The sequence below is a fragment of the Sylvia atricapilla genome, chromosome 6 (assembly GCF_009819655.1).
Source record: "Sylvia atricapilla isolate bSylAtr1 chromosome 6, bSylAtr1.pri, whole genome shotgun sequence".
Taxonomy (NCBI): Eukaryota; Metazoa; Chordata; class Aves; order Passeriformes; family Sylviidae; genus Sylvia; species Sylvia atricapilla.
This window is the reverse complement of record NC_089145.1, coordinates 29,238,021-29,360,869: the sequence shown is the minus strand read 5'-3', so window position 1 is coordinate 29,360,869 and position 122,849 is coordinate 29,238,021. Positions and strand designations below refer to the sequence as shown.

At 41.6% G+C, this 122,849-nt stretch overlaps 2 protein-coding genes and 2 long non-coding RNA genes across 11 annotated transcripts; 1 reads left to right on the top strand and 3 right to left on the bottom strand.

Annotated features, from left to right (window-relative positions):
• Positions 1-1,618: 1,618 nt before the first annotated feature.
• Positions 1,619-21,895, bottom strand: LOC136363189 (uncharacterized). Its single transcript, XR_010743921.1, has 3 exons — positions 21,496-21,895; positions 4,727-4,845; positions 1,619-2,804 (listed from the first exon to the last, which is right to left on the bottom strand). It is a non-coding gene; the product is annotated as an uncharacterized lncRNA (long non-coding RNA).
• A 10,992-nt stretch (positions 21,896-32,887) lies between these two features.
• Positions 32,888-101,459, bottom strand: DCAF5 (DDB1 and CUL4 associated factor 5). 2 transcript variants are annotated; one of them, XM_066321355.1, is made up of 9 exons: positions 101,211-101,459; positions 91,590-91,733; positions 87,329-87,365; positions 84,831-84,970; positions 82,668-82,797; positions 66,433-66,646; positions 52,494-52,560; positions 41,269-41,396; positions 32,888-34,948 (listed from the first exon to the last, which is right to left on the bottom strand). In XM_066321355.1, exons 1-9 carry the CDS (start codon positions 101,422-101,424, stop codon positions 33,140-33,142), a joined length of 2,883 nt encoding a protein of 960 aa, XP_066177452.1. In that variant the 5' UTR covers positions 101,425-101,459; the 3' UTR covers positions 32,888-33,139. The 2 variants fall into 2 exon arrangements, with proteins under 2 accessions (XP_066177452.1, XP_066177453.1); XM_066321356.1 differs by lacking the exon at positions 101,211-101,459 and adding an exon at positions 94,793-94,811.
• On the bottom strand, positions 37,250-41,233 carry LOC136362641 (uncharacterized). Its single transcript, XR_010743829.1, has 2 exons — positions 40,482-41,233; positions 37,250-40,433 (listed from the first exon to the last, which is right to left on the bottom strand). It is a non-coding gene; the product is annotated as an uncharacterized lncRNA (long non-coding RNA).
• On the top strand, positions 101,220-122,555 carry EXD2 (exonuclease 3'-5' domain containing 2). 7 transcript variants are annotated; one of them, XM_066321363.1, is made up of 10 exons: positions 101,220-101,335; positions 102,515-102,673; positions 111,337-111,371; positions 112,709-112,923; positions 113,944-114,070; positions 114,806-115,131; positions 117,428-117,534; positions 118,021-118,156; positions 118,889-119,245; positions 119,993-122,555. In XM_066321363.1, exons 2-10 carry the CDS (start codon positions 102,547-102,549, stop codon positions 120,207-120,209), a joined length of 1,647 nt encoding a protein of 548 aa, XP_066177460.1. In that variant the 5' UTR covers positions 101,220-101,335; positions 102,515-102,546; the 3' UTR covers positions 120,210-122,555. The 7 variants fall into 7 exon arrangements, with proteins under 7 accessions (XP_066177460.1, XP_066177457.1, XP_066177461.1 ...); XM_066321360.1 differs by lacking the exon at positions 101,220-101,335 and adding an exon at positions 104,376-104,461 and having other exon boundaries at positions 102,536-102,673; positions 111,337-111,742; positions 112,667-112,923; XM_066321364.1 differs by lacking the exon at positions 101,220-101,335 and adding an exon at positions 104,328-104,461 and having other exon boundaries at positions 102,536-102,673.
• Positions 122,556-122,849: the final 294 nt, after the last annotated feature.

The window sequence follows — 122,849 nt, the reverse complement described above, 5'->3', positions numbered from 1 at the left end:
GCTCTGAGGGAAGCTCCACGCCGCTGTGGGGGCGTTTGTCTTTCCAGGACTCCGCGGCAGGACGGAGTTTGGGAGCCTGTACTGGGTGCGTCCTCACGGGCGGATCCGGGTGGCAGTTTGTCGCAGAATCACAGAATCCCTTGAGTTGGAAGAGATTCCCAGGGATCATCGAGTCCTACTCCTGGCCCTGCACAGGACACCCCAAGAGTCACACCCTGTGCCAGAGAGCATTGACCAAACACTGCATGAACTCTGTCAGATTTAGTACTGTGACCACTGCCCTGGGGACCCTGTTCCAGTACTCAACCACCCTCTGGGTGAAGAACCTTTTCCTAATATCCAACCTAAACTTTCCCTTATGCAACTTCAGATATCAAATCCTGTCACTATGAGGTTGTTTTCGTGTGGCACAGCTGGTGCCCATCCTGCCGGCCCCGACATGCTCAGTTACAGTCCTGCTGCCCATCTCAAAACACAGCTTGTGGCGTTTTGCAGCTGTGCCTACATCTAGGCTGCAAAAAGAAAGGGCTGTGTATCCTGTTCCTGACTGGTAACCGCTGGCCAAGGTTGGGATTGCCAGCACTGGCAGCCAGACTCCCGAGTTCTCACACCCGAAGGCAGCAGGTGCAGCTGTGGTGCATCCAGGGCTGCATCGGGTCCTCCCAGACCCGCCTGCTGCTGTCTGCCCACAAATACCCTGTCTGACAGGAAAACCCTAAACTAAAGTGCGTTTGGCAGCTTCCTAGAAGGGAAACACAAGGCGGTAAAGAGAGTACCAACATGCAAACACTTGACATGGGCTTCCGTCAGTTAAGCAAGTAGAAAGGGAAAAGGACAGCAGCGTGGTTTGTTCCCTCTGGTAGTCTCGTTGAGAAGCACTATGGTATCTCACAAAATCTAGAGGAACCCCAACGAAACAGATTTGAAACATGGTTCTACAGCACCATGCAGGGCAGGGTGAGCTTGTGTCCCACTTTGTCTGATACAAGAAGAAGCAGAGAGTTTGGGGCCCAGGGATGAGGGAGAGGGAGTAGCTGAGAATGAACTGGAAAGATGCTGCAAAGCACCAGGCTGAATTGAGCTGAAAGGTTCTACATCAAGCTGGATTTAGCCCTAAATTACACCAATGAGCTCCACTGGCTAAAAAGGGGAAGTTTTTTCCTGCTTCTTAACAAACATTGGAGGTGAAATTGGATCTATTCTTTACTTCTTGGCATAAGTGTGAAGACTATAATGGACAGATGTATGGTATAATGGTACTCTGAACTGTACTCAGTCTTCATGTGATCTTCATATGATACTCCTTTATCTACACTTGCAGATTCAAAAACACAAATACAATTATCAGAATAACGGTTCTGCACCATTCAGAGACTTGTATTCACTCTACCTTGCATCACTCAAGATGAAGAAAGATTATTTAAATACGTAAGTACAATAAAATTCATAATTTTAAAGAGGAAGGGCCCATTTTTATTTCTTACAACCATTCGATGAACCCCCGGTAACAGAAATTGTGAACCAACAACTACAGCCTGATCACATGATAGAGAAACAACAAAGTTGCCTAAAAGCTGTTTACCTTCTCATTTTCATTATTTATGAGACACTTTCCACCTGAGAAATCTGGAAGAATATAAGAATTGGTAGAGAACTGGGAGGAAAAAAGGAGGAGGGAAACAAACATTCCTTGAGAGAAGTGTTAGGCTTTGTATTTTAAGGCAGGGGGTCCTACTTGCTTCACTGCCCCTATATTTTAAGAGCCCATTATTAAAAGCCACTTTTCAGGCTTTCACAAATGTGGTGAGAAGTCTCAACTGCCTTCTGGTTAGTGGGGATTCTCAGCACTTCCCAGGAAATGCTCAGCACCATGGAGATTCAAGCCTTGAGACATGCAGTGAGTGGGTTTCTGTGAGGCTGAATCTTCTAGATGCTGCCTCTTTGGTTACTTGGAGTTGAGTTGCAAAGCAACTGTCCCCATAATCATAAAGTTACTATTCTTACCTGTGTGAAATACACCCAGTGATCTCTTAGAGTCTGGTGATAGTATAAATAGAAAAATGGTTTTAGTTGCCAGTATCCTGTTCATGCACCTATTTCTTCTTGCACAGGGCAAACGATGTATTAGACAATTTAATAGACAACATAAGTGCAATAAATTGTTAGAAAACCAAGAACTAGTGTGGGGTTTCTAGTGTATTAGAGCCTCTCTCCTAATTGTCCCTGACATCTGTATTTCTAACTTCATCATCCTTGCTTCCCAAAATTCTTTCTTGGATTTCTGGGAAATAACTTAATTTTTCACTCCTAAGCCTATCCCAACTATTAGCTTTTTACAAACTCCTTAACAAAAGGAAGTGAGTGTACTTGGCCAGAGTTTTGTGAACTTACAAGCAATAGCGAGGGAGGGGAAAAAGACTGTTTCCAAACTTGGGATAGTTCCCGGATCTACTTGACCTTTGGCCTTGCAAAGAGTTGTATCAGCACCAGGATAGGGAAGAGACAAGCTTGCAATGGGAGAGGGAAGCACAGCAGCAACAGGAGCTACAGAGCCTGGTGCTGCTGATGGGAGAGCTGCCTGTAACCCCTGCAATACTCTGGTCTTCCTTACTTCCTTTCATTACTCCTAGAGTTCTCTTCTCTGCACAAGATTGCTACTGATTTCTGTGGGCATTATTCCAACCCTGCTGGACCAAGTGGGTCTCCAGTAAAGTCATTCTGATCCAATGAAATGAGAGGGGCTTTCTTCAGGACAGAGGACAGTCACCATGGGAACAGTTGGATGTACATTCTACTTCTTCAGCCTGCAACAGATGAAAAGAGGAACAAGCCCAAAGGCATTCGGGTATTTCTGGTTACTGTTTGCTGCTCATTCTCTTTGTGCTTTGCATATTAGCTACAGGTCACAAGCTTCCCTGGGGACATATCTGTTTTTTTGCCAAGAACATCCATAAGCTTCTGTAATGAGGCCCGGCAGGTGAGCACAGTCGTTGTACAATAGTGAACAAGGCTGTGTTGGAAAAGCCCTTGACTTTTGTTTTGGGAAGTCTCATGGCCAAGTTTCAGCACTTATATTCTGCAGATGCACAAAAACTTTGCTGCTCAGAGATTTGGCACTTAAATTTGAACTGCATGTTGGGCCATCACAGTAGAGAATTCTACAAGTTACATTCTTTTTCCTAATTTCTATGTCACCAATTCAGGACACACTAGCAGTAAGAACTCAGGCCCTGGGAAATGCAGGCATTAATTTGGTTGAGCTCAGTGGGGTATGCCATGCTTCATGGGGTCTAGGGAGGAAGGGGCTTGGGCCCAGGCATTGGGTAGAACTTATGTTTTTAAGAAGTGTCATGGAAAAACTGCCATGGTCATCGAGGGATGGGTGGAAAAAAGAAGGAACAACCAAGGTAGAAATGGTGTATTTGGACAAGACAAAAAAGAGGCCCAAATGAAGCTCCCAAGTGTAAAGTATTTTCTTTCCTTCAGAGCCCCTTCATCCAAGTTGCATTTCCTCTTCTACTAGGACCCTACCATCTCAGGTCCTTTTTCCCTTTACTTCCCCACCCAATTACCTGATCTTCCAAAACTGGCTCCCCAGTCCTTCACCCTAAACTGTGGGATTGCACAAGTAGCTGAAGAGGCTGTTATCTCCTCCTGCTGACTGGAGGTCAACCATGCTTGTTCAGAGCATGAGCTTTAAAACCAAAGTGATTTACAGAGCAGCCTTCATATATATTGGCTGATATTGTTTGATGAGGGTCATTTTGTAGAAAATTTCCCCTGTAAAAATCCTGATTTTAGTTTTCTAGCAGAGTATACCCTAGATTCTTCCCTTTGCTTTCACAGTGTCACTTAAACAAAAATAGAATCAGGAATTACACCTCTAGTACTATATTCCTGTTATCACATATTCCTATCTACTTTCATTCTTCAAGGAGTACTTGACCAACATTGCCCATATAATGCCCATTTTGCTTCTTCACTTTATCCCTGAAGGGAAAGGTGTTTGGTGCTGAGAAGGGCACAGGAGCATCATGCAGCCAAAGTAACTTGGGCAGCTGCTGAGCTGGTTCTGCAGAAGGACATAGGGAGTAAAACAATCCAGTGGCGCTGACAGAGTCATGTTAGATGCCCATGAAACACATTGTATGGTGAAATGACCACCCCACTGGAGTTACCATTCTATGATATGGGCATAGACACTTTCAGTCACCCAGCATTAGTATTTCTCATGTTTTGCCTGCAAAGTGCTCTTTTACTGAGGGGCAGGTCTTTGTAGGCTTTTTTTTGCTCAGTCTTTTTGGTTTTCTGTGTCAGTCTTTAAAGGACATTCCATTTCACAGTGCTAACACTGTACCTTTGTCTGGCCCAAATAATAAAGAGACTCAGGAACCAGAGAAGATAAAGACAATAGCATTTGCCATGCTGCTACAAGAGACAGGGAATGGATTAAAGTGTAGAAGAGAGCACACTTCAAACTGGACACCATAAGTACACAAATTCCTGTCAACTGGTGTATCCACATAGAAACCAAAGGCTTGATCCAGGCCATGCTCAATGTCATCCCTCCTGGTGGAAGCAGAGGTAGATGCTGCCCTGAGGCACAGGGTAAGCCATGGTGCAGCAGCTGCTGCAGGAGCTACACACCTCCATGAACAGAGCTCTGAAAGGCAAAGCCAACCAGTGCCTTCCACATGGTAGCAAGAAGGCAGGAGAACCTACTTACCTCTGGAGACTGCAAATGAAATATAGGATAGCTCATTCCTGCTGCCACCAAGAGGGACACTCAGGTCTGAGTCTCTTGTTCTCTCTCTCTGATTGCACAGAGCTTGCTGGATGATGTGCCTGTGGCTCTAAGAGGCAAGAGGCAGAATTTATTGTTTCTCTCACTTCCACTTGTTCCTGACCATGGAACAAGTGTGCCAAGCTTTGGAGGTAAATGTGAAGTTCTTCTGGAAAGGGGACACCTGCAACATGGTAGGAGAATAGCAAGGACAGGGATTAGTCTCTTTCCAGCCTCCACCCTTGCCTTCACAGAAAACCTTTTTTTATGTGAGAGTCACTGAGCTCTCAGACCTGTCATTATTTAGCTCCAGCTTAAAAACTTCACTTAAAATCCATTCACTTTGATGTTCTCCATAATTGCAAGTCTGCTATTTTGTAATACAGTGCTTAAAAAAAAACCAGCCCTCCCCCTTCTTCAAGGATATCACTTGTACAGTGGTATCCTCAGGCTGTTTTCAAGCAGAACCCCTTTCTGGCCATGCCTTGGAATCACTTTCCAGAGTGAAAGCCAACAAAAATTTCATTTCTTCTGAGCAAGGCAGCTGCCTTGTCATACTTCGGCTACAACACACTGCACTGGCTTCTTTCCCACACGGCTCTGCCACTAACCTGAGAGTCTAACACTGACCAGAGCAATAATCATTGCTGTGTCATCTATCACATCCACAGCTACATCCCTTACAGATACAGCCAGTAGGGCATGCAGCTGTAGGTCACAGTTATTTCAATAAGGGGTCAGCAATACCTGACTGAACAAACCCACAACTGCACTCAGATATGTTGAGACCAAAGCACTTTGAGGGTGCTTGCTCAAGACTTTGCATGCTACTGCAGTGGTCTGTAGGTTCTGCAGACCCCAGGCTCCATCCATCCATCCATGGGACAGTTCAGCACAAAACAAGCATTCCTGGGGGAAGATCTGCAGGATCCTGCTGCAGAAATGCATTGCCAGAGAGCTCAGTGCTGTGGTCACATAGCCCTATCATCTCTGACAGGTTGCAGAGAGCTGGTGTAAGACCTGACTATCCATGAGGTTCACTTGCTCATAATTTTTGCTCCATGAATGATGCAGGCCTGGGATAATCCTGTAGGAGAAACCATGGAGGGTAACGGATGGTAGAGATTTGATACAATGCAAAATGTGATACAAGCAGGCCAGGCATGTACTGCATTCTTTGTGGAGAAGTGCATGGTGTGAGAGTTGAGGCTATGTGAGTTATATATGCAGAGCAAACACAGAAGAGCACACATCAACAGATCTGGAGCAGACTGTACTGTCAGCAGCCAGGGAATGCTGTGCAATTGCAGCGGCATGGCAAAGTATGAATGCTATGCAGGCAGATGGTAATGCCAGAGCTCTCACAAGCCTTTCCCCAGGAAATCCATGGCCAGAAGTGTGTGCACAAAGCAGTGTCATTTGTAGAACACGAGAAGCAAACCTTCTGTCCCCCTCAGTATTTGTAAGGCTGTGGATGGAGTCCTGTGTCTAGCTCTGGGTGCAGTTTTTAAGACAGATACACATCAGTTGGAGAGAGTCCAAAGGAGAAGTAACAAGAAGGCTCAGAGGTCTTGAAAACCTGATCTTTGAGGGGAGACTGGAAGAAGCAGGCTTTGTTTAGTCTAGGGAAGAAAAAAAATTTAAGTGAGACACAGTACTAGTCCTCAAATACAGTAAAAGTTTACTGCAAAGACTAACACATTGCATCATTTGCCGTGGCCACTGGCAAATCTGTGAATGGTCAGGACAGCAAAGAACTGGAGGAGGTCACCAAAGGAAGCAGCTGAATTTCCACTGCTGGAGATTTTAAAGAACAAATAAGACAATTTTAAGAAAGGACAAACTTTAGGGACAATCAACCCCACCATGAGCTTGGAATGTGAACCCTGTGTCACCTTTCATGATCCCCTCCAGCTTGGTTTCATACTGTGCAATACCATCACCTTCAGAGGCTAAGACAGTACCATGAAACAACATGATTGTAAAGAGACTAATGATTGAAGAAAAGTATTTACAACTGTAGGGAAATAAAAATGTAAAATTAGACATATGGAACCTGGCCTAGACAGTCTCATCGGACACCCATGTGTAAAGCACATTTCAGCACAACTGCTGCAGGATCTTGACTCAGCTGAGAGAGGTGAGTAAGGTGAAAGGGGTTGTGGGGGGAAAAAAAATTATATACACTTACATGGACAACAACTGTTTTAAATCCACTTCCAGCTGCCTCATAAAGGAAGTGGCAGTTCTCTGCTACAGCTACCGGCAAAATTCACCATCACTCCAAATCCTGACTGGAGATGCTTCACTCCTGGTTTTGGCTTTTAAGTACACCTCTCATGGCCCCTCCATCTCCTCATGCTTGTACCCTCAATTGTTTATTTCAATAGTGAGATGGGTCACAGTGTCATAAAAGTGCAAACTATACTCATAATCCATGCTTGGGTATGGAGCCACAATGACAGATAGTTCATAAAGGGCTAAGAAAATGCAGATCCATGTGACTCTAGAGAGGCTCACGCTCATCATAGTGCACCAACAGGACATGAATACTCTAAAATGCTCCAAACTAAAACTAAGTGGAGAGGGAGTTGGTTAATTCTTACCTGTTATCTGTGGTCTTCAGAATGCTAATCAAGGCTCCTTTAGCATCATCTAGTGCTCCTAAGGCTGCCCTGGGAGATCTGGGAGAAACACCTAAGACTTTCAGTTTCTTCTGTACAATGCCAAGTGACCTGCCTCCACCAGCAGCAGAGGTGGCACAGCTTAGCACAGCATGGTGTGGAGGAAGAGCTCACTGCCTTTAGAAAAGTAATTGGTACAGCTGAAAAACATACCAACAGCCTTCCAGGCATGTCAGCTTGTTCTCAGCATACAATGGTTCAGTAGTGAGTGGGGAACATGACACTGAGTCAGTGAGGCTGGGATCCAGATTGAAACTTTTCTCAGAATTGGAGCAGGACCCACTCACTGAGCCTAAAGTCACTGCTCCATTAGCTTGTCTTCCCAAAACAGACTTCCTGGAGCCTAAAGCTAGCCATTCATGGCTATGGGCTTTGCATGAAGAAATCCCTTCACCCCACTTCTCTGGAGGGTTCAGGGAGCACCTGGATGTTTGGCAGCCTGCCTATCTCTTTAGAACAGGTTAAGCTTCTGTTCTCTGCAAGCAGAAACTGCTGCATAGAAGCAGCTATGGGTTATGCATGCCTTTGTACAGAAAATCATCTTGTGTTCATTATCCTCATCTCCTAACTAAGCTCATGGCTGTTTCTTCCCAGTACAGTGGCAGCAACTGCACAGCTGCTGGAAATCAAACTGTGCCATGCAAAGTTACCTCTTGTATCAGAAAGCTTCTTATTTGGAAAGCTGCAGAGAACCTCATACCTTTACATTTGCAGTGACTCCACTGTGAGGAAGGTGACACTTGCGGGGCAGTATGTCCAGCGGTGTAAGACAAACGAGGAAGATGCCGCTGGGCAGCACCTACAGCATGCAGCAGGGGCAGCTACTCAACAAACTAGGTAAGCTGCTTCCCCAGCTTCCTTTAATCTATTCTCTAAGAGGAGGCTCCAAACCAGCTGTGCAAGCCCTGCACTCCCCTGTAATGCTTTGACTCTCTGAGCCATGACTACCTACTTGTGCCTTCCCTGTGAGCCTCTCATAAAATTAGCTTTGATACAGAGCAAGTAAAGAGGGATGTGAAAAATGCAGACAATGGCACTTTCAGACTGAGGCAAGGAGGCACTTGGGGCAGCCCAGCTATCACCTCATTCAGGCTGGGCTGCTGCCTGTGTACATGTTCCATCTGTGCTCTCTGTGGCTGTAGCCCAGCAGTCAGGGCCAGAGGTCATCTTTACCATTTAGAGTTTGTTCCACAAACAGGTCTTCTCCCATCCTTAGGGGCCCTTCCCAGGGCATCCTGCTCTCTATTTATACATTGTGTTCTTTAATTTTTTTCCCTTGTGAGAAAGCCTAAGCTATTTCTTCAATAGCAGAGAGGGAGATGAAGTAGTGGAAGAGTAAATAATATAGAGTGGTTGAGCAGACCTCACATTATGCCTGAAGTCCACATGTGAAGACATCAGTCTCTCATGTCTTCTGTTGGACCAACAAATTTACCTCAATGGATCGGTACATGTTTCTTTCCTGACTTTTTAAATTTTATTTGTTTATTTAATATTTTTTGCAGGGCAGGCATCAAGCAGAGGCCTTCCCCGTAGTTGTGCTCCTGTCCCAGGAAGGACAGATGCACTTCCATGTGAGACGCCTGGGAATCAAACTGTAGGCTTTTTACCTGAGAGCTTTTAGCAGGGTTTAGTGTGGCTGCCGTCCAGCCCAGCAGTCAGTGACCCTGACCGGGTCCCCCTGGATGAGCGATGCACACGAGGCGGATCACGGCAGCACTGGTGGACTGGACTCCCCTCTGATCACTGTGTCTCTCCCCGACCCCAGCGGTGGCCGGTGCTTGGTGCAGGGACAAAAGCCGAGAGTCCCTGGTGGGCCATGCCACTCCCCCAACCGGGTTTCCCCACCCTGGGCTGTGCCTGGCCCCACGGCGCCTGGCCGGGAGCTTGAAGGCTTCCACAGCCATCCACGGCCAGGCTGGTTCTCGGCCCCCCGCAGGAGAGTGGAACCCGTCCGGCCTTGTAGGGAACGGCAGCGGGGCGATGCCGCCCGCCGGACCGACCCCCGGCCCCCCGCCCGCGGGTGCGGCTCCGGGGCAGCTCCTCCCACGGCCGCTGCAGCTCCCGGCTCCCCCTCCCGAGCCAGAGCTGAGGCCCTTGCCATCTAGGATGTGGAATGGAGGGCCGAACCCCTACCGGGTGCGAGAGGGAGAAATACCGAACTGGGAATTTGGGGCTGGGCTCATAGCTTCAGACGTGCGCTGTTTAAATGACTGCCTAGGTAAAGATGTGCTGCTGTATATTGCCCTCCAAGACACAGACAGAAAGTAGTGGTGCTCTTCTCTCTAGAAGGCGAAAGCTTGCCCTAACAGCTTCCCGGGTGTCTTCCCCTGCTGAAAAAGGAGAGCCACTTGTTAACATAAAAGAAGATGCGGGTTTTTGTCGTGTGTTCTGGCCAACAGCAAACTCACCATCACTGTTTCCTGTCCAAAAATACCCTGAACATCCCTATCACATTTCTCTTGACAAAGCAGTAGTAGATGTTTCAGCATTCTCAGATGTTTCAGCACTCTCAGCTGGCTGGGAGGCAGCCTCCATAGCAACAGCATCTTGGCCTCTGACCCTATATATTTAGTGAAAACAGTGCTGTAGGAGAGCTTAACAGCTTTGGGGATGAAACAGGAGCCTCCTCATAGAATGGTTCTGGCATTGGGGCTGACACAGTGGAGCCTACTCCCACTTGGACCCAATTGGGAAGAGGTTGTTTCAGTCCTGGCATGTGCCTAGTATGTCTCCTCTAACACTGAATCACTGGCCCTATTCATCTGTCCCACACAAGTGGCTCAAAACACACTGGATGGCAAACACCTGCTATTCTTCAATCTGCAAAGAAGAGTTGGAATCCATTTTCATGCAAATTGCCAGAGAAAGGCTAAAGGCTGGAGTGTTTTTCCTCCATCCCAAGCAGCAGTATGCTACCTCATGGCAGTCATATCTTCCAACGGAATGACCCTTCCAAAGAGAGGTGGCAGCCTGCTGCCATTTGGAAGAACAGAGCCAGTCTCACCCACAGAAGCAGCCCTGTGGCTGATGTGCATCCAGCGTTTTTCCACTCAGTGAAGGCCATTTCTCCAGCTAAGATGTTTGTTACCGTGGCCTCCTTCTCCATCTTAGCATATTTGTGATATGCAGCCTGGTATATTCTGTTTATAGCCACAGCTCTGAGAATCTGATCCCAAGAAGCCACCACTGCTAAAAGTTGTTGGGCAAGAAATAAGGACATCTCCATCTAGGGAAAAAAGAGATTACGAGAATGAGCCCCAAGGTCAGTGTGCTGGACTCTTTCTCTCGATTATTTAATCTCAGACTTTAAAAAAAAAAAATCTTCATCTCACAGGGTGTTTTTAACTGCAGTCATTCCTGTGATATCTGAGTTTGCAGGTATTGGGAAATAGAGTTATAGTCAAGGACAGCAGAAGGCCTCCCACTGTTGGTGGCAGTGCACAGACCATGGGGCAGAAAAAATCAAGGATTTTTCTCTTGCCATAATGACTATGCAGGTTATGCACATTATACCCAAATGATTATGGCTGAAGAAGCTGAGCTAATGAAGCATGAGCCTCAGAAAACTTCCTTGTGCTACTGTGGTAAAGAAACACAGGTGCTCTTTACTCTCTCTCGTAAGGTTGAGCTGAAAAAAACACCTTTCAGATACTGCATCAGCCAGGACTTTGAAGAGTAGTGATAGAAAAGAGACCTGGTCTTACTATAAGACTTGGCAGCTCTGGGGCTGAGTTTTTGGCACCGTCCTGTTCCTCTGAGCACCCCTCTGACACCTGACATCTCTGGGCCACACTGTTCACAGCACTGCACTCTAGCAGACTAGGAATTGGAAATGCCAAGATCTCGAGATTTTGTGAAATATCCTGGTTATTTCTTATGAAGTCTCATTCCATATCCTCCACTTGTATGAGTGAACTTAGACGATTCTCAAGATAACCCACAGGCAAGAGCCCTAGATTATAATCTTTCTTTACAGCAACACCTACATAAAAGAAAAACCCTTGTGGCATAGTCTACCTGTCTGTGTATAAAGGTGGTTTGCTCCTTTTAGAATGGTAAGTATTTTCTGAAGGGGAAAATGTGAAAAAACTAAGAGATCTGCAAATTGTGTGACATGAACTGATAATATTTGTATGGGAAATACAGTGAAATATATGCACAGTATTAATAGCCATCACAGGCTATTAATAGGTCATAGCCATCTCAGGTACAGAGCCACAAATATACTCTATGAGAATCGTTTCTAGTTCTCTGCTGATAGACCTCTACCCACAGCTAGTGAAGCATATTTGAATCCCTGTTTCTTTCAGACCCAAGTGTACATGTGTGCACCTCAAGTATGTGGTACCCTGAAGAATAATGGAAATCAAAACCAAAAAGGTGTGAATATTTTGCTAAGAACACAAGGGAACTTACATACAAATTACACTTTTGCAAACCTTTGCCAAAGCAGTGCCAAATTCAGCCCTAGCACTAGAAATATATATCAACTTGGTTGATGAGGGGGTTTGTTGAAAAGTTATGGTTAAGTCCTGTCCTGACAGCACCTTGTTGTGGAATCCTGTGGCAGGGCAGAAGCTAAAATTTGGAAATAATTTTCATCATGTGTGTGCATAGACTGTGTTCCATACACTCATAATTTCTGGAACATACTGCTTTGGCGTTAATAATTCAATTTGGCGTTAATAATTCAAGGATGATTTTCTGCTAAGGCAAAAAAAGTAACCAGACATCTCCTTCATCCCCCTGAATCTCTGAACTGTCATTCTTTGAAGGATAGACAATGCAAAAAAGTACACAATTGATAACAGTAGAAAATAAATATAAGTACTTCTTCATCACCTGACTTAAGTAAGGCTCCATTTTGGACTTTGAAAGTACCCAGATCTCCCTTGTGCTGAGTTCAGTTTAGCATCATAGCACTCTCCCTTCAATGAGAGGAAACCAGAGAGTGAATGAGCCTAAGGTTATGGGAATACCACTTTATGACATGCTCAAAAAGTGTCTGCTAATAATATGGCTGAACAGAGCTCACAGCATTGTGTCATCTCTGTGCCCATACCCTCTGCCCAGGGGCTTAGGCTGGGGCTGTAGACCTGGAACAGGCTGTGTGGGTCTTGCTGAAAGACATAAATAACTTCACTCCTTTCTGATTCTGTTCTATTAAACCATCACATTAGCCACAAATTACACTGCCTTAGCTAAAAATAAATGTAAATATCAGGGGTTGTCTACAGACATCTGGTCTCTTTGTGACTGGCACCTGAGATCCCTACACATGAAAAACAAAGTGGAGAGCACAAGCCTCCCCATTTTCTCTATGCTTTTGTGGTTTATAGTCTCTGGAAATTTGTCAGCACTGTGCAATTGCTGAATTTCCTGTCCAGGGACACTTTCCTTGTTTGTCCAGGACTTTGAAGTGGCTCTGGGGAGAAAAAGTCCAACCCCTCCTGTATGACCACAACAGAGGAGAGGTGAGTCCTAGCCCAGCTGCACAGATTTTTTTTGGGCATGACCAAGGCTCAGGGCTCTGGCACTCCCTTTGGAGCACAGCAATGGCACAACATGTTCACCAATGGCATCTGGTTTGGAATGAGTTCCCTGACTTTTATTATTTTGCAGCATAACCTGTCTCAGGGCAGTTGCATCCCAGCCCTTGGGCACTCTCTGGGAGTGACTCCCATTTGCATCATAGCTTTTGCATACAAGGGAGAAAAAACCTAACTATATACAACAATAGTAGTAATTATGGCAAGAGCAATTAAAAAAGGAGGGAGAAAGAGGATCTGGGCCCAGTTCAAATTGTGTATGTCCAATACCAAAACTACCATTACCTTGAACAGGACTGAGTGCTGGTTTCTTCCTGATTCTCAAATAAAGCTACAAAGAAGGCACACTTTGGATTTACAGCAATATTTTCCCTTGTACCTGTTTATCTGCTTTGTTCATTTATCTCTGACTTAACATTCATATTTCCAAAATCCAGCCCACCCAGCAGGTTTCTGGGAGCACAGTCAGTGTTTGCATCTAAAACACCCTGAGAGAAAATACCAGCTCCAAGAGTGTTTTAAACATCAATAGACTTCAGTTCTGCTAGAGCGTTGGTGGAAGAAATTAGAGATGGGTGCAAATGAATGAAAATTCCTGCCACTGTTCTCCAGTCTGGTTCAGCAGAAGTACCAATCTCCTTGGAGCAAACTCATCTTCCTGAGAGCAGCTCTGTTTCCCACTGGTCTCTGCCTGCCCAAGCCAGAGACTTCCAGCCCTCCATGGTCACTACTGATCTGGGTGTTTCCCCTGAGCACAGCCCAGAGCTGTATGTGTGAGCACCACTTCACATTGGTACCATCCTCTTTTATTAGGCACTTTATTTAGGGACCAGCCTGGCCCCAGCGTAGGTCTCTATTTTCAGATAAGCCTGGGATGGATGCTCTGAAGAAGGAACAGGGCCAGTATCTGCCTTCCAGCTTCCCTGTAAGGACAGAAGCAGCATTCATTCTAAGTGTAGTCCCACTGAGCAAAATTCTGGCCTTGCATTTTAATGTATAGCTCCAGACACATCTCTTACTGCTTCCAGCTCTAATGGGAGTCTTGGAAAGAACTACCACTGCAGGGTGTAGCCTTCAGGGAGAACATGCACATGCATGGATTGCCAAGTGGGAGGCACTGGCTGAACCTCCAGGCCAGAGGGTTGGCTGCTGGGGAGCTCCACACCAGGGCTTGATGAAAAACAAAACCAGAAAATAATATCAAGTTGTGGGCTTGTAATTCAAAATGGAATTAGTATCTTGAATCTCACTGTGGTTTACTGCCAGTTGAAGTTCAAGTGAAATTTTTGTGCAGGCCAGTAGAAGTCTGTCATTCTTTAGCTCCATCAGGAAATCCAGGTTGGAAGGGGCCCTGGGAGGACAGATGGCCCAGCCGCCAGCTCAGAAGCAGGGCCAGTTTTCATCAGGCTAGTCAGGCCAAAAAAAGCAGGATTCCACTAACACTCTCTTTTTCATCCTATCTACTGGCTTGAGAGACTGGATTGTGTATTTTACCACATTTTAGTTACACTAGCAATAGAGAAACCACTGCAGCTCTGCCCAGATGAGGAGTCAGGTTCTGTTTTGTGTTTTGCCTAGTTTATATGAAAATGGCAATTGGTAAGCCCAAACTGTCCTCAGCTCCACCAGAACAATGGCCATCATCCTGGAAAAAAGTAAATCACACTGATCCCCGTTATGCTACTTCTAGTGGCCACATTGTCTTTGATAAAAATAACCCAGGACTATTCTTTAAAACAACATGGTCTGAGCTCCTCATGAAGGATGGGGCTTCTCGATAAAAAACTGTACCTGTATAGCATGGCCTCACTGCACTGGAACTACCGTACTGCTGGTGACTTCTTCTTGTGGTACCCGAGTTCTGCTTTCAAGATATCCTGGCCAAACAGAGATATCATCTTTTCATGGGGACCAGGTGAGAATGTGGCCCTTCCCACACAGCACCCTGGTTTCACCAGGAGTCCTATGCCTTGTAACTGCTTTTTCTGGAGTTCTTGGACTAGACAAGAGGTGATTGATGTCTGACTTTCCATCAGACTGTGCTGAAAAGCAGCATTTCAGCCAAGCACTGAGACCAGGCAAAAGGAAACATGGGGAAGGAGAGTCTGTAAAGAGGTAAAACACGAAATAGGAAGGAACGGTGGCATGAGGGATGGAAGCAAGAGGGTTTTGATGGCAAGATTAACAAGGAAGCATGCAGGGAGACACCGCCTAAAGTGACATGTCAAGAGAAGCCGAAGACCACACAGGTTTCTTACAATGGGACAAGATATTTCTAGCCAGGCTTTGGAAAGAGTGTGGAGGAAATAGATGGAATTTAACACCTTCTATTCTACATCAAGAAGTGCTTCTATTCTACATCAAGAAGTAGCATTTTCCTCTTTGCTTTTAAAGGAGACAAGCCATCTAAACCCAAAGGTTTAAATGATTGAAAAATCTCTTCCGGGCAAACTTTGTGGGTGTCAGGTAAGAGGCAAATGAACTGTTTTGATAGCACAGCATCTTCCCCCACTGTACTTTCAGAGGCATAGAGGCTGCTACTTTCAGAAAAAAACTGTATGAGGCAAATGACAACTGATAGATTGAAAGGCTTATCTCAAAATCCTCCCACGCTTTCTCCCAGTTCAATGTCAAAGAGAGGTCAAAAATAGAGATGGCACACTTGAGGGTCCTCAGGACTTTGGGTTTTGTCATTTTGTCATACAGCCGACAGATTCAAGCTTTCAGTCAATGATTTTAAAAATTGATATTGTATTGATGTCAGTATAATCCTCCAAGGCACAAAACAGGACACAAGCAAGCAGGCAGATTTCCAAACTGTCTGGCTCCTTTACATAATTTCCTCCTCATAATTTGTCCTGTGTATTGTACCCCTGACTTAACATCTCTGGCTTCCTTTAGATAAGGGTGAAATTCTTCTTGTGTCACGTGAACTTCTTCAGTTTTATCGCCAATTTCTCAGATAAAGGGCTCACGTGAAGCAATCCTTGCTGAGCTCACATTCCTATCTTCTAACAGCAGGACATGAAGCTTTCCCACCTTATAAGGATGGGTTCCACTGCATGCTTGAAAGGTGCTGCAACTACTTTAAAAGATTTCACAGCCTGAGTGTTACAGAAGGAAATGTTCCTGATACCTGCCCCTCTGGATTAGACAGCAACCTGGCATTCCTACAATGCTGTTCTGTGCGCCAGAGCAAAAACCATTTGGGAGGTTGTATTCCATACTTCTTTGTGGGCAGCTTTTCATCTGTCTCCCAGCACAAGCCGATGCTGGCTGCATTTAATGGAACAAGTCAGAAAATTTCTTCATTGATTCAGGAACTACTTTCATAGATGGGAATTCAATTCCCCGATGTCTGTTCTTCTCTCTCCATGGTTGAACTCCAGGCTCTGAGGACCTCTGCTACTGGTGCCTAAAAATCAAGCAGGTTAATGCACTTCTGTGTAGAAGAACCTCAAAGCATTTCCTTTTTACTACATGTGAACAAAATTGGAATGTAAATGTATTAACAAAATAAGCACTGGCATTTAAAAGGAAGCAGAGAAACCAGATGCTCTGTCTCTTTCATTATGCAAAGCAAGAAGGAAGTGTCCCAAGAGACACCAAATCACACCTGTTGTATGAAGACCGGTCTGCCTATTCAGACTTCTGTGCAATAAAATGGACACTTTAAGATTTACCAAATATGCACTTCAGCCTTTTAATTTTCTTTCATTTTTGTTTCCAGTTTTCAGGCTACAAGTCCTTGTTTCACTCATAGTAAGAAAATATCTGTTTAGGAAGCCAAGGACTGGGGAGGAGGGGAGAGGCTCCCTCTTTGGCAGCTCATTTAAAATCCAGGCTGTGATGATGAGTGATGCACTACAGACCATTTCACCACGGGCCATGCTGTTCTCACAAGGTTTCCTATTTATCACAAGCTTCCTTGCTCATGGAAAGGAAAGCTCAAGAGCAGAACTGCACAGGGTATCGTGCTCCTCTTCGCTCCTGGGCAGACCTGTGACTGTGTGGTGCTGCTCTGCAAGAGGTCAGCTGCTCTCTCCTTTCCTCCTCTCTGCGTTTTCCTTCTAGCTCCACTCACGTGAGATTTCTCAGCAGGACAAGTCAGGAGCAGTAGGACAGTCCTCAAGGCTTACACTGAGTGGCAGGGAGGCAGAAAGGTCATCTCTGGTTGGGAGCAGGGGCAGATCAGAGAAGTTGTATGTCCATGTCCAGCTCCAACTTATTCAGCCAAAACTGATGCCAGGAGAAGAGTAGGTTATTTTTAATAAAAAAAAAAAAACAACAAAAAAAAAAACCAGAGAAGGACCTATGATATTGTTCTTGAATAGAAACTATTTAGAGGAATAAACCATCACCATGGAAACGGAGAGCTTTGCCAGAGCAAGGCAGGAAACAAAGCACAGAGAGATACCAAAGGAATTTTCAGCCATGGTAACTGCAGCTACTGCGTTTTTGGGATTGCACCTTTGGTCTAGGGGACCCCAAGTTGCCTTCCTAAGCTCATGGGGCACAGCGGAGTCAATCAACCTAGAAGCTTGCGGGATGCAGCACCTCTGCACAGCTACCCACCAGCACCATGTATCCCTGAGGTGGGACATGAAGAAGAACAAAGCCTGCAACAAGAGCCTACAAAACATCTTTGGGAAGTAAAGTTAACTACACAGGGATTAAACCAGAATGAATCCAAAGGGCTTGAAGCCTTGAAATGTTATCAGCTTGTCTGTTTCTCTAAGTCCCGATTAGATCCAAATGCCAGTTCTTTATTTTGAAGTCCTAAAAGGCAAGGACAAGAGCTTAGCTGAGAGGCAACACAGCCTTCATCACATTTAATAATTTCTTATGTTCCTCACGCTTATGCTACCACTACAGAGAAAATATGGACACCGCATTCTTGGCTTTTTGTGCTGTCAGAGAGGCTGACCCCTGAGTAGATCTTTTCACTCAATACAATGTTGTAAATTTTTGAGCCATTTCCATGCTCAGGAGTCCAGCCTGGGCAGCTGTCATCTCCTCCACTGCATTTGAAACTGAGCAGGATATATGGGCAGCTGCTTCACCTTGTTCTCTGTTGTGTGCCTCTTCAATGCAATTCCAACCATAAGTGTGTAGGCAGAACCAAAATTAAAGGCACAGAAAACCCAGGAAAGAAAAATCCATTTGTATAAAACAGTCTGGAGAAGTGACAAGCATCAAGCTCCAGGCTACACTATTGCAGCCAGAAGGCTCAGGGAAGCCCAAAGGAGTAGCACCACCACCAGCTCAAGAAGAACAAGTAGCCCTCATCCTTGCTTGATTGCAAGTGCAATAATTATCCAGCCTCCTTGACACTTACTCTGGTATTTCATGTTGCAACAAGAAACTTGGTCACTTGTGCTTGAAAGCCAATTGTGCAGTGAGGACACCAGCAACCTCAGAAGTGACCCCGGTTTGAATGGCAGTCACCTGCCTGCGAGTCAGCCTGGAGGCTTGCTGCCATGAACATGTGTCTGTCGGTTCTTCCAAATCCATCATGAGCTGCAGCTCTCAGGTGTGATGGAAAAATGTTCTCTGCATTCAACATATGGTATTTAATGCCAGTGCCAGGTACCAGGACAAGGCCTCGGTAGCTTAGCCCTCCAGGTGGATTGAAGCAAAGCTGGGGAACCTGCTGTATCTGAGGAGCAGAGGGTTTGTTATGTGCCTAAGGACTGGGAGGTCCTTGAGTTGTGTCCTCATTGTGCATCTCATCTCCTTGGATGGGAGCAGCACCTTGGATGGGAGCAGCCCAGAGACACACGGCGCTGGATCGTGTGCACCAGGCCTCAGGCAGCGGGGCTGCGCTCCAGGCCAAGGCAGCAGCACACCAGACAGAGGCTAATATTACTCTTCCCAGAGGTTCAGTAGGTCACGGCTTCATCCTGTGAGCAACTCCAGATTTCAGGGCAGTGAGAGAATTGTTTATATTGGCTACTTGTATGAATGCTAAAAAAAAAAAAAGAGGGTATTATGGGACTTCTGTTCTTTAATTCCAAAAAGAAATCAAACATGTCTAGACTGCTGCATGCATGTGGCTTTCCTCCAGGCTTCTCCCACCTGGAGCAATAAGCAGGCTGGAAATTCTCCATAAAAGAGTTTTCAACACCCATTTAAAAATGCTCTCACCCCAGGCACACTAAACAGTATTGACCAGTCAGATTCTATTAGGATGCAACGTAAGCTAGAGGAAAAAGTTTTCAGGCACAGGGCACAGAGATCCTCTGTGATTTCCTCTCACGCTTTCAGCTGAGGGAGACTGCAGAACCAGCTGGCAGCTCGCCCCTGCCAGAGGCAGCACAGAGGGATGTGCCTGCCTGCATTCCTGCAGGGAGGCTGTGGGAGCAGCAGCCACGCAGCCGCCCCACACTGTCCTCCTCCAGCCACAGCTCCATTCCCAGGGACTCGTCCGTGCACCAGACCATGTGAAACAGTTTAGGTGTGGGCTTTTGTTATTGGTGTTACCTGGTGAATTTGAAATCGCTGCTGACAAGAGGTGTCAGAGCTGGTTGTGGAGAAAGACCTTTCCCCTTTAGGCAGGAATCTGCCCAAGTTCAGACTTCATTGCTACCAGCTCACTGAGGAGCCAGGATGGTAGAGGTGGGGGAGGACCAGCAGTCAGGGAATGAGTCCTTGCAGATTATCAGCCTGTCTTCCCTGACAAGGCTGATAGCCAGGGAGGCAGGAGGGCTGTGGAAAATGATTACCAGAAGGGACAAAGGAATTGCCATGTTGATTGAAGCCTGAGGTCTACCTTGTCTGGCAGCAGCCCCAGCACAGAGAGAAGTGGAGAACTGTGTAGTGAGGCAGATGTGAAACCATCAGATACTGTAAATCACTCTTGTTCTTTTGTGAGGTTTCCTGAATCTCATAAACTCTCAAACTACCATGACCAGTGTTGTATTCAGTCTTCTTGCGTAAGTTACCAGTCCCAGACTTTTCACTCTTTCCTCTCCTACTGAAGGCAAGATTTATCTTAGCCCAGTGCTTAGACATTTGTCCAGACTGAGGTCAGACACCAAAGTACCTACATAAACCATCAGAGATGGGAACAACCACAGCAGCTGGCTTGGGAATGCGACAGGACTTCAGTCTCTTCCTTTTCTTAGCAGATCTATAGAACTACCTTTAACTGTTTTCCCTGCATGTTATTGTTTACAAAGCTGTAACTCTTTGCCATCATCACCATTATCCAGACTTTCCACATCTCCCAGGGCTATGGATACAGAGTTTAGCTGCATGTGGAGAAGAGGCCCAGGGAAACAGGCAGTGTTTTTCACAGTTCTCTAGTCCAAAAAGAGGTCCAGATTGTAATTTTCTGGACATGATGCAATAGATAAATATTTGAGAGAGATTTTGAGAGATCTGCTCCCACAGTGATGAAGAGCTTCTGAACTCAGACAGCAAATTTAGTCCCTGAATGAAATATTGCTTAGCAGTGGTGGAATGTTACTACACAGCAGTGGGGTGTAAATAGATCTAGATCACCAGACAGGAATTTTTCTAAAGCTATAAAACTTGAAATAAACAGAGAACTCGGGGCAGGCTGGGTCAGTTCCCCAGGGCTGGGGACTAGTATAGGAAGAGCCCCCTGCTTGGGAAGAGGGTGCTGAGCCTGTCTGCTGGTGAACATGCTCTGTCTGAGCACAGATGGAGCTGGGGTCAGTCCGCACACGTGAGGGCACCAGCCCTGTAGGTAAGTTGGGCAGCCCCAGTTCTGCACATACTCCACAGACTTGCAGGCAGCTTTTCATAAGGAATGAAGGTGGAGATCTCTAGGAGATCTAGGAGATTTGATGTTTTTTGACAATGTCCCCTGCAGACAGGTGAGGAGAGGGGCTTGGACTGTGACCACATTTGCTGCCCAGAGTCCGCTTCCATGAGTGCAACCCTGCATTGCTTCTCCACAAACCCCCTTCTAAAGACACCAGGCCCAACCCTTGGCCAGTGATGATTTATTTCCCTGTGTGCTCCAGCCTGAGCACAGAGCCCACTGCTCCCAGTTGCTGTGGCAGATGGCACTGTGGCTGCAGAGTGCCCGGGGTGAAAGGATCACACTTGCCCGAATGCCAATGCAGGTGTTGGGGGTGGGAACACTCCTGCCTGTCCAAGGGACAGAGGGGACCATCACTGCTCACCCAGCACTGAGAACAGGATGTGCTCCCACCCTGCTACCAATTTACCATGCTGGTGGCCCAGCCCTCTCCCCTTTCTACTACCACAACTGCATAAAAGCATAAGCAGCAGCTTCTCAGCAGGCCCCGCAATGGGAGAGTCAGGAACCATCCTCACCAGCTCCCTGTGACCACTGTGGACCAAGACTGATCATGCTGCAGTTCCCTGATGCTCTGGGGGGCCACTTGTCCCCCAGGGCCAGTGTGGTACTAAACACCAGAGGAAGCTGGCCAGGGCTGGATGGAGAGATGGAAACACCTTTATCCCAGTGGGATGCTCATACCTGAGTTTTCCCCCTCCTATAGCACGTCTGCTGGGATGGAGGCCACCCCAGTGTGGGCTGTGTGACACAGGAGGAAGGCAGAGTGCAGCTGGGCTGTGCAAGAGCAGACGTTTCCCATCTGGCAGAGCCGGCAGCCCGAAGGCGGGTGGAAAACACCGTGGTTACACAGATATGCTACGTCCAATCAGCGGTTCATACATAATTCAAGACGTATGTGATGACATGCTTTAAGCCCTGTAGAAGAATCCAAGATATGTGTGAGACTACCAAGCACTTGCTTTGATGAGCTATCCCAGCTGGCTGCCTTGGTGGCATCCTTGTGCTCAGCACTAGCCATATCCCCCTGTCCAGCATCACTCCTCTGCCGTGGTGATTTTCCATGGCTAGGAACAACCTGGATGGAACAAGGTAAGGAAATTATAATCATCAACATCCCCTAAAAAGGATTTCTTTGAGAAGCTGAGTAATTTGATCAAATGATTCTATCTTCTATCAACTGCCCAGGGCCAAGAACACTGCTTTCTTCACAAGCAGGACATTGTCTTGCTAATATTACAGAGTTATAAAAAGATGAATGAGTGATACCTATAATTTGATTCCATTTCCTGCATAGAAAAAGCATAATTAGATTTATTTAAGCAAAGAACAACGACTGAGATAATATTCATTATAGAGCAGTCCACTGGAAACTCTTACAGAGGAAGAGAAAAAGCCAAGCCCCAGAGTCAATTCTCTGAGTTAAAGTAATAACATTTCTCCAGGAACATTCATAGATCTTTCACTAATGCTAATTCAGCCTCTTCCTCTGTTTATGTAATGATGAATTCTCCGACTGAATAAATCAGCTCCCCCATCATACTTTTCATGAGACGAGAACTTAAATCAGTTCAGTTTGTTGAAGGTAATCAAGAACCACCTTAAGCAAAATCCAAGTGTTTGGAGCAAAACCCTCAAGCTGCTGCTACTTTTCCTAGATGAGCTGATAACAAACCTAGTGAACAACAGCATGACTGTTCAGTGAATTAGTTTATTAATTCTCGAAGAGTTCAAATGCCACCAGGAAAGTATATGAGAACAGACTGTGAAGCCAAAATATCTGTATGTCCCATCCTTCCTTACTTTTGCCCTACAGAACCGGATGCCCCCATACCTATTTTCCAAAGAGCTGTTTGTGTTCATAAACTTGAAAACATTAAAGGTGGGACTAACAAGAAATGGTCTCAGCACAGTGCTCCGAGCAGCTCCTCAGAGAAGGATGCAATGATGTTATGATCATATTTGCCCTAATACTGGGCTCTTTCCCATCCCCTTGTCTGGTCATCATTTAGCATTGGTGAGGCTCCTGCTGCCGCCACGCAGGGTGCTGCTGGCATGGATGGCTCCAGCTGCCTGCTCAGCAGGGCACAGGCTGAGCAGCACAAGGGGTAGGGGAACAGTGGAGAGAAACTGCAAAGAGAAGAATCACAACCTGCCTTAACAAAGAGCTGAGGGCTGACAAAGGCTTTTGTCTTTCTATGCAAGGCAGATAGGATTTTCACTTTAATTAAAAAGCAGTCAACTGGACCAGTCAACTGCAGAACTTTAGGAACGGCACATGTGGGCTTAGTGTAGCTTCTGAAGGATGCATGCAGAGTAGTTATTGGAAAAAAAAAAATTTGAAATCCCTTTTCAGGAGTTTCTCTGTCAGCTTGCCTCTCCAGTACATCAGGTAGGTGCAGGTTTACCTCTGCAGAGCTTTATGCACTGCACCATTAACTTCCAGCAGGAAGTGGGGCTGTCCAGTACCAGATTACAAGGACAAATGTCTGCACTGCTTACGTGTCAGCGGAACACCTGCAGAAGTGTTGGCATCATGCAGCCACCCAGACACAGCACTGTGAGAAAACTTCTCCCTTTGTGAGGAGGCCCCAGCTCTGTCGGACTTGTGCTGCACCAGACAAGGTGATCAACAGATAGCAATGAAGCACACAAAGGGTTGAAACTGCTTGGAGTCCGGTTTCCCAAAATTGCCCTGAAAAATGTTAGGAAAACGTAACATTGACTTGTCTTTTTTATATCCCTCAGCCATACAAATGGCTGCATTTCTGGCTGGTTTCTTCCCATACCCAAGTGGCCCAGTTTTATCAGGGCCTGATCTTCTGGGGCCTGACCTGGGGCATGGTGCTTGGTATGACACTGACAGGCTGCTTGGCTGCTGAGCCATGTTGTTCTATCTTTTCTGCTTGTAATACAGGCTGCAAAGGACGTAGTTACCCTTGTGCACATTGCCCAGCCATTAATAGGTGTATCAGTACCTGTCTGAGGCCCTGCTGTCCACTAAAAATGTCACTAAGGGTTTGCTGCTTGGGGTTAATGTTGATTAATGATGAATTCACTGCATGTGGATTGCTCTGGTTTAATAGACAATGCTTGGGCCCTAGGACACTGAAAACACCTCTCCAGTGGCCCAAGTATTATTGCAACTTCTACATTTATCAGCTGAGCTTGAAAATATGCTTAGTCAACACAATCCATTTTCTACATAATTTCCTATCAGTTTGCACTATTTAATTAGCCACGATGATATTTTCTTGCTTCTTTTTTAGCACTTGCCTCATATCAAATCTTCATTCTGTTGGCACTGAAAGCAAGCCAGTGGGACTGGAATTAGGTCATCCTGTTTCCACGGCTGCTTCCAAGACCCCCAGAGCTTTCCTGAGCAGCAAGGCATATTAATACTCCCCACACTATATTAGCAGTTCAGAGATCTTTCTGTGTGGTTAGCTGAAAACCCCCAAGTGCAAATTATGGATTCCTTTTGGTTTGAAGGAACAGGAGCCACAGCTCCTCACTGGCTTTTCTGGGGCAGGGCAGCTCACCTCGGGGTCCTGCCCACTCTGTGCTACCACAGACAAACTGCACCTTCAGCTTTTGGGAAAACAGCAGGTTCCTTCTGCTCTGGATTTGACCAAATACTCTTACTTGCCTTGTACTCCTTTTTTTTTTTTTTCTCCTTAGGACCTTTGTTTCCCTCATTGCTTGCCCATATTTCCTCATTTCTAATTCATTTTTATTGCAGTGATCTTCCCCTTGTCACTGTTTGCCAGTTGTAAATATGTACTTTATTAGTGCATTTACTGCCCCTGAACCCAAGTTCATTTGCAAATCACCGGTACCCAGCTGTCTCAGTGTGGTATTTGGACTTTCCAGGGTAACATCCTACAACCATTTAAAGTCAGGGCTGGATGGAAGGAAGCCACAGCTACCTAGGCAGCTCCATTATATGCTGCTATCAGCAGTGGTGAAATGGGCTCTTCACATCCTGACATCAGAAGCAAAGATGCTGTAACAAGTGGAATTGGTGAGGGAGGGAACTGAAGTCCTGGTAACTCCCTGCCCCTCCTTTTCCAGTGAATTACTCCTCCATAGGGCAACGATTTTGTGGAAGAATTACCAGGTACTGTGGCCAGCAGGGTGGGAGCGGATTCCCCCCCTCTACCCTGCTCTGCTCTGGTGAGACCCCACCTGTAGTGCTGCATCCAGCTCTGGGGTTCTGAACATAAGGACATCAACCTGCTGGAGTGAGTCCAGAGGAGTGCCACAAAGATGATCAGAGGTATGGAGAACCTCTCCTATGAGGAAAGGCTGAAACTCTCAAAGTTGAGGTTGTTCAGTCTGGAGAAGTGTCTGGGGAGACCTTATTGCAGCTTTCCAGAAACTAAAGGGGTCTACAGGGAATGTGGAGAGAGGTATGTAGTGATAAGACAAGGGGTAATGGCTTTAAACTGAAAGAAGGTAGGTTTGATCAGATATTAGGAAGAAGTTCTTTACTATGAGAGTGGTGAGGTGCTGGAACAGTTTTCCCAGAGAAGCTGTGGATGCCCATCCCTGGAAGTGTTCAAGGCCAGGTTGGACAGGGCTTTGAGCAGCCTGGTCTGGTGGAAGGTGTGCCTGGCCATGGCAGGGGGGTTGGAACAAGATGACCTTTAAAGTCCCTTCCAAACCATGCTGAGATTCTGAGATGTCCCTCCCTTTCCACTAATGACAGGAGTCACAGCACCCCTCTCTGAGCCTGCATACCACCAAATGCTCCTGCTGCTCCTTCTGGGGCTTTCCGTGTGAGTCAACACGCATACTAATCCAGGAGAAACCTGTCAGCTTTCCAAGGGCTTTGGAATTTGAACTGGTTCCCATAGGAAGCCCAGCAGCTCAGGATTGCCTGCCTCCATCCTGGAGAAGAGGTTTCCCCTCTGCAGCAGTTTCATAGTAGCAGATCTCAGCTGCTCATGCAACCATCAGCTTCCCTTTTAGTCAGAGTTTAAAATGTTTGGGGATTTTTTTTGTTTGTTGGCTTGTTTGGTTTTTTCCTTTCCCAGCTGTAGACAAATTAAATCCTTCCCTTTAGGCAGTATAATTGTATAGTATGATCAGCTGAGTATTTAATTTGATTTAAACTTCAGAAATGTAATCAGCTAAGCAATACACTGACTTGAAGTTCTGAAATCATTTTCATCTGGCAAAAGTAAGATTAGAGTAGGCTTACCCTTGGGCTGGAAACAAACACTGGCTTTGGAGACTATAGCATAAAATTGGAGAAACATCAAAGGTATTTCAGGCCCAGCTGTAGGAGACCTCAAGATGTGTCACTCAGACTGAAATCTTCCCATGTTTTTGCAGATTTCAACTTCAGAGCATAGATTAATGAGCCATTTCTCCTGTTGTCTGCTGCAAATTGTGTGTCTCTAGCAAGAAGCTCTACTGTCCTACTGTCCCAGCATTAACAGTTCATTAACTGTTGGGAAGATGGGCCACAAATGATCTGTACCTTTTATACAGATTAGTGGACGTTACTAGTGAACTGAAGGAGAAAGTTATCCTTCCTTGGAAAACAGAGGGGAGGTAAAAGGTGAAGAGCCCTCGTGTTGGATGATGAACTGTAAGTTTTGACTTTAGAAGTACATGTAAGTAAATAAAAATCTCCATCTAAGGCTGTAAATTGCTTCCAGTGTTCCTCAGATAGATTATCAGTCAGTCAGCCATGCAGGAATTCAAAACATTGCTACAGACTTTCCCAGATCAAAAATAAATCTTCCACATCATCAGAAATATGTATGAGCTAAAAAAAGCTTCTTTATGGAAAGACTAGAGATCTGCCCTGTCAGACACACTGAAGCACTCTCAGTAGTCCCTGGATTATGGGAGATGCAGGACTTCTGCTGTTGTCATCCCTGCATGCAGATAAGTGCACTGCACTGCAGAGTTGGGGGGTGTGTGTAATAGAAACCTTGGGAACAGGGGGATTATAACCAGCTTTAAATATGTACAGCCTTTCATTCCAAGATTGTTGGAGCTTAGACCATCTTTCCTTTCTCTCCCTCCAAAGCTTAGATAGGTGGGAAGCAGACTTTGCTCATGCTTTGGAGAAAATTGTATTCAAGGATATAATTCCAAGCCAGGAAATGCCAGGTCTGGTCATAATATACTGGCAGTGTCACTGAGGCAGAGCAATTAAGTTTCATTTTTGTTTTCTAGCCACCCCACCCTGGAAGTCTCTCTGGGTCATAGAGAAAAGAAAAATGTACAAGACTCCTCAAGGAGACATGGAAACCTCAGGAAGGGAAAGAGTAAGTCAGAGGATGCTTATGTCTTGTACTCCTCTGTTCCTCCTGCAAGAATGCATTTATTTTCTTCACTTTAACAGGCTGCATAAAAATCACCCAGAAATGTAGCCCCCAACCTTCCCTCCAAGATCCAGAGGTAGATATGAACTAAGGTGCTTAAAGGAAAACACTTTGGGTTTTCTTCAGCACATCCCAGGCAATATGAATCTAAACCAGACAGCTTCAGAAAAACCAAGACAGAATCAGCTGGTCAGAGCATGGGGCAGCCTTGCTGCTGACAGCCACAATGGCTGCACATGGAAGAGTAACCACAGCTGGGTAACAACATGTGGCAGGCCCATCAAAAGAGCAATGTGAGGCCTGGCTGTGGCTTCTTGGCTTCTTGACATCGGTGGGTTAGACTTGTCAAGCTCAAGGGTGAGAATTCGATTCTGTAAATGTATTGCTGAAGCTTTTAGAAGTCACTCTTTGAAGCAGGCAATGAACTTCTATTCAAAACCTAACTGCATATAAGGGGCTTGTTTGTTTGTTTTTAAATACATTTCAACTCCTTTCCTATTTCCTGATGGAATTCAGTTCTGAAGCTCTTGCTGTTTCCTTTTCTGCCATGCAGCCACATTTTAAAGAGTATGTATCTCATCAGTACTTAACCTTAAATGCTGAGCTAAAGCCAAAGCTCTTTGAAAATATGCATTAGGCTTTCCTTGAAGCAACTTCTGCTTCAGTCTTTGTTCTGGAAGCAGGACACTGACACGTTAAGACTTTCCCAAAGATCATGTGGTTTGACCATTTAGGCATGGCCAGAAGGTGAGCCCTGGAAGTACCTATGAACTGGTGCTTTCGGCTGTTAATGCTGCAAATAAGAAGCTGTGGTTTGTGAAGTAAAATATAGACTGGGAGGGACTGCATTACACTAGAAACCTGCAACTCCTGCAGCATCCAATCATGAAAGTGCTAGACATAGCCAGAGGCATTGTCTGGCTGCGAGGGATCTGATCTCTCCTTCAAAAGTTCAAATACAGGCATTTTCAGCGTGCTTATGGGAGCATTTTTTCTCATTTGCCACATAGCTCCAAGCAGCCAGAGTGCTAATGGCAGCTTCAGCAAAGGCACAGCTCTGATCAGCTCTGAAAGCTGCAACAGTGCCAACCTAGATTTGCAAAGCAAGGCCAGAACTGCTGGTGAGACCATGCAAAACAAGACGTTAATGGGAAGATATCCCTGAGACACAGAAGCTGAGCTTGCCAGCCATATGCCAGAACAAATAGCTCATTGACTTGGCAGTCAACTCAGGAGGTAGGTATTGTGTCTACAAGAAAATAATAATATAAAAAAAAAATCATACCCACCCGACCCGATTTGGAAGGACCATTCTCCCACATTCAAGACAATGGTAAGCATTCAGAGCTGCATCAGCAACTCATCTTGCTCTCTGGAACAGAGATCACACAAGGTGGAGAAGGGAGAAAGGGTCCTCCAGCAGTTTCTCACCAAACCATAAACCAGCTGGGCTGGGCTCAAGGCTCTGCTCCAGGTATTTGTGGAAGGATCTGTTTCTATTTCCTTTCCCCTTTGCATTTCAGACCAAGGAAGAACAAACCCCATCCTGAATAACGCAATACGCTGATGCTTAGGATCTCAAGTGAAAGGCAAGAGGCCCAAGTTCCAAGTTCTTGACTTCAATCAGGTGAAGTAGAAACATCAAATTCAAATTATTTCCTCTGATCTCAGAACACACTGACTTCTGGAATTTCTCTGCTTTTGATCTACAGAATCACTGAAGAAAACTTTGGCAAATTTGTAGCCTCCCATAACCAGTAGGATGTTGGTTTGGGGTTTTTTACTGAGGGGGGTGGTGATGGTGGGTTTGGGTTTTTTTCTTTTTTTTTTTCCCCCCTAAAGAATTGTCATTTTCTCAGATGTTTGATATAGAATTTTTGTTCCTAAGAGTTGACCATTAGCTGGGCTAATTGGTGCATCCTGACACAGCTGCAGGAGTGTGCTGATGTGTTTTATAAGTTGTGTATGTGCTAGGATTAGTTTATTGAAGATTTCCTGAAGAACCATGTGCTTGTGCACATAGTAATTCAGCTGTTGCAGCCATTTGCGTTTCTCTGGTACTCTGAAGATCCTGCAGCACAGCCCTGAGCTTCCCAGGTCTGAAGACACACAGATAATCTGAGTGGCTGAAAATGAGGGAGAAAGCATCAGGTGTCAAGGGTACCTCTGCCAGTACCAGTACCTGTAAAAAGGAGATGAAAACTCACCTACACAGAGCATTTTAACTCAATGAGGTAGTAACAACAATCTTGTCTTGCTCTCTTCCACAAACAGCAAAATAAATTAACTGGAAATGAAAGCTGCCCAAGACTTCAGTAATATCAGGCCACATCCGCTTGTGATGGCCACACTGAGCAAGAGACTTCTGTGTATTCACGAGGATGTAAAAATGCAGGCAAGTACAAGATCTCAGAAGTGGACCTATCTTCTTTAAATGTTCGAGGAATAGTGACTTCCCAGCTACCAAATAAATTACTTCCAGAGATTAGGATTTGGTTTCAATCACTTACTCTATTATGAAACTTAGCAGGAAAAAAATCCACTGCAAATTTTGGAGGAAAGGTTCTGTAATCAGTTGAGACAATTTCAGAATTTTCTGCAAGCAACTGGTAAAAACCTGTGCTCTTGCCTTCTTGAGGCAGCTGTGTCTTTCTGCTCATGCTTAGTCTGTGAGAACTGCTTCTAAAGAGTAAAGTCTCATCTCCATTGAGCCACTCACCTTGGAGAAAAATCACCAGCTTTGGTAAAATGTTCACTGGAGAGCTGGAAAAACCTGAGATGAACTTTGGTTGATAGATCTCATATCCTCCTGCATCTCTACAAGCAGTTAATACACTGGGCCAGACAAGCCTCATGCTTGCTCTTCAGAGGAAGAGTCAGCTTTGACTCTCTTTAAACAGAGAAAGCTGAAATAAGCAAATACAGTCTGTGACCTTGTAGAAACATAAGAAAGAACTTCATTAAAAATCAAGATTTCTTTGTCTAACATGTTCTGGGGAGATGTAAAGGAGGGTTGTTCTTTCCCACTGATAAGGTTCTCTGGACATGAACTCTACAAGGTGGCCTAGCAAATTTCCTGCCATAACATGCTGCATGGTAAGCAAATAGTGACTAACAGGGTAGGTCAATATTTACACAACCTTTTCGGTTTTAAGTACATGGCAGATTATTAGTAAAGGTAAAATCTCTTCTGATAAATTAGTAAGATTTTCCACCTATCAGTTTACTCTTTTCCCAGAAGTAGGGAGTGACAATTCCAAGCACACAGCAAAACTCATATGGAAGCTGTGGGCACACAGCAGGACAAGCAACCCAAGTGTAGGGTGGGGAGAGCAAATACACAGGATCAGTGACAAGAGTGAAGCAACCTGCTCTTCTCAGTGTTGGCTACCTGAAGGGGACATGCTGCTGCTTGCTGGCTTGCTTTTTTGGGACTCTACCACATAATGGAGCTGCCTACTGCTGATAACATTTATTTATGTGAGGAAGTGAATGCACTGCTTCAAAAGCTGTAGTTCTCATGTGCCTTGAAGTTTCCTGTGAACAAAAGGTTAAGACTGCAGCTTGCCTTCCTCCTCCTGTCTGACAGAAACTAGAAATAACAAGAATAAGACAGCAAAGGAGGTTGTCTTTGGGGAAACCACAGCAATCCTTTATGCCCAGAGCCGGTACAGGAGCAGGGAGGTTGGATTAGATGACCTCCAGTGGTCTCTTACAACCTTACCCATTCTGTGATTTCTCTAACATCAAGCCAGGGAGATTTTATTCTGCTTTTCAAAACCAACAAAAGAACCAGAAGTGAGACCACAAGGCATTTGGGAAAACACCAGGAAAAGATAACCATGTCAAAGAAGAGTAGAGATGCTTGTTCACTAGAAGTGAGGGATGAGAAAATTTTCCAATGTTTTATGTTTTTAAAACATAAAAAGTTTTGACTCAGCAACCTGAAGATTTTAGCTAAAACTCAGAATTTACAGTAAGATGTTTCTACAACTGAGGAAAACAATCCTATAGTGATCTTGATTGCAGGGATGTACAATGTAGTAAGTACAGAACACTTTTTTTCAATAAAGTAACAATGTATCAGAGGTTGCTCTTATTGCCAATTTTGCTTGTGTTTACAAACACCCTTTGCCTTTCTCACCTAGAAAAGCAGACCCAGTGTGGGCAGACAGCCTATGACAGACTACTTACTTACAGTAGTTTTAAGACAACGTTTCAGGTCATGTTCTTCACTCTCCCTCCCACACCTTTCCCTCACAGCACCCCTTCTGAAGTGCTCCTTCACTTTTCATCCTGTTTTAGCAGGGCTTTTTCCTACTTTCCCAAGGAACCAGAGAGTTGTGGATCTGAAATAATAATTCTGAGGCCAGTGCTCTACAGCAGTGTACTGCTAGAGTTGTATTGAAAGCAAAAATTTCCAGTTCCTTAAAATAAACTAAACCTTCCTTGGTTTTGGGCTTGAAAGCCTTTAAAATTACTGAGGTCCAAAGCAACCTCTTTTTCTGTTGAACATACATGTAGTTTTTGTATCTTTTATAGATGGTTTGTTTTCCCTTCACACACTGACTCTTCTTACCTTGTTGCTAGGGGAGCAAGTGCAATTTCACCAATTCCAGCATGCCAGAACTGAGATGACTCACCAGATACTCCACTCAAAACAGTGCCCAGGCAAGAAACAACTCTCTCCACCACAGAGTACTCCAGTTCTTGGCAGCAAGAGCTGTGCTCTTGCCCAAGTTCTGATTGCCAGGCTTGAAGACACAGTCTCCCCACACGTGGGGACAGTTCTCTGAAGCACTCCCTTCCATGCAGAACTGTGCTGAATACATCTACCCATATACAATTTCAGATATTAGCAGCACAGTGGTGGAAAACCAACCCTGATCTCCAATCCCAACCAGTTTTGGTCTGAAAAACTGATTAAAAAAGCATTTTTCAGACTTTACCAAATTATGCTGTTAACATGAATCAGTTACATTATCCATACTTCAGCTATTTTCTGTTTGGTCTACTGCTTCCCAAAAGTAAGAGCATGAGGGAAGGGTGGGCACAATTGAGATATTATTATTATGGTTCTGGGTGTTTGGATATAATAATAATAATAATAACAATAATAATAATAATAATAATAAAAAAAATGATTATGAAGAAGAATGTCTATGTGTTAAGATCACAGAAAGGCATGTTTCAATACCCAATTTGTAAAAGCCCTTGGTTAGAACGAGGTCTACAGCATACCTGCTTCTTGCCAACAATCATACTTCTTTATAGTGATGACACTGTGTTATTCAGCTCTTTTCTTTAAAAAAGCCCACAAAATTGAATGTCACCATGGGAACAGTCTAAAGTTGATTTTGGAAAGAGGCTCATTTCCTATAGCTCTTCTGTTGGCATAAAAATAATGTCACTGAACTGTATCAGAAGTAAGTGCATTATGAAGTATCATCTCTGAAGATACCATGCAGTTATGAAAATATCCTCCCTAATGGTTGCATTTCTTTACTTTCTGAAGCAGAATAAAGGGCCCAGAAACACTTTTCCCCTGTTTTCCTCAACAAGAAACACACCCTAATTATGTGATCTATCAGCAGTGTGATCTAATTCCATCATTCTTCAGCCTGCAATATGTTGTGTCAGTATGGAAAACTTCCTCCTTAGAAGAACAATTAAACTTTAAAGCAGTCATCCTGGTTGGCTGGCTGAACAAATGACACATGTTCACACAAGAATTATTCAGTCAACCATCTTAATAAGGATTTACTTTAAACAGAACCTTGTATGGGTACACTAGACTCAGTCTCATTAAGGAGCAAGTTGGATTTTTATACAGCATGAACCACTGGCAATCTAAAACAGACCCACTGAGGAACAGAATGGAGAATCAAACGCAATGTTTCAGACCCAAGCTCTATGTGCCTTTAATACTTTCTTTTTCCTTTTCTTTTTGAGAGAGTGCACACTACGACAGACATTTGCATTTATCATGTTTTTAACTTCTTTTCTAAGGATGAACCCTCTGAATCTGGATCTTCCAACTCCACTCTGTGTCTTTTCAGTCCTCCGAGAGATTGAGTGCTCTCACTGCCCGCAGGATGCAGGTCAGCAGTATCCTCTCTTGTGCTCACATTGTAGCTGTTGGAGTCCATGTCAGACAGACAGCAGTCTTTGTGCAAGGTCACACCCACCTGTACAAGGTTGCCTTTATCAGCATTTGAGTGCACCTGTAGTCCTCGCGTCACAGACTCCTGCTCTCCAAAACTCTGTCCATTGTTGAAGCATGAAGGGTGAAGATGCAAGTGGCCATTATTGTGGTTAATGCAGGAGGGGTCAAAGCTCCTCTCCTCACTGCCATCAGTCTGGTTTCTGGAGCAGTGACCTGACATGCTACAGATGGCAACAGCGGAGAATGGAGGGACCAGTGAGTGATGGCTTGGCGCTGGTTGACAGTTCTGACTATTTTTCTGTTCCACAAGTCCTGTGGTCTGAATGCAAGGTTCTTCAGTACAGCTATTTAGCCCTTTACAGTTAGCTTTTCCATTGAGCTTTTTAGTCTCAAAAGAATGCTCTACACCTCCACTGCTTGTGTCTTCAGATGTGTTTTCTTGACCCTCCATCTGCCGCTGATTGTCACATTCATGACCTTGACCATTACTAGAATTCTCTATCCCACCACATTCTTTTAAATTTTCTCTGTTGTGGTTTTCAGCAGGAAGAGCTGAGGAACCCTGAGGAGCTACTGAACTTAAGTTCCTAGCATCTTCCTTAGTTAGCGAGCATGTTGCACTGTGCCTTCCACTGGTTCCTGGTTTCCCTTCATCATTTTCTCCACCTCCTCTGGAGGATTCACCATCTTTACTAGCTGAATAGGATATGTAAGAATAATGGAGCCATTTGTAAGCTTTGTAAATCTTTCTCTCCACTGACTCACTGTCTGAACAAGGGGACGTTCTTTCTTTAAGGACTTCTTTATTGGCCGAACTCCTTTCTGGTGAAGAAGCTGGAGAGGAAGAAAGATCATCCACTTTGATCTGGGGGTAATCATATATGTCCTCACCTATGTAAGGGGTTATATTCTCTGTGTTAGTGCTAGTCCTTTCCTCCTTTTGCACCTTCTGTCGGCGTCTCAGTGCATTGCGTTGCCTCATGGATGTGCGTCTTTCGTTCAGTTCCTCTTCATCTTCTGTACTGCTGCTGCTGCTGGAACTGCTGGATTCATTCTCCTCAGGGCTCGGAGATGGTGGCCGTGGGAAAAGGTCTGTATCTAGTTCTGCCTCACAGGTATTGTCATCAGAGTCAGACTCATTGGAAAGGGCCAGAAGACGTTTGTCCTGATACTTTCTCAGTGCAGAGAGCCTCTGCTGACGGGAAGCCGCGTCTTCTCTGGCTGAGGGGGACGCAGTGGATCTTAAGGCCCTTAAGTTATAGGCAGTTTCATCAGACTCTTCAGCCACCTGTGGTGGGGAGTGATGCAAAGAGGTGGAGGACTCCGACTCACTGTAAGCAGAGCGTTCACTGACTCCTGCATGGAGCTGCAGGATTGTGCTCTCACTGAGATCGCTGTCTGAATCAGAACTCCAGCCCTCGATCTCCCGGCGCACGAGAGAGTCAAAAAAGGCCATCATCCGTGGATCTTCCTGGACTGACTGGTTGGCATAATCATGGGACAAACCACTGCCACTGTTCAACACAAGACTGATGTACTCTTCATGAGTGTAGAGGCAACGTGAATCATCCTCAATTCTACCATCCAGGTCCCCTGTGCAGTCAGGCTGCTTGTAGGGACTCCAGATCTGTAACAGAAAATAAAAACCAAACATATGTCTTGGAATTCATAAACTATTATAAGCATTTGAAATTGAACAGTAGCTCAAATACCCAGAATAGCTGCAGGTTGCAGATTGTTTTTATTAATTTTTACCCTTCAGTATCATACTTACAAATATTACAGAGCTGTGGGATTTTTTCTTCCCCTTTACAAATGTGTTTTTCCTGCATTTACTTCACCCAGCATATAAAAGCTCTCACACTGCAAATTATCCATCATTTTGGTAATTCATTGTGTGATAATTTCTCCCAAATTGCAGGGCTCTATTTTTATGTAATAAGGGATGCTTACTCACTAACAGTAAGAATAGTTTGTTGCCTACAATACAGGCTTAGCAGTAATGAAAGCACTTGTTTCCCAGGAAACTAGAGTTGCTGGTGCCAGTGGTGTAGAGTAACATTTCATCCAGCTACGTAGTCAATCCCACCTGATCAGCAGGCAGGGAGTTGAATGCATGGAGCTGAAAAGTAGAGCTGCACTACTCCCTACTCCCTTTAGGGAACAGTTACAAAGAAAAGAAATCTTCCAGCTTTCTCTGAAGATCTAAAGACACAGCAGCAGTTTTAACTGGTGAAGTTGAAGAGTTTTAATGAAAGCTTCTTCTAGAGTATACTGATTGCACCAACAGCAACAGTCTTGACTATGCTGTCCATCTATCCTTCCCTCAATTTTCCTGGTATGGACAGGAAAAGGGAAAAAAAAAAAAAAAGCTCCAAAGAAGATCTACAAATATCCCTAAGAAACTGGTAATCCATAGCAAACATAATAGCTGGATGTCCTCACCCTTCTCAGATTTAGTCACAGATCTGGGGGCAATGTGATTATGACATTCTGTGGACAACCACTATCACTTTGGATCAATGGTTAGTGGAATGAACAATGCCTTACTGTAAGCAGAGCCAGTATGTAGCTTATCTACAACAATGCCTTAATGTTCTGCTTATAAAAGATCTGATCTCAGCCATGCTTTGGTTTTATCATGCTAACAGGCCCAGGGGAAAAAATTCTATGCCAGCTCTCTGTACCAGGTTGGACTTTTGGGATAACCTTTGAAAAAAAATCTAACAATTTCCCCAACAGAAATTAATTAAGTTTTGTCCCAAACAGACAAAACTGCTAACAAAAAGCGTATTTTGCATGTATAAATGACATTATCAGCACTCATCCCACAGATGCCTAGTTAACAAATGCAACATAATCCAATACTACCATGACAAGCAACATAAGAAAAACCCACACAAATACCAATTACTCTGTACTCACTGAGATTTTCAACAGTGTACAAAAAACCCTTACACCTTTAATAATGGAAGCAAAATGAAATAAATTACTTTTCAACTACTTGTCCATAACAGCCAAATTTAAAATGAACAAACAAACTTTATTCTGGAAATCCCCCAAATTTGAAAGCTTTTACTTTGCATCCTGGGTAATTTATGGTTAACAGAACTTCCACATATGATCTGGCTAGATAGATAAGAGACACTATTCTAAAATTAAAGTGGGCTGCAGATAGACTTTCTTCTGCAGACAATCATTAAGCTGCCTTTCAGAGCAAAGGGAAAGGAACTTTACATTGTATTACATCAGGCTGTTTCTAGGAACATCTCAACATCAAGGTGTATTTGCTACTGATACTTAATTGCTTTGTTTATTATTTGCAGTACTTCAGCAAATTCTCTCCCAGTGCAGTTCTTTAATATGACACTTGAAACTAGAATGAAGACAGTTCTCTGTTGCTTGGTTCAAGCACTACACTTACCAGACATATAGCTCAAAGGACAAACATCATGTTTGGATGAAGATAACAAAACCCAATCTAAGCCTACTATACAGAATTTCAGTAACCAAACTTAACCTTTTTGAACTATTCCAGAGAACAAAAAGAATCACTCTTCATCCTCAATTTTCCAGGCTCCACTTCCTAAAGACAATGCAGGAAAGAACTTTCTCTCAGTAAATCCATGAGAGAGATGGTTGATTTCTGGATACACCACATTTTTAAATAAAAAAATAGAACTCAACTTGCTGAAAAGAATATTCTTGGGTTGCTGCCTTATTGAAGATTGATGTAGTGTGTGTTCGGTACCTTCTCTCACAACCTCAGATCTCTTCCCCCTTTGTCCCACTACTGAGCATTTCAGCAAGCAGATCAGATCTTTTTAAGAAGCATGTAACTTCTTGCAAATGCTTTGTACTGTGTGCTTAGACAGGCAGGCTGGCATGCCCCTTTCTCAAATAATCTTAGCAGAGTTAGACTGGTCACTATGTTTTATAAAGCCTTTTTTTATTTTTTAGAAAAGAGAATTAGAAAATGCTTAGATCTGTTATGAACTAATATATATGGACAAGAGGTAGTTGGCTCCGAAGTCCCTCTGAGAAAGGTCTGTTTGTATGTAACGAAATTAATCTAAAAAGGTACATAAATTGTGTGCAGATATTCTACATCCTTGGTAGCACTACCACATCCTTCTGCTCCCTCTGCAAGCATCAGCAAAAACAGAGCCGTGTAAAATATAGCTACAAAGAGTCACAGTGAGACTTTTCCCTTCCAAGAAATTTGTTCACAGAGAAGTAAGTAATAAAGAGAAGTCAAGGGAATTCAGGATGAATACCTTGTTTGTACAGGATCAGTTGTCTCTGGAGAATGATATCCCTGCATTTTAGATATTTTTTTATGAGGGAGTACGAACGCCTGCCAGGGTCACAGAAAGAAATCAGACTAAGAATCTATCCTTGGCAGAATGGGGAAGTCTTTAAACTGGTATCAACTGATCCAGTGCTCTCTGTGGCATCTGAAATGGGCTACTTTGTAAATGCAATGCCTTTACCTTTTTCTTATCCTCTGACTGATGCCATGTCGAGGAATAATGAGATCAAACTGGAGAAAATAAGTTGGCAAATCAACCCACTAAAGCAACAATTTATCGAGAAGTTCTTTCTCTGTCAGAAGATTAAGGAGATGAATATTACTCACTGATGACCTGACTACAGATATAAAAATAGGAACAATAACAGAAAATGGGAATACAAAACTGGTTCTCTACTCAGTAGATAACTACTGAGTGCATCTTTGAATTGCTTGGGTGGCAACTCCCCAAATTTTAAAACAAAGAAGTGCCTGTAGCGTGAGAATAATTAAAAACAGTTAGATTATCTGATTAGGCAGAGGCAGATAGTCACAATGACATTAATCTGTCACCATAGCAACATGTGCAAATAGACTTTGTTATCTCCGACACACTTACGATTTTTAAACAAATGGGACCCACAACAGTTGTGCTCTGTTACACAATATTCCATTTTCAATACAAAACAGAATTTTTTTCTGAAAATTGTTATGCACATTATCTGTGTTATCTCTCCTGGAACTGTCTCCTAACTGCGTAATTTTCCATGGCCGTCCTCTAAGCACAAGGCATCAGAGGGAATGCCTCATTTATTTCTTCTGCAATGCAATCTATTTTCCTGCCAGCATATCCCAATGTCTTGTACATTTAACTGAGGGGAAAGTGGTATTTTTCTGTTTTATATTGCTTTAGCCTTTGCGGTAAATGTTCAATGCAAATGATTATTTTAGTTTTCAGCTGCACTTTTTCATACAATTTTACCGAAGTTCAGTAAATGAAGGGCAATGAACAATTCACTTGGGTTAATGTGTTCATCACACACTGTCTGGAGGTCAAGGCTCCTAATGTCTTCTGTTAATGAGATTGCTGGGTCTTATTTTTGGTCCTAGCAGAAATCAAACCCTAAACCAATGAAATACTGAATTGTATTCTTGTGAGTACTTTACAACAAAATAAAACTAAAGCAAAAAATCCATAACCAGAAACATCAAAGCCATTCTTGTCAATGTTACTCTTCTCTGTAGGGCTAGGCCCGAGATGAATTTGTATCTCAATTGCAATCAGCATTAAAATAGCAAATGTGTTGGCAGAAGCTCATGGAATTATTGAATGGCTTGATGCGGTGCTATCAGTTCCTCCCTTCTTGAATTACTAAATTTAGGCCAGCTACTCTAAAAATTAAGAACTCAGACAAACAACTACTTGCATTCACGTTTTTAACACATCACCATGTCTCTACAATTGTTTCAACAATTGCAACCAACCACAGTGATCTGTGATTTAATTCCAGAAAGGGTTTTAAAAGACGCTTGAGGAATATTAAAAAAGAAGGACACTTTTAAAGAAAGTGATTAAAACAAATAAACCAAAAGGAACAAGATAAGAAAATTTTAAAAATTTAACTATGATTTTTATTTATGGTTCCTTCTCCTGTCATCTCAATTTCTCTGAGCAAGCACATCAAGGATTTATATAGGGGAAAGAAGGACAGCCATGCAAAGGAAAAACTTGCATTCCCAGCTGTTTTTAATGCAGTAAATGACCCCTCAGAACTGCCGGTGCTGTTTTTCCGGTTTTGCCCTTCTGCTAGTGGCAGTTACTAGTCTCCAACCTATCCACAGGAGTAGCTGGAATGAAGAAGAAACCACCTTTGTACAGTCACCTGCAAACTGCTGTGCACTGAAACAGTGCCTTTAGAGAGTGAAGTCAGGCAGCTCAGACAAGACATAAGCACTGAATACCTGAGTCCCAAACAAGGCCCATTACAAGCTGAGACAAAAGGACATGCAACAAAAGGGTAAGAAGTTCTGGCTGGCCAATAAACTTAATACATTAAACACCTTTCCCTTAATTTTTTTTCTAGCTTGAAATGTCTGGGGAATTCAGTTCCTTCAAAGAAGCTGCACAATTTCCACTGCACACACAGTGACACAACAGGAGCTCTCTTCTAAGGGAGCGCTCAAGCAGAGGTGTCTTTCAAAGAGTTACACAACCTGTGACTGCAGCCTTAATCAAACTAACCTTTTAATCACTAGGCAAAAAAAATGCCCTGCCAAAACCCTTGCAGAAGTGCACAAAAGCGACACAGGGGATGTTTATACCAATGCTAATCCAACAGTCTAAGCACACTCATGCAGGAAGGATTCATAGGGTGAAAGGTTAGCAGACCTAGAATCCAAAAGGCAAAATTCAGGCTGCATGAATCAAGTTCCCAAAGGAAAAAAAAAAAAAAAAAAAAAAAAAAAAAAAAAAAAAAAAAAAAAAAGCATCTGGCAAAAATGTTGTTAAACAGTGGCAGTTTGACTTCTTGGAAATTGAAAAATTAGTGAGCTGTGAAAACTGTTCAATGCACTTTTGTTCAAAGCCTGTATTTAATATATTTGTGATCAAACCTGTTAGGCAGGGACAGATGAAGAAAAAAGAACTGAAGTACTGGGGGGAGACAGAAGAGAAGGAAAGCTGAACTATAATCAGAACCCAAATGCTGACAGCAGCTGTAATGCAAGCAATGCAGTGGGGCATTGAGCCACGTCCCAGGATTTCGGGTCAGTTCTGGTCTGTAAGTTCCACATATAAAAGAGGACAAGTTCATGCTGTCAGCTTGTACTGGAGAAAAGCATTTACAATATTCTGGAGAAAAGCATTTACAATATTCTGGAGAAAAGCATTTACAATATTCTAGCAACATTATTTACAGCCACATGCAGGTGAGACTTCCATGGAGTCATTCGACAAAGAATTAGGATCAAGAGCAGTTCTTTTTATCCTGCTTCAAAATTAAATGGTTATGGCTTTTTTCACACTGTTGGTAAACCTAAATTATATCAAAATATCTATGGCAGCAGAATGCAAATCACATTAGTGTAGCATAACCCTTTGCTTTCCCAACCCTCAAGTAACAAAACTGGTTTGGCTTTGCTTCCACAATATTGACTGTCTTTCCTTAAGGAAAGAAAATTACAGAACTTAACAAAGTTTCTCATCTCTTTCAGTTCCACAGAAAAAGGTAAAAACCTTCCTAAAAGTACTGCACATTGTTAAAGGATTCAGAAAGATATTGTGCAAGGTATTAAGAGTCCTTCCTCTGGAAGACACAGAAGAGACATGTTGAATTGATTTGATGCATAAGTACAAAATTTATAGAAGTACAAAAATTATAGAAGGCCTTCTGAGGCGTTATTCAGCCAGGTCAGTCTAGGCTAAGGTTCAATAATACTCTTTGGAGATATTTTGATTACATTTTAGACCAGAGTATCACAAGCTGTAGGAGATCACATTACAACTGTAACCAAACGCAGAAGCAAACGAGACAAAACATTTTATAAAATAGTAAGAGGAGAAGACAGGATGGGTGTGGAATGCTATGATGCTGAGCAAAACAAAGTATTTCTTCCTGAAAAATTGAAAGAACACATTTTCTGATAACTAATCTTACCTTTATAATCTTTTCAACGCCAGAAGAACAGATCATGTAGGTGTGAGGATTAAACCGCACTTGGTTTACAATTGACCGATGACCTTTCAATACCATAAAAGCACCATTGACGACCCTGCCAATGCCACCTAGGGGAAAACAAACACACATGAACATGAATAATTTAATCTTCATATTACTTTCAGTCAAAGTCATTTAAAGTCCTGCTGTATTTGACAAAGCGCTTCAGCTTTATTTTGCAATATTTTAAGGCCTGTGTTGGCTGCAGAATTCCAATTTTATGAGCAATGCCCCTGTGAGAAGCTGCAAGTCTGATGAAAAGCATCCTTCCTGCAAATTAGGACTTAGAGGCTTTCTTTGATTCATCTAAACAAACACTGATGGTTTTTGACCTAATATGAGAAATATGTGAATGAGAGCAGCATATGTAATGAAATCACCAGAGAAACCTAAGGCATGACACAGACATTTTGTAAATCTGAAGCAGAGACAAACAGAGCTTGGTTTTTAACAGTAAATTTTTCAAATTTACTTTTTAAATCAGCAATTTATTACTGTCACAGTTGACTCTAGTCTGATGAATAGGAAGGACCTGAAATAACACATTTGAACAGTGGGTTATATCATTCTTTGTCACAAGGCAGTGAATTAGCCAAAGTGGAATGCTTTTGTGCTAGTGGTAAAACTCAAAACAGAAGCCAATTAACTTTTCTGCTTGGTCATTGACTCTTACTAGGTCTATACACCAAAGCAAGAAACAGTCACACAGTATTTTTTTTTTATTCATAGACTCACACAATTAAAACTACAAATTTGTTAGAAAGCATACCTGTGAATCTGAATAAACAAGTGTCCATCAACATGCTATGACTTAACATTTTCAGTGAAAGAAAACAAAATTTTTAAAAGGCAGGAAGTAAAAGCTGACAATCACTTCAGATGAAAATCAACTTGCTATTTAAAACTTCGTAAGTTGTAAGTACACCTTACAGAAAATTAGAATATTTTCACTAGCTTCTATGCTACTTACAGTCATCTTTACATAAAACAAACTTTATGTTCCTCTTGTTGAAAATGTTTGCTATCTTCTTTTAACCCCAACAAGAGCTATTTCAGCTGAAACAGTTGCTGTTTAAGTCCTGTGTTGAACAACTTGTGTTCTAAAACAGAGTCAGTTCTCCTGTAATTCACATTTCCTAAAGAAAAAACTTGCATTACCACTAAAGAGTAGCAAGATAGAAGGGTCAAGGGAAAAAATGAAAAAGAAAAAACCATTCTCATATATCTCAAGGTTATATTCTCATATAACCTTGTTAGGTTATACAAATAATGAAAACAACTGCAGCTAATGACCTTGTATACAGCTCCTCTCCTCTTAGAAAGTGTTCTATCCCTTTCACTCATTGTAACTGCACTCTGAAGAGCTGACTGATGTTTAACATGGAGAACAAACCATGATAAGGACTTAGAAATAAGGTGTCATCCAAGTCCTAAGAATCCAGAGACAGATCTTTTACTGATCCTGGAAAGTGTTCTGCTTTGCACAATTTTTGCACACCAAACTGCTGTCTCATGGCACCTTGGGATAGAAAAATAAAGTTCCTGAGAAAGGGAAAAGTGATGGCAAGTAACTCCAGGGACCAAAAAGCATGGCTCACCACACTGAAACTGCACTGAGATTGAGTTACATGCAGCACGTTATCTTATTTGGGTACATTTGTATTTTCTGTAAAGATCCAGAAATACATTCTGCCTTCAGCCACTGGAGCAAGATGTCACCACTGTCAGGAAATCTGACTGAGAAGTAACTGAATGGAAAGCAAGTTCATTAAATGCCAAATTAAGCTCTTTTGATTTTCTTTTCCATTTTATGAGATTCCTCAAGTCCTTTCATCCTGCTTATCCTGCTAAGACACTTATGGCTGATGCTAAGTTGCCCTACTCCCACAGCATTCCTTCCAGCCAAATCAGAGCTGTCAGTCCAATTGTATCTATCAAGCCAATAGTAGATGGTTACATCAAGACCAGTTCTCAACACATCTTGATGTAGCAGACAAATATTCCAAGAAAGAGGGCCTCAGGAATGAAGAGAGAGTTCACTTATGAAATATTGCCAAGCCTGTAAGTGAGGTCTAAAACAAGTTTTAACTATCCATGGACTGTAGCTGAATGAACTCTGTACAAAACAAGAAATATGCCCTACAAGTCACTAATGAAAGAGTCAGAGGGACTACGAGCAAAGAAAGAATCACAATGGAGATGAAACAAATACCATGTACCAGTATCCTGGGCTGTATTTCTAAGTCAGTCATTTGGGGTGCTGTCAGCAGTGTGAATTAACCCATGGCTATTTTCCTAGTAGAACAGTGAGAAGAGTCATTTAACGCTAGAAGTGTCTTCTGGCATTAAACTTTTGAATGTTTACCAATACACTAAGAGCAATGGATGGAAAGTGCTCAGCATGCCACATCTAGACACATCTAGAACTCAGGCTGCCTATGCTGTAGTCAGATTTGTCCGTCCAGTGTTTGAAGCCCAGAAAAGCCAACCATATCCTGGGCTGCATCAAAAGCAATGTGACCACTGAGTAAAGGGAGGTGATTCATCTCTCCACTTGTGAGATTCCACCTGGAGTACTGCATCCAGTTCTGGGGGCCTCCTGCACATGAAATACCTGGAGGTGTTGAAATGGGTCCAGAGGAGGACCACAAAAATGATCAGAGTGAAGGAACACTCCTACAAGAACAGCTGAGAGAGTTGGGTGGGGTTGTTCAGCTGGGACAAAAGAAGGCTCCAGGGAGAACTTATTGCAGCCTTTCAATGAAGGGGACTTACTGAAAGACAGAGAATTTTTACCAAGGCCTGCAGTGACAGAAGAAGGGGCAGCAGTTTTAAGCTGAAAGAGTGTGAGGTTGTATTGGATAGAAGGAAGGCATTTTTTCAAATGAGAGTGATGAGACACTGGCACAGGTTGCCCAGAGAATTTGTGGTTGCCCCATCCCTGGAATGTTCAAGGCCAGGTTGGATGGGGCTTTCAGCAAGCTGGTCTCATGGAAGGTGTCCCTGCCTTTCGCAGAGAGGTTGGAACTATATTTTAGGCTCTCTTCCATCCCAACCTATTCTATGATTCTATAGTTTTATAATTCTATGAAGGAACTCCAAGGCTTTCTGATTAAATATTGAAGTTCCCTGAACTCCTTTTAAGCAGCTATCAGTAAATTCAGAGAAAGCATACTAACAGAATATAGTCCCCTCCTCTTAAAATGAAGGTGAACTTCCCCACAAAGCTCCTTAAAAGAACTGCCCAGTTACATGAAATTGCCCCAGGAAAAGAACAAATCTTAGAGGACAGCTTTTACCAATGGTATGGGAAGTTTTAATAATTTAAGCCAGAAAGTACTGACTCCAGCAATACTCTGATAATTTTTATGTCAAATATAATAGGCTGCCCCAGAATCTCATTTTTGGACAATCTCTTGCTTGATGCAGTTTTAGTCCATCAACTCCTATGTGTTTAAGCAACACCTCTAAGTAAGCTCTTAATGCAAAGCCTTCTACATCCTTGTCTTGGAAGCAGTCTCCTATTTTATAGTAGTTCACCACAGCTGTCATCATATTACATTAGTATCTGCATGGCAGAAATCTGCCATGTCTGGAATCCCCCTGGTCTCTCAGCAGAGGCTTAGCTGCAGCCATACAGCCTTTGGCCATCTCAGAGTGTGAGTTAAGTTTGCTTATCTCTGCTGGCAGGAAAAGAAGTGCATCTGTATATTAAGTGGAGCCTAGCCATAAACTGCTCAAATTCCTGGTGCTATCTTCCTTTTTCCCATGTAATACTGCTGTCTTCCCTTGAAATGGTATTTTCATTTGTATTGTTTCAGCAGAATTGACTACTGCTATCCTAAAATCACTCAAATCTTGCTTTTGAAGTTTAGGATTTTTTTAGGGGAAGGGGGTGTAATTTGTTTGCTTTTAAATTTAGTAGCATGCATGGGTTCTTCAACTGTTTAAGCACAGCAGCTTTTGTATTCTTAGCTACCTCCAACATGTACAAGCAGTGATCATACAGAAGCCATTAGCTTACATACCTGTTACTAATAATATATATAAAAAAATAAATCCTAGTCTTCAGAGGCTGACTATGCCAATTTTAGAAGGTTTACAATTTTATAACCTCTAAGTACTGGAGGGAAGAGATGGGTATGTTCTAGCTGATTTTGCAATACAACCCAAAAAATTGCCATGTTTAAAGACAGTCCCGAGTAGTGGTTTAGTGTTCTATCTGTGCTGGTCAATGGGTTTTTTTGGACTGCTTTTATCTGATACTCAAAGTGAAATGTCAAGAAAATCACTTTTAATTTATACCCTGCAAATAAGTGTTCCAAAGAAGGGCAATACAAAATCTCAAAAAGCCCTTTAAATAATATCCTACTATGATATCTGATCAGTTGAAAGAAATAACTTATAAAAGGCTAAATCTCATGTGTACACTTTAAAACAGATTTTTTTGTACATGTTTGACAAGAATACCTTTGCAACACAAGGCCTCTCTACAGGCTCCCATACAGAGGAAGGAATAATACAATGTTTTGAAGTAGTTGATGTCTACTAAATTGCCAAAGTGATTTCTTCTTGGTTTGCCTTGTTAATTTATGTTTTTAATGTCAGGCTGATGAACTACTTAATTATGTGGTTTTGTAAATACTTACATGAATGAGTTGACATTTGACATATTGCAAACATGCTGAATGGTACATCCCAATACGTTAAAAAAAACTCTAGTAAATTGTAACAAAGGAGAGTGAGAGATTTAGAGACCAATCTGACTTCCCCTGCATGAGTTCTATAACATGAAGCAACATTTAGAAGAAGCCAGAATAAATTCTTTGAAGGATAAAGAAAAAGTGAAAGTGATAGATTACTAAGAAAAGTGCTCTAGTGCAGAAATCCTGTGAGAATGTCGAACAGTCTCTAAACTAATGGAAGCTGCATTGTTCCAAACATTAAAAAAAGCTGTCAAAATGCCAGAGAACTTTTTGGGAGAAGGAATTATCCTCCACTGGCTCTGTAACAGAGGAATTAAATGACCTCATTAAGAAGTCTTTTGTATCTAGGACACTGGAAAAGAAATCCCACTGTTTGTTCATATAAGGTAGAAAGACCTTCCACAGACTAAAGCATAACTTCATACAAGCCTTGTGAATTACTCAAAGTGCTGAAAACTCCTGAGAAGAACCAGATATTTGCAGCTGCTGCCAGTGTGCCATAGCATACCTTTCCACTGCAGTACTTGGCACTACAGTCGTAGCTCATTTAAAATTAATTTAGTTTTCATTAATAATAATCCTGGGTACATTTAGACCATAGGCCACTACTTTGCATTTGAATCCTGTGAGATCATGATGTGCTAACAAAGAAACATACCATAGTTTGGAAAGCAAATGCTCAGCACAATACAAGCAAATATGCACAGCATATAGGGCCTCTGCCTTCAGTGCAGCAGGTTATGTTTAGGTAACTTAAAAAGTCTCTCTCTGGTCACTCACACACCTGTATTTGTTCCATACAATGGATGCCAGTAGATGGCTTTGCTCCTCAGAGACTCATCTGCAGAGAAGCTAGATTTAAACACAAGCACGTTTGCCCTGAGAGAGGGTCTTGCAGCACACCTGGGATCAGGAATCCGACTCCAGCTCTGGCAGCAGCCAGCCTTACTAAAGGTATCTCAGCAGCACAAGCAAAACTGACTTTGGTCACATCAAATATGGGATGAGAACAGGAAGGGGTGGTTAAGAGCCCTTCTCCTCCTAGCATGGTTAAAGGAGACATCAGAAGTACCAAGTGCCCCTCATAAGAAAGCAGCTCCAACTGCATTTGCAGAGTTGGAGCTAATGGCATAGGCTGCTTCCTTTGACACCTCTGAATACCCCCTCCAGCTTCCAGGCGAGGTGAAAGGATCAGCGTGGCCTTGCAGAGCTTGAGTGAAAGCACAAGAAGCAGTCAGCTGGTAGCAGCCTCTGCCTCAGACAACTCCTTTGCCTGGCCTATGCCTAGAACCAGCCCCATAGTGGTCTTGCAGCTCTGTGGAGGTTCCAAAAGCCAAAGAGAAAAGAAGTATTTAAACATTCAAAGACTATGCAGAAAGCATAGTGGTAGTGGCTATTTTTGGATGTATATTTTCTCCCTTCTTTTGTTGCTTCTAAATATCTGCCATACACTTTATCTATCCCAACCCTCCCACTGTTGTTATCACCAGTATAGCTAAACAACAATATGAAAGCCAAGACAAAATTGCTACAGAAATAAACTTCGGCACACCCTTTCCACTCTGTTCCCCCTCCTGGTCGGAGAGACACTGCTTTGTTGGTGTGCTTAATAGCATAGGTTGCAAAAGGTTTCACAATATTATTGGAAACATGCAAATTACCACCAACTATGCTTTCTGAACATAAGAGATAAAAAGTAAGTGAAATTATCTCACAACCAATAGCTGTGCTTGTGGCTTTTTGTTTGCTTTTTTGTGGTTGGGTTTGGGTTTTTTTTAATGGAAGTGTGAAAAGTGCTTGGCTGTGCATTTCTTTTGCACTGGTGACTGCAAACATTTTAATACAACCAAGAACTTTGGTACAATTAGATGGCCAGGTGCTAGGGATTAAAGCTTCTCCAGCCTCTCCCAGTGCTCAGTGTTATCTTCAGCTTTCCACTCCTGAATTAGATATTAAACATACTAAGGCTGGTGAGAGAAACACTCGTGGATGCTTTCACTTATCTATAGCACTACAAAGCACCCAACACTGATTTGTTTTCTGATGCCACTTGGCCAATACCTCCTGCAGGTCCATGGTATTATTACAATCCAGATGCCATGGAAACCAGACCCAATTCCATGGAATACAAGAACCTTTTCTACAATGACCCAGCACTTACTCGCCATGTTAATCAAACAACTGTTCCATATCACAATATGGTCAACATTGAGTGACCTGAAAAAAGAGAAAAACTACAGTCCTAAAAGTAAAACAGTTTATATTCCAAGACCACACCTCAGAAAAATATTTTTTTTTAAAAAACGCAAACCTTCCAGAGCATGTTCCCCACTGGGTCAGATGGCTTCCCCCTGCCCCAACCGAACAGTATGCACATATGTATACGTACCCATACATGAAATATCTCAGAATTGCTAAAGACATTAGGGAACACTTAATACATTTTTACTCATCTTCGCTTATCAGCCCAGAACTTTGAGAACTTAAACTACAAGCTGTCTCAAATGAGGTAGCCCTGTTCAAGTATTGTGAAAAGATCTGTTCCTGGATTCTTCAAGCCTAAGGAAGCGTTGGCTTTTACAAAGACCAAGGAGGAGGAAAAAAAGGAAGAAAAATTGCATCAGTTCTGCTGAAATTTTTTGCAATTAGTTTAGTAACTGGACCACAATGACCAGCCCTTTCTTGCTTGCAGTTGCAGTCAAAGGCAGAATTAAAGAAGTTTTGAAATGCAGTTTGCTGTTCTGATTTAGTAAAGTTTTCCAGAACCTGGTGACAGCTTGCTCTCATGAACTGAAGGATCCCCAGCTGTATCCTCAATCACAAATAAATACTGCACAGCAGCTTTGAGCAGTATTTCAAATGCAGGAGTTGCATAGATGATTCAGAGTAGTGAGTGAGGAATGTAAATTCCATTTTGACAACTTTTGGTCTACTAAACCCTCTATTACTCCACAAGACATGTCAGGGTCTGCCTTGAACAGGGGTTCTTTACCAGCTAATAGACCATGTTTATTGGTGTTAGGTTTAATAATGTCTTAAGTGCTTATATGTTAATAGGCTTGCTGGACAAGTCATGTGGGACTGATTCTCTCTTCCAGCTTACATTGGAGTCAAGCAAAAGCTGTGGAAACTCAGGACTGCTTTTCTTCTGGCAGACTTACGCATTAACTTTGCTAGAAGCTGCCTCTGAAAAAAACTGTGATACTTTCATGGATTACTTTAAAGAAGAAGCTGGCTAACAAATTCATGAAACATTTGGCAATTACTTCTAAAGCACAGTGGAAAGCTGGATAGTACTTGGATGGAGATGAAAGTGGAAAAATGAGCAAACTATTCCATCTTTAAGAAACCACAAAAGGTGGTAAAAAAGCAACCAACCTTCTGGCATAGGAAATCCCAGCCTATTCGGAATAATGTAAGACTGTAGAGGGAGACAGTCAGTAAAGCTCTTCAGCAGAATAGCTTCCTAAGCAATTTATGAAATACCTTTTTTTATATACCTCCTTGCCCCAAAGGTGGCAAAAATTCTGCCTAATTATTGGATCAAACAAAACTGCTTGCAGATTCCAGCTGATTATGGGAATGCTTTAATGCAACCTTCCAGAAGGACACTTCTAAACTATGACTATCTGAAAAAAAAAAAAAAAAACAACCCACAACAAAAAACCCAAACCCAGCAGAACTTGTTCTATTCTCCTGGCAAAATACCAGTACAGGCAACAACATTTCTTGAAATATGTTTGCAGCTGTCTGACTTGTGTGTTCCTTCACATTTTTCTTCATCCTTTGTTCACTAATGTTGCTAATCATTGGATAACCAGTACTTGGTGCACTTATGCTTAAAATAATTTCAGAGCTGCTGTTAAGGATGCAGCTATATAAAAAGATAGAAGCTTGCAAAAAAAAAAAAAAATCCCCTGTTTTCAAATAACTGATACAATTTAAGGGAGTTGTATCATAAATATTTATAGCAACACAATGTCTGAGTTCATCCGGAAGGCAGAAATCAGTTAGAGAGATATTTTTATTTAAAATACCAACCAACAGTACAGGACATTACATCATCCTGTCTAGTTTGCACACTATTTTAAGTGAAAGACCACATTCCACTCTCTCAGATCACAAACCCAAAGGCACTCCTATTTTAGCTAGAACATAAGAACAAGGAGTTTTCTACTGAAGCAAAAGTTTTCCAAAGTCTCTACATCCCTAGGGCAAGACTATTTCTCCAAGAAGGAAGCACAGCAACATCTCTTTCTGGAAATTATTCTGAACATCAGGATAAGATTTAAGAAAGGACATTTCATCACATTGAAAATGGGCAGAACCCTTCAAGAGGAGCTGAATGAGAAAAGAAAGGAGAGAAGAGAAGAGAAGAGAAGAGAAGAGAAGAGAAGAGAAGAGAAGAGAAGAGAAGAGAAGAGAAGAGAAGAGAAGAGAAGAGAAGAGAAGAGAAGAGAAGAGAAGAGAAGAGAAGAGAAGAGAAGCGAAGAGAAGCGAAGAGAAGCGAAGAGAAGAGAAGAGAAGTTTCAATAAGTCTACTAGAGGTGAAGAGGTGATCTGGATGCCCAGTTAGTTATTTGCCACAGAAGCAGACCTTTGGGTCTAACAAAAACAAAGCTTGTGAGTTTTGCTAAATATTTCAAAAAGAGAACTGCTCAAGTTACAAGACATTAAGACATACATATTCCTACTCCCGGATCTTCCGATTCGTTAAGCAACCACTGAGGGCAATTGATATTAAGTAATTAATTTTGTAACTGAAATGTTGCAAGTGTACTGACATGCTTCCTGAAGTTAAAAGAACCAGAGACAAGAAATCTGACCAAAGCAGATATGACATTGTTTTGTGGTAAATCACTAATTTGTTTGCTCAAAATGTATCACCTATTTGTAAATTGCAACTATTTTTGCAAGCATGTATCTTTTTTTACAGAGGGGCATCTCTAACAACTACTCTGGAGCAGATTATTTTGCTTAATAATTATTTTCCTTCCAGGTGCAGCAAGTACTAACTATCATCCTTGTGCAAAAGTCCCAGATAAAATGTTGTCACATGCAGCTGTCTAGGAAAAAAGTTTTCAAGAGTATCACAGCCATATAAACAGAAAATCTCAAATCCAGATTTTACAAAGGAAGTCAGGATAGTATGGTGACACACGCAGAAAATGTAATTCTACAGTCCACACAATAAAACTTAAAAATAAATAACTAATTATAATGTATGTAATCTTTGTTTTAAAAGAGGAAAAATCTGTAAGTAGTAGTAAACCAGTGTCAAATGTAAAAGAAAATCACACAAATAAAAAGAAAAGCAGGGAGCTATTTCTATAAACTCTATGCAAAGATACAAGGCAAAGCTACTGGTATTTAGTAGGAACATCTTCAGGACTTGTGGACTGCAACATGAAATGTTGGTTAACTAAGCAAAAACCTCAAAATTAGAATGTCATTTTCCTGAAAACCTTGCCGTTAACTGAAGGCTATTCATCCTCTCAGCTGTGGATTACACAGCTGTTATTAACAACCCCTGAAAATGAAACAAAATATTTTCATTTTACCTCTAACACAGCTTGTAATTTTCTTTCACTATTGCTAAAGTGTCTGAGACCACAGGATAGTCCTCAGTTGTACTTAATATCACTGAAATGTACAGTTTGAAGAGCCAGAGCCACTTAAACTGAAAACACTAGTAGAGTTTTGAAAGTCTTGACTCTTTCAATTAAAATTTAATACCCTTCTAGAAGTGATTTGTTTCAACAGAAGAGAGATGCTGATGTTGTATGGCTTAGAGTGTTATTACTGCCAAGCCCTACACCTTACTAGACCACATCAAATTCGACACTGACCAACAGTGGCATTCCCAACATTTACATTGCCCCCTTCACAGCTGCTTTTAACATGCCTCTCCTGTACTTTCATACAGAGCTATGCTACTGCTGTTTGCTTACCATGTCTGCCCCAGCATGGGAATGGGTCAGAAATTAGTTAAAACTAGATTAAACTAAAATTTAGATTAAACTAAAATTAGGCCATTTCCACCAGCTTATAGTGCTCCTCCACCCAGAAAGTAAAAAAGCATAACTCCTCTTTGGAGTCATTGGAAATCAGTGGGAAGATTCTGATATAAGAGGAATGAGAGGGGAAAAGAGGTCAATGCACTGGAGCTGTAGGGAGCACCCTCTGAACCCAGCACCATTTTATGCTGCAAACTTTATTAAGGGAGGAATGAAGGAAAAAATAGAAAATCACTATGATAAAACTTTAAAATGGCACTGACCACTGTTACCCAGACACTGGATCAAGCATTTGTAAACTCTCCCTATCCAGCTTTCCTCAGAGTTGCTCTAGATTCACACTGTGATGATAACAGCAATTTTTTTGAAATACCAGTCTAGTATTTGTCAGACACCTGCCCCCCACTCTTCCTTCCCCATCTTAAACAACAATAACACTTACCCGCTTCTGGATCTGGAGGAATCCTCCACATATACAAATTGAAGTCATCAGAGCCCGAAAGGATGTACTGTTAAGAATAAAAGTAAAAGCAGTTTAAGACGAAGTATCACCTGAATTATGCTATTTTACTATTGATCTACTTCCTCCAAACCAAAAATGAGAAAAAAAGGCTAATTTGCATCATTCTTTGCACCTCACTGATCAATTTACATATAAATGGGGATGAAGCACAAAAACGCTGCATGCATAAACAGACCAAAATTGGAAAGCATACTTCACATATCTAATACCTACTGCCCAAAGTGTATGTTTGTTTTGCTAAATAAAGCTATGAATTTTGGTTGGCTTTAATATAAGCATATCTAGATCTGGATCACACACTCTGGTTTTCAGCCTGCAACTCTGGTCTTTTTTTGATATCAAAGAATTTCCTATTTTTTTTCTCATCTCCTGAACTACCAAGGAAAACTCCATCAAACATGTATCTAAGAAATGAGCTGCCATGTCCATTACTCATCAAGCCAGACATGTCTACCAAGACCATCAAAAGTCAGTCATTGAAAATAATCTTGAACATGAAACAAGAAACAAAGCTAAACATTCACTGTCAGCAAGTCTCAAGTGGTTTAAGGCCCCCCCTGCTCCCACCCATTTATCACACTATTCGTTTTTTTCCTGGTCATAGTTACTCTGAAGAGATGGAAGGCTGCCCTTTTGCAGCAGTGCACAAATGATAAACAATCTCTTTATTGTGCAGAACTTGAGGCAATACGCAATCAAAAGTAGCTTAATATACTGCAAGCAGGCACTGGAATGACAGGTGACATTTGATGTGGCAAAAAGCTTATGCCTCTCAGTTCCAAGAGACCACAAACTGTGCCTTGCCTCCAAATCCTTATTCTCCAATAAATGACAGGGAGTACAGTTTATTTATCTCCCAAACTAGAGATTAAATGACACATAGTGGAACCAATGGCAGATTCCAATTCCAGTTATACTGGTGTAGGCAATGTAAATCTCTATCCCTCCACTAATGTTAGGCTGCAGTTTAATCAACACAGTCAAGAAGCTATGTTTTTCATTTCATCATTACTATTAGGTTAGGGGAAAGGGAGAACAAGAAATAGACCCCGTTTGTCCCTTTTCTAAACTTTGATGAGAGACAAATTATGTTTTACTTGACTCAAATATAACTGGTTTCTGCCTTTTATTCTCCAGGGGAACATAAAGTGATTAGGCAAAGTAGCACCAAGGAGGGAGGAAACAACATAATAACATGGAATAACATAGGACTGAGAAGCAAATAAACAAAAAATACACACTGTCACAGAAAAACTGGCTATCAATTTGCATATATTTTGTTTGCAATGCTAATTACATTAGTGCAGTGTTTGGATGTTTCCTGTCACAAAAATGCTATAACGAACCACCAAAATCCCTTCTCTGGTTTCCTGCTATCATAATTCAACCATTCTTTTTCCCACATTTTTAAGAACGCAGGATGTGAGTAAGCACTTATGAATGCAATTCTGTTCCTTTTCTGACAGGTAAGAAGTACTGATCAAACAAAAGCTCCTTTAAAAGCTTGTGCACACTAGTTCAGAATCACTCATAAACCCATACTTTCCAAGCCAGAAAGTTATTTCTACAAGCCAACATGTTCAAGCACTTAGGCAATTTACCTTCCAAACCGACCTGACAGTGCCAGGAATATGTGCTTCCCCTTTCATTTGACTGCTCATAAACGTTAGCCCACAGCAGGCTGAGCTGCTGTGCCAAAACTCCAAGGATTAGGGCTCATATAGGAAACATCCCAGCAATTAAAAAGAAAGCACCTCTAATACGTTTTGTTAAATGCTCCGTGGAAAAAAGTCTCATTTATATAGAGATGTTGCCAATTGTCACTATTTATTACCAAATTATGCTGTTGAAGCAGCAACTAGTTTGCCAAGGACACATGACTAAAAACAGACTTCTAACTAGAACACCTAGAAAACTCAGTATCTTGAATTTATGACCATGCCTTCTTGCCCCCTCCTCTCCCCCCCATCATAAAGTAACAATGACAGGGCCCCAAAGTGACAGATTTCAGAGGCACTGAATGAGTCACATAGGACAGAAAAAACATACTATGTACATGCCAGGAATGGCATGTCTGTGAGACCCTTCAAACCTGCTTCCAAAATGATTTGCAGAGAACACTCTGTGTATCCTGTAAGACTCAATGGTCAACTGGGTAAGAAATCACAAGTGTCACTGCCCATGGAGCAATATACTACCTGCAAAGACCATTGACCCCAGTGTACTCTGTCTTGCTTTGGAGATAGCAAAATTTAGAGTGCACTTGCAATGATGTGTAGTAACAGCAACTTAATGCACTGTCAAGAGTGTAAACTTGAGGAGGTCAAGACAAGTGATCATTCCCCTCATGTGGCATTTTTGAAGCCACACCTGTGGTTCTGTGTCTGGCTTGGGTCCCCCAGCACAAGAGTGACACTAACAAATTGGACAGAGAGTGGACAAGAGGGCTGCTGCAGCTGAAGGCCCATGACCTGCAGGGAAAACCTAAGGGAACTGGTTTTGTTTAGCCAGAAGAAAGGGAAGGGACAGAGTGGACCTAAAACAGTTTCCCACTAATCAAAGGAATACTGAGCAGTCAGGGACAGACTCTTCTCAGAGGCATGCAGCAGATACCCAGGAAGCAACAGTCACAAGTCACAGCAAGGGCAATTCCAGCTGAGCACAAAGGAACAGCAAGTTCAGGAGCATAATGAACACCGCAACTCAGGCCCAGAAAGGTGGTGCAATCTCCACTCTTGCAAATCCAAAATTTACCTGAACAATTCCCTAAGCAATCGGATCTGATTTTGAAGATGCTCTGCGCTGAGAAGCAGCTAAAGTCAGGTGATCTCCAGAACTCTCTTCTGACTGATTTTTTTCAAAGATTGCCAAAATAAGAAGGGAAATAATTGTCTTGGTGGATTAGGTTTGGGCTTTGGGTTACAGAGGGGAGGGGAATGAGGATGGAAGAAGTGAACAGTGCCTGGGAAATGCCCACCTGAAACCTTTACACTCCATCAGACACCATAACTTCACGAAAGTACTAATGACAAGACAGGCCACAGCAACAGGATCTGCAGTTCAGCACATGGACTTGCATAAATTAAAGTGATCTCAATGTGTGAAATTAAAGGAAGAAATGGACCAAGTATCTTAAAATGGTTTACAGAATCATAGAATGGCTGAGGCTGGAAGGCACCTTTGGAGGTCATCTGGTCCAATCCACCTGCTCAAGCAGGGCCACCTAGGAGCTGACTTCACAGGACTATGTCCAGATGGCTCTGGAGTGTCTCCAATGAAAGAAATATTCAATCCAATCCTACCTACTTGAAAGGACCATGAAGTCCTTCACTTCATTTTCAAGCCTAATGACATTTGCACTGATCAAACATGCTTGCTAAAGTATTCTGGAGTGAATTAAAAGAAAACAAGTAGCAATGAATTAAACATCTGCAATGCAATTATGTCCAGCCACAGAACAAGCTCAGCTCAGGATCTGAGCTGAAAAAGTACTTATGGCTTTAATCTTGACACAAGACAGCCATTAGTAAATGCCAAAAGCATTAACTGATAAAAGTCATGTACACAAATTTGATGTTGTAAGCAGTGTGCCGTGAGTAGTGAACTTTTTATATAAAATTAAATTCTATTTTGATGGCTAGGTCTGCCAATAATTACCAGAAAATTATCATATTCCACAAAACATCCAAGTATTTTCTATCTCTGCCATTACTCTGCCACCACTGTAGCAGCCAGCATTGTTTTCTGCTCTCTTTCCCTGTAAGGATACCTTTGTGCTACAAGCTTTCCTCCTGTTCTCACAACATAGAATTGAATTCCCAAATGCATTCCTTTTGCCTTTTTCTGTAAGACTAGGTGATATGGATCTGACAAGAAGAAAGCAGACTTTCTGGTCAAGATTGCCAGAAGAACAACCTCGTGACTGCAGCCATTGCAAGAACAATGTGGCACACCAAGCTTTAAGGGCAGACACCCAAGCTGCCAAAGTCAGAAACATGCCTGATGTCACTTGCATGATATTTGGAAACAATCCTCAATTCCAATCAGTACTCTCTGCACAAGACAATCAGAACCTAAGGCCTCTAGAGAGCACAGCTGGACTGATGTTACTAGGACATTTACAGGACCATTTGTGAAAAATTTTCTTTGATATAGTCATTATTAATACAACAATAAGCCAACAGTTCCCTGCACTACTTCACAGTTGTAGAATAAGGACTATGAAAACTAAAAAATAAGTCCCTACTACTAGAAGAGTCAAAGAAATAATTACTATTAAGTTCACCAAACTCTAGTTAATAAGGCTCAAATCCTGAGAGAACAGAGTAGACTTCTTAAAATGAAGGAACAGAAGGGAAAAAAATAAAAGGGCTTGAAGAAGGGTAGATGAAAGAATGCCATCCTGCATGTGGTTAGACTCCACTTTAATTGTGAACAAGGATTTTTGGTCCTGAGGGGATAGATTCCTAGCAGAGTACCTTCTATTCCCTCCCTTTAAGAACAAAAGGCCAGATAATCAAATCACAGAAGCAAGCCAGGGGGAGGCAAAACCACGTGCATTCACAGAGACAACTAAATACCTAAGACATCAAGCACTGTCCTCCTTCCACCCTCCCCCCCAAAGACAAACTCAAGCTGAACACAACCCCAAGAACCTCAGTGCTGAATTAGGAATCAGACCTGACCCTTCATGAGGAACTCAGATGTCTGGGGGGGAACAGACCAATATTAAACCCACCTGTTTCACTGTCTGCCTTTTTGCTGCTCTATCTGACCAGGACTTCAGAAATCAACATTTACAGTATTTGCATGAAGACAAGATTAGACAGAAAAACCACTTGCTGTTAATACTGTCGTTTTTTTAGAAGGGCAGAGTCAGCTTCTATGCCTAGCTGTTCGCAACAATGACAGGAAAAGGCTTCCAGATGACTATGAGCTGCTGATTCAGAAGTTTGCCTTAGAAGGAAGAAAACTCTCAGGCATGGTTAGTCTGCTCCTGGGAGAAAACACCAATTCAGTCTGAGTTTCAAGTACGCATAAAATGCTTAAAATGAACCACCATCAGGAATCTGAAAGAATTACATTGGACTAGCACTCCCCACTCATTCCACTGTAACTCTTCTCATTTTCTCTCTCCAAGGAAATTACAGCAGTTGATATAAATAAATGAAGATCTAATCTGCTTCTGTAGTCTAGTAACAGTAGCATTAGCATTGCATTTTTCAGAGTACTACCACTCTAGGGAGTTTATTTTTTGTTCATAGCACTGCCAGTTTGAAAGCTTTCAAAATCCCACAAACTACATTTCCTCAGGTGCTACTAAATACTAAATATTTCAATAGGTTTTTTTTTAAAATCAGACCTTGTTTTAGTCTCCAATACTCACATTTCCGGCTCCCATAAAATGTCTTATCATTTATGACCTATATTAGAGAGATTTTAGAGCTTTTGGCCCTAGATAAAGGACTAGCAGACATGCACCATGTTTTCAAAAGTTTCAGCAAGTCTCTTGAATGCCCTTACTAATGTAGGGAAGAACAAAAAGAATGTAGGAGCCTGTCTTAAATGCACAAATCAAAAAGCACCATCACTATACAATTATAAATGTATGCACAAACAACATATAAAGGCACAGAAATTATAACCATTTTAAAACTAAGTACTGCTAAGTTACTAGCAGAAAAATGCTTGTCAGACTCGAATTTCATGCTGCTGTTGACAGTTTTGAAAGAAACTAAACTTCTTAAATCTCAATTCCCACTCACTTGGGCATGTCTGCCCTTTCTTCAGAGGGACCAATGAAACTTTGGGCAGAGAAGATCAGAGCAAACAGAATTTTTCTCGGGGTTTTAGTGAGCCATCCCTTAGCTTCTTCAAGTAGTGCAAAACCCACATGCTGGGGAAGAAGCACAGAGGTATCCCAATTTGAAACAGTTAGGCTGGTGCTTTGCATATGTCCCTTAAGAGACAGGATGTACAGGCTCTCTAGTTTACCTGTAACATAATTAATGGGTGGGATGTAGACTTTTGCTTCGTTTCCTATGACAACAGATAAAAAATCTGGTTTGGGGCAGTCTGCTAGACTCAAGTCTTAATTCCTCGAGACTTACACTTCACTTCTGTGGTGGAATATGCACTGATAAGCATTGAGGAAAACACAGTTTGACATGATGCATCACTGAAGTCTGAAAAATATTGTTTGTCCAAAAGAGAGTGGAAATCACCTGTGGAAAAGGAATCAATTTACATGAAGAATATAAAAGCTGTGTATTTATCTAAGGAGGAAAGATTTCCTAAGTAAACAGAGCTTATGCCATTTTGTTCTTTGTGACAGCTCTCTGTCTCCAAGAATTTCTAAGCCTAGCAGCCAACTTCAAATTTAATAAAGAATCTGAAGATTCCAGAATTATGGACTGTCCAGAAATACTATTTTAAAAAAGGGCAACTGTCACAGAGAGTGGAGACTAATACCCTGTAAGTAGCCACTGAAAACAAAGCAGTACCATAGATACATCCTACTAATGAAACATCAGGAAACTCAAAAGGGAAGTCATCCTTGAACCCAACAAAATCCCAATGTGAACATGACAATCTGCTCCTCATGGAACTATTTCAAGGGGAATAAGCAACCTATAAACAAAAAGAAGCAAAGTGTAAGAAAGCTCCCCTCATACACAGATGTATATTTGTGTGTGATTGTGTGTATATATATATATATATATATATATATATGTATATATATAAAAACCACAACCATGAACATTAGTCTTGCTATACATTACATTTTGTATGAGAAGTATTTGACAGAATACAAACAAATTTTTAATAGCTGCTTCTAGACCTTTTGTGGTGTCAAGACTGCTCTACATATCTTATTAAAAAAAAGCTTCCCCTGCTATTCTTTCATTTTAAAAAATATTGATAATTTACAATTTGATCATAATTTCATGTTGTCTGTCATAATGTCATGTTGTCCTGTAGGTAGAAAACCCACAGATTTATTTTCAATTCATCTTTATTGTTAGAGTATCTACTAACCAGTTGGAAAACAAGAAAAGAGGAGGAGGAAAAGAATTTTCCTACTCCAAAAGCATCAAGAAACAAACAAGCAAGGAAACAACAAGGCAAAACAATTACGGACAACAGTCAATTAGTCAAGTATTTCCATTTCTTTGTGATTCCTGATCTATCAGGCCGGTACTTTTATGCTGATGAATCTAGGTGTTGATGAATCTAGGTTTTTTGTATAGAATCCCCACTGAGTGCAGCTTGAAAGACTGCTGTAATCATCACCAGCTGACTTCCTCAGCAGGTCTGTTCCCACCCACATGTCTTGTGCTAACATTGGAACCCGTAACAGCAGTGGTCTGATTCAATAGCTACAGCAGTAAAACATCATACAAACTGTCATGAGTCATTCAATACAGTATTGCCATTTATGTATTTCAGCCAGATTCTGTAGGGTCAGATGGGTGCCAGCACAGCCCAAGGGAAGTACAGGATGTCCCCTTGAGGAAACACTGCCTTGTTAGTACCTCAAACTGCAACCCCCGTCAGACTGGTGGTGGCAAAATAAAGAGCAGTCACATGTGCAAACTACTAACCTCTTATTCCTGTCTTTCAAAGAAAAAACCTGAAGCAAGAGGAGATGTAACAGAGGAAGCCTGAGATGTATTTTGGAAAACTAATGGCTATGAAAAGAATTTCTCTACAAGGTATCTACACAACCTTTCATCTTCTACTTTTTAATAAATTCTGGGGCACAAATTATGGGGGTTTGTTTCAGTATTTATCAAATTCAAACGGGGCTCACAACATTGTGAAAACAGACATCTTTTTTCACACTAGCCAGGACAGCCTGTACTCTACATTCTACCCTTTGAGTACTCTTTGAGACTGTTTTTCAAGAGGCTGAAAACTGGCACAAAAAAGAGCTTAAAAGTTTTCCATCTCAGCCTGAGAATCAAACAGGTGAGTCCAAAAGGCTTTTTAACAACAGAAGCTTTGTTCCTCAGTAAGAAGCCTGCCTATCTCATGAACTGGAAAAAGTAAAGCTGTGACACAGAAGACTGGAGAAATACAAATTGCTTCTAGTACATAAATTTCAAAGCCAAAAATTTGTATTCTCACTCCCTAAATCCCTACCCTTACAAGCAGCCAACTCTGTGCGGGGCAGTTTCAAACACTCACAGAAGCATCACTGGGAACAATCCATCAACATTTTTACAGCTGCCTTTTTGTCATGCAGAAAGGCCATAACAGGAATTTTATTAATGAACAAAAGCAACTTAGAAATTCTTACTGAGGATTTCTATGGCAGGGAAAATATTTTTATTACATTACAAAGAAATCAACAAGTTTATCTGAGCATATGAGAGGTGCTACTAACTACAGTATCATCTCCTGTGATGTACTATGAGAAACACAAAGCTTGCAAAATTCAAAGTCTCCCGAGTCTGAGCTCCACTCCACACACCAGAATTTAGTTTCCGTATGGGTCCTTTTGGGTTTATGCACTGCTGTACAGATGTCTAAAAACCTCTCCCAACGGCTTATAGGAATGCAGTAGAGAAGGGAGATGGGAAATGGGGATGGAAGGATGCACCAGGAATAGGGGAAGAGGAAATCAGAATAAGAAGAGTTAAAGAAAATTCATAGCTTCTGCTGTCAAGGCCTTGACTCTGAAGAGGCATTTTCCAATTTCAATTAGCAAAAACAATGGGAAGAAAAAGCATAATTTCACTGCTAGATTAATCTCATGCACGGACTTTACAGGTATGTATTATGCATATAGCTGGAATTTAAACTGCTATTCAGATAAAGCAAAAACCAAAATACAGTGTCATCAGCAATTCTTGGAAGAAACCAAATTTAAGACAGAGTAAGACATCGATTCTCTTTTTATCCAAGCACAGCAACATATTTGCACACTGAATACTTTTCATATATTAAGAAATGCTGACTGCAATAAGCTACTATTCATTAGGAAGTCTTCTATGCACAGGAAACTTAGAATATATTTTCTGAAAGAATAATTCCCTTTCTTTTTGCTAGTTCTTAAACCTAGACATTGATAAGGACTACTTCCCATGATAAATGACCTCCAAATTAGATGTCACAAATAACACCACTGAAGAACCACTGAACTCTCTTTCTTTACAAAGGCAATATACAACTCCACAAGACTCCTGGCACCTATACAGCTAACCTTGTTTTCAGAAGAGTTACATTCATGTAATAATTCTGTCCTGTGAAAAGCTGGCTTGTCCCTAACCAGGGCTATTTAGAACACGGATTTCAACATAATGAGGGTTGTAACTTTATAGGGACTTGGAGCAGCCTTGCAGTACCACGAGCAGTGCATTCCTGAAACTCTCCTATACCAGTGTAATGTCAACAGAAAAGGCTGAGTGGTGATGTAATGTCTGAGGCCATGCCAGAGTCAAGACACTTTTTGTTTGATTCACAAGGTACAAGTTATTTCTCCCCACCCCCGCCTTTTTTAAACAGGCAATACGCAGTTGATTTTACAGCCACAAGCGTTATGGAGCCTCACATTATCTACACAGGGAAAAAACAGCAATGAACCGATAGCATTCAGCATTGTGACTCAGGCAACAATTCTTGAGCAAGAAAACCTTTTGGACTATTTTAGTTTGGAGAGTGGTTGTGTTTTTTGTTTCCTTTCTGGGCCATTTTTTTTGCTGTTGCCCATCGTTATAGCCTCTGAGGCTCCTACACTTAAAAACACATTTGGGTACCTAAAGTTCTGCAATACTTTCTGTATCCTCAGATACGAGAAGATATTTTCTATACCAGCCTAGCAACTAAAAATCCTTACTATTTAATCTACATTTCCCAAATTCTAATGCTGACAAGAAGAATATAAACTCACCTAGCACTGTGACATGATGAGAGAGTCTCGCACATTTAATATTTGTATGTTATCAAACACTTGTGTATACTAAAGTCAGTGGGACTTGGGTGTATAAATAAACTGGTTTTAAAATTCTGGACCTGGATGCCTGGAAGGATGGATAAATTATGTTCTCACACAAATCTCTACAGCCAACAAAGGGCAGTGGGAGATGAGAGTCATGCTTGATTCATCCACCCTACCTTACCTCTCTTTCAGAGCTGTATGACCCAAGTGAGCTCCACAATAATGCAAACACAATACTATTTTGAACCCATTTATCAACCAACAGCAGAGCTCTTCTTCAAAGAGTAGAAAAACTAGTGTCATGTGAATTAGCTTATTACACCAATGACAAGGACAAAAGAGTTCTGAGAGGAGTGAATGAAGGTAGTTTTAAAAGGGTGCAAATAAAATATCAGCTGAACAATGCCTCTCAAGCTTTGGCAGCTGCAAAGAAAAGCACGACTGTGGCATTTCTAGGAAAAATGCTCATATACATACATACATACATACATACATACATACACACACACACACATACTGCTCATTAACTTTGTAATCAAGTTCACAAGGACTAGGACAGTGCTTTTTGAGGAGAACAATAACTTGCAAGGCCACAAAGAGGAACAAAGCTGTTCATCCTCTAAGATATCCTCTAAGACCCCGTCACTTAGCTCGTGCTGCAACTCATAATACCTGCAACAACTCAAAATCATAGAAGCATTTCAGAATATGTTTTTAAACTTAAAACCCCCAAAAAAAACCATAGCAATTTTTTAAGTTTTAAGTGAGCCTTCCTGCATTTTGTACCTTAAAGCATTAATGATATATCATTCTTTGTTAAGAGGTTTCAATCTACTTGCATCTCAGATGCTCCAGTAAAAGGAGGTGGAATATAGACCACTGCATGCCTGCTGGTAGCAGGCTTCCCTCCAGAGTGACACATCAGGAGTTCTGGCTCCAAGTCCTTTTGAGTACCTATCACAATCTGTGAGCACTAAAAAAACAATACTGAGAAAATATTAGAAAATCTAAACCCCATCAACACACAAACCAAACTGTTCCCCAACTAGTAGTCCGTGTTCTGTTTCTGCAAAGAAATTTCATCAATTTAACACACATACCTTATCAAAGTAAGAATAACACTTTGGGTCATTTTGGGAACTTAAGCATTTGGCTCCTTAAGATATAAGGGCAATATCCAAGAGAACTCTTAAACTGTGTGCTTGCAGCTGAGGATCTGCTCATTTCTGCCATACCAGAATGCAATCCATATGGAACAGGACATTATTTACCTTTACTGTAGATTTTCACCACTGTAATAAAACAAATTTCCAAAGGCAACCCAAAACTAACAGTTATGGGGTTTTAAATTCTGATGGTCATAATTTACAAGAAAACTTGTTTTCTATGTACAAACTTCGGAGAAAGATTAGCAAAGGCCATAGCTCTGTGAGGAGCTGAGTCTCACAGAGCTGAAAGGCCATATCTCCACCTCTCATCTATCTTCTCATCCCTATATCACGTCCAAACTCTTGTTAGAGCTCTCTGAGTGTCAGTACAAGTCATTTACTCAGGAAAAGATGTAAATGCTTTTGCCAAGTTAGGAAGGGGTACCAGTGAAAGTTCTTACATCACTTCTGCTGGACAAGAAAGGCCTCCCCCTTTCAACAGTTCACTTTTTTCCTAATGCAATTGCATTCTAAGCACTGATGAGTTAAGGATAATCCTTTCTTATTAGAGTTAAAATATAGTATAGAAATGCAACTTTATGAGATGAACTACTTGTGCAGACAACACATAATAGTTTTTGAACACAGGAGACTCAATTTTTAATTGACTGTGTTCTGTGAGAAAAGTAAAATCTAACTAGACAGCTTAAAAGAGAAAAAAATATCAAGTTGGCAGTTTAATGAAGACGAAAAGAAGAATCGAAGACAGAGAGAATCAGAGGTTCGATGTGAAAAAACTGCTAAAGAAGCCTTCCTACCATAAGTGCCACTCACAAATTGAAAGCAACTTTCTTATTTACAAGTCCCCTCAAGTGAGCCTTAGCAGACACAAAATTTTGATCCTATGAGGAAATACAGCTAAGGTATTCTGCGAAGCTTACTTTGCATGGATCCCAAGTGAAAGACATCCTTTATAAAGGTTAAGAACAGCAATATTAAAAGGCGGAGGTGACTGGATCCAGATTAAATTGGATACAGCATTATTTCTTCTTTTGATGAATTCTGATTTGCAGGGGTGAAGACTTGTTTACATTATACCAAAGCATACTAATTGTACAGAAGGGAAAATCTAAAAAAAATGTTACTTTTTTATTCACCTTGTCTATCTCACAGCAGGTTCGAACTCTAACCTTCTTTTCTAGACATACCTACAACTGGAATTGGGTTCTCTGTAAAAGGCAGTCCCGAAGGGCTATCCTAGTGTTGACAGTCTTAGCCACTGAATTTGAACATCACTGGAGAGTTTCAGACACAGAATTGGAGTACCTGTTGGCATTTTCTGAATTCATTATAATTTTCCTTCCAGTTAGAAGATGGGTATGAGTTTGTGTCTAAATGCCAAATTCCACATCTCTCTAACATTCCATATAAAACTTCATCATCCCTATTAGCTTCATATAGCTTTATGAGAGAATATAATTGTCTCTTGCTCTGATTTCCAACTCATTACCAGCATTATGTGCTGCTACTTATCTGAACAGAAAGTCTGTCAAGCCACAAGAATATAAAGGATTTTTTTTAAATGCAGGCTCCTGAAGTATTGTAGCAGCCTGATACAGAACAGACATACTCCTCCTATTAAAATAATACCATACCCATTAGAAAATGCTTTAGAAAGCATGCTTTAGTAACAAATGAAAAGCTAAATGATGTGTCAGAGTGTACACAGCTCTACACTGAGTTCCAGAGAAAAGTGTGTTATCTTTAGGCTGACTAAATAATGGACCACAAATTGTCAGTGGTTTTCTTCTTAACCAACACATTTCCTCATGTTTTATAGTAAGCCCTCAATGGTTTTAAATGAGTTTCATTATGACATTTTCACACTCCTGTCAAAAAATATTCAGAGCTAAAGAACATTGCTCAACATCAGTTACGTGAATATATTTCCTACTTGCAATCTGAAAGAAGCTCAACTCTGCCTCCTGCAGCAGCACCAATAAAATTAGTGATGAAATTCTGACTGCAGGAATTTTGCTGATGACAGTTTGGAAATTTTCAAATCATAGTTTGATACGATTATAGCTTGAAAGTACCTCTTTTGTCCTTAAACAGTGTCTGTGGTCATTAAATACAGCTGTCTAAGGACACTATCTGGCTATAGAATCATATGAACTTCTGTTAGCCACTTTATGTGTGACCTATTTCTTTGTGATGAGTAGTAGGGGCAGGGCTCTGCCTCAGTGAAGTAACAGACTACTCTTTCCTAACCACCTGCCATCACCACTTACAGAACACTGACCCACAAACACCTATCCTACCTGATCTAGTAGTCAATTACTAGAAGAGAAACACTTTAATCTGAAATAAGAATTAATAACTCTATAAGTACATAATATTTACATTTCGTGGGATTGCCTCTATGTCACTCCATAACAAAACTGAAATGCAAGGAAGATGCTTCCTTATCATATGTAGATGAGTAGATAACATTGTATTAATTGAATCTAAAAAGACAGCAAATATTTTTTCTGAATATAATCTTCCAAGTAAGAATTAGATCATATCAAATAATAGGTAAAATTTTTTCATGTGTTTTGGTGCATGTTTTCCTTCTTTCACAGCCCACATTGCAAAACAGTTTTGAACAAGCCTGTACATGTCCTGCTTCCTGTGTTATCTCCTGAATCAGAAAAAAGCCATCCTCACAGAGGTGTTCTCAGTCATGGAAACTCTGGAGACCCAGGGCACATCCCTTGCTTATTACCTGATCACGATCACCTGCAAAACAGCAGCTCTTCATAGTACAGGAGTTGAAGTAGCCCTGGTTGTCGAACTGGAAGACAGGCAGGCGGCAGTGGATGTCGTAGAGCACCGGGGGCAGGCGCCGGCGCAGCGCCAGCAGCTGGGTGCCGTTACTGTTGAACCGCACGCTCATGGCGCTCTGCAGGGAAAGGTTCCCACCATAGCGGAGCAGGGAGCTGGGGAAAGACGAGTGGGAGCAGGTGAGATGGGCTGCACACATCAACTCGACTACTTAAAGACAGAACTCTCTTTAATCTTATTTAGGCACTTCAAACAAACAAGCCGAGTAAACTAAAACCTTACTTAGTTTCTGCTTTAAAGCATCAATTCCTGAAAAATCTTAATATGAAACCTGAATGACAAGCTACCAAAATGCTATGACTGCAAAGTCTTCAGCAGAGAAAAGTTAAAGACTGTGAGTAGTTTTGTCAATAACGAATGTATTTCCTGCATAGGAACAAAGTTGGACAGAGCACTTAGCCTTAAAAACGTTGTTCTTTTACTTCTGGGATGTCTGCCTTTGAGACTGACACTACCATCACTCAGCCGTTTTTGTTAGCTGGTTCTTGAATCCAAGAAGTCTTTTACCCTTGCTCTGGCACCAGATGGCATTTTCTCCAAATGTAAACAGGCTGGTCATTCTCTCTCTTCTGCTTCTATTTATATCTCTACAGGGCATCATAGGATGTTTAAACTCCACAATCAGCTCCAGATGTCTTAAATAAAAGGACATCTTACTAAGATATTATTGCAAGAAATGCTAAAAAAAGTCACTTAGCTAATCTTGAACCAGCTTCATCTAAAAATACTGCCAAGTAGGCAAGACAATTATGTTATCACATGACATTACCTAAAACTCTCATGTGGCAGGTTTAGCTGGTTTCCTTGTCCCATATAAGGCTGTATGCTCAGAGCTGGAGTATTTGTATTCATTCTTATTGTCATACACAAAAAAACCCCAAACCAAAGATTCACAATTTTCCAGACTCTCTCCTTAAAAAAAGTACCAGAAATGTAATTTGTTCCATAAAGGAACCTTAAGTTAATCAAAGCACACCTTAAATGCAACTCATACCGATTTTCTGTTCTTTTCAAAGACTTTATTCAATCTGTGTATTTAAAATTATTGTGTATATGGAAGGCAAGACAGAGATGGAAGACATTTTATCCGCTTTTTTGTTCAGTGATCACTGAAACCTCCCTAAACAGTACTAGAGCTCCATTTTTTGTTAACAGTTCTGTTTTGAGCAGTAACCATCAAATCTTGTTGAGAGCTGTGACTTTTATGCCCCTTCTTGACCAGAAGAAGCATGCCAGCTCAGAATTTGTAAATTCTAGAGGGAAGTTTATTCACAGACTTTAATGCATAATATTTTCTGATACAGCCATTTGCGCCAACAATTGTGAAAAATGAGTCACTCCACATGGATGGGAAGCCACATTCCACGCAGGTCGGAACATGCATCATCGCCAGAGATACTAGTAAAGTTAAAGGACCATTGTTCCTAAGCTAGAGTTAAACAAAACCAACACAAAATAAAAGACTCTACACAATGAATGCCCTAGAAATATGCCGCTCTCACACACATACACACCCTTTGTGAACTGAACAGTCAAAGCCAGAGTGCCACAAAGGCACCAGAAGTCACATTTTCAAGGCCAACTAACTAGTAAGTTCTTCAGCCTGGGCACCAAAGCTTCAGAACACTTCTATCAGCGTGAACAGTTCTGGTATCTCATGTTCTCCTGCATGGCAAAGTTGCCAAGCTTTTTTAAATCATGTTCAAGGGAGTTAATTAAAACATGAGAGAATTTAACATAGAAACTATAAGCTTAGAGACAAGGATTTAGGATCCCTCTCTCAGCCCTAGTTTCTTTGAATTGTGACCAATAAAGTACTCAGCTCAAAATACTCAGTCAGATATTAAAAATCAAAACAAAACAGGATAACCAAAACACATATGACATTTTTGCCTCCCCCTCTTCTGACAGCTCTTAGTAAGCCATCTTTTTTTATATGGAATTTTCCACTTCCTTAGAAAAAGACAAACAAATAAGCTAAAACATCATAAACCCCCAAAAACCTCAACCCAACCAAGAACTCAAGAAACAGGCAGAGGAAATAATCCCAGATTTTTCTGGCTAAGAACGTTTTTAATAAAAATATATGAGTTGTCCAACATGAGTAAGAAGGTTATAACAAAGATGTACCAACCAGATTTAATGTTTAGGTGCAGCCACTGCTACACCAAGATTAAGCTTCTCTCCTCATTACCAGTTCTCTCTCTTAATCCAAATCACAACACAGAATTCTCTTCTGCCTGCAAATGAGTGAGCCTACCAGATGCCCCATTCTTTCAAGTCTTCATGCAAAGTTTCCATGGTTACTAGTATGAAATCATTTGAGATTTTATTTTATGGCAATAGGAGTGCAATATTAAACTGGCTTCCATTCTGCTTACAGATGTTTCATTAAGCTCCTATAGCAGCCAAAGGTACCAAAGTAAACATTTAGAATTTAATTCTGTATTGTGTTGCAGTAACTTCAGTGTAGCAAAGCTCCAAAAGAATGTTTTACTTCAGAAATTAAAGGAAGGAAGAGAGACTAGAACTACAGAAAAAATTATCATATCCACACATGGAAAGTCTAGAACTAAGGAGCTGCATAGTTAGTACTCCTCAAAAGATCCAGTTTTGCCCGCCTCAGACCCTCACTCCACACAATTCAGCCACACATGTAATGGAAATACAGTTCCTGCTGATACAGAAAGGAATACTAAAATAGCTGTTTGCCATTCATTCATAATAGAAGATAATGGCTTTCCCCACTTGCCTTAATTCTGGCCCCAAAAGTCTGACACTATAGCTCCAAGTGCAGCATTTCACTGTACTAACACAAGACAGCAGTTTTCTGTTTTCTCCACTTGGCTGCGTCCTGACTGCTTCCTCTCTGCCTCTTTGAAAGGACTTGTTAAATTTACTGCACAGCATTTTACTTTAACAAACTCTGAAAAGAGGCAGCAGGTAGTCAGGTGGGAGTGAGGTGAACAAACTGACACAAGCCCCCACCAAACATCCATTTCCTAATCCAAACAGAGGAAGAACATTTGCTCACTCTGTCTCCTCCTGGGACAGAATACCTGAGAGATATGTTCACAAATAAGAGGGGGGATGTGTATGGAGGGAGTGTAGCACATGGCTCTATCTTGGTGGAAAAGCTGCTCACCTAGTTCCCAAACAGAGGACATATAAAGGATTTGAGATATCTCTCTTTCTATGCCTTATACTGCAGGCATTGCACATGGTAGCAGTACTGAGAACTGAGGAACCCTAAGACTTTGGTAAGTTCCATCATAAAATTTTGTTGATTTTAGAACAACCATTATGGTTTTAGGAAAAAAATAATAATTGCCTGAGATACCTTCTAGAGTTATCCATCTCCATCAAAACTGCAGGAAAAAAGCAGTCAGCCCTCTCCAAGAAAGAAGCCAGCAGAGGTTATTTTTTACAGCATTAAGCTACTATTACTACTTGTTAGTACTCAAGAGGATGTCCGAATCAAGAAGCTCTAAAGACCTTCAAGTTAATCAGAGTGAGAGCTTCTGCACTTTCTTTTGTTGGGGGGTGGGGAGGGGAGAAAAAGAGAAGTACTGTGTTTAAGCATGTTCAAATGACTATCCCCTTTCTCACTTGCACCAGGGTGTTGCTCTGTACCTTTAGTCAGTGTTCCTTTTGGATTTTTTCACACAGGATTATGTGGGGCAGTGTAGACATGTTTGGATTCGTTGCTCATGTTAGAACTGCCATTTCTGCCTGCCCCTTGCTGCAAGCACTAACAAAAGAGTTTCACAGGCAACACCTTGTTGCAGTTACTAAAAAGTTGACTGATGCATCATGCCAGAAGCAATACTCTCATCTTGAAGACACAGACCATGACAGCTACTGAGAAATCTGAAGGCAATACTAAAAGGATACTTCTGAAAAAGATGACTGCTCTTTCTGCCAGAGGCATTATTTTTATGAATCCAAAGCTAGACTACTTGGATTTACTCTGCTTCCAAATTTGGCTCACCCAGACAGCTATGGAATGCTGATGTTGCCTACCAGCTCTGGAAGCAATAGAGAGAGAGACACATGGACTTCTGAGTTTTTAAAAAAGTCATATTGTATGATTAAGAGAAATATTTAGTCCACAGATGGAATGCTGCAATCCAAACACACATGCTGGAGCTGGGGGGAGGCTGAGGAGGGAGAGAATGGACGATTATCTGCAAGATGGTCATTTCCGTAGCTGGATAGGCTGCACGCAGGCAGCAGGCAAGGGCTAACTAAACACCAGCTCGGGCAAACAATGGAAGGCTTTGAATCCACGAGTAGCACAACTAACGTAAATAATTTGGTTTCTACTGGCAGTTAGTGGGGTGAGGGAAGGAGCAGTATCACTGCATTGCAGTACAGACACTGTCCTTGGGACAGGGGTGTCGTTTTAGAAAAGAAATTAATTAAGCAAGGGAAAAATGCTGGTATCATAAAAAGCAGTGAGTGAGGCTAAGTTGATGAAAGAATGACCTTAAAAGGAAAGAATGAACTGAATGCTCGTAACTAATACACACCATTGCATACAACTGTGTTTGTCAGCAATTCTGTAACCACAAAATTGAGAAACTTCTAACTGTGCAAAAAAATAACTGGAATGAAACTTGGCAAATAGAATTTTGGCCTGGAAAACTGCAGAAAAGTTTGGGGGTTTATTTGCAAGAAATGTGTTTAAAAGCACATAATTCATATATAGTCTGAAGCAAATACTAAGAGCCAAATTAACCAGTAACAGAAAAGTCAGCACAATATCAATAATCACGCAGACCTTTTTATCAGAAATCTCAAGATAGTTTTTGAAAAGTAAATAAATTGTGTCTAAGTGTACAGCATTTCACTGTAAGTATTCTAAGCATTAACAAATGAGAAGGAAGTCCATCAGTGTCTGAAGACCAGAAGGTATACAAGCCATACTCAAGATTTTATTATTTTTCAGAAAAAAGCTAATTTTTCTAAATTCTGTCATCACTACTTCTGATTATCTTATTGCCTTTACAAGAACTGTCTCCAAGAATCCTTACCAACAGTCACAGGTATTTGCTTGGACATTAAACAATAACCAAATAAAAGAAAGGCTGTGTGCTATTAGCAAAACTAAACATCTTTGCTTCTAAAAAAAGAGTACAATTAAAATCAACTCCATCCACCAACACGAGAGAAGTACAGAATTCAGGGTGAAGATTCTGCATGTTCAAGAATGTGACATTTCTTTGTTGTTTACTGTTAGGGTCAGAAACATATAAACTAGTTCAAAATGGAATCTCCCTATCATTAATGAACTTTCATGCATGGCAAACTCTAAGGTGAATAGAAGCTCTGCTGCTCCCTCCAAACCATGAGGGCAGTATTTTAATTTGTTTAATAACTGAGATTCTTATCTGATAACACTTCAGAAACTGGAGCCCTAAAAACATCAACAACCACCATTTATGTACCCAGAGCAACCCAACAATGTAACAGCAAACAAAGGCTTGCCCAGTTTGGCCCTTACGACCTAACTGAATCACTGGATGAAAATGTTGCTACATCACTGATCTTAGGCAGGTGTCCAGAAAGCATTATGATTTCCTGTATTCTGCCTTTATTCACAGGAAAATAACACAAGAATTTCAGTATTCAGAGGAAGATGGCAAGAGCAGAGGCTTAAAGTATACTTAACTCTCCCCCTCATCTGTATTACTTTTATCCTTTCAGGATTTAAGGTTATTAAAAGACGGAACATTACAAAATTTCAACAGTAGCAAATGACAACAAGCATTAAAAAAAACCCCACCTGTTTGTTTAAATGTTTCACATCCTCCTCCAACTCTAGCCAAGTTTTGTTTTGGTCTTATTATAAACCTGTTCCCAAACATTCTCCTGCCCCAGGCTGGCCCTCACTACGGACCTGCAGGTCAGCAGGCACAAAAATGTCCTATTCTCACTCTCTGCTTGAAACATGTAGGTGTTACTGTAATATAAGAAATAAATGAGATCCAGTAAGCAGATCATTTGTTTTCCAGGAAATAACCACAAACCCCGAAACAGTAACAAAAAACCAAAACCTCAATCAAACAGCAACAAAATTTAGCCAGATCAAAAAAAAAAGAAACTAAAGAATACAATATAAAACACAACTGGTCAACAGCCAGAAACAAACTAGCTGAAATACCTGACCATTTCCATCTTTTTCTAATCCCTAAATTCTCTGATCAGAGTCCATTATTCAGCCTGTTCAGAAATAGCACCTTGTAGGATGGAGTACAGACTGTGACAGAGAACACTGCTCAGCTAATCCAGCAAAACACAAAGGAGCAGGTTCCATCAGATAACCAGACAGAGAAGATGCAAATACCGCCAGACGTGGCATGGGAGGATGACCTTTAGGCCAAATAAAGGAGCAGGATGTGTTCCCAAAACCAAGCATTCACCTAAGTCGTTACAACACAAAGAACACGGATATCAGAGAACGCTACCTTAGTAAAATAATCTGACTGAAAAAGTTGGCAATTTATCCTGAAGAATGAAGCCATTTTCATACCTCATGCAAAACCAGTCACGTGTCAATATTGCAGTCCTATGACACATTTTTCCTACACAGTGCTGTGCTGCAATTGTTGTCTTGCATTAGGAAAGCTGAGTAATATCAGCCACGGATTTGTTCTCTTATCCAATAATATATATACACTCACTTCCCTGCTTTTCTCTAGTGAAGCTGCAGGAATTTTTAATTTACAAAGACCACACAAGCAGAAATTAAAGAAAATAGCAGCAAGAAGAAAGTAGGCCTTTCTTTTGACAGGAAAATTGCCAAGACGCAAAATGCTCCTGCAGTAGAAGAGTCCAGTCTTGAACTAGTAAAGCTTTTACCTCTAGTAGGTAAAAGATTAATATAAATTTTCACCTAAAGCTAAATGAATGCAACTGCAGACATAACTTTGGACTCATCAGGTTGGTTCCACCACAGTTTCCCCTAGACTGATGTTTCAAAGACTAATTCCCTTCTATTACAATAGGGTTAAACTAATATTTCAGATGTTCACCTAGCAAATGTACTAAGAGGATCTCTCCTTTGATTTCAGTCACTAATCGTTTCTTTTTCATTTTCCTTTCTCCTTGCCTTTCTTTTTAGACAAAAATAACTTTCCCTTTTACCTCCCTCCATATTAAATAGAGGTATAGAGGTGATTAGGGCAAGACTTAAAACAATTACAGCCTTAAGAAAGCCCTCTACAAAAACCCATTCAATCTGAGCTTCTTTTGAACAACAGATTATACTTATAAAATTTGCATTACAAGGACAATACATTGCACTTTAAATTCTTGCTTTAGAAAGACCTGGGTGCTAAAGTATTTCAAAGCTAACAAAAAGATTAAGCACCATGAGGCTTTTGAAGTAGGCAGTTTTCCCTTTTCCTGATACAGGAAAAACTGAGGGCAAGAAAGGTCAGCCAATAGACCTAACCAACACTGTGAAACCAAACCAGGTTTCCTGACTTCTTGTTTACAGTTACACACAGTGTTGAATATCTAAAACCTCTGCTTGTAGGAGCAAGCTGGATCCCACAGAGCAAAGGGACAGTATTGAGCTCCAAGTACCTGCCAGAACCAAGAGTGCTAATGTGAGGATGCTGATAGGTGTGAAAAAGTTTCATCTTCAAATCAGAAAATCCCCGTGAAGATGATGGAGACCAATCGAGACAGAAGAGGCCAAACAGAAGGATGACCACAGTCCTATCTGAGAACAAGAAACAATTAAAAGCTGAGCTACTAAGAACACTCTTTTTTATTATACAATTTGAACCTCAGTTCTCCAAAATTCAGTTGTGTGTCTAATCAACAAATCCAGGGATCCTAGAGGAAAGGTAAAAATCTTTCTAAAGATTTTTACTCCACTCCAGGAAGGATACCAGCCCAAACACAGAGAAAGCTAAGCTACACACTCTATCCCAAGAGGGTTGACAAGGTCATGCATAAAACAGGACTGGAAATGAAATATGGAGTGCATGCATCTAAAACAGAAACTAAGTTAGAGGGCTCTTCCTATGGTATGGTTCCAGTAAATTCCACAATAAGGACAAGGCATAAGGGTGGGAAAAAGAGACTACAGCACCTGTTCCACACACATAAATACCAGGCGGTATTTGGCAGACTTGCACATTTAAGTATTTCCAGACTATCTATTAGGTGATGCTCACACCAACAACAGAAATTGCTGTTTCAGAATAAAAAAATATTTATAAATTCACTGATTTGCATATTTCACAACTTTAGGCTGCACTCCTATCTTTAAAGAAAAAAAAAAAAAAAAGGCAAATAAAAAGCATCAATTGACTGAAGATGGCAACCACAAAAAAGTCTCCACATGCAGGAAAGTCATCAACATGACTAAAGCCTTGATGATTGTCATCACCTCTCTTTGCCCAAAGTCAAAAAAGACTCATTTGCAAGTACTCCCTTTTTTCAATCAGTGAGAAGAAAGAAAGACACAGGAAACTACCTTAGATATTTCTAACTCTAAAACAAGTCATTGATTTTGGCTAAATTTGTGGCAAATATTTTGGAGATATATATGTTTACAATAAGAAAATCAAAGCCAAAAGCCATCCAAAAAGTACTACTCCCCCAGATGCCATTACTATTCAAATTTTCTTTCAACGCAGTCGAAAGATTCCCAGAAAAATTCAATCCCCATGAACCTTAGCAATAATCAGCTCACTTTCTACCACATTAAAGGGAACTTTTGAAAAATAATGGAAGACTAATAGAGGGGAAAGTATCTATATTTAGGTTTTGTGTAACTTGTGACAAATATGCCAAGCTGGATCTGGTTAGGAGATCTTCAAACTCTGGGCTGAGAAACTGATCAGTGGAGCTGCCTCAGCAGCACAGAAGTGTAACATATGAGGATGGTACATGTGTGGGATGAGTTCTATTTCCTGAACTGCAAGAGAAGACAAATAGTTATTTGAACTATTTGAGTTGGTGTGCTTGACCCATATTGCTGAGTTCCAAAATAGCACTTGAAATTTGTTATACTGTAACCTAAATAAATGGATTACTTTAAGCAGCATCAAGTTAGTCAAAATTTACAACAAATTATTTGACTGGGAAGAGAAAGAAATGATAAGCCTGACAATGAACAAGTGGTTGCCAAGATACACACATTTCTCCTGCAGTCCTTAATAGAGTGCTCTGTTCAGAGCAGGACTGACAAAGGTCTCCAAAGAGAAACATGCAGCACACTTCTATTGCACTGAAATAATTGAAACAGGTATTTGCCAATTCAATATGTAGTGAATTGTACCACCTGCAGGAGCTTTGGGAATCCCAAAGCATTCACACTGGAAGTGATGACAGTCAGAAGCTTCTTTCCTTCACATGAAAAAATCAAAATGCAAAACAGTCAAAGTAAAGCCTTAAATATCCTCATACTATTCCTGTCATCATGTAACATCTACAAATTCTACATGAAGAAAATTCCCAATCCACTCGCACTAGCTTCTAAGGAAAGAGCCCTGAACCTCAGTAAGGTCACTGCCAGAAGCAACCCCTGTGGCTAGCCTGGAATAAACACCCCCAACACAATCACCAACAATACTGGATCCTTCACACTTGCAGAAGCTCAGTATTTCATCCACCATATCAGATATCTTGGTAACACACAGATAAAAGAAGGCAACAGTTACTTTGTAGAGTGAGCTCAGGAAAGAAAGGATAAGAACTCAGTACATGTGTGAGCATTTCTCAGAAAATAACTGCCATCTCTGTTCTTCTGGTGTGATCTTTAAGGATCAAATACCTTGAAGGTATGACCCTAGAAATGAACCACTGGAGACCTCAATTATGGATTTGTACTCAGTTATGATGCTGTGTTTATGACCTTAGAATACCTTCAACACCACCACACAGATTTTCTAAAGTCCTCTCTATGCAATGGGTTACAAATATCACCTGTGGTACAGAGTTGCAAATACTCATCATTCCCCTTTCCTTCCTTTCCCTTGCACATCCATTCATTAAAAATAAACCCTAACACAATTAACCATGCCTTTATTCAGAGATAATGTTCAATCCTCTCTTGCAAAGCTGGTCTATTTGACATGCATTTAACTAAGCTATGAAGAACCGTTCTCTAATTTCCTGCAGTTCTGGCAGCTGCCACTCCTATTTTGATACTGAGAGAGGCCTCATAAACCTGACACCTAGCTTTTCCTACTACAGGTCAATCTAATACCACCTGCAAGATTTCTGTGTCCAACAGTGTTTTCCTCTTGGTGTCAGACCACTGATACAAAACCAAAAAAAGTAATACTCATCAGGTCTTTGAAAGGCTGGGAAATAAATGAAGTAAAAGAAACTACAAGTCAAAGCAATCAGGAGCCAAGAACTGGATTTTCAAAAGTATCTGTGATTTCCAATACATGTGGACCAGAAGTAATGGATTTAATAGATTGTTTTAAGAGTTGGATTGTGTTTACTTGCAGCACAATGACTCAGCTGAACGCCTGGTAATTAGCACTTGACAGAAAAGCTCTGTTCAAGACAAAGACTTTAGGAAATATAGTCAGTTCAACACCAGCAGTACAGTGCAGCCACACCTTCAAAGTCCTCCACACCTTGGCAAGATTGACATACATAAACCTGAACATTCATAAACCTGTTAAGAAGAGTTCTCTCTCAAGATACCTCTGAATCTATCTTGTTTACTACAGGGAAGAAATTTCTATATCTCTACATTTTTCTTACTGTTTAATGAGCTAATCACTAGGTGATGCACTAATATCTAACATGAATTCCTTGTCCACAACTTGAGAGTTTGCTTCTCTAAATTCTCAGAGCAAGAGGCAAATTTAATGTTAGTTTAGAGTACACTAAGAAAGTCTTCTTGATTGGTCTTTTTTGAGACACAAATATTCATTCAAGGTGAACTAAAAAAGTTTGTTGAATTGGGCTCTAAACTGCAGTTACTTGTCAGCCATGACAAAGAAAGAAATCAAAGCTGAAATAATGTTCCTTTTGGATTTATCAGTAAAGACTTGATGGAAAACACCAAAACTGACATTTGTTTAACTTGGGCTTATTATGATTTGCATAGTTCAAAACAAAATAGCTTTAAAAATATGCCATAAGGATTACAATCACCAAGGAATACTGGGCTTGGCCTGTAGCTCAAGGATATTTTTAACTCATCATTGGGCTTTTAAAGTACATGGACTTGAAAGAAACTATGCAGACATCTCCTGAACTTTCAGAAGAATCTTAAAAAAGGTGTATTGTGTGTAAGCATTTCTACCTCACTCAGAACTGAATCCAGTACTTGAATTAGGGGGACAAATGTGTTTCAGATCCCAAAAATAAAATCTGGGGTTCTGGAACAGTGTTTTACTCCAGGAACACAAAAAGTCAAATGTCAAAAGGAAAAACTCTCTGCTTATAGTTTATTCTTATGAAACATGCAGCCTCAGAAGGTAAATCATCCCCAACTTTGGTCAGGTTCCACTTCTACTTAGTAAAAAGCTGGTAAAGAACATGCTGAGGAGGCAAAAAAATGGAAGGTTAGTGCAGCAAAAGAAACCACAGCAAGTAAAACAGAATGTGCAGAATGCCACAAACAGCTGAACATATTTAATAGTTCACTGCTCCTCAAATGAGGACACGTTTCCTTCTTATGTCCCCTTCGCAGCCTTACAGGCCTTACTCTCTCTTATCAATGGTTTACAGTCGCCAGTGGACTCTCCCTGAATCAAGTTCAACTTGCTAGGCCATAAGGAACTTGCTAGTTTCCTAACTTCTAAACATGGTGAGTTGGCGCAAAAAACAGGTCAAACACAGAACTATTCAACAGACATAGGAATGAGGGCCTGGTGGTTTTTAGATAAGTCCCCCCCAGACGCACCTAAAATAGCCCAAGACGTGTATTTATGACACAAAACTTAGCATTTTAACCCTTGAACTGGACACACCAATGGATCCCAGTGTGCATAAAGTACTGGTTCAATGCTCCCATTACAAGCAGAATACACTTCTGTGAACAGCCTTTTTGCAGCATGAAGATCAGTTTAAAAATGCTTGATGGTCATTAATAGGACAAACCAATATAATTTTGATCTCAAAAATTTTCCCATAAGTTGATGTAAGCAGTGGGTCAGGGGGAACATAGGAAAAGAAAGCATTAAGGGGACAATGATAATATTTTCTTAAGGGAAAAAGCAGTCTTTTTATTTCAGTAAAAAGGAGATGGTCATGGAGCTGCATGGTAAAAGGGAGAACATGAATACCCAACAACACCTGAAGTTACATAGTTTTTGCTTGAAGTATATATGTACTCTAATTCGATGAGTTGCCCCCAACAATTCTGCAACAATATCTGTAATACATATTTTATTGTAAATAGTTTATGAAGCACAGACCTCCCTTTCAAGTATTTCTTATAAAAAGGCACAGCTTTCAGACCCCATCTAGTGGTGTGAATGCCTTACAGCAGCCTCCTCAATCAAAACCACATTTAAAGCTTTTCCATGCAGTTTTTAAAAAAGAAACAATACAGATGGTTTCAGTTTAACGTCCACCTGAAGGAATATAAATACTTACACATTCTAAAAATAGAAAAATAAGATTTCCAGAATCACTAGTCAGCTTATAATCATAGAATTATATTAGTTCTATATTTATGACAGTTCATATGCTATTTTTGAGGAGCCAACCCACCACATCCAGACCTTATTAGTATACTGGGGTAGAAGGAGAGAATCTTAATTGCAGCACTAAATTTGAGACAGGAGATATCAAGCTGTGAATGAACTTTGGGGAAAAGCAAAATGAATCCGCCTCTGTATCCTGACTCAGTCAGCAAGACTAATTAAATTATGATTATTTGAAGTGAGCTAAACTTTCCACAATTCAGAGCTGTGCAACTGTCTCTAAATTTTTCCAGGCATGCCAAGAAATGCTGGCTTTTCAATCACCCCCTTCACTGTAGTAGCCAAGCATAAAGCACTCCCAGCTTCCCATTAGAAAGTTAACCAATTCCACAACATATGACTAAAATCTACTCATAATCAGGACTTTTCTTTCCTAGCCCTAAAAGTATCCAGTTTAAAATTTTTAGGGGGGTTTAATGTTGCCTAATTAAAGAAGTGGACCAAACCAACTTTCCTGGCTGGAGGCATGCAACAGCAAGCTGAGACAAAATCTCCCATAACCAACTGGAGAAGAGCCATGTATTTTGAAGAAAAATACACTGCTGTAAAAATCCACAGATTTTCTGGATAAATAAGTTGATACAACTCATTTGTTCCTGTCAAGCAATGGAATCTAAATCTGAATTCTCTAACCTACAATGACATCACTGCTCTATCCAACGTTTTGAAAACGTAGAGCTATTAGTTTAAAACTACACAATTAGCCATATTCCACTGACTAACATACAAGTTTAGAAGTTAACAGCAAATTTCCCCTTTTCTGATAGTCCATTATCAAGCTGAACAGCATGAAGAAAAACTAGCAAAAACAAAAACTATACTTTCCCTGAGGAGCCTCTGCTGATTAAAGCCAGAAATTCAGCATCAAGCCTGATCTTCAAATGAGTGAAGACCAGCCAAATCCTGTGAGTTTTATCACAGCTCACCTATATCTGTAAAAAGTCTCCATACACACAGTGCTGTTGGCTGCAATACATGTTATGTGAAGGTATTGTTAACTACAGCACTGCTACTGGCCACAAACAGCCAGTCTTCAGAATTCCAAGCTTTTCACTTGCTGGATTTTGCAGACAAGCAGCAGCAAGATTCCCCAGAGCAGCCTCCAGTTATGAACCAAGAAGTAGTGCCTGCATCATCTAACTCTGCCTCCATCTGCGAACTGACAGAAGTTGGGGAAATGAGCTTCACAGAAAGTGCTATACCAGCAGCAAATTATTAACTACATGTAACCATTTCCCATGCCCTGTATTGGAAAAGTGCTGTGGTCCAGCTTAACCCAGTGGAAGTTAAAATTTTGGCAAGCCACAGTGAACATTTAAAAGTAACTAAATTTCTTCCCCTTCTTTCTATCCATTCAACCTCTAATCAAGACCCCACTACCACACAGTGTGACAAAAGAGTCGAAGTTTAACTGATCTAATACTTTCTGTTAGCACCTCAGGTGGAATGGTAGGACTGAACAATTTCCACAATGGCCTCAGTGTTGTGATGGACTACACCAACACTGAAGAAAAGGAGGAATTTCCCTTGATGGCTTAAGGCACAAAACTCCCTCACAGGTGAATGTCATGTGCAGCAATGTAAATGAAAATTTAGACTAGGGAAGAAATAGACAGGTCCAGCAATTTTTTACTGTAGTTATTTATGTATTGTGCTATTCAACAATCCCAGCAAAGATTCAACAATCTAACAAATTTTTTCTAAATCATGTCCTCAAAAACCTCTATTCCTGCCAAAGACAGTATAAAAGAGAGCTACAAACACGTAGGGAAGCAAGAATTTTCATCATTAGCAGACTTGTTCGACAATGAGGAAAGCACCTGATGCAGTAGCCTTCCTTTGCTGTGCTAGTGGCATGGTTACACGGACAGCTTCCTGTTTATCCCTAGATTATGGAGACTTTCAGAGCTCTTTAACCTCTTCTTCCTAAAAAACTCAACAACCAAAGTGCTTTTGGCACACATCTGACCTGCAACTACAGCATCATGTATTATTAATAATATGGGAAATATTCACAAACTCCTGCACATACCAACTTTAGTTTTATGTAGTCTACCACAAGTACTTACAGCATTATATGGATTACTTTATGTTTAACAAGAACTAATTTTTTCCCCTGATAATTAAGTGTATTTTCTCCAGAAGAGACAGTAACAAACTAAAGCACACAGGTAGATGTGTAAATTCTGGCTTCCACTTCCTCACTGGAGGATTGTATCTTTACTGATCTAAAATGACTAATTTTTTTCCTTGTATGACAAAGTGAATTTGCCACAAATACATTAAAAAACAAGTTATAGCTTTCTAGATTAGCAAATTAGATCTACAGAGACAAGTAGAAGTTTTATCAAATGCTCTGTTACTTTAAAAACATTAAAATTCAGCCTAATTTATTTAAATACAAGAGACTCTGACTTTGGCAGCCCACTAGCAGGACACAGATCATTCTGAAGAGTCCTCCTTCCTGGGAGTTTCATGGGGGAAAAAACCTGCAGTGGCAACAGAGTGTTTTAGAGCCATTTTCTTTTCCTAAGCCAAGTATACCCTTCTCACCATGTTCTGGACACATCTCTGATGAAGCAAAGGAGGAGAGCTAATGGCAGTCCCAGAAAAATGGTAGCTGAAAGCAGACTTAACACCTGCATTCATTTATGTTACAGCTGGCATCCAGACAGACTTAACCCTCCACAGATTTTTACAATGGAAAAATGAACATTTGAAATCTGAAAGACTGAAAAAGCTTAATCTCTTATGCATGCCAATGTCTGGTATCAGACATTGCATACATCACATCCACTTTAGAACCCAGTCCAACCATGTTTCAAGCTGCAACCTAATTCTCTTAACTTGTTCTTAACTCTATGCAAATATGGAAGCACGTTATACAGCCAAATGATTATACAGATGTCTGTATCACTCAGGAAGTCATGTTAAACTCATCAGCACTGAGTAAAAAGCTGCCTTGACCACACTCTCTAGTCAGCCACTGAAAACTGAGCTGGGCAGGAAAAACAAACTGTACACCAGGCAGTGCCCACCACAGATTTTTCCAGTAGTACCAAGACAGTACTAAATATAATGATAAGAAGTTGACACAGCAATCCAAGTTAATCTGCAGTGGTGAGGCCAAGCAGGCTTCAAAAAAACAATTCACTTACTTTAACACTGAAGATCTAGCCCCATTTTAAATCAAATTAGATCATAAGTATGAAGAATAATATTGATTTTGCAAAATAATTGATTATCAACATTGCTGATAACTTTGTTCTGCATCTTTTCTTACGGCCATATATACTGACTTAAATTAAAAAAAAAAAAAAAAAAAAAAAAAAAAAAAAAAAAAAAAAAAAAGCAGCATGCCATCACCTCCCAAGGGTAAGAAATAACACAGCATAAAACAAGGACAGCCAGCTCATACCTCTGAGGTTTACGAATATCCCAGAGTCCCACACCTTCCTTAGAGTTGGCAGTAGCCAGTAATCTGGGTTCTACTGGATTAAACATCACACTGTGAAAGGCTGATGGGTAGTGTGCCAAGCAGAAGGGCTCTGTTGAAAAAGTTGAAATTTCAGACGTTAAGAACAAACAATGCATTCAACTGTTTGATGCAAGGAGTTTGGCAGCTGAATATGGAAACAGCATAACAAGATCTGAAGATATGGAGACATGTTCAAACCACTTCTCAAGCTGACACATCCAAAGCAATATAAAACCTGAAGTTTTAAAATCCACCCACGTGCACATTAATTCTGTCTAAATATGGAAAAGGACACATACTGTATTTCAAGACACCATTTTCTTTATGGAAGGTTATCAGAATTTAAAACTAGCTATTCAAAGATCAAATTTTTGAGTCTTCTTAAGGTTCATGACCAAATGCTCATCTGATAAGGACTATACATGTAGGGGCTTCTGAAAGCTTCCCAGTAATATATACCTGAGAGCTTCCACAGCCACTGCTGATTACTCAAACCATAAATGCAACAGCAATTGCTTCTAAGGGAGAATAGTATTACAAGTGAAATAAGCTTGTATGCAACTCAGCTCAATGCAAGCTGCTAACCCTGGGGAAAAGAAGCTTACCACCTCTTGTACAAGCAGACAAGAAGGGTGTTCCTCTTGCATTAAAAAATGTTAACAGTTAGCTCTTGCTGTTCATACAGAGTAGAAAACATGCTCATTCAGACTCTCCCTCACATAAGATTGTGCTTGGACTGCTACTCTGCCTTATTTATTCCATCAAAATACTGTCTCCATGAAGAGTGGGGAAAAGCCTTGACACTGTTACCTCCTCCCTGTTTCTGTGAGCTTTACAGCTTTAGGCACAGTCTAATTCCTTTCCTTGTTTGTAACTTTTGTGGCAAGCTGGCACTCATCCAATCAACTAAGAAACCAGAATCAATCCCTATTTTGAGCCAGGGATTTGGCCAGACTTTCCCATTCGATTGCTTTGGTGCAACTCCTGTGTCACTAGTGCTTGGGAGACAGTTATTGTCCGTATCTGAGCCACCAAATACAGCACCTGTAGCTCCACAATCACCTCCAGAGCTGTGTCATTTTCTTTCCTCATTTCCCTCATTACAACATATAAAACATGGTTAAGCGGGCAACCCTCTCAAATTCCCAATACCTTATGAAATTACTACCTATCAAGCAAATGAGACAGAATTAACATTTACTTGTCTGTACCCTCCTCTCATGCTCTATTACAAGTTTTTTCATCAGGGATTTTCCTTTTTAGTGTTTCTTTAGCAGTGATGAAAACAAAGGTCTCTGACCACAAATGAAGCTCCATGGTGCTATTCATCGTCATAAGAGCCAAAAGGAAGAAGAAAAGAAGCCAACTTTTGTTCTGTCAGTCTGCTCAAAGGTTTTAGAAATTGCTGCTGGTCTGCCAGCAGCTCCTAATAAGGTTTAACACCAAAACTGACCTTCTATGTTTGCATCATCAAATCAGAATCCTGCTGGGACATAAAAGGCTGTGTTATTAAAATGGCAGCCCCCACTGAGCAGCAAAGACCTGCATCAGCTGAGTGGAGAGACAAACATCAGATTGCCAAACAAAGGAATTGGGTTTTAAAATAAACTTTAAATTTGTGCATATTTCCTTAGTCAAATCATTGTCACTAATTACTGGTGCTTTCCTTCACACCTTTATTATAAATAGATTGGCAACATGGTTTTCTTTTAAGATATCAACATTTGCCTTTCAGCCAGTCAAAGACAGATTACAGGAGCTAAACTAATGAGGCACTAAGTCATTTTAATGAAAAGTAGGGGGATTACTTTCCTATTGCTCCTTATGCTCAGCCACAATTGTAGCTCTTACACACTGGAGTATGAACATGTCTCTGAAGGGAGCGGACACCTTCTTTAATAAAAATGAAAATTAGTCATTTAAGACAGTAACAGAACTGTAAAGACCAGGGCTTGCCAATCACTGGCCAAAAGATCTATGCCTCACTTTCACCCTTCTCCAAGACTCACTGTCTCCACTGTCCCAGATAAACATAACTTTCCTCTTCCTTGCCTTGCATGAATTCTTCCTCAACCAATTCTGTTCTCCTTCTAGAGATCTCACCTCCATGGGAAGACTCTCGGATGTCCCAAATAAGAACCCGGCCATCATCTGAAGAACTTGCAAAGATGTTGTCATTTACTGGGCTCACTGAAAGGCCATACACTGCATCTTCATGGGCAAACACATCCAGAGTCTCAGTGCTGGAAAAGAGACACAACAATATCATTCTTCCTTCTTTTGCTATTGTTTCATAAAGCTAAGTATTTGCTGCTTTGTCTACCTAGTAATATTTTGTGATGAAGTTTCTGTAACTTCATAAGAAGACCCTTGTCTTTAATTAGAGCAAAAACCAAGCAAAATACTCACGTACAGTGACTTCATGCTATGATGAAAAAAAGCTCTCTAACTAAAACCCAAACATTAAAAATTTTAGATACTGCAAGATGCTATGGAACACATGATACATTAGATTTAAGTCTGAGAGCATGTAATGGGAAAGGGAAAGAAGCCTGGGGACCCCTGAGGTCAATTTTTTACTACTTAATGTGAAAAGGAAAACAAGACAGAAGTTCATTCTTTAATATACATTTCTGTTTTGTCCAAAAGTGCAGTTGAAGTTCACAGAAGAGCAACTTTCCAGATGGCTTTTTCAGTAAGCTTTCTTTGTTTTTCAGGATAGACCAGATCTGTATTTTTTCATGTAGATAAAACATGAAAACATTTTGTAGGTAAAAAACCTACAAAATAAAAGAATTACCCCAAAAGTATATTTGGATTTCAGCTGTTTCACAGTGATAAAAAAAGAAAAAGAATATTCTCTATTCTTTTCCCAATGTTTTAGATCATCTAAAAAGCTGGAATAGTGGTATGGAGAGGTCAAAACCTCAAATACTAAATCAGAAGATCGTGGGACTGCCTTTTTTCTTTTAAAAAGCCCCTTTATTTCTTTAGGGAATAAACTCTATATATGATCTCTGTATCTCATCTCATGGAAGCTGCACCAAACAGATCCCACATGAAATCAGCATTTTGCTCACATGGCAATTGATGTTCTTAGTGGCAGATCTACTAACTCTGTCTCAAGGATCATTATTAAAAAAGGCAAAAAAAATGCAGTAACAGAAAAAGCCATTTAAAGTTATGAAAAGGCAATTGACAGACTAAGTGTTATCATTAAAAAGAGATTAACTTTCCATAGAAATCAATCAGAATTCGGGCTACTAAGTTTCTTTTAGAAGATCACACAAAATAGCCTTAGAGGAAGGAATTCTGTATGGATTATAACCAGACTTAGCATACCTATAATAATAAAAACCCAATAACAAAAGCACATTAAAAATATGCACATATCAAAAAAAAACTTGTCAAAACAAGACACAGCAGGAAAAAAATGCATTACATGGAAAAGTTAAAACTACAAAGATGTGGTAGAATCTTAAAAACTCAGAACACAAGCACCAGCATCTAAAACTGACATTTCCACATTTAATTAAAACAAGGAAAACAGAACACCAAACAAAAAAACTGTCACAAAACCAAATACACACACACACACACAAAATCAAACAAAATACTCCTTCCAAAAGGCCTAAAATGTTAAAAACAAAACAAATCCCAAACACTAAACAATATTATATTCCTGAGAAACCGTCAGAACAGAAGCCAAAGTTACTTTTGCCCAGCTTGCATGTAAGATTTAGGCAAGAAGCAGACATAAGGTATGATGGAAGGCAGATATACACTGAACAATTCAATGCAAAAGACTTTGGACAAACACATCAAGAAACATGTCCATATTATGTTATTCAAAGAACTCAAATGTAAGGTTTTCTGTTTCTCCATTCTTACATGTATCCCTGCTTTTTCTTTATTTTTTTTGAGTTCATGTTAAATGAATGGTCAGTGCTTAAATCCGTTATTAGTACAGACCAAAATTTTAAAGTTTTTTTACTTCAAAAGCAGTAAGCTCAATAGACAAGATGCCTAGAGAAGTCCAAGTCAATATATTACCACTGTTGTATTAATTATACTTTGACTAACAGCCTAATCTTGATATAGCACAACAAAGTATGCAAACTGTTTTGCAGTTTTGGTTTAAAGTAAGTATCAAAAGTAAGTATCAAAACCAAAATTCTTCATGTTAGAGTGGAGAATCAGGCAGCTGCAACCAAAGTTTTAAGAGGAAGTTAGGTAGGCCAAGCACTAGCCATCTTAAACACAAGTCAGGTGAGTGTGTTGAAAAACAACAAGTCTGTGCCAACAGTTGTTTATGCGCCAGAATAATCTACTCAGAACCTACTACACTGACTGCAGAAGAGCATGTATATTTAATTACCATTCTCTTTCCTGAGGTCAAAATAATACAGAATGCAAGTGCTGAAGAAGAAAATGGAGTGATGGGGAATACTTCATTCCAGTTATGAATTTAGATAAATAAAAAATTGCAGTATTAAGACACTGTTCTTCTCCTAAACCACTGATTTAAAACAGAAAATGCCTACAGTGAATTGACATTAAAGGAGTTCTTGAAGCAGTGGAAACACAGACTGTGTATTTACCTTTCAACATCATGGAGTATAACTTGCTCATCATTGCCTAAAAAAAGAAATACACGCAATTAACACCATGTTCTAGCGATTAAAAAGCATTATAGCGAAAAAAAGCCCAAATCATCTTTTAAAAAAATTTACAATTTCAGAACCAATATTGAAACAGAGAAGACCAGCTCAGTTGCTATGTGGTTACCCTCTGCTCAGTTATATGAAAGGTCCCATGTGATATCACCAGTCATGACCAAATGCACCAACCTGTTCCTTCTGCCACTGGTCAACAAATAATTGTATTTAAATATGCTACTAATCATTCTTTGTCTAGTTTGAGCTGGGGAGATTTGCAGTAAAGACTATAACATGAAGCAGCAGAACACATTCAACTCTCACAAAAATACATCTTTCTTCCTGTTCAAAGGATGCTCCATAAAAAGATCGTGGAAGGTGAAAAGAAATGTCATAAATGAAATGCATGTGTGGCTCCCTGATCAAATACTGCCAGCTAACACTGTCACCATTCAGGGTTTTGCAGCCATTGAGAAGGCACAAACGTGACAGCCAGTGTAATTTTTCCTGTATTAACAAAAACCAAACCAAGTAACCAGACAATCATGTCACTTTTCTTTGATCACACCAACTGAATACAATGGAAACTAACCACATGTGTGCAGACTAAGAGGGTCACAGCCACCAAGAAATGCCAATAGCTCATGCAGAGTTTTTCAAGCTATAACAAAAGATATTTTTTTTAGTCTCTGTGCTGAATATTTTATTACCTAAATTTGGCACCTCCTCTTTAGAAATATTTAAGGACACACAAACTTTTATATTTAATTCAGAAAAACCCCACAAAACTAGAAAGGCTGCAAAGTCATATTTCTATGTTCTGTATATCTTTGTAGTTGTGATGTAGAGCTGTGAAGCTTTCCTAATGCACAACAAAGACAGAGGCTCAGAATGAGCAAGATTCCATGCTATGATTCTTAAATGTTCAGTTGACTCAGTTTTCATTGATCCCATACATATTTCAGTTGTATTCCGTCTCAACAGAGAAATATGAGAAAGTTTCTCTTTGATAAGTGAGGTATGAGATTTTCTACAACCATGTCCTCTTTGCCCAGGCTCCTAGTAAAACTGTGCCAGCCTTAGATTACTGCAGTAGCTCATCTTTTCCATGGTACAATAAGCAAGTCATTTAAGTGTAAGTGTCTCCTTTGGTCATTAATTTATCTGGAACTGCCCATTATATATTATTACATGCTGTTTATACCTAGTAAAACTACTCTAGTGCCTACGTATTTCTCCAGTGAAAAACCAGTAGTCTGGTTTCTCCAATGACAAAATTTCCTCCAGCAGACACTCCTGGCTCTTCAGTCTCCATCCAGAATGAACAAAAGAATCATTCCAGTTGCCCGGTTTCAGGCATCCAGTTATCATGGGATCAAATTCCCTTCCATCACAAGCTCCAAAATGGGAAAGAAAGAATGAAAGGAGAGTGGAATAACCACTGTTTTCCTCTCTTCTGTGTGCGGGAAGGGAAAGTGGTGACAAAAATCTAACCACAAACAGGATGCTTCTGGTAAGGATTCATCCCTGCACACACCACCACTGCTGTTCAGCCCAGGGGGGTTCTTCTTACAGTGTTTTTACTTTAACACTGGACAGTTCATTCTTCATTGAAACTAACTGGGTCATAATTGTGTACACAACTGTGTCATTTATATTCTCTCTTGTTTTGATAACTGCAGTTACAACAATCAGAAAGACAGGAAGAAACTGCCATTCCCTTCAGTTATACTTGTAAGGGTGAAATACTGCAGAGCACATACAGAAGACCCCTGTTAAGGTGGCCTAAACCCCGTATCTGTCATGTAAGCACTAAAAAAATCAAATTCAATTTCCTGTAGATTTATTTCAGCTTTTCATATACCTAACATTAGTTGCAAAGAAATAAAAAGTCCACACAGTTTGCTAGGAAGGGATCTTGCATTTCAAATGCTGCTCTACTCTCAGTGTGTGTGGACAGCGATGGGCAAAAATATTCTTCAGAGATGGGAACTTTGTTGGGACAGTTTTTTTCCCCCAGAGATTACATGCAAAACATTGTCCACTCAGTTCCTGCCTTCCATTTTTGTAATGGCTACATGGGGTGCTTGCTCCTTCAAAGCAAAGAGCTCTGAAATTCCTTGGATGCAATCCAATTTGTACTGAAGTGGAAAATCCCTTCTCCTCTATTATCAAGAGTTGCTTCAGAGAAAGGTCATCAGATCATAAGTCATTAGTCATTGGCAGTAATTTACTTACAGAATAAACTGAGTTCTGTGTGACTCGTGCTAGTTTACATATTCTAACATAATCTAATTTTTAGTTTTGGGGTTTTTTTAAGTATTCCAACTTCTATGATTTAAATACAACACCTAACTCAGGTGTGGATGTGAGTGTCTGTGTGACAGCCAGTGAATCTTAGAACCCACAATTCTTCCAGATTTTTTAAGAATCTCCCAGAACATCATTGAGTGAATAAATATAGCTAGCCCCATTTTGCCAACAGAGATAAAACAGATGGTACATCTAGGCCATGCAGCAAAATGACTCTTTACAAGGGATCCAAGAGTCAGACTCACAGGCCTTGCAGATGAGCTCACTGAATCTCAATGGAGCAGCTGAAAGAGTTCCTGATTCCTCCAATGGAAATAATTTCTGGCAGAGGGTAAGTGTTTTTATGCAAATCGGAGGAGGAAAAATATATGAGAACGGCCAGTTTCTCTGTGCATCAGCTGCCACAGCTCATCTAACCTGGCATCTTAGCATAAATCCACCATAACCAATTATATAAACCTTAACTGCAGGTGTTACCTTCAGCAACAAGGTACAATCACACCACTCTTCTGCCTTTCCTGTGAAAACATCAGCCTCTGACAGCAAAACCCAATGGACAGAGGGTTGAGATGGACATGAGAAAATACCATTCCAGCTGGTTGAGCAAGATTTGGCACACTTCATTCCTTGAATATTCATGTAAGGTTCCATTTGTCTGAATTCAAACTAAAGTAGAAGAGATTCTGGCCCAAAATTCCACTGGAATCACTTGTGCAGACATATTTATTTGAAGATAGCATGTACTGCTATTTTTCTCAGAAAACAAACAGCAGTCCCCCGAATAAGAAGATAGGCATCACTATTTGACAGTCTAGGGCTTTATTCCACCTGAGAAGTATAACTGACTCATTTCATCCTTGAAATCTGATGCCAGCTTAAGTTTTGTTGTATCCTTCTTTCTTAGGCATATTATAATTTTAACACAACACTGAAGGATGAGAAGCTTCCACCTTTTACATGCACTTAGAATCAATCTCTAGAATTGATTTACAGTTCACAAGTCTTGGGTAAAAAGGTAAGGAACGGCTCTGACTAAGTCTCATAGTACCCTAAAGTATGTCTAGCTGTATGTTGGTGGACATACTGGATATACAAATTCTCATTCATTCTGTGACCTGTGACCATTTCCACCAGATAGAGAAAATGAAATATAGGAGAAAATGGCACACGACTGCATTGACACTCTTGTGCCTTTTTCTTCTCAATTTAATTTTCCTCCCTATCTCAACACCTTAAAAATAAAGTGGTGAAATGGACCTAAATTACAGAAACTATTACCCCAGAACAAGTATATGTCCACTTCCTTTACCTTAGTTTTAAGACCGAATTAAACTTTCTATTAAAAAGTCGGTTTATATTAAAAAGGGAGCATCAAGGGTTATCAGAGCCCAAGGTGCCAACAATTCTAAAAGACAGAGGCTTCCCTCGTAAGAATTGAAACGGGATCTAAGAAAAAATGATCCACCAATAGATGGCAATAGTCCTTCATGAGCTGTCTAAGGGTGCATTGAAATCAGGTATTAGCAGAAAAGATTTTCAAGCATCAGGCTTGAGTGCCAGACAGAATGCAGGGTCTGCTCCTATACAGCTAAGAGGGAATAACAAAGACAATGTTTTCCACAGTCTTTAGCACAAGTAGAGGCAAACTGGACCCAGAATTCTCATGATGTTGGAGACATGATGAGTTTACACTAGAGTCTGGAAAAAGGCATGACAAAACTGAAAATGTTGTGCTAGCTAAAGGATTTCCTGTTCCTCAAAAAAATCCAACTGCTGATTAAGAACACCTTCCAGATCTCATGTGGGGCAGGATCTTACTCATGGCTTCTGCTCCAAGGCATTCACAATACATATTCATGTGAAATCAGGGTGCCCTTCCTTCCTTCCTTACCTCCAGAGAACACTTTCGTATTGCCACTGTTGAAAGCTAGGCAGAAGATGTTAGAGTGATGCTCCCCTTTCAGCTGAACTGGTTTGACTCTTGAGTGGATGGCTTCTTCCATATGCCAAAGTAAGACTCGGCGGTCATCCCCTCCTAGAAGAAATAAAAGAAATGTCCATTACTGCCTGAGCCATGTGTAAATTGATTACAGACAAATTATTTAACTCCACAGTTATTCATAAAAAGCTTAGCTAAAACCTTGATTAGCATAAAAAATGTATGCCTTTTTGGATATACAGACACACATTTACATTAAGATGTCATGCAGTCAGATATTCAATTAAAATTAATGAAAACAGAGCAATCAGCAGGAAAAGTCTGAATTAAACAGCTGCCATTCTGCCAACACATAGTGACAACCTATAGCAACCTGGAAACTCAAAAATTTACTGCTATGTAAAATTCCATGGCAAGCTGTAAATTAATTACACGCCAAATTCACATACGCATGTTGGCTAAATGCTTCTACACCAACTCCTTGTTGTCGGCATTGCTTATGTTATTCATAAAACATGAACTTTTTTCCCCCTTTCACTGACAACTGTATATCCTCCAGCAGTCTTTGCAAAGCCTTCACAGCACAGGTTGGCTCAGGACTGGTAAATGACAAAAAAATTTTACTGAAGCATTCAGAAGTCTTCAGCACACACAGTTATGCCAGGCTTCTAGACCTGTAAAAGTTAAGACAAGTATTTCTGTGAGGTGAAATCCTGACAAAGAGAGTGCCTGGTAAAACGAAGTTCAACTCTCTTGCCTTACATCTTGCTGTACTCCTAATTGCTTGCCTACATGCAGTTCTCAGTTCAGAGCCCTATACCTAAATATATTTAAGTGCCTCCTTCTCTGTCTGGCAAACAGTTATATATAAAATAAATATTAGACTGTTCGTGCTTCAACTGCTTTAAGTTATTATTTATTAGGAAAAGAAAAAGAAAAGATACTATTGTATTGGTCAGCATTCTCAACAGCAATTTTGAATGCCTGTAAAATCTGAATAAGGTTTCTTCAAGTCAGACTCAAAGTATTTTTGGTATCTGTTTTTAATAACAAATGAAAGAGAATGGCATCACAAGTGAAATGTGACACCAGAAACATGCTGATTACAGTTAAAATATTTTACTGATTCTTTGCACAATCAAAAGCCTAAACTCAGAGCCTTTGGAGCTGCTATCCAGAGGCCAAAGGCATAAAAAAGAGAAAAAAATAAACCAAAATTACTTGGCCTGCTGTTTAGTTGCAAAAAAGGTGAATGCATAAATAGATTTCATTACTACTGTTAATCAGATTTCTTAGAACTTTTCACATCATATGTTTCTATTAAGAAATTTTTCCCATGGAACTGAGTTACGTCAAACATCCTACAAGTAAACAGTCTCTCAGCCTTTGAGTCTCCTAACAGATTTTATGACACTTTGACAGACAGTACAGCAGCATGTTATGATTACCCATGCTCCATGAAATTGTGTATTCCTCCTCCTGATTTTGGATTTCACATACCAAATAAGAGTTCATGATACAAAGATTTGTGATGCATTTTATAGCTGCTGAGAACGAGTCAAATTTGATGGATCCAAAATCTCACAGTCATTTATGGTCAACTAAACTGATGGAAACTTAGTTTCCTTTCTGTCTAGAAATAGGAGAGAAAGTTGTATTTGCACCCTACTGATTGCAGAAGAGCTTGTAATAAGGAGACATAGAAATACATGAGTGTCAAAACATATGACCACATTATTCAAGTTAAGAATAAGAAGTAACTGTCACACCAAAGGTGACTACTTCCCAAAGCTGCCAGCCACCATGTCATCACTACCTAAAAAACAATTTAAGCGACATTTAACACAGGTGAACACCAACATTGCTTCTATCAGATTTCATTTATTGCTTTCTGTAAAAGATATTTCAGGGCAAAACATAGCAACATGCTGTTATTTGTTGCCATAGCAAACCAAAATGCAAAACCATTGCAGAAAGTCTACACATCCTCCTATCTAATAGCACAGCCATCTAGGCATCACTTTAACAGTAAATTCATAATCATTTCCACCAACCACTGTCCAGAGAGGAGAAAAAAAAATTAGGATATCCATAAAACAAGCATTATTACTGTGGTTCCCAGCACACATACAACATACAGCATGGTAGGAGCAGGATAATTTGCAACCTGTGCAGGAAAGGGTTTGATAGCGTGAAAAGTTGCCACTACCTTCTCTAAGCTCTTATACCTTAGTGCCTGTTTGCCTTGGAAATTACTTTTCCTGTTGAATACAAATGTCTCCCTCTTCCCAGACACCTACATCTCCATGAGACTTTGGTGGTGGCACGTTCCATATCTTAGGATCTTTTAAATGCTCCCCACACTCATGCAGTACAGTCTCTCCTCCATCTATGTATTCTCTTGTACATCCTTTTCTTTGAGAACTTCTACACCTGTTCACTCCTCAGTTTTATTCCTCTCATATCCCACTGAGACATAAAAGTTTAACAAAATAATATTAACTGTGTTGAAAGTGTGCTCGCTTCTAATTCCAATTCAGCTGTTCTAGAAATACTTCAGACTCCAGGCCAGTTCCACCAAAAAGAAAAAGTTACCCAATGTGTTGGACCACAGAGGATTTGTGGCAAACAAGACACTTCAGCAATCCCTACATCCTCACACAAGAGAACAAGCAATGTTAAGTCACAGGCAAGTAACACCGAAGAAAAGGCAAGTCGTAAGTGACTGAAACCAGCAAATGCAATCTCCATTATCCAAACCTGATTCTTACCATAAGAGGGAAGAATGGAGGAAGGTGCACATGTATGGACAGGTATACAGAGAGAAAGTAAAGAAAATGTGAATATATAGTCTTTATGCTCTGGAGAAAGGAACTATGATTCATCAGACACAAACTGCATACACATTATGCAACATAAGTTACAAGTCTGAAAATTACAGGAAACTTCTGGTCTGTAGCATTTGTTCTGTGCAGTAGATCAGCAAATGCAGATTAATTAAAATGCTTTCAATTTATGGTAAATTTACTGTGCATGTACATCAATTCTACAACTGAGGCAGAAGCCACCTTCTTAAAATAATATAGAGCATATAGCAACAGCAACAGGTTTATAATATCTGGACAACCTGGATATATGGCTCCATATGCAAATACCTTAGTCAGCAAGACTCCCTATGTGGATTTTCTGGAAACTGAAGATCCACAGAAAATCTGTAATTTTTCAGTCCATGGTGTCAGATACAGTAAGTTTGACATCTACAAGGAGGAAATAGCTTTACTTTCATCTTATTTTTCAGATTCTGTTTAGCCCTTTATGACTGACAATTTGAAAACTAAAAGTTTGTGTGGCCCAGCTAAGAACTACACAATACCATTCTACAGTTATTTTTCAAAAAGGAATCATATTTTAAATTATCTAATTAGTCAAGTACTTCAGTGCTCATTACAGGAGCAGGGTGAAACCTGTAGAAACAGTCAAAACCAAAAAGACACAGGAAGAGAAATCTATTTTGTTTAGACCTAAAATAGTTTGAAGGGGGCCAGAACATACTTTTGCCAAAAGTAAAAGTCCAAACAGTATCTGCATAGCGCATGGAACCCCCTTGAGCTTCTGTGTACTAACAAAAACACTTCAAAATCATACCAGTCAGTTCTGAATAACTGCAGTTTAAAGTGCATTAACCTTGGTGACTGTGGACAAAGCTCAAGACCACTACTCCCCTTTATGTCCCATACACCATGTCCATTTGCTAAAGAACCTACACGGCAAGTGGGCAATACTTCTAAGCCATAACATGAAAGATTAGTCTTATTGCTTGTATCTACTTCAGAAGTTGCATGAATCACAGAAAGCAGGATTGGATGGTATTTCAAGAAGTTGATTGCTTAGTAGGCCTTGGCCAAAGGCAAAAGGCCAAGCTCTGTCAGAATTATTCCCCTAAGGTAAGTCTCTAGTTTACTCTTAAAAAAGCACTGCTGAGGTAGATTTCATCCCCTCCTAAGGCAAACTATTTCAGTTTTTCATTATCCTTGCCATTAGGCAGATTACCCTATTGTATCAAGCCTGAAGGTGCAGTTTGACATTACATATAATCCCACTCCCCCTTGCCATGTGCTCCTGCTACTCTCCCTTCCATTGGATACAGTGGCCATTCAGGCACAGGGTAAGTTAAAGAAGTTGACCTGACAGAAAATCAACTGACAGACAAACAACCTCTCCCTGCCTGTTCCATCCCCCTGATCAGATGCTTCCATCACACCAGTTTCACACTTTAAATTACAAAAATGCCACAGTGCAATAAATGAAGAGGAGAAATGAGTGGATGAGTTATACAATGAAGAGATCAAAGTACGAGATCAAACATCACCTTAAAATCTTTCTTCCTATAATTTGAGACCATTTCTCTGTCCTATTCCCAGTAGATTAAAAAAAAAAAAAAAAAAAAAAAAAAAAAAAGACTTTACAACTTCACATTATAATAATTAAAATCACCTTTATGCAGCTCAGGACTTGCAGTTTTACTCAGCTGTTCTTGGAGTCCTCTCTTTCACTATTTCATTTTTCTAGGCCTCTGATCATTCTTCATGCCCTCTTCTGAATTTTCTCAGTTTGGGCACATCTTTCTCAAAGTAAACTGCCCAAAACTGAGCACAGCACTCCAACAGCACCACAGTAGGTATGAGGCCCCAACAGCACCACAGTAGGTTTACTTCCCATGCTTTGTCATGTCTGATCATATTTATGCTGTGATATTTATGCATTTCCTTTCTACATGACTATAGGATAGTCTCCACAGTGTATTTGTAGAGATCAATTTTTATTCACATGCTGTAGGTTGCACCTGTCCCTCTCAAAACACATTACATTTTTTCCATGTAATGTTTCTTATTTAACTTGAACTTCAACTCCTATCCCCTGAAATTATTGTTGCCTGGTCCTATCTTTCCTGAGAAACTTTATAATTTCTCAGACATTAATTAAAACATGATACAGTAACTGAGTCTATTTTCCCTCCTCACACAGAATTCTGCTCGATACAAAGACCAGAGCATCCCTCCTTAAAACATACTTGATACACAATCCCCTTATTCAGAAGTAATACTCCACAACATTTGCTAAAGTAATCTCATTCCCCTGTTTTAGGCTCATGTTTCTTCAGATTTATGTAAAAACTAAATGACAGATGCATTTCCAATACTTTCTAGCACCCTCACAAATTTAGGATCATAGAGCAGCTATTAACTTCTGCATTATCTGGTAGGAGGGAAAAAAAAAGCCAAGAGAAAAAGAACACTGGCATGGATTAAGTAAGTCTCCAATTACAGTACTTTCCAGAAGTTATCTTGAAAATGCAGTTTAAAGTATGTAAAAAAAAAAGTGGGAGGTTCTGATAAAGATACTCATGTTTGTAAAAGATAACAGGCATGAGGAATGACAGTCAGATAAACAAACAGGAAAACATATCCACCAAACCTAAGGATGGGAGAAAGACGATTACACAGACCAAGTAAAGCTGAGTTTTAGGAAATCGAATTGTAGGACATGCTTGGCAAAAGTGAAAGAAAGAGGTGGTTGCATACCATTGCATGGTGATTTTAATTTCCATGCATGGACAGTCACATGTTTATCAAACTGTTGAAAAGAAAAAAGCCACTGTCCAGTACATAGTGTTGCAAAGCCACGTTTTGCCCAATAAAATCCTTCAACTCCATCCAGAAGCAAGTTTTAACCAATTTCAACCCACTCAGACATACGTTAAGCTTTCCTCTTCCCTTGTGTCATTCTACAGGCAGTTTTTTTTCTGCCTATCACACTACATCTCCTGAGTGGTCACCTCCTCCTTCCAATTATTTCAAAGTTTTAAAGTCCTTGTCCTTGTGTCAAACCCTTCTTCTAGCACCCCTGTCCCAAAACATTAATCTCTGCCCTTCTTCCCTACTGTAAAGTGACACCACTGAGTTTCACACAGGTACAGAAAGAACCTCCAGACTGGCCCCCAATTCAATCTGTGGACCTCAACTTTTTTACTTTAAAACATGGTTAAGAACAGAAATAAATACTATTAAACATGTCACTTCCAATACAAGATTTAAAGAAGTAAAGATACCAAAAAGTTTCAAACACACTTTCAGAGAGCCTGCCGAGACTTGTCTACACTGAAGTTCTCTCCAAAATCACAACAGGAAAATTATCTGTAACTGCAATATAAACCCTGTTTAAGTAGTTTGAATTGTTTACTGAAACAGTAATCATTAGCCTTACAGACTTGCTTCTGTGAGACACTTAAAAAAAAAAAAAAAAAAAAAAAAAAAGTAGGACACCTACCCAAGGAAAGCATTCCAGCCAAGTGATGAGAACAGCACTAACTTGGATACAGGCTGATATTTCAATGGCACTGGTATAGCCACTAGGAATGCACTGTATCAGCTAAACTTAAAACAGCTCTAACAAGTCTAAGTTGTTAACAAGTCAATCAGCCAAAGTAGACTTCTCTAGGTTAAGAATATACATATTACTTAAGACTGAACAATTGAAAAGACTGTTTGCATTCTCCCTTTTCATGCACTCCAATATACCTGTTAACTCTCATAGCTGTTATAAGTGTAGCTGGAAGTACCCAACATCTCATCCTTACTTCTGTATGCTGACTATATTGAGGGAAGACAGACCCTCCTGCTGCCAATTCTAAGGCTTTATCTGCATTTGGAAGTCTTTTGAAGTAACTCTTCTACAAAACTTCAGAGTAGAGGCAGCTCACACCCTTCCTTTACCTTTCCTCATTGCTTTTTTTTCCTGCTGTTACTACTTCTCAGAGCTTCAGGATCAAGGATGGCCTCTAAAAGGGGTACTTCGACTGTAATTTTAATGAAGCTTAGTCTTATAATGGCATTAAATTTAACAGAGTATCCATAAATATTTGGACTTTTAATTTCTCATTCTTGACTTGACAAAGCACCTGCCTGCTGTTGCTATGGCCCATAAAGCATTCTAGATATTATGGGCATGGACAACATGAAACTTTTTTAAAAGTAAGTTACCATAATTAGAGCTCTTCATTTTCTCAGGGCATCAATAGAAGGTCAGACTTAAGGTAATCTGTTCTTGGTTATCCCAAATTTGTGCACTGCTAGCACATGTATTTTTTTTAGGAGGGCAGAGCTCCAGTAGCATGTATATACCACATATGGAGGAAAACCTTCCCTTCTTTGAACATTCTGAAGCTCTATGAAAAGTTAGGAAATTGAAAACTGGACATTGCTTGAAAGCCTTCCTTTTATACACACTTTTTTAGACATCCACTAGATGTGAACTCTGCCTTCATTCTCTCACTGCACCTACCTTGATTCAGGCAATTTGGACAAAATTAATTCTTAAAAGTCCATTCCAACCCTGGACTGTTTATGCTTCTGCCTAAAGAATGGATGTCAATATAGGTAAGTGCACTGATGATATGGCAAGACTTAAAAGTATACCCTGAGGCCTTGTTGAGCAATAGCAGAAAATACTGGTGGTGTTTCCATCACTTATTATGGAAAATAAAAAAGAGAAAAACAGATACACTTGAGCTCTCTGTAGCACTTTATAAGTAAAAATACATCCCTCTACTTTCTACTGGAGAAGGATCAGTACAAACCAGTACGACAACTGGCACAAATGGGAATTTTTGAATGGGTGAATCAGCAGTCCCTTCCAATACACACTCATGCTTGTATACGTATGTACATATGTACACACGTATATATTCACAAGCTAAATGGATGCATATCTCAGAAGTTGCATGTGCATAAAGATGAAATAATCCCTAACAGTAACACTAAGATCCTTCACAGACACTTCAGAAATCACTGGACATATGCTTATAAGTTTCTTCATGGAGTAATGTTAAATTTAGGAAGGTTTCAGTGTATCAGCTTCCTCTCCATGCTTATACAGGGTTTCTATTTTGCCCTTGCTTAAATGTAACCAGCCATTAAAACTCTTTATTGAATGCTCTTTGAAATTATTACTGATACCACTGTGTGATACAGTTCACCTCTGCCCAGACACCCCGGCAAGGCAGTGCACCGTCCGCTCCGCCATGCCCCCATCACACTCCGCAGTAGCCCCGTCGCTATTTACAAGGCGCACAGGCAAATCCGAGGCCCTCGGTTAATAACCGGGGCGGCAGCCCCATGGCAAGCGGAGTGCCACTCTCCACAGAGCTGCCAACGACCCCTGCGATCGCCCCGAGGGCAGCTGCCCCAGCGGCCAGGGAACGGGCCTTTCCCGCCGCTGCCCGGCCCCCGGGGAGGGACCTGTCGGCGGCCGCGGCCGCAGGAGAGCCACGGACGGGGCCGAGGGGCGCCGGGACACAGCGGCCCCCGGCCGCGGCCTGCGACGGACACCGCGCTGGCGGCCCGGCCCTGCCCGGGGCGGCGCGATACGAGCGGTCCCTCCGGGGCGGGCAACCCCTTCCCCGCCGCTCGAAGGTCTCTGCCCCCTCGCAGAGGAGCGCAGGGTCCCAGGGCTCGGCGGGAGAAGAACGCCGCGACCCCTCAGCGCCCAAGCCCCCGGGGCGCCGCGGGCGGGATCGGCCCGCGATTCCCCGGCCTGTCGCTAAGAGCCGCCCGAGGAGACCGCGGCCTGCAGCGCCCGGCCAGGCCCCGGCCTCAAGTTGCCTCCTTCCCCTGCCGCCTCTCGCAGCCCGGAGGCGGGGAAGCAGGAAGACGCACCTGCGCCAAGCGCTGCTGGGGTGGGGGGAGGCGGCCAGCCGGCCGCCGAGCCCCGCAGCCCCTCCCTGGCTGGGGGTGCAGAGCCTTTCCCCGTCCTCGGCGTCGCAGCTGATGTCAAGCCCTCGCATCCCTGCTACCTGACAGCATCCCCCACCCCTATGGCTCCCTCAGCCCCGGGCAGGCAACAGAGAGGACCTTAAGCCAAAAACCATCACCACAAATATATCCCCCCTCTTCCACAAACGCTCCCTGCAAGGGAAGGGAGGAGGAACAAAACAAAACCCGACTCCCCTCCCCCCAAAAAAGGTGGGCTAGGGATGGCCCCAAAGTGACCGGTCCCTCGATTAAACCGATCCGGTTCCCGCCCGATGCCGAGCGGTACTGCAGCCCCCTCGGCCAAACTCGGGGCCGCAGCCCGCCCCCGGCAGTGATTGCTGACCCCTGGCCCGGGCACGGCGCTGACAAATGTCACCCGGTGTCCACAATGAGCGTCGCGGGGCTGCTTCTTCTCCGTCGTCGTCCCCCAAAATAAGAAAAACGTATTTTAAGAGGAAAGACAGGCGAGCCATCATATAAAAGGGCACCCCTAGCTCCCACCCCCAGCGCCCGGGAAACACTCTCGTAAAAACTTTGTCCAGGGCTCCCCCCCCGATAATAGTAGAATTTAAAACCTGTCAACCATTTTAGATCCCTACTTGAGAAAACATCATTCCCGGGCACCGGTGGATTTGGGAAAGGGCTCCGAGCAGCGCTGCCGCGGCTCCCCTCCCCCGGGCCTCAGGGGAGGCGGCCGGGGAGGAAAATGCTTCCTGGGGAGGGGGTAGCGGGAGGGGGCAAGGGACGGGAGCGCTCGCTTTACCTGAGACCAGCCACTGGCCTCCATTGTTGGAGAATTCAATGGCATTGACACAGCCGAAGTGGCCCAGGAGGTCCTTCTTGTAGAGGTTCCTGCAGCCCCGCAGGCGTCTTCGCTGGAAGTCTTGGGTGAGCAGGGGGTCCCCCTCCAAGCCCCGCTGGGACAGGAACCCCACCACCGACCGCATGCTGCCCCCGCGGCTGCCTCTCCTCCTCATGCTGCCGCCTGCGCCGCTCCCCGCCGCTCCTTCCCCCGCCGCCCCTTCCCCCGCCGCCGCCTCCCCTCCCCCGCTTCCCCCCTTGTTATGGTTATGATGATTTTTCTTTAGCCAGCCATGGCAGAGAGGTGTTAGACACTCCGCCGCTTCCTGATCCCGCTGGCTCCTCCCCGCTTCCCTCAGCAGCTGATCCTCAGCTGCAGCCCGCGCCGCCCGGCCCGGCTCTAGCGTGGCGCCGCCGCCGGTTAACTCGCCGCTGGAGCGGCGCGGGGGGACACACACACTGTCCCTGCGGGCGGGCGCTAACGTTCGCCGCTCCAAGGACCTCCTGGGCGAGGGCGCCTTCGCCGCTGCGGGGACTCGCAGGGGCCGGACTCACTCGTCGCTCCGGGGACCTTCTGGGGGAAGGACGCGTTCGGAGGACCTGCCGGGGAACGGGTACACCCGTCACTCGGAGGAGCCGCAGCAGCGTCCCGCCGCCGTTCAGCCGGCCCGGTTGAGTGGCCGGTGCCGCCTGCGGCCCCGCGGCCGCCAGGGAGGCGGCGGCGGGCGGGCAGGTGCTCCGGCGGAGCGGTGAATGGGAAGGGAGCGCTCCGGAGCCACGGCCGGCCGCCTTGAGGTAACGGGCGGACAGCGCGCCGGAGGGAAGATGAGGGGGAAAATAGCTCAAGTGCGGGGGTGGTTTGCAATGGGGCTTGTCCTGTGTAAATGCTGAGCGATTTCTGAGGCAATTCAAAGCATTACGGCTTTAAAATTTAGTTTGGGGTTTATTTTGTTGTGGTGGTTGTTTTCTCTGTGATAGTTATTCTGGGGCTATCCGAGATTTCACAGCTTGCTCTCTCCTGCTCCTTCCCGAGCAACACTGAAAACAGGAGGCTTGCCCCATAACAAGTGAGTCAGTAGACCTTTCTGCAGCCCTTGGAAGACTGCTGGAAGTACAGATGAATTTTCTTCTCTTACCCTGCGGTGTCAACTAAACCCCAAAACGCAGTTGGCTAACCAGATGGGAGTGATCTGTCTTTTCCTTCAGTGTTTAACAATACCCTAACCCTTACCTTACTGGAATAAGAATATCTTTTCTCTTTCACAGGACCCTGTATCTCTCAGGTAACATCTGATGGCATGTCAGGCAACGGGAGTGTCATTCAAAGAGTGATGTCCATGAGGCGCTGCACAGACCCCCAGTCCCACCTTGCAGCATCTGACTGCATGCTGCCTGTGCACAAAAGGAGCAGTTTGAAACTTTCAGGTTTGTATTTCTCATCGCATCAGTACCTAAGGAAGATACAGTTTTCAGAAGGTAAGAGGAATTCGCCTGACCATCTTGGCCATCTTTGTGTAGCATTGCATATGCTGGGAATTCGGAGTCTTCAAACTTTAGAATAAGCAGAGTGAAAAACCCTCCCTGACATAAACTGTGATGTGGCAAGGTGACTGAGTAGTGTTAGACTGCTGCCATATTCCAGTGACAACTTTTCCATAGAAATAGAAATTATTTCATTATAGCAAGTCAGTTAGGTGCTTTGAGTTTTTTCTTGGTTAGGATTATAGAAAGAGCATCAAATCCTGCATAAACCAAGCTTTATATTTGACAACACTGTAGCCTTAATTTTAACACATAACAAAAGTAAATAAACTTTCTCTTCTAATTGGGAGTAAAAAAAGAATGTAAGAAGTTACATTAACAGTGTTAACAGTGACAATTAACAATGCTTCATAACTGAAGTGAAAACAGAGCAGTTCATCTCTTCTGAACTGTACATAAGGGTCTTTTCTAGTTACAGTTGTTGATGGCCAACTATTGCAGTGTAACGTGTCTAGCCACCCTCAATACAGAGAGGCAAAGACACTGTCCATCATGGTTTGTATTTATTACCTTAGCTTCAGACACAGGTAAGCTTCAGACATTGCTATAAAATCATGTTTTATAGCTCTGTTGCTTGCATGCCATGACATTCTGCACCATTACAACTATATCAGAAAGTTTCTCACTTCTAAGTTCCCAACATGTGGTTCATTTTTTCCCCTTTCTGAAAGTATTGTTCGGGTTTAACATCTCTAAGTACCTTTGGATTCTATACTGAAAAAAATATGCCATAGAATAAAATCTCCAGTGCTTTTTCTCCATGTTCTGGATCCAGTCTCTAGGAAAGCTGTGTACTTACATGGTTTTGCAAAACCATTAAATAAAACTTTCCTAAGCCCCCAGTTCTAGGATTTTTAAGAAAGATTTAACTGAGTTTGGTTTTGTTTTGTTGGGTTGGAGTTTTTTGTTGTTGCTGTTGTTGGTTGGTTGGGTTTTTTTTTTTTTCCTTGTTTGTTTTTGTGGGGTTTTTTTAATCACATTTCTAAGCAGGCAGAAATTAAAAGAAAAACAATAGCAGATTCCAAATCTGTTCTGCTCAATGACATGACCATATAGGTTAAAAAACTGTTCTGGTAAGCATTCTTTTCACTCTGATTCCTTTATTTGGATTAATTTTTAATATAACACCTAAGGAGGTTTTTATAGCCTATACAGGTAATATCTTCCTTGGAAAATAACAGGTTCCTGTGTTAATATAGCCAGAGTGCTGTTACCTCTCAAAGCACATACAGTGTTGTCCTGAGTCTTCCTGAGGTAGCATCAGTGAAGCATCTTTGTCTACTTTAACAGGAACATTCTGCAGCTTGCAATGGAATTGATATACTGACAGTAGTTAGTCAAACAGATCGAACTTCATCAAGTTGCTGTTCTGGGGGACATGTCAGCATGGGGGGTGCTATACTGGTTGTCACAGTCCAAATTGGATTGAGCCTGGCCAGACTCAAAGGGCACAGGAAGCCAGAGTCTGTCTGTACACATTGCTTGAGCTGCTGAATTCTGTAGGATATTTATAGTCTCCTCCATGTCTCAAAAGCAGCATGAAATCAAGCACAACAAATGTTTTGACTGGAATTTCAACAAATAGACAACAGAGTGGAGGAGTCAACTGGAAAGGAAATGGGAGATAATGAACAGGGTGGTGACTTGCTGTAGATGCCCTTGGAAATGAAGGTAAGTAAATAATGTTTGATGCAATACAGAAGAGGGAACTGGGAGAATCCTTCAGAGAAGTGATATGGTTAGAGTAATGATCTATGTAAACAATCTTGGGTTGCAGTTTCAGAGTTATTTTTTCCAAGGCTGTGCAGAGCCCAGTCCTCTGCAGTACTAAGTTGATCTGGATGAGGTATGGTCATGGCATCACATTGCTCTCATATTAGCTTCTGTCCATGCTATGGAATTTCTGTTCTGCCTCTGGAAGGACTGACAAATAACTGATCAGTTGTCAGCCTGTGGCATTTCCAGTGGTCAATGGCTGTTGTGTTAGGAGCTGTGTTGGTTAATGCTGGATGGAGAGGTATTAGGGCAGTCTTTGCATATCAGCAAGAGGACAAGGGTCTTGGCTGCAAGGATGGATCAAAAGGCTGTTTTGGAGCTGCCACATAGAAATATATACTCTAGGTGCTAGAGTCTACAAAGACATTTCAGTCAGACCTGAGAGTTGACAAACAAGCTTGAGTGGCAGGTACATTGGTGATGCCATCCACAGATACTCACAAAGAAGATAACAAGAGGGCTTTCAGGGAAGAGTTCTAGCTTTGCTGAGCTCTAATTTCCTGCTAGTCATTCACAGGAGAGAGGAGCAGACTCTGTTTTGAGTTTGGATAGGGGGAGGTATCTCATCTGAAATACAAATAAATTAATATCTCTCTGCAGATGATTTAATGGATCTGTTCCTTTCCCCAGAGCTAACTCAGAGATACTGTAGGAGGGTAACAGAAGACCAAGGATACAGCTCTCTGAGAGTCTGTCAAACACTAGGAAAGAAGTCTTAAATAGATAAAAAGTATGTAAGTGAAGCATGGTTGATTGTGTTAGGCAAGAAAGGATGAGATTTAAGTACTCTCTTTGGGCTTCTGTTGAACCTTTGATTTGCTTTGGTTAATCCAGAGTGGAAACTGAGAAGTTTGGACACTGATAGTTGGATGTCTATGGAGTGAGTCAGAGAGAGTGAATGTGTAATTAGGGAAGTGGAGCTGAGTCAAAGGCTTTTATTTGTTTGTTTATTTATACCAATTTTTTTTTTTATTTTTGAGGGAAAATAGAAAGAAAGGGTAAACCAAGAAGACTACATCATATTTTAGCCATATAATTATTTCAAAATAATTTTGCTTGTGTAATTTATTTCCTTTAGTGGAAATTTGGTGGGTTCTGGCCTTTTCTCCTTTTGCTTACTTTCGTGGACCAGAAAGGTAGGGAAAACAAGGATTGTTTTCTCAGATTTCTACTTTTCCCTTGGGGCTTGCTGTTCTGCTATGTAGGTTTAACATGCAGCTAAGCTAATCTAATGATTTGTGACCACTGAAAGGTGGCTTAATTTTTTTGTGGCTCTGTGTTCTGTCCCTTTCTTTGTGCTGATGCTGCTACTTATTGGACCTGCTTGTCTGCTATGCGTTTATTTGGCTCATGGAAGTGTCCCAGTGAGTGCCAAAATCAGCACAAGCTAGTCTGGAGTGCCCAGCTGGGAGATGAGTTTTGGAGATGGGGGATGTCATGTTCTTAGCAGCCATAAACTGTGAAGCTGACTCAGAGTACCTTCCTGGACTGAACTAGTGGGATAAGTTAAGCAGCTCTTCAAGAAATGGAATTGTGAAATTCATCTCTGTTTCTGTATAAGCAATGAAAAGAGTTGGCAATTAAGGAAGAAATACATTGATGATGATTGATGTTAATACAACTCATCCTCATGGGATTATCTAGCATTTTACAGCTCTGATTTTTTTCCAGATTCTTTGCAAAACCTGCAAGCTCTGTCAGTGAGCTACCTTCAGTGAGCTACCACTGACTCATCTTTTGGCTTAGGATGTAGTTTCACTGAGATCTGGGCTGTATGATGAATTAGTTCAAGGAGTTAAACCAGAAAAAAACCCCAGTTTTCTGCTGTGCTAGCTTTCTGCTCACTTAATTCCTTGAATCAAGCAGGTACCAGTATTTGCAAAATTGAGGTTGGAGCAGAATGCTGACAGGTGGAAGGGGGAAGCAGAATTGCCTTTTCAACAGAAGCTAAACCTCCTATCCACCTTGTTGCAGTGTGAGACTCCACCTTTAGAATGTGGCTTCACAGTTGATTGAAACTGTTCTCATTGTGACTTCTTGAGGAAAGAAACCCTACTGCCTTCCTGGTATCAACCCTGTTAGAACAAACCCTGTTCAAAACAGCTTGTTTGCATATGTAGTCATGGGGTTACTAGCATCGACAGAAGGAAGATAAATCACATTAGGATTTGAAATGTGATTTTGGCTTTTTTTCTTTAGCTTGGGATGGAGCCCCAAAGAGAGTGTTATTAATGAGCTAGTGGGGACTACATGCAGCTCTCTGCTCATTGTCTGCTACCAGCAATTTAAGTCTTCACTGGAGCCTTTTTCCTTTGATATTCCATGATCATTGATTTTCCTTTGAACACTGCCTCATTTACCCCAGTCTTCTCCCTCCTAAAGGATGAGCTAATGTCATAAAAATATTTTTTTTCTGTGATCAGCAGAACAAATGAAGCCTGGTATCCTATGGATTTGTCCCGATGTGGTGCCACTGTGTGGATTCTCATATGTATATTAAGCAGTGTCTGCACATGCTTACCATTTTATCAGCTTTATTAGGATATTAACATTAGCTGTTTCATCCACTTGGCTTTGCATTTCACTGAAGTTACCTTTGTACAAATTTAGATGGAATTTAGCAATGGTTTAAACATGCTTTTTTTGGCAAGGAAAGTGGGGGAAGTAATGGGACCCAGAGGCAGAAACACTAACGTAGAGTATTTCATGAGTCTTCCTTCCTTAGGAAATCAGGCTGAAAATTAGTCTTTTGATAGAGACCTCAGGTCAGGCTACAGACACAGAAAAGTAAATGTTGGTGTTTACCATGTAAAGGCTTCCAGTTACCTGCTGTAACAGATTTCTTGTAAGTAAGGCTAAGCCAGCAGTTGGTATTTGCTCACTTGGTTATCTTCTCATCTTCAGCAATGTGTCTGTCAGGGTTTTGGGAACTGGTTTTTGTTTGTTTGGGGTTTTTTTTTTTTTTGTTTTGCTTTTGTTGTTTTGTTTTGGAGTTTTTTGCCAGAGTGCACTCATGCATCAGTTGCTTTCATTTATTTTTAATTTAATATTTATACTTGAATAAATGACTATGTAGATATAAGACAAGCTGTTAAAGAGACTCCTGGCTTACAGGACTCTGTAATATCAGTGATGCCATGAAAAATAAAGGCTTTAAATGCAACCAGGGATAGCATCCTCTTACTTGGAGAAAAGCTAGCATCTTCTCTGTGAGATTTTCATTATGTAATAAATATTGGGGTATTTTATTGCCTTTTTCTCTATTGTAATTTTACATTTCTATTACTTTAGAAACTAAAATAAACAATTTGTAAGAGGAAAACCTGCTATTTCAGATTTCTGGGTGGGTGCCAGTTTATTACAAGGGGTCTACCTGCAAATGACCTTTGCAGACTGGTTCAATATTCTCTGCTTATCTTGACCTCTGACAGAGTTCTCTTAAGGAGGCCTTGCCTACCCCACAGTAGGGGCAGCTGGATCCTGGAGCCTAGCTGCATTATCTTCTTGGTTCTCTTTCCAGACACTTGGGCCTTGAAATGTCTGTTATGTCCCCAGGTGTTACCTTTTCTCTTTGAACTATTTTACAGATGGATCTGTTCCATGATTTTCTGACCCTGTCATTACAGAAATGTGGGTGCTGTAGCAAGGGAGCAGGGAGTGAGCAGTCACAGGTACAATAGGAAATGTGTGACTATCCAACCAAGTGGCAATCCAGGTTTATGCTAGATTCCAATGACCATACGGAACAAAGCACTATACTTTGAGGAATATGTATGAAAGGAAGAGAGTGGGAGAGAAACAGGCAGAATATGTCCATCTGACTGTGGGAACTCAGGTACTGCCAGACCCCTGCAGCTTTCTCTCCTGACATGCACATGATGCACTTTTCTTCTGAGCACAAGTCACGTGAGAAACTTCAGAGTAGTGCTGGCTCCTGCCTGGTGACCTGCAATTCGGTTGGTCTGCTGTGTCTGGTGCATCAGAGCATAGGGGATGGATGGATGGATGGATGGATGGAGAAGCTGGGGCCAGGCTGTGACTGAAAGGGAGATGCTGACCTTCTCTCTAGAGGAGACTGAACCAAAGACGAGATGTGAGTTGCTGCAGTGAGATTGCAATGCTTTGTAACTCAGTGAATTAATATAAAAATGGATAAAAGTCTCTTCACTGTACAGCAAGACTGAGAGGCTTTGCAGAAACATGATACAGAAGCTGTAACTCTACGGTATAAAGCATTTGTATATTCAAAATACAGATGCAAGTCAATGGAAAACAAAACTCCGATCCTACCCCAGCACCACTGAGTCCTGATATGGCCACACCATGCTGGCATAAATCAGGTCATTAGAACAAGTAGCTGCTTAACCTTTAATAGCCTTGTCATGTTATTTCTGATAAGGAGCAGGCCTTATTTGCTCAGAAAAGTGTTCTGGAAATCACCTGTGTCCCTTGTGAGCTAACCAGATGTCTGTACCTCATTCCTGTGTTAAGAGAAAAAAAAAAAAAAAAAAAAAAAAAAAGGAAAATAAAGATGTTACAGACTGAAAAAAAAATACTGCTTCTATAGGAGATTTTTGCCAGTGCCAGCAATTAGCTGCTTTGTTGCACTCTTTGGACAATGTGTCTGCTAAATACCAAGTCTCTGCTAGGGAGATCCTCCTACCCTGATGACTACAAGTGGCAAAGTTAGAACAAAATTTGATGCTGTCAAATTGTTAAATTGATTTAACACAGTATTTTCTGGGTTCAGTCTCTACTTTAAATAGATGCAGCTATGTGGAATTCTAACAGCACAAAATCTGGGAGATACTGGGAATTGCAAAGGAATTTGAAGAAATTTGGGGCTGAGATCCTCTCATTTGCAGTGTTTGGGCTGGAAACTTGTTTGCTTTTTAACAAAGCCTTGATGGTTGTAACTGTGAATACAGCAACTGCCTGTACATCACTCTCTGTCCAGGTTTTGCGCTGTCATACTTCTAACGTTGTTGTTTCTTCCCACGCATGGGGGAAACAATCACTTGTCATGATTATTCCTCTGTTAATTTCTTAATACTCTCCATTTGACTTGTTCCCGCTTTGTTTTCTTCCAGTTTGTCACTTTGGAGGCGGCTGCGATTTGCTGTTTATTTTCCTGGCTGCCTTTGTTCTTTACTTCCCATTCTACCTGGTCCCTCCTGCCCCAGGGGCTCCCCGCTGCTCTGCGTGTGGGTGACTTCACGCCCGCTGCGGCTCGCTCCTCAAGCCCTCCGTAGTCGCAGAGAACAAACTGCACTTTTCACTCCAAAAATCTCCTTTAAAAAGAGCTGGGTTTTCAGTATTCTTCCCAGTGTTTTGCCCCGGCTGAAGGCACGTTGCCGCCCACCCGGCGACACAGACGACCCGCCACTAGCTGCCGTACAACATGGCGGCGCCCACCGCCCCCTCGCACCGCCGGCACAGAGGAAGCGTCCGCCGCTCTAAGGCGCCCGGTGTGTGTGGCGACTGCCCCGCGGGGCGTTCCTGCAGCCGGACGCAGCCGTTCCGCGGGACGCAGGCAGCGGGCCGATCGGTGGGCGCCCGGCGGGGCCGCGGGCGGGCGGCGGGGCCGGGCGCGGAGGGGAGGCTGCTGTGCGCATCCTGGAGAGGCGGCGGCCGCGGCTCCCGGTGCGCGGTCCGGTGCGCCCGCGGCCTCTCGCATGCTGGCTCCCGGCGTCCGGGCCTTTTCTCGGGGTAGATAACCGCGACCGAGCCTAAAGCGGGCAGCGCGTTCTCTCCGGTGCCGAGGGGAGCCGCGGACGCCCCCGCCCGCCCCCATCCCGCCGGGCCTGGCGGCGGCCCGGAGAAAGCGCTCGGCTGCGGTCCCATGCCCGCCCCCGGGCCTTGGAGCGCCGCCGCCGCCGGGGCGTCTGATCGGGGCTTCTCCTGCCCCGGCGGGGGATCCGCACCAGGATCGCAGGCACTCCCGGTTCCCGGAGGGGTGGTGGCTCTTGGACCGAGGGAGAGGCCTCGCTGCGGGCGGCCTCGTGGCAGCCGGTGCTGGCGCTCCGTTTAGGGGTGGCAGCGGATGACCTGTTGCTTCGGGGGCGCTCAGGCAGGTGCCCGGGCCGAGGTCGGGGTGCTGGGGGCGGCTGTGCAGGGCTGGAGTAGCATCGATTCCCGAACTTCTGCCTGTGGGGAGGAGTGCACAAGGAAAGCCCTTTAGATACAACTTGGTGGGTTGGGGAGGTAGAGATGGAGGGGCAGGATTGATTTCAGTTTATTGAAGGGGAACTAAGCTTTAGTGTAATAGAGGGACAGCTGTGTCAAAAATAAGATGCTTTTCAATGCCTGAAGAGCCATTTGACCCTAGTACGGATGTGAATTGTAATGGACAAATGCCTGTTATTTACTAATGCGTGAATGGACATGCTTATTCTGCAGCAATTTCATTTTGGCCTTGTTTAGCTAGATCTGGTTACCAACTGAACTAAAAGATGTTGATAATAACCATGACTAGTTTATTTTTGGAATAGCAGTTTGTGGAAGCACCGAGTTGCACCGGTTTAATTTAATGGATTCCCTTTATAGTTTTTAGTGGTGTGATCAACAGCAGCATTTAGTCTCTTCTTCCGGCACTGCAGCAATCTGTCCCCTGGCCCCTAGTCTGTCAAAGTGGGACCTAAACCTTTTTTATGTCAGGATCACAGGTTGTGGCTAGAACCTTGTTATGATACCATTGCATCTGTTTAATATCTCTAAACACATTTCATTAAGTTGTCTTTATTTTCTTCTTCTCTTATTTTTCTCTGCAGGCCATGATGAAATCCCACAATGCCGTTTCAAGAGAGTGAGGTGAAGGGGGAGAAAGGGCAATAAAAAATGGCCAGGCAAACAGCCGTGACGATTACTTTGGCGACCCTTCTGGGTGTCACTTTGGGGGGCCTGGTTCTGTGGAAAGCGATCCAGCGTCGGAAAGGAAAAACACGCTGTAGTAGTCAGCAAGAGGAAGCAGCAGTAAAGTCAGGAGATGAGAAACTCATTAAGGCAGAGGATAAGAAGGGGATTTCCTTCTTCAAATCTCCTACCTTTTTCTGGGTAGAGAGGACCCTTTGTGCAGACATAATGGTAGTTTCAGAGAAGGAGGAGTGGGATCATGTTGAACCATTGCTGAAGAGGGAGCTGGAGAAGTGGCCAGTTCTTGGAATTGACTGTGAGTGGGTGAGTGATCAAGAAGTGCCTCTCTTTCCTTTAGATTGCAGATTGTATGAGGAAATCATTGAAGGTTGAGCAATTAATTTGCTTAAACATATACCATGGGGCTGACTACTGAAACTGTGATAGTCTGTCATGGTGGTAGAAAGGTAGCTGCTAATTTTGATTCTTATGTTTAAACATACTAAGTTTTTAATTCCCCAGATGTATTTGTTTACTGAGTTCCTGTAATAAATTGACTTTACTAAATACAGTAACAGTTGTATGGCTAAATGTGGCAATATATGTTTTAAGATACTATATGTATCTTTAAAGGTGATTTACTAAAAGTAGCTTGGGTTTACACTATTTTAAAACCAGCCACATAATTAAGAAACAATCTTAAGAATGTTAAATTCAGAAAGGAGGATAATGCTGATATGTAGATAAAACTCACTGAGACGACCAGAAATCAAGGTTCATCTTCTGCTTGTACATTTGCGTGTGTGATATCTCCAACAGGCTTAAAGTAATTTATGAAGGCTGGCTTTGCCATTGCTTTGACTGGAAGTTTATTCACCCCACAGTCATTAGTGTAAACCACAGCTAAACAATATATTTGCCATAAACTATTATTTAGTGTGTGGCTTTATGCTGATGTTTCTGATTTCTTCCACTAGCTGAGCTATGAAGGGGAAGGGTGAAAGGGGGAATGATTCTCTTGTGGGAATGTGGCAAGAAGTAGCTTGGGGACAGTAATACTGTGAAAAAGACCACATAACTTGCAGTGAATTTTTAGAGACGTGTAACAATGCTTGATTGTGTAAACTGATAAGTATTTCCTGCTTTCAGTGGCCTTTTCTGCAATTTGCTTCAGCTCCAGTATCTCTAATAATACGGTAACATGGACTCTCATTCTTTACTTCATTTTTACTTTACTTTACTTCACAGGTATCTGTGGAGGGAAAAGCAAGTCCTGTATCCCTGTTACAGATGGCTTCTTCCAGCGGCCTCTGCATTCTTGTTCGGTTGCCCAGGCTCGTTGCCAGTGGCCAGACTCTTCCAAAGACCCTGTTGGATATCATGGCAGATAGTGCTGTGTTGAAAGTTGGGGTAGGATGCTGGGAAGATGCTTGCAAATTGCTTCATGATTATGGTCTTACAGTCAAAGGGAGCATGGATCTCCGGTATTTAGCCATGAGACAGCGGTAAGTGCCTGAAGATAGAGGTAGGTCTGTTTGAGGCATCATTGGAGTTGGTGATTTGCGTAAGATAGATGATATTGGGCTGGTATGTCTGGAATTCTTAGGGTGGCTTTAGAGAATGGGCATTGATGGCTGCAGCCTAAGAACACATCATGCTTCTATTCTGTGCTCTTAATGGAAATGAAATCTTGATGAGGATTTCATTTTGCTAATTGTGTACATTAGTCTTCTCTCACAGACTGATACCTTTGTGGACTTCTCTGTGTATCAGCTTCAGCTTTTAAGAAGTCCAGGCACAGTGATGTAATGCAGTGAGAGTGAGCACTGTGTCAGCAGATGTTTGAATACACTGCCTAGAAGTGTGAGTTCAGTGTGCCCAGGGCACATAAGTGGAACTGTTGAATTTTGAGATTTCTTGCAAAATTACTTGCAAATAAACCAGTTCCAACTTTCTCTTTTGATAACAATTCTTCTATGGAAAAATTATACTTGTGATGCCATTTTCTTATCTTTCACTCTTCCAAAAAGAAGATGTTTTACTTGCAAATATTCTTCATATACAGTTATATGTGTGCCTGGGTGTGGTGTTAGTGATCTGGGCCATGTATTTGCTGACCTTTTTAGCACTGCGGATGGACTTCTTGTCTCTTGTAGCCAGGATTCTTCCAAGTCATTCCTGGTTCTTGGGCTTCTCATGAGTCCCTAGGACAAGTGGTCCATCACTATACGATGGACCTCTTGAACTGAGAGCCAAATATTTCAGCCTTAAATGTTACTATCTCCCGGCCTTGCCTGCTTTGCATATTGCAAACACGATACAATTACTAAATCTAGAAAGGACATTTTAGTAGAGAGGAGGGAGAGAGCCTGTAAAACTGACAGGCAGCTGTGTGTTGTTTAAGTCATCCATCATAATGTGCAGTGCATTCTGGAAGGTTCAGGTTGTATGAGGCTATCTGAATTTGCATGAGTGTGTAGTTTTATTTTTAATATGTTTGTTTCACTTTCTTTGTTGAACTGAAGGGAGGATCTATTTCACAACTGCCTTAGCCTTAAGTCTTTAGCTGAAAAAGTCCTGAACTTCCCGCTTGACAAATCTCCTCATGTGCGTTGCAGCAACTGGGAAGCAGAAGAATTGACACAAGACCAGGTGTGTTCTCCACTTCAACTTACTGTCTTTGGAGGAAAAGTAACCTTCTTAGTTGAAAAAAGCTTAACAACAGGGATGTCTGAGCCTATTCAGATTACACCTCAAACGTTATGTGTGACAGGGCCTAAAGACTCACTGCCTGCATTTCCCTCCTTTTCTATGAAGATAATTTCCTGCTATTCTCCTGGATTCTTTGCCCTTGTTTTCCTTTAGTCCTGAAAGATCTGTGAGGCAAGATCCTTAGAAAAAGTGTTTCCAAAACCTCACCTTTTTATTATTTTCTTCAGTCTGTAGCAGTTGGTGCAATATTAGAGGGAGACTGGAAACCTTGTTCACCTTCTTTAGAGTGCTGTTGTTTTCCCCGGCTGCCCAGGTTCTTTAGTTTCTTTAGTGCTTCTGCACATGCCTGCAGAAGCAATGACCAGCAGAGGGAGTGACAGGACAAAAAAAATCCATGCTGAATACTTTAGCCATTGTGCCAAAAGAGAACTTTTTATGAGGGAGGGATTGGTGGGGTTAGAGGATGTCTGACCTGAATATATTTTCCTGAGGGCACTGCCCAGGCTAGTGAGATGCGGTGATGTTATGAAAGTGCCACTCAACTGGCAAATCTTCATGTGAACTTCTAAAGGAAATGAATCCAGCTTCTGGTTTTACTGTACCTTGTGCTGAAGACCAATACTGTTGGGAATGTTTGCTGTTTGTCAGTATCTTAACTTCTGTGCTTTTCTGCAGGTTCTCTATGCTGCTAGGGATGCCCAGGTCTCAGTGGCTCTGTTCTTCCATTTGCTGGGATTTACCGGCCTCCCTGCTACATCTGAAGGTGAAAACTCGGTCCCTACTTGGGAGAAAGCACGGGGTAAATGCCAGGGCTTGGTGGATATCCCATTTAGAGGAAGAAAGAGTGGCAGCACAGGAGAGGAGAAGAGTGGAGAGGGACGTTCCCCTCAGAAAACAAAGAATCGGAAATCCTGGGTGAATGGCCAGCCCTCTGGCAGTCAGCAAATGAGAGATCCACGGAGGCAGAAGCGAAAGCCTCTGGGTGTGGGATATTCTGCACGGTGAGTATATGAGCACATCTCGGTATATTCTGCATGGTGAGTATATGATCACATCTTACTCTTTGCATTGCATATGGAAAACCCTGGAAAAAGCAGGGGCAGCACTTAGATCTCTACTTAGACCATGAGCAAGGTGAGGTGTTGGCTTTAAGTTTTGCCCTTCCTTTCTTCCTTCCTTCCCCTGTGGAAGCATTAGCCGGAGAGCAGAGTCTTAGCAGGAGGCAGTTAGCTTTCCAGGTGTTATCCTTGGGTGTCCAAGGTGTCCTGAGCAGGGACAGGAGTTGGACTCGATGATGCTGGTGGGTCCCTTGCAACTCAGCATATTCTGTTATTCTGTGATTCTGCTGCCCAAACAGCTGTGCTCTGTCTTTTCCAAGGAAAAGGCAGCAACTACACAGAACTTGTCCTTTCATCAGGATCTGCCTCGTGGACTGCTCTTTGTCCCTTGCTGTCCCAAGTTGCCATGGCCACAGAGATGGCAGTGCTGAAAGCTGAGGTTAGCAGGGGTAAGACATGTTATGTGAAGTGCCAGAGGGCACAGGAAGGAACAGCCTGTGGTAGCAGCAAAGCTGTGCCCTTCAGTGTTGGCCAGGGGGCGAGAGGTAAGAATAGTGCTGCTTTGGCCTTGTGGCAGCTGTTGCTGGATTCAGGATTACCATCCTTGCAGGCGATTTTTTGGAGTGAATCCTAAATTCTTATGGGCTTTTGCTAGCAAGGGTTCAGTTGTTTTTAAATTAAAAACAAGTTGGAAAAGCTGCTTTAAGCTCAGTGCAGTGGAAGATGTGGGGTATCTGTATGTTTGGTTTTGTTAGGATATAATCTAATAAAATTTATCATGGGGCGTAACTAAACCTATATGTAATTATCATTGGGAAAGAAATACATTTCTGTATTTGTTTTCTTCTTTTTATGTTTATTGAATTGCCAGTGGAGAAATTTTAGTGTAGTCAATAGAACTGATTTCATTAGCAGTGATTAACAGTATTGTGTTTTACAGAGCAAGTCCCTCTTTTTTATTTTTAAATTTTTTTATTTAGAGGCTGTGTAATACAAAACAGGAGGACTGCATCTCATAGGAGAAATAAAATCTTAAAAAATTGCATTCCAAGATAAATTAAGATATCCCCATACATGTTTATTAATTTTTTAAACTGTGCTTGACTTCATGAGAGATCTGTAGACTCACTGTATTTTTACAGTATTTACAGCAGTGTGGCTCTGGTCTGTAGTTACACTGGATGTGGTTTCAAAAGTCCTTTTTCATCCTTCCTTTCTGTTTAAGTCTGTTTAGTTTTAATATTTATTCATTTAGAATTGAGAAGTACTGAAATTTTCATGGTGACTAGCTGAGCTGTTGATGCTCAGTGGAAGGAGACCTCCTGTATCTTTCATTGGGTTTTTTCCCCTCACAGACCTCAGATGAAATAATTTTGTCAGATTACATAGCCTGTGAATCAACCTTTTTAGCTGGTAGAGCTCTGCTGAGTACTAATTTGTACAGACTCGCTGTAAAGAAGAAAGGAAACTTTTCTGCCTTGTATTGTGACATGTCTGGCCAGTTCCTCCCAGGTCCTCTCTGAGCCCAGCCTGCTTCATGTTTCAATTTTGTTTGAAGGAGGTTGGCAGAGTAAGGAAATGTTTTCTGCAAAACAGAGCCCTTCCACACACTGCCAGAGACTGTTGAAGCAGGACTTCTTGTCACTGCCAGAGGTTGGGGCCTGTGTTTGAGGGTATCAGCTCAGCTTTGTTGTTCTCCTGAACTCGTGTTCAAGTTCGCAGTGCTGCAAGAGTGTTTTTGGACCATTTCTCTTGGGTAAATAGAGTAGTTGCTATTGACACTAAATTTTAGAAAAGTTTTCTTAATAAAACGTTAAAATCCAGGCTTAGGCAGCCAGTCCTTGAAACTGCCTTGCCTGTAAGTTGATGCTGTCTTTGAGCTTACTATTAGTTTGTCATCCTTTGTGACTTCAATTCTCCTGTCTTCTAATTCAAAAATTTTAAATGCTGTCTTCATTAATGGCGTCTCTTGAAAATTTGATTCAAAAGTTAGAATTCTGTTGGCAGCAGGAGAGCAAGATATCTTTGAGTCAGTTAGTGAACCCTGGATAAATTTTCAGATGTACTGCTTCCCTGAACAGTACCTGTGGAGTCTCGGTAGCCTCAAGTTTGTGTTTAGGGCTACTTCTGTGATTTGCAGGAAGCTGCCTGAACTGCAGTGTGGCACACAGGGCTATAGAAAGCTCTGGGTTTTTTTGCATTCTATTATAGCTGCTGTAATACTGCCCTTGTTTCATAGAAAATCTCCACTGTATGACAACTGCTTCCTGCATGCACCAGATGGACAGCCCCTGTGCACTTGTGATCGCAAGAAGGCTCAGTGGTATTTGGACAAAGGGATTGGAGGTAAGCATACCAGTTTTCCTGTTGGTGTTTGAAATGCACCTCTCTCCCTCTCTTCTCCCTCTCTTCTCCCTCTCTTCTCCCTCTCTTCTCCCTCTCTTCTCCCTCTCTTCTCCCTCTCTTCTCCCTCTCTTCTCCCTCTCTTCTCCCTCTCTTCTCCCTCTCTTCTCCCTCTCTTCTCCCTCTCTTCTCCCTCTCTTCTCCCTCTCTTCTCCCTCTCTTCTCCCTCTCTTCTCCCTCTCTTCTCCCTCTCTTCTCCCTCTCTTCTCTCTCTCTTTCTCTTTCTCTCTCTCTTTCTTTCTCTCCTCTGTCTCTCTCTCTCCTCTCTCTTCTTCCTCTTCTTCATAATGGAGCATGAATTTTTTGTAGCCTTTTTGTTGGAAGTACTGCTGGGGATTCAATAGCGTAACTCTTAGATTGTAGCATTGTTATTTTAGCTCTCCAATACAATTTGTCTTGAGTATTTTCTCTTTGCCTTTATCCTTTTAGAGCTCGTTAGCACAGACCCTTTTGTTGTGAAGCTGCGGTTTGAGCCTTCAGGACGTCCTGAGTCTCAAGTTGATTATTATCTGACAGTCAAAGAAAACCTCTGTGTTGTATGTGGCAAGCGAGAATCCTATATCCGGTGAGTTGTTTAGTGAGTAGGAGAAAAATGCATCTTCTAAAACACAACTGAGGTCTGAATCAAGTTTGACATTGAGAAGCTTGGTTAGTGGCCTGAAACATTGTGCTTGCTCATGTCCTGCATGAGACAAGGTTTGAGTGCTCTGCAGTTGTTTGGCTGTGTGAGACACTGAAGAGACTAGTCTTTCCTCTTACAGAGGCAGAGGATATTGATCCTAGGAGAGATCAAAGCATAGGGAACATGTATGTGCTGCAGTTTGAGGGACAGGGTCAGCAGTGTGCTGACACACTGGGTGGGTGGCATCCCCTTCTGAAAAGAGCTGTACTACTCCTTCCACTACTTACTCCATTATTTTTGAAAGGTTGGGGTAAGCCTAAAGCTTATGAGGTCAGAAAGAATAAGATTTTTCTCTTTGTCTTTTTATCTGCTGCTGGTTAGTTGAGAAGTATGCTTCTCATAGTGTATTACTTGATTTTTTGTTTTTTTACAGTATGAATCTTTAATTGAAAGTGATGAATTTTTGGAAAGGAAAAAAGAGAAATGCAGAAAATCTGGAGAGAGAACTACAAATGAAAAGAATAAAAATAATCACTTTCTGTACTACGTGTCCTGGTAATATTTGCTTACCTGGACTTTTAGTTTTAGTTGACCCTTTCTGGGGCAGGAAGAGGAGAAACTGGGGAGCAGCAGCCGCAGACAAACGCAATGAGCTGTCTGTTTTGTCTTCTCTAGGAAGAATGTTGTTCCTCACGAATACCGAAGACACTTCCCCATCCAGATGAAGGACCACAACTCGCATGACGTGCTCCTACTCTGCACGTCCTGCCACGCCATCTCCAATTACTATGACAACCAGCTGAAGCAGCAGCTGGCCCAGGAGTTTGGGGCTCCCATCGGCTCCGAGGAGGGCGTGCGTCTCCTGGAGGACCCTCTGCGCAGGCAAGTGCGCTCGGGGGCGCGAGCCCTGCTGAATGCAGACAGCCTGCCTGACCCTCGAAGGGCAGAGCTGCTGCAAGGCATCAAGGACTTCTATAACACAGACACAGTCACTCCAGAGATGCTCCAGGCAGCAGCTGCTCTGGAAACCAGGTATAGCAAGCCCATGTAGGCTGGATGTAAGGTTTTAGTCTTTTATATTGCATTTCTTACTAGGTTTGGTTTTGTTTATACCCATCTCCCCTCAACCCACTGCTGTTCTCTGAACCATAGCTCTTGTTTCTTTCCCTCTTTCCCTTCCTACTCACCAGTCTTCTGTTCTTGCTCTCCATCTTGCCCTCCAACATTTTATACTTCTTCTGAAGGACAGATCAGGAAAAGAGTCAGAAGGACAGTCGTATCAGCAGTCTTCTCTTCTTCACTTTCTCAAAGCCTCCCCAGATATCTTTTCTTATCAAGTGACTAGTCTCTGCATGGAATTAGTATTTTCTCCTTGTTACGCTTGCTGCTGTGTGTAAAGTGCAGATGTTGTAACTCAAGAACCCGTCCAGGCAGGGAATTCACTGACAGGCTCAGCACTCTGAAAGCTCATATAATTCTTGCCTTGAGAAATTTGCAGTCTCCTGAGGAGCTTGTAATGAACCTTAAGTGCTTTGTTTAGTGTTGCTGTAAAGAAGAACACTTTCTTTCAGAGAAACCAGCTTTACAGTGTAACTGTGTTCCAGAAAACAGTCTGGCATTGAAGCAAAGCTTAAAACTCTCCCTCTTGGTTAGCTTACCCTTTGTCTGTAATTAAACTCTGCAGCTGAAAGTATCTTCAGTATCTTGCTGTTCACTGGAGACAGATCTGGAATTAACAGCAGGTTTGTGTGAAAATAAATTGTGCTTGTGTCCTGGCAGGATCTGCAATGAGAGCTACGTGCCACATGGACTGAAGGTGGTGCAGTGTTGTGCTAAAGGAGGCCTGCGCTCTCTTATGCAGCTGGAAAGACGCTGGCGGCAGCATTTCTTGGACAGCATGAAGCCCAAACATCTCCCAGAGCAATGGTCAGTGGACCATAACCATATGAAGTTGATCCAAAAGTATGGGGAGGATCTTCAGATCAAACTGTCATGAAAGTAACTTCCTGGACGCTGGATAGTGTCTGATGGACATAAGTAACTGAAGATGGAAAGACTATTTCGATTTCTATGTCTCCACTAACACCTGGGGCCTGGGTTTGCAAAAAGTCAGCCATAGATCTGCCAGATTTGCCAGTTAGAGTTAAATTTGACAATTTATAGAGTTAATTCCATTGGCTTGAACTTTCAGGTGGTTGGGAAATTTAATACTAGTCTGTCACTTACTAGTTCAGTGAAAGAGTGATATGATAAGGGAACTTGTTTTCTCAAAGTCACTCTGAAGAATCGTTTTCTAGTCTCCAGGATGTCTGATGCCTCCAGACCATCTCTCGTAATAGAGTAAGTCCAAAGAAAGGCAACAAAAGCACAACAGATTAATGTTTCTAGATCTTCTGATATATATTTGTGCCCTTGGCTTTACCTTGAAATTCTTTACCTTGAGGGTCTTCTTGATAAAAATCTTTCTTTGTTTTTAGTGCAGTTGTACTCTTCAGAGTTCTTCCTAGAGAAGACCCCCTGCCAGAGACAGATTCCCTGTTTGGAAGAAGCAAAGGAACCTTATTTTTTTGCAGATTCTGAGCTGTCCCAGCAATGCAGATAGGCCTCAGCAAGTTTCCTGGTGGCAGGTGCCTGATGAGAAGTGACACTCCGGTAGTATGGAAATACCCGTGTCAAGTCTTTTGGTTAAACAGCTTCTAGTAACATAGAGTTTATAAAAAATGTTTTTCCTAATTCTGCTTGTTTGTCATGAGCAGCATGCTCATACGTGCAGGGCTGTTGCAGAGACAGGGTGGCATAACTCCCATGACTGGAGTGTTGGAATGGAAAGATGCAGGCTCTTTAGGAAGAACAGGCACTGGAGGAGGCAAGGAGTCGCCTTCTATGTCAATGATTGGTTGGAGTGCACAGAGCTCCATCTGGAGTGCATGGAGCTCGGCTTAGGGATGGATGAGGAGTCAGGATTTAAAGGGAGGGCAGGGACAGATGACAGAGGGATCAGCTACAGATCTCTCAACCAGGAAGACTGAGTGGATGAAGCTCTGTATAGATAAGAGCAATCTCATGTGCACAAGGCCTACTCTTCATGGGGAACTTCAACCACCCCATATTTGTTGGGAGAGGCAGCACAGCAGGGCATAAGCAATTCAGGGGGTTCCTGGAATACATTGGAAACCTTTCCAGAAAGCCAACTGCATCATGGGCTGCATCAAAAGAGGCATGACCAGCAAGTCAAGGGAGGTGATTCTCCCCCTCTATTCTGTTCTTGTGAGACCACCTGGAGTACTATGTTCAGCTCTGTGCCCCCAACAGAATAGAGCAAGTCCAGAGGAGAGCTACAAAGATCATCAGAAGGCTGGAGCACCTCTGCTATGACTTCTTACAAGAGTCATGAGCAAGGGTTAGTGGATTTAAACTGAAAGAGGCTAGGTTTAGACCAGGTATTGGGATGAAACTCTTTACTGTAAGGGTGGTGAGGCACTGGAACAGCTTGTGAGAAGCTGTGAATGCCTCATCTCTGGAAGTGTTCCAAGCCAGGTTGGATGGAGCTATGAGCAACCTGGTATAGTAAAAGGTGTCCCAGTCCATGCAGGGATATTGGAATGGGATATTCTTTAGAGTCCCTTCCAACCCAAACCATTCAGTAATTCTTTGAATAGCACTTGGTGAGTACTTTTTCATATCAGACTGAAATAATGACAGGTGTCATAAAAGGGGTGAGAGGAAACCATCTAAATTAAAGACCAGACGCTTTTAAGAGATCTGACCATATGTGGCAAAAAAAATGGAAAATCTGATGTTCTGTACCTGGATTTGACATGTGTGGTGGTGAGCAGGTTATATTCTCTTCATGCCTGTTTTTCTGTCTCTAAAATGGGACTAATAATACTTAACTATCTCACAAAGGTGTTGTGAGGCTTAAGGAGTTAATGTTTTTGTAAAATGCTTTGAAAATATAAGCCTGTGTGTACTAATTATTATTGTTGTTTTTTAAGATGTACCGCTGTCTAACTTCCTTAAATATTCACGTTTTTTGTCTGGTGCTAGACCTTAGTTAAAGATAACTTTTTAAAAATACACACTCCTTTCTGTAAAATCCCTTTTGATGATTTTGATTGCATGAGATGAGTGTGCTTCTACTGAATGATGAAGCTATGCTCAGCTTTTATACACCTCTGTAAAGAAGTTTCAGTAAAACCCTTATCTTCACGCTGCTGTGTATAGTGCAGTTGACCCACATTTTTTTTTATATCATTTGGGCAGAATCCTGGACCTGCTGTGATTGTGACTGAAACTGTCCCTTATCAGATAATTCAATAAATTTCACAGGCCAGGGGTAAAACCACTGTTTGTAGCAGAGACTGTTTGAGATAAGTAGAAGCCATGGAGAGAAATGCTCTATTAATGCCATCCCAGAGGAGCTGCAGTAGCAGCATAAGAAATCAAAGATTCATGATAAATACTACTTATCACAGAGCTGCAAATGAGATAATTTTCATTATAAGGGCAATTTTTTTCCTGTACCACTGGCAAGTCTTAACAAAAAAATCATCTATCCAAATGTGGTATGTCTCTGTGCTCACTAACACAGCTGATATTAATCCCAGCAAGACCTTCCTGCCTACAGCAGCATTTC

What these genes read in the sequence shown, in the direction of transcription:
- EXD2 (XM_066321360.1), top strand. Translation starts at nt 111,404, where the DNA reads ATGGCCAGGCAAACAGCCGTGACGATTACTTTGGCGACCCTTCTGGGT. An exon ending in TATTTAGCCATGAGACAGCG is followed by an intron (nt 112,924 to 113,943) that starts GTAAGTGCCTGA and finishes GTTGAACTGAAG; the next exon opens with GGAGGATCTATTTCACAACT. An exon ending in GGTGTGGGATATTCTGCACG is followed by an intron (nt 115,132 to 117,427) that starts GTGAGTATATGA and finishes CTTGTTTCATAG; the next exon opens with AAAATCTCCACTGTATGACA.
- DCAF5 (XM_066321355.1), bottom strand. Translation starts at nt 101,424, where the DNA reads ATGAGGAGGAGAGGCAGCCGCGGGGGCAGCATGCGGTCGGTGGTGGGG. An exon ending in GATATTCGTAAACCTCAGAG is followed by an intron (nt 66,647 to 82,667) that starts GTATGAGCTGGC and finishes GTCTTTCCCCAG; the next exon opens with CTCCCTGCTCCGCTATGGTG. An exon ending in TCCTCCAGATCCAGAAGCGG is followed by an intron (nt 41,397 to 52,493) that starts GTAAGTGTTATT and finishes GTTTTCCCCTAG; the next exon opens with GTGGCATTGGCAGGGTCGTC.